This window comes from Sceloporus occidentalis, unplaced genomic scaffold (genome assembly GCF_023333645.1).
Source record: "Sceloporus occidentalis isolate IW3139 unplaced genomic scaffold, rSceOcc1.0.p SCAF_52, whole genome shotgun sequence".
Lineage (NCBI taxonomy): Eukaryota > Metazoa > Chordata > Lepidosauria > Squamata > Phrynosomatidae > Sceloporus > Sceloporus occidentalis.
Genome location: NW_028317032.1, coordinates 1353461 through 1497639, shown reverse-complemented (window position 1 = coordinate 1497639; position 144179 = coordinate 1353461). Strand labels below are relative to the sequence as shown.

The 144179-nt window shown below is 39.1% G+C and overlaps 2 protein-coding genes across 2 annotated transcripts; one reads left to right on the top strand and one right to left on the bottom strand.

The window, feature by feature from the left end:
• Positions 1-39575: 39575 nt before the first annotated feature.
• Positions 39576-114093, bottom strand: LOC149288319 (apolipoprotein B-100-like). The gene is made up of 28 exons (XM_089491869.1): positions 114051-114093; positions 63235-63350; positions 62984-63129; positions 62617-62761; positions 62156-62311; positions 61574-61698; positions 61027-61112; positions 59890-60103; positions 58753-58980; positions 58157-58274; positions 57863-58009; positions 57479-57690; positions 56726-56966; positions 56271-56447; positions 55595-55786; positions 55191-55358; positions 54511-54722; positions 54211-54393; positions 53611-53732; positions 53315-53516; positions 52847-53019; positions 51905-52104; positions 51648-51787; positions 51160-51533; positions 43060-50676; positions 42654-42768; positions 41982-42165; positions 39576-41372 (listed from the first exon to the last, which is right to left on the bottom strand). Exons 1-28 carry the CDS (start codon positions 114091-114093, stop codon positions 39576-39578), a joined length of 13833 nt encoding a protein of 4610 aa, XP_089347995.1.
• A 553-nt stretch (positions 114094-114646) lies between these two features.
• On the top strand, positions 114647-120502 carry LOC149288318 (tudor domain-containing protein 15-like). Its single transcript, XM_089491868.1, has one exon. It carries the CDS (start codon positions 114647-114649, stop codon positions 120500-120502), a length of 5856 nt encoding a protein of 1951 aa, XP_089347994.1.
• The last annotated feature ends 23677 nt before the right edge of the window (positions 120503-144179 follow it).

Sequence of the window (144179 nt, the reverse complement as noted above, 5' to 3'; positions counted from 1 at the left end):
ATTATCAGAATATATAGATATTTTTTTGCAACCATATGTAAATCAAACCAAATCATATTTAAAGGACACTACTCATTCAGGACTTTCTGCGTTCAGTGACATCACCAGAGTAGGCAGGCATTCATAGACTCTAATGAAAGGGGCGGGGCCAACCATCAGTGTGACTGCAGGGAGGGACTGGGAAGAATCGGGTCATAAATCGGATCATTTAAAATGATCCAATTCACTTTACTGATCCGAACTTCCCATCACTATCAAAAACATCTTTTCATGTGACTTCTGCTTTGAGTCCTGTCTCATAAGCACTTTAACACTACCCCCCTTACTCAAACATGAAGCATAGTTTGTCAATCTTTTGTAGGATCAACATTTTACCTCTATAATGATGGATTTTCCCACTTCTCCTGTTTTGCAAATCTTAAAGCAGAATTTCCAATTGGGAGAGGAAACCCAGTACCCTTATAGTGTTCATAATAATTGGGTCAAACTCTCCCAACTCTCCATGTGACCTAAATAAATAAATACTTTCCTTCTGTATTCTTGTTTTATTTTCCCAAACAAAATCTATTCTGGGTCGTGAAATACGTATCTGTACTTGGACCCATTCTCTTTAATATTTTTATTTGTGGTATTGCAGATGGTCTTGATGGAAAGCTATGTCTATTTGCTGACGACACAAAAATTTGCAACAGGGTTGATGTTCCTGGAGGAAGAAGCCAAATGGCAAATGATTTCGGTAAACTGGAAAAATGGTCAGAGCTGTGGCAACTGGCATTTAATGAGGATAAATGCAAAGTAATGCACCTGGGGCATAAAAACCCAAGGGCAGAGTATAGAATATTTGGTACTGTCCTAACCTCAACGTGTGAGGAAAGGGATTTAGGGGTAATTATTTCTGAGGATTTAAAGGTAGGCACACAATGCAGTAGAGCAGCAGGTAACGCTAGCAGAATGCTTGGTTGTATAGGGAGAGGTATTAGCAGTAGAGAGAGGGAAGTGCTCATGCCGTTGTACAGAGGACCGCTGAGACCTCACTTGGAGTATTGTGTACAGTACTGGAGACCATATCTCCAGAAGGATATAGAAATGGTGCAGAGAAGGGCTATTAAAATGGTTTATGGATTACAAGATAAAACTTACCAGGACAGGTTAAAGGATCTTAACCTATATAGCCTGGAAAAAAGACGTGAGAGGGGGGATATGATAGAAACATTTAAATACTTAAAGGGAATCAACATGAGAAAAGAAGGTAGTTTATTTAAAAGGATAAATACTACCACAACAAGAGGACATAGTCATAAGCTAGAGGGGCAAAGGTTTAATGGTAACATCAGAAAATATTACTTTACGGAAAGGGTAGTGGACGAATGGAATAGACTTCCAGCAGAAGTGGTAGATGTTAATACAGTAAAGTCATTTAAGCAAGCATGGGATAGGCATAAGCTAGATATGGGATAAGGGCAAGTACTAAAGGAAAGTACTCAGAGGTTGGGCAGACTGGATGGGCCGAATGGCTCTTATCTGCGGTCACTCTCTCTGTTTCTATGTTAAAGCCAGGTATCCCCAGGTTATGATGGCTGCATGTGCGCCAGAAGGAGACTGCTCACTACGTTATTACATCAGCTGATAATGAAGTATCAATTAAGTATGAATAGCGCCCTGATAATAGTAACCAAAATATTTTAAATATGAGGAGCAGACTCACATGGAGTCTCCCCAGTCATGGAATACAACTAACCATGAATACAAAGATCCACTCACCACGTATCAAAGAGTTAATGATCCTCTAGGTTGTAAGCTCTTTTGAGCAAGGTTCTTCTCATCTGTTTTTTCCGTATGTCATCTTGTTTTGTTACATACTTATTGTTATGTCCTGTCTACACTTTGTACAGCGCTAGAGAATCTGTTGGCGCTATATAAAACAATAAATAAAAATGAGATATCTCATGATTTGTTATTTATTATTGCTTAGTAAATTGGTGTAAATTGGCTTGAAATGAGGGCATAAATACCAAAGTGTAAAGATTGAATTACATAAAAATGTAGCAATATTCCCTGCGGAATAATCAGATGTACAAACATGGATCCAAAAATCAAAGCTAATCATTAAGTATAATTAGCCAGACAGCTAGCAAAATGTCTACAATCCCAATGATGGAGCATCAAGATCAGGACACGAAAATCATCAAAACAGCATAATGTAGAAAAATTGGCAGTTTCATCCAACTCAGAATACCAAAAGTTTTTCATGAAACAAGGATGGTCAGAATAGCGTCCGTTAAAAACAGAGATACTCAGAACCACTTTAAGTAGAGATTCACTAATCATTAGTATAATAGTTTAAAACGGATAACTAGACTTGGGCCAAGTCTTCATGTTCGTCTATGTGTAAAAAAACCCAAAAAAACCCCACATTCGTATTCTATGAATAGTTGTCCGTTCCCGTGCCCGTCGTTTCGGGCAAATATATGTGTACATTATTCATTTAATTTTGCAGAGGTTAATATGGGGTTAATGCAATAAAAATATGCAGCAGTTTTGCTGCTAGGATTTTAAAGGTCTGTAAGAGCGACTCTATTGGTTGCCAGCAGGAGCATCTTCTTGCATCAACCAATGAAGGGCAGCACAGACTTAGACAACCGATCTGAGCAACTCGGCTTTGGCTGAACAGGGATTTCGGCACTGGGTGCCGGATTAAATAGGAGTCTCGATGCAGGGGCAGATTCAGATTCAGAGCATGGCTGTAGGCAGGCTGATGATGTATCCAGTTCTGGGCTGCGCTCCACTTTAGCCTTAGTCTTTCTCTTGGGCGCCATCTACAGGTGATCTGAGAACCAGCAGGAAATAAACTTGGGGTGACAAGCTTATTACACGCAGGAAACCGGAAGCGCACCGGTAAGGCAAGAGGTAGGAGCGCGGCTGGAAGCCCTCAGGCAGGGCACACGGCAGGAGCACGGTTTAAAAGCACTCTCGCAGGGTGCACGGCTTGGAAGCCCTCTGGCAGCATAGAGAAGGTAGGCTAGAGCAAATGGGACGGGACCAGCGAGATTAGCTAGGAGATATTAGCGAAGATGATTCTTCGTGTTGTGCTTCTTCGTCTTCATGTATGTTTACCCGCCGCTTCATTCGGTTTGAACTACGAAAACGCACCATTCGTGTTCTTTTTTATGTTCTCCCAAATATGAAAGAACTGGTCTGCTGATAACCATTACTGTATAGGTAATCCAGCAGGTGTCTTGTATATCAGGGATCTCTCACCAAAACACTTCTCGGCGTCACAGAGAGGGATTATTTTATCTGGTTCATCGCTTGTTTGTTACCCAAATCAAGAGCAGGTATACATTCAGCACATAAAAAACCTGGGAACACCCGACTGCACATAATAATATATATTTTATTTCAATATTGTTTTTAGTTACATGCAGATTATTAAGGGTATTAGCAAAAGTCTATAAGGTAGTAGGCAGCATGGCAGGAAGATAACAGTAACAGTTTTTTAGTCGTTGAGCTGCACCGAAGGATTTGTCATCATCTAGATTATTGCTTAAAGTGCATAAAACCAACAGTGACAATGAAAGGGTTAAACCCGCCAACAGTGCTGAGTTTCATCTGAACCCAGGATTCTACAGTAATCATTATGTTCTTTAACATAAAATAGTTGGATTTGGTCAATATTAAATATAAAATGTTATTTTGCTTTATGCCAAGTGATACCAAAGATCCCAATCGTTATTATTAGTTTGTTGGAAGTTTCATGTAATTTCACATATAAAGTCGCCGGATACAGAGTAACCAGCACTCCTCTCCTCCACACTATAACAGAAATGGCACAGTCTCTGCGTTAAACAGTTTGCAGGAAACAGAAGACGATAAGAAAGTTTTCATCCAGTATAACCTGAGTAGAACTACATCATATGATTTACAAAATGGATTGACAGATAGGGAGTTAAAACATTGGGGGATGATAATACTGCGTAACCAGCAAACTACTAACTCTGTGCACCATAACAGACAAGACCAGGCAGGCTACGCGCTCCGATGTGTCTGTCCTTCAATGTCCTTCGTGGTGTAATCCATGGTGATCAATGATCATGTGATATGTGGAGACTATAAAGGACCAATCATGACTACAACATTTTTAGATTTTTTTAAATATTTTATATAATATCCTAATCCCATCTAACATGAAATCCCCCCTCCCCCCCAAGCGATTCTTCCCTCATCATCTCCAATCACTTCGCCAATCGCATGACCTGTGGATGCAGGAAGACATGAAAATTAAATCCACAAAAGAGACACTATAACTATATATACAAGTTATTTACACGTCTATAATTATAAACAGAGAAAGTCTGTGATATTTGGCCGAGCAGACTGTAGTGGGGGGCAGGGCTCGGCTCAAATGAGTTTGTCATCAATAACAGACAAGACCAGGCAGGCTACGCGCTCTGATGTGGTCTGTCCTTCAATGTCCTTCGTGGCGTAATCCATGGTGATCAATGATCATGTGATATGTGGAGACTTTAAAGGACCAATCATGATTACATTTTAATTTTTTTTATTTTATATGACATCTTTTTTTTTTTTTTTTTTTAGATATGTCTTTATTTGCTTTTTTCCATTATAAAAAGACAAAAATACACTAATCATACTAACATAAATATTAATACAATACAAAAAAAAGACAACAAAGAAGATAAATACATAAATAAATAATTAAAAAGCTGCATTATGGATATATGTAGACTAGTGGTCCCTAATTATTCCTTATCTAGTAATCACTACATCATAATTGAAATAAGAGCGAACAGTCAACACACTCAAGCCCTATCTCGTATTTTCCTCCAGTCTAGATAGCCATGATTCCCATATGTTAGATTTTTTTCCAGAAATAAAGTAAGATTTATAGAGCTGCTTTTCCATTTTTATTTGGAATTTCAGCTGGGAAATTACCATGTTCCATGGGATTGGAAGATTTTGTTTCCACATATGAGCAATCGTGATTTTCACCGCTATAAAACAATGGATAATAAGCTGTTTTTCCTTGTTATTACAGTTTGGCCATTCTAGATGTAATAGCGCCATTACAGGAGATCGATTAATAATTTTTGTTGTTAATGCGAAAATTAACTCATACATTCTAAACCATATATTTTTCACACTTAAACAATTCCACCAAATACGAACAAAATTTCCCTTGTCTGCTTTACATCTCCAACAGGAATCTGAACAATTAGGAAACATTTTATGCAATCTCGAAGGTACCAAGTACCATCTATTCATTATTTTAAACTGAGTTTCAACTAATGACAATGAATGTATAGAAACCTTAACATCATATAGGGATCTAGACCAGTTATCCTGATTAATCTTTATATTTAATTCTTGTTCCCATATATTAATGACTGGAGAAGTATATTCAAGCATAACAAAATGTATTAAGTCAAAACATTTTGATAGTACTTTGTCCACATCATCCCCTGTAAATATTTTCTTAATTCGAATTAAAAGCTCCCTACTAGGTTTCCATAGATCTTTCATCAGAAAAAAATTTATTCTCAAATATTTAAATATATCAGCACTAGATAGATCAAATTCTTGTATCAATTGAGAGAAAGGTTTAGGTCCTGTTGAAGTCATAAGTTGATCTAAAGTTAATATACCTTTGATTTTCCAATCATCCAAGTTTATATCTAAAAAAAACGATTCTACAGATTTGAGTTTAGAGAAGGACGAAATCCCTTTAAGATTTAGATTTTTCTTAATATACTCCCAGATTGAGAGAATCTGTCACAAAATAAAATTAGAACTTTTTATTTTTAAAAGGTGTTTTGGAGTTAGAGAGCACCATATGATGTCAGCCAGATTTTTCAGACCGCCTGTCTCCCGCTCAATTGCATACCACCCTTCATTTAGAAAATCCTCTGATTGCAATCTATATATATGAACTATTGTATTTGCCAAGAAGATATTTTTCAAAATAGGGAAACCCAAACCTCCATCCTTTGGTTTACATGCCATTACAGCAGCTTTTAATCTGGGTTTTTTTGCCTTCCATACGAAACATTCAAAGCTCGTCTGTACCATTCTTATCCAAGGATCAGGCATACTTAGTGGAAGCATTGAAAACATATATGACCATTTAGGTACTATGTAAGAACTTAATATGTTAATCCTTCCCCACCAGGAGAATTCTTTACTTCTCCATTCTTTTAACCAAATATTAGTTAGTTTCAATAATCTTATAAAATTGGTCTCTAGTAATAAAGAAGTAGATTTTGTTACATATATACCTAAGTATACAAAGTCAGACTTAGCCCAAGCAAAATCATATTCTCTTTTAATCTGATCAATTAAAGAGCTTTCTAAATTTATTTCTAATATTGTTGTTTTGTTTGTATTCATTTTGTAATTCGAGACTTTACTATAATATTCAAATTCCGCCATAAGAAAATTTAAAGAGACCTTTGGATTAGTGATAGAAATTAGTATATCATCTGCATACAAATTAATTTTTAAATTTGAATCTCTAGTGTGAAAACTTTGTATTTCACAATTGTCTCGAATACTGATGGCTAAGGGCTCAACAGATAATATGTATAACAAAGGGGACAGAGGGCATCCTTGTCTTGTTCCATTTTTTAAGGAAAACCAGTCTGAACATATATTTGGTCCAACTGTCCTGGCAACAGGATTAGAGTAGAGAGCCATGATTGCGGTATGTATCCAACCCGTAATTCCGAATTTTAATAAGACTCTACTCATAAAATCCCAATTTACCCGATCAAAAGCCTTCTCTGCATCAACTGACATTATTATAATAGGAATATTCTTCTTCACTGCCTGATCCAAAATATTAACAATTCTTCTGATATGATTACACGATGATCTGCCCGATATGATGATATGACATCTTAATCCCCTCTAATGTAAAATCCCCCCTCCCCCCAAAGAATCTCTTCCCTCATGTTCAATCACTTCTCCAATCGCATGACCTGTGGATGCAGAGAAGGCCTTGAAAATTAAATCAACAAAAGAGACACTATAACTATATATAAAGTTATTTACACGTCTATAATTATAAACAGAGAAAGTCTCTGGAAGTCTAACCCCATCATTGTTCACCAATATTTGGCCGAGGAGATTGTTATCTCCTTCATCTGACTTCTTCATATGATGTTCTGGAAAAGACAGTAGAGTCAGAGGTTAGTAGCGGCTCGATTTATAAACTAATAATCTGATATGTGTCTTAGACCTTTACCCCAAAATGATAAGTGTCCATAACACTTACATGTCGATTTCCATGGGTTCTTCTGGATCCAATGGTCTGAAAAAGACAGTAGAGAAGAAGGTTTGTTATAAAATGGAAACAAACAACTTTTCACTGTTTTCTGCTAACATCAGCAAAATGATGGCAAATGTGAAACCTACCTTGGTTTTGGATGCAGGAAGCTGTAGATGTTTCTGGATAGAACACAAAAACTACATGTCAGTTTGGATTTTTTAGATGTTCTTACTATTCTCTTTAATAGAAATGGACATTCATGGAGCATTCTGTGTTTGTTGTATTATTATGTATGGAGAATAAATAGGCTAGAATTATATCCCAATTATATCCCTCTGAAATGAGCAGCATGCTGGCCCAAGGTGTTTTTTCTATGTGAATCTTTATGAAACGGGCAATGTCTAGGACAGAACCATAAAAGCTTGTAAAGAGCCTAATGGGTTTAACCCCTTAAGGACCAGGCTCGTTTTTTCTTTTTGTACCCTGTGGGACCGAGGCTGTTTTAATACTTTTGTGGTGCTTGTGTTCAGCTGTAATTTTCTCCTCATCCATTTAGTGTACCCACATAAGTTATATATTGTTTTTTTCAGGACAAGATGGGCTTTCTTCAGATACCATTATTTTGATCGTATCATCTTATTTACTATAAAAAAAAATAAAAAAACATGGTGAAAAATTGAAAAAAAACCACATTTTATGACTTTTATTTGAAAAATCTTTTACTCACCTAAAAAAGCAAGTAAAAAAACTAGCTAAATAGATTCTACTACTTGTCCTGAGTTTAAAAATACCCAATGTTTTTATGTTTTTTTTGCTGTTTTTTGTAAGTTATAGGGCAATAAGTACAAGCAGCGTTTTATGATTTCCAAACCTTTTTTAACAAATCTGGTCATTCTGCCTCCATCTCCTCTTTGGAACATCTTTGAAGCCGGTTAACTCAATTTAACCGATTTAAACCATATATTTTTGAAAACTAGACACCCCAGGGTATTTCAAATGCTGTTATTTTAACCCTTTCCATGCAACAGTTATACAACCACACTTTGTCAAACTTTGTAATAGTAATTTTTTTTATTTTTTTTCACACAAATTGTACTTTAGTTATAGATATACAGGTTCTGGTATATGTCACTGTCAAACAACACCCCAATGTGTGTTCAGGATCATCTTCTGAGTACAGCGATACCCCACATGCATGGGTTTGTCAGATTGTTTGGCTGGTAAAAGGCTACTTTTGGGGCATGCGTAATTCAGGTGGTCATTTGGTCATTCTGCCTCCATCTCCTCTTTGGAATATCTTTGAAGCCGGTTAACTCAATTTAACCCCGTCAAACCATATATTTTTGAAAACTAGACACCCCAGGGTATTCCAAATGCTGTTATTTTAACCCTTTCCATGCACCAATTATACAACTACACTTTGTAATAGTAATTTGTTTTATTTTTTTTTTCACACAAATTGTACTTTAGTTATAGGTATACAGGTTCTGGTATATGTCACTGTCAAACAACACCCCAATGTGTGTTCAGGAACATCTCCTGAGTGCAGTGATACCCGACATGCATGGGTTTGTCGTGTTGTTTGAGATTTAAAATGCCACATTTGGGAAGTGCGCTTTTTTCTCCATTTTGGTCAGTCTGTACCTATGGCCCTATCTTTGAGCTCGGCCACTCCAATTTACCCCATCAGCCATTTTTTTTATATTAGACACCCCTTGGGTATTTGAAGTGCTTTTATTTTAACTCTTTGTTGAGATTTTTGAGAAATTTTAGCACTTGCTCAAAATAATAAACTTTATTTATTTTTTTATTTATTTTTTTTTTAATACTTTTTTAAATATTTTTTTTTACATATTTTGCTGGTACTTGATGGTTCATCTAGTGACATCACTGCATCATTATTTTTAAATGTTAGCACATTTTTTTAAATTTTTTAATTTTTTTTAATTTTTTTTTAATATTTTACTAATCACATTGTGATTAGAAAGCTGGGCTCCATTGACTTGCATGGTTGAATGCAGTACCTGTATTCAACCTGCAAGTGGAGCCAGAGTTCTCTAGAGGGTCTGGAGACCATCTAGCGAACTCTTTCACCTTTATTGTTTTGCTGGTGGCGAAGATCACCGGCAGCTGCGGCTGTGACCGCTCTCCGGAGCGGTCACAGCCCATCCAGAGGTAAGTGTTTGGTGTCGCTGGATACCTCCTGATCGAGGCATTCCAGCGACACCATTTACGTTTAGGAGGCGATCGTTGATCGTCTCCTAAACGCTTTTAAAACAGACGTCCGCCGCCATACAATGTATGGCGGCTGTTGACACCCCGGGGAGGGGCCAGACATGGCCCCCGATGCCGATCTCGGCCTTGCTGAATGCCTCGACATTGAGGCATTACAGTAACGCCGTTTAAGCGAAGAAAGTGATCGTTGATCACTTTCTAAGCTTATTTAATTTTTTGACGGTTCAGGACCGTCAAAGGTCATTACGTGACCGTTTTTCCATGACGGTCCTGAACCGGCAAAGGTCGTTAAGGGGTTAATAGGAGCTAACAGGGTAAGCCTGGATCTACCCTATATATACAATGGAATAGTAAAAGTTTTGAGCGCATACATTGTGACATTTCAAATAGGTAAAGCCTAAATTTGTTTCATTTGTTACCCGTCTCCTATCTGGGAATGCAATTTTCATGAGTAAAGAGGCATTTTAGGACATTTGTTAATCATTGAGATACAAAAGGTACGGTAACCAGAGCTTTCACGGTCAATACAGATGAATAACTCTTAACGGATATTAAAACGTAATTTATTTCTCCAAAGCATAATGACAGCAACTAACTGAAAAGATGTCAGGGGGAAAACTCGCTATTTCTTTTTACAGCTTTGGGACTTGAAAAAAATCATCGTCCCACTGGCCCTAAATGAAGGGAGCGCGAGGTCTGTTCCTTCCCTAAGACTGTGTGCTGGCGACTGATGCTGAGCGTCAGGATATGGCGTGACATCCCGGCACTCAGCGCCAAAGCCGCACGCACCACGCGGGAGCACTGAAGCAGTGAACGAGAGACATGAGAGATGACGGGCAGGTCAGACATTTTAACAGTTATTTATTAATGCCGCTCTATTATTAGTAGTATTTTTATTATTATTATTATTATAGCGTCATCATATTCTGTAGCGCTGTACAATGGACAGGCAGGACATAACATGTAGTATATAACATACATGTAATTTGATAGAAACAACAGGTGAGGAGGGCCCTGCTCTAATGCGCTTACAATCTAGAGATTGATCTACCTGCTTCCAGCATCGTGGCAAGTAATCAGGAACTGCAGATATAAAACTTGTCGATGTCTTTCTAGGCCTCTGCGCTGCCGCATTCACTACCTGCTAATAATCCAAACAGTCAAAACTCAGTAATATCAACTAATGCTAGAAGCAGCGCGGAAGGAACAAGAGATCCGCATTTATAAGACTACTCCTCCCAAGGGAATGAGCAGCTCATCGATAAAACCCAACACATTGTATAATGTAGATAAAGTGCTCCTAAAAGTAAATAATTAACCGTCGGTGAAAAGGATCTTCTTTGAAAAGCATTACAAAAGCGAATGATATCTGCATGCAGGTTACCCTTTGTTGGTCCTCTAACGGTTACTTTCCAGAATAAAGCCATAGCTGGCGAGATATCTCCCCTGGGTTGACTGCTGGATACGTTCCATTATAACCAGCTGTCATGATTCTATCCTGACTGCAGAATCTTTCAAGTTTTACCCTTTGTTCTGATTTACCTATTTCGACCACCAGGGGTCACTCTACCTGGCAAATGTCTTGTCTGGCTATGTATATAATCCATGTTCTGTGGGTTTATGTTCAGCTGTGTGTGGTAATGCTATAGCTATTCCTCCCCCACCTGAAGCCTATGCCATTACCACACCTGACCTAACCAAAATGCTTTATTACCCTGCCTCCCTCACCTGAAGCCTATGCCATTACCACACCTGACCTAACCAAAATGCTTTATTACCCTGCCTCCCTCACCTGAAGCCTATGCCATTACCACACCTGACCTAACCAAAAGGCTTTATTACCCTGCCTCCCTCACCTGAAGCCTATGCCATTACCACACCTGACCTAACCAAAAGGCTTTATTACCCTGCCTCCCTCACCTGAAACCTATGCCATTACCACACCTGACCTAACCAAAAGGCTTTATTACCCTGCCTCCCCCACCTGAAGTCTATGTCATTCACACCTAAAGGCCAGGTCTATATCTGGACACTCCCCTGTTTGTTAGGTGTCTTTACATTAAGACTGTGATGACCTTATAGACTGTGTAATCTGGCTCCTGATAGTCTGTGATTTAACCTGCATTTACCTGACTAAAAAACCTGGTTCCATTGGAATTAAGATTACCAGACTCAAATTCCCCAACTACAGAAGCCGGTGTATCGGGTTATTGGAACATCAACTCTGCTTCATTGATTCTGCTTGTCATAGTTACACCTGCTACACGTTCCTATACTCCTTATAGCTCCAATATCTCACTTGGACTTCAGCTATTAACTCTGGGGTAAGAGAGCTGTAATCACCCGTGTATATCCGCCTACCTGTTTTCATAGCTTTTGCTACAACAGCTCCAATTGGATTTTCTCATAGACTTCATGCTGTGAACTCTCATATCCGTTATCTTATTCTTTGATTTATGAATTGTCTGCAACCAAAGGTATAATTTGCCTGCCTTGGATTAACTCATCTGTTTCTGGACTATTGTGTGCCTTATTTTCCTTTTTGTACTTGGTTCTCAGTATGAATAAAGACCAGCAATCTGATTTAACCGTTTACCCCGAGCTGAGCATTCTCTCCAAATGGTAATGATACATTTTTGCTCACTCTCCATGCATGAAAACAGACATAATTACATATGTGTTATACTTTGGAACCTCCCGCTCAAAATACATCACAAAATATGAAAAATAGTTAATTTGTCACCTAACTTTACATGAAGATGCTAAAAATAGATTTGTTTTTTGTTGGTTAGTAGGTGTCTGGGTTGGACAATGAATCCATTGATATTGAATCTTGGTAAATAGGCCGGGTACCAGCTACAGGAGCTGTAAGGCCCAAAACATAGTTCTGTGTCACGGTTCTGTTCATTCTGACTTTTGGGAGATATGACTCAATTCAGTGTCTGTTTAGGTGTCTTTGTGTAGGGATATGAAATTATTAATGTTGAATAAACTCTCTATATAGCATTATGAGTGGAAGCATGTCTTCCATGGTGGTTTGTTAGGAAGCATGACCCCAAGATCAACTATTAAAGATTCAGAACAGAGCAAGAATTCAACGCACACCCAGCGAAATATTGGGGATTCCGTGACACTATATGGCCATATATCGCTTATCCCGCCACTACGTCAAAGTACCCCAAGTTTAGAAACTCCTATCTATTTTTTCATGGCTATATTACTTACCATAAAGCTGAATTAGTGGGGCCACTCTCCATTTTAACCCGAAAAGAGACCCCAAATATAGTATCTGCTCCTGGTGCCAAATACCCCCTTGACCAGGAGGCTAGGTTCACGAAGAAGCAGGCGAAGAAAGAAGAATGAGAAGAAGCGGAGCTGCAGGAAAGGAGATGCCGAAGCAGTCGGTGAAGAAGGTAGAACGACATGAGTGAATGTTTAAATGAGTGTGAGTGAGCGAGTGAATTTATCATTGTTGATGTAACATAATGGATGTGGGCATGGTTAGGTTGTGGTGGTGGGGGATGAGCATTCTATCCTGGGACCCATGCAGCACAATGTCTTGTTCGGCCCTGGGAGGAATCTTCTTTATTACCATTGCTGTAAAGAATCAGATACATTAGGTCTTATTCTGGAGGGTCTTTAGCTCTTTGGAATTTCTGACCTGGATCTCACAAAAAGTGTAATAAGATAGGGGGTAGTAAATGAATCTGGTATAGATCAACACGATTCTCCCTTACGCGAATATGAAGCATAGTTTGTCAATGTTTTGTAGGGTCAACATTTCACCTCTATAACGATGTATTCTCCGACTTCTCCTGTTTTGAGGGTTTTGAAGCAGCGTTTTCAATTGGGAGGGCGTAACGGGAAACCCAGTACCCTTATTGTGTTCATAATAATTGGGTTGGGGATCTCCCAACTCTCCATGTGACGTAAATAAATAATTTCCTTCTGTATTCTTCTTTTATTTTCTGGGTCATGAAATAAGTATTGACATTTTAAAGCCAGGGATCCCCAGGTTATGATGGCTGCATGCGCGCCAGAAGGCGTCTGCTCGCTACTTTATTACATCAGCCGATAATGAAGTATTAGTTAAGTATGACTAGCGCCCTGATAATAGTAATCAAAATATTTTAAATATGAGGAGCAGACTCGCATGGAGTCTCCCCAGTCATGTAAGACAACTAACCATAAATAAAAAGATCCACGGATCAAAGAGTTAATTCTCCTATAGATTGTAAGCTCTTTTGAGCAGGGCCCTCCTCACCTGTTTTTTCTGTATGTCATATTGTTATGTTATATATGTATTGTTATGTCCTGTCTACACTTTGTACAGAGCTGCAAAATCTGATGGCCCTATATAAAACAATAAATAATAATGAGATATCTCATGATTTGTTATTTATGATTTATTAGTAAATTGGCTACAAATAATTGCATGAATACCAAAGTGTACTTAAAAAAGTACAAATGTAGCAATATTCCCTGTGAAATAATCAAATATGTACAAACATGTATCCAAAAATCCAAGCTAATCATTAAGTACAATTAGCCAAATAGGTAGCAAAAGGTCTAAAATCCCAATGATGGAGCCATCAAGATCAGGACATGAAAACCAGGAAAATTAAAAACCATTTTTTAATTAATGAATATTAATTAATAAATTAAGTATATTAGCTATATTTAGTATATTTGTCATCATCTACATTATTGCTCAAAGTGCATAAGACCAAGAGTGGCAATGAAAAGGTTAAACCCGCTGCTTGGAACCGTGCCGAGCTTCATCTCTACCCAGGATTCTACTATAATAATGTCAAATAGAGGAGGTAGTTATCTAAAAGGTAGCGTCCACTAATTTATGTTAAAATGGGTAAAATAAAATATAGCAAATAAGGAAACAAAAAATAATCTCATTGATTTTTAGCCTTTATTCATATTCCATGCATGTTTAAATTCCTTCATTGTTTTAGTCTCAACCACGTCTGATGGGACCCTGTTCTATTTATCTACTACCCTCTTGGTAAATGTAAACTTTATTACATTACCTCTAAACCTCTATAAAATAGCTTAAAAAGAAAGCCTTTTTTTCATTATGTTATTTAGCTTAAAATATTTAGAATTATTTATGCCAGGTGATACCAAAGATCCCAATCGTTGGTTTGTTGGAAGTTTCATGTAATTTCACATATAAAGTCGCCGGATACAGAGTAACCAGCACTCCTCTCCTCCATACTATAACAGAAATGGCACAGTCTCTGCGTTAAACAGTTTGCAGGAAACAGAAGACGATAAGAAAGTTTTCATCCAGTATAACCTGAGTAGAACTACATCATATGATTTACAAAATGGATTGACAGATAGGGAGTTAAAACATTGGGGGATGATAATACTGCGTAAGCAGCAAACTACTAACTCTGTGCACCATAACAGACAAGACCAGGCAGGCTACGCGCTCCGATGTGTCTGTCCTTCAATGTCCTTCGTGGTGTAATCCATGGTGATCAATGATCATGTGATATGTGGAGACTATAAAGGACCAATCATGACTACAACATTTTTAGATTTTTTTAAATATTTTATATAATATCCTAATCCCATCTAACATGAAATCCCCCCTCCCCCCCAAGCGATTCTTCCCTCATCATCTCCAATCACTTCGCCAATCGCATGACCTGTGGATGCAGGAAGACATGAAAATGAAATCCACAAAAGAGACACTATAACTATATATACAAGTTATTTACACGTCTATAATTATAAACAGAGAAAGTCTGTGATATTTGGCCGAGCAGACTGTAATGGGGGGCAGGGCTCGGCTCAAATGAGTTTGTCATCAATAAAGATGCATCCATATTTAAAAATGAAACTTACTAAGAAATGTCCATGGGCTCCTCCTCGCACATTCTGGAAAAGAGAATAATAAGTAGGCATTTATTGTTACTTCACTTATTTAATATCATACTTCTTTTCAAATAAAGCAGCCATCTGACTGCTGGAGAGATGTATAAACTATTGATCAGAGGTATAGATCAGAGCTTTAGTTTAACAAATGTGATATCAACTGAATATTAGCTATGTCCCAAAAATAGAAGAGTCCATAACACTTACATATCAATATCCATGGGCTCTTCTGGATCCAATGGTCTAAAAAAGACAGTAGAGAAGAAGGTTTGTAATTAAATGGAAACAAACAACTTTTCACCGTTTTCTGCTAACATCAGCAAAATGATGACAAACGTGAAACCCACCTTGGTTTTGGATTCAGGAAGCTGTAGATGTTTCTGGATAGAACAAAAAAACTCAATGTCAGTTTGGAATTTTTAGATATTCTTACTATTCTCTTTAATAGAAATGGACATCCATGGAGCATTCTGTGTTTGTTGTATTATTATGTATGGAGAATAAGTAGGCTAGAATTATAGCCCAATTATATCCCTCTGAAATGAGCTGCATGCTGGCCCAAGATGTGAATCTTTATGAAACATGTAGAAACCGGCCAATGCCTAGGACAGAACCATAACAGCTTGTAAAGAGCCTGATGGATTTACTAAAAAAATCCTGGATCTACCCTATATGTGCATTGGAATAGTAAAACTTTTGAGCGCATTCATCTCAACATTTGAAATAAGTAAAGCCTAAATTTGTTAAGGGCAAACATTCATTGGTTACTTACCCGTCGTACACGAACTGCACGGCTTTTAGGACAGATCTGGTCCCATCTTTAGCTTTCCTATTGAGGGCAAAAAAATAAATAAATGAATAGAATATTGTTGTTATCTGAAAAAAAGCTGCATGTTGGCCCAAGGTGTTTTTTCTATGTGAATCTTTATGAAACATGTAGAGCCGGGCAATGTCTAGGACAGAACCATAAAAGATCCTAAAAATCCTTAATAGGAACTAACAAGGTAAGCCTGAATCTACCCTATAGATGCATTGCAATACCAATAGTTTGGAGGCATAGATCTCGACATTTCAAATAAGTAAATCCTAAATTTGTTAAGAGCAAACATTCATTGGTGACTTACCCGTCATAGATGAACTGCGGGGCTTTTACAATAGGTCTGGTCCCATCTTTAGCTTTCCTATTGAGGGCAAAAACAGAACATAGATTGGTTAGAATAATCTTGCGCGCTCCTTGGTATAAATAATTGTTATGATCCCATTACGAGAATGTTTCTTATAAGTAAAGCCTAAAGAACAAACATTCATTGATTACTTACCCGGGGTCCATGAGCTGTAGGGCCCTTAGGGCTGGTGTTAGTCCATCATTAGCTTTTCTATTGAGGGCAAAAACAAAACAAAAAGTCAATAGAATATTGTTGTGTCCCCCGTGTTATAAATAATTGCTATGAACCCATTACAAGGATTTTTGATAAATAATAAATAATGTTTTCTTATATGTTTTATTGTATCTTCTGTAGTGTTAAACGTTGTGGGGTACACTAAAAGTAAAAAAGGGCAAAAACAAAAACAGAAGATTGGATAGAATATTCCTGTGTGCTCCTTGGAATAAATAATTTTTAATGAACCCATTACGAGTAAACCCTAAAGAACAAACATTCATTGGTTACTTACTCGGGGTACTTCAGCTGGGCAGCTCTTAGGATCGATTTTTGCCAGTTGTTAGCTTTCCTATTGAGGACATAAAAAGAACATAGAGTGAATAGAATATTATTGTACGGTCCTTGGTATAAAACTTTCTATGAACCAATTACAAGAATGTTACTTATAGATCAACAGCCCCAGGATTTGTCTTTAAGAATGAAATAAAATGTCTGCATAATGCCAGCTGATATATTAGTTCAGGTGACTAGTACGTAGGAACATGATTCCTGCTGTCTTGTAATAAATAATAAATAATGTTTTCTTATATGTTTTGTTGTATCTTCTGTAGTGTTAAACATTGTTGTGGGGTACACTAAAAGTAAATATGGGGATCAGGGTTGAACAACAATAGAAAACATCTCTATGGCTTTGAACAGAGCCATAAAAGATCATAAGGAGCCTTATGGATTTAATAAGAACTAAAAAGATAATCCTGGATCTACTCTATATGTACATTGGAATAGTAAATGTTTTGACTGCATTCATCTCGCCATTTCAAATAAGATAATACTTACTCGGGATACATCAGCCGAGGGGCACTTAAGAATGATTTAATCCCGTTCTTAGCTTTCCTATTTAGGGCAAAAACAAATAATTAGTGAATATAATATTGTTGCAACCATGTTTTCTACAACAAAGATTGAACCTATCTGCCTAATTGCCAAAACCTTACTTTAAAAGTTTATACATTTTACTGCCATTAGTGACAAAAAAGAATTAGTGATGAATTTGTGTTTCAGAGATGGTGGGACTCGCGTCACTTGCTGTTTGTCCCATTCATCTGTCCCAATTATCTCTTGTGGTGAAACCCATTGAAACGATTCAACGTGTGCTGATGCCACAGAACCTGCTGGTGCTCTGTAACTAAAATGTGATGTAGTTCTCATATTATGCGCTAAATAAAGATGTATTTTATCTGCCCAAGTGATATTCTGATGGAAAAATGGTGCCCCGAATACACATTTCCCACAGCACAGGATTCAAAAATCATCCTAAAATATATTTCCCTGCAACCCTTTCTTCTCTTACCCGGCCTCTGGAGGCATCCTGGAAATGTTGATGGCGTTAAGCCACATTTTACACACGATTATAATAACCGCTTCTGCTGTCTCCTAAGATAAACAGATAGTGAGTCTGGTGGCAGCGGTCTACACATCAGCAGGAAAACAAGTGATGTCATAATTGGTGAGAACCCCACAGAGGTGCATGAGGATCCCCATGTTAACATCATATGGATATGCCATGTACATAAAAATATAATAGGAGAAGCCTCGGGGCAATAGGAGTTATAAGTGCTGAGGTGATGTTTAATACAGCAGAAGAAATGGAGATAGTTTATTATGATTCAGTATTCTTACCCACAGCTTAGAATATCTCCAAAAAGACGATACCGGTGATAATGATGATGATAAAACCTAAGTTATGAGATACTGTAGAGCCGTTTTGGACACAGAAATCAAATTACACTATTTGGACTGTTATATAGACCTTGGAGACTTTTAATCTCCAAGTGACTTATTCACTAAAGCTGCAGGTTACAGCACAGTGACAATGTTAGCACACAATGCAAGTTTATCCGGCAGGTAAGGCTTAGGAAGCCTTGGATACTTTCTAGGTTAAATCTCATTGATTTTGTCTTTTTTGTATATATTTTTCACAAATATGGCAGAACATCATCAAACAGAAGATGTACTTAGGTGTGGTAGACAAGTAGAACAGCCTCACAGCAGAATTTGGTTGAGGTTATTACAATAAGGGAATGTAGTCATGCCCAGGACAGGCACATTTTTTTATTTTAGGATGAAAAGTACTGATTAAGGTTTAAGCTACTTATATGCATTTACAAACATCTTCACATTACAATCTGTGTAAGTACATCAGTCTGATGGGTCAATGTGGAAATATACATGTCTCTATATATGAGATGATGTACTTACATACTGTGTGTATGCATCTTATTCACACGCACACTATTTATAGTTAATATATACTATATATATATATATATATATATATATATATATATATATATATATATATATATTATATGCAGCATCTATAAAACTGAACATCCATAACCGGCTTCCTCCATCGGTTCTGCATTACACCCATCCAGCACCCTAGAGGCAGCTGTAACGACCTTCACTTTATTCGCTCCGCCGTCCTGACCAGTTTGAAGGAAGGAGATGCGTTTTGCCAGGACTTTACCGTTGACCGTTGTGAAAGGGAACTCATTTTTTTTTGGTTTAGGATGCAAAGAAGACAACGTGTAACATGTAGGGTCCAAGTAAAATCTTATTTTTGGACTCCACATGGGACAGGATCAGGATATATTTAGGATTCTTCCTTTATATTCTGAGAAATCTACTGCATCTCTACTATTTACAACAGGGTTATATACATTCTTTCACAGGAAGCAGCAAATTCTGATTTTGAATAATAACATATATCGTTATATCAGTAATTCATTTGTTACAATTTCTGCTTTCACCATCAATTTTTTATATGATAGCTGTAACACTTTTCTCTTTATATAGATATTATTATTATTATTATTATCCTTTATTTATATAGCGCCAACAGTTTACGCAGCGCTTAATACAATACATAAATTCAAGGGATATGACAAGACAAGAATTGACAGACTAAGACAAACCGATACATTTGGTGGAGAGAGCCCTGCTCGCAAGCTTACAATCTAGAGGGAAATGGGGTGACAAACATAAGGCATAGAGAAAGGGTGAGAGGTATTGTGGGGGTTGTATCGATGACAAGGAAGTTCTAGCAGCTAAGATGGTATGCTTCTCTGAAGAAGTGGGTTTTTAGATGTTTCTTGAATGTCGGGAGGGAGGGAGAATGCTGAAGGTTCCTTGGGAGAAGATTCCAGAGATATGGGGCAGCTCGAGTGAAATCTTGTAGACGGGAAAAGGAAGAGGTGATGAGTGAGGAGGAGAGCCTTAGCCCATGGGAGGAACGTAGGGATCGAGTAGGAGAGTATTTGCTAATGAGGTCAGAAATGTACGGAGGAGCAGTATTATGGATGGCCTTATATGTCAGTACCAGGATCTTAAATTTAATTCTAAAGGTAATTGGGAGCCAGTGGAGGGTTTCACAGAGGGGGGAAGCAGAAGAGGAGCGACGTGCAAGGAAGATGAGCCTAGCAGCCGCATTAAGGATAGACTGTAGAGGAGAGAGTCGAGACAGTGGAGTGCCAACCAGAAGAGTGTTGCAGTAGTCAAGACGGGAAATGATAAGGGAATGAACCAGGGTTTTTGTGGATTCTTGGGTGAGGAATGGGCGGATACGAGAGATGTTTTTTAGGTGCAAGCGGCAGGATCTGGCGAGGGACTGAATGTGAGGGATGAAGGAGAGGTTTGAGTCAAGGATGACCCCAAGGCATCGGGCCTGGTTAGTAGGAGAGATAGTCGTGTTGTTAATGGTGATAGAGAATTCAGGTAGGGGAGTGGAGATGGAGGGAGGGAAGATAATGAGTTCAGTTTTAGAAAGATTAAGTTTCAGGTAGTGTTGTGACATCCATGAAGAAATAACAGACAAGCAATTGGTAATACGGGACAGGAGAGATGGAGAGAGATCAGGAGAAGACAGGTAGATTTGGGTATCATCTGCATATAGGTGATACTGGAGGCCAAATGAGTTGATTAGTTTGCCAAGAGATGAAGTATAAAGAGAGAACAGCAGAGGGCCAAGGACTGAACCTTGGGGGACACCAACCGAAAGTGGAAGGGGCGATGATGTCTTGCCAGAGAAGTTGACAGAGAAGGAACGGTTAGACAGATATGAGGAGATCCAGGAGAGAGCTGTATCTCGAATGCCTATAGAAGCAAGTGAGTCTAGAAGAAGGTGGTGATCAACAGTATCGAAAGCAGCAGAGAGATCCAGTAGAATTAGAATAGAGTAGTGACCTTTTGCTTTGGCAGAGAGCAAGTCATTGGAGACTTTTGTTAGAGCTGTTTCAGTAGAGTGAAGGGGTTTGAAACCAGACTGTAGAGGGTCAAGGAGGGAATTAGAGGAGAGGAAGTTAATGAGGCGGTTGTACACAATCCGTTCAAGCAGCTTAGAGGTAAAAGGAAGCAGAGAGATAGGGCGGTAGTTAGACAAACAGACGGGATCTGAGGAAGGATTCTTTAGAATTGGTGTGATTAGCGCATGCTTGAAGGCAGATGGTACAGTTCCAGATGATAGAGAAAGATTAAATAGGTGGGTAAGTGATGGACCAAGGGATGGATATAGAGACTTTGTAAGGTGTGAAGGGATGGGGTCAAGGGGACAGGTTGTTGGGTGAGAGGAAGAAAGAAGAGTGGCTATCTCTTCTTCGGTTGTAGGGGAAAAGGCAGTTAGTATAGTAGGAGTGGAGAGAGTGGTGTTGAGTGGTGTAGGAGGGAGTTGTAAGGAAGAGAGGTCTTTTCTAATAGTCTCGATCTTCTCTTTGAAGTGGGCAGCAAGATCTTGGGCAGTGAGAGAGGTTTGTGGTGTGGGTGTGGAGGGACAGAGAAGGGAGTTGAAAGTAGAAAAAAGGCGTCGTGGGTTGGAAGAAAGAGAGGATATGAGAGTGGAGAAGTAGAGCTGTTTGGTGAGAGAGAGGGCAGAGTTGTAGGTGTGGAGCATGAATTTATAATGAGTAAAGTCTTCGCTGGATTTGGATTTTCTGAAATAACGCTCAGCCGTGCGGCAGCACTTCTGAAGAAACCGTGTGGTTTTGGTATGCCATGGTTGGCGTTTAAATTGTCGGGGGTAACTTGTAGTAATTGGAGCTATGGTGTCGAGGGATGAAGCAAGTGTGTTGTTATAAAAAGAGGCTGCTGTGTCTGGGCAGGAAAGGGTTAACATGGAAGGTAAGAGAGGTTCAAGTGAGGCTGACATATAATTATATATCTATATAAAGAGAAAAGTGTTACAGCTATCATATAAAAAATTGATGTATTATAATTATTCACTCATTCGGCGTTTCAGCTCACGGGAATGATGTTCTTGGTAGTTGGTAAAACTGGATGCCTAAAAGCTTCCCTGCCAGCTGCTTTTGGGCTTCATATGAATGTCTTTAAGATGAAATGTTTGGGTGGTTGGTGGGGTTGGGGTTGTATCTATTATCTCTGCTTGCCCCTGTGCAGTGACCATTCATGTTCCTTCTCTGTGAGGCTTCACAGGTAACAAAGTAACAACGTTTCAGCTGTTCTGGTTATTTCCGTATCTGAGACCATAAAGGGGATACAGATCAGAAATGAATACAAGGGAATAAATAATGATTTCACTTATCTCTGTCTTTCATATTCATTTTATTGACATTTTATATAATTTTCCCTGACTTGTAGTTTATTTCTTCACTGCCCAGGTTATCTTCAGAGGTTCAGACATTACATCTTGCAAACTTTTTCAAAGGATTCTTGGGTATTCTTATCGTGTGCTGCTAACTTTACCGTGTGCCATGTGGTGTATCTACTATAAGGTCAGACAAATATCTGGGATTTCTTTTTTCCAGGATTTGGCAATGCACAAATCACTAAATAGACATATTCATTGAATGTGTTACTGGCTTTGGATAGCCTCTCCACCACATTAATTACCAAGGCTATCCAGGGGTTTCTTTCTATTCGTTGTTCCATAATTTGCATCAGTATATGGAATATATCATGGTCCATACATCTTGTACCACTATTAACCAAAAATGCATGTTGTACCCCTGCACATCTAAAACCTTGGAAATAAAATGTCAATTCCATAAAAAAAGAATAATAAAATATACAAAAATATCAAAATAAATATACTATAATGTGAGCACAGTGATGTCACCATCATATATCTGCTATCCATAACATATAAGAGAGATACCCAAATGGATTTCTATTCATATAGCACTGGTACCTTCACTACTCCCAAAACCCCTTAAGCCAGTAGTATTAAAATAGTACACTATAGGGTACCACAGTATCTCACAAAAGTGAGTACACCCCTCACATTTTTGTTAATATTTTATTATATCGTTTCATGTGACAACACTGGAGAAATGACACTCTGCTGCAATGTAAAGTAGTGAGTGTACAGCCTGTATAACTCAAAATAACTCAACACGTAGCCATTAATTTCTAAACTTTGGCAACAAAGCGTCAATATTTGGCGTGGCCACCATTATTTTCCAGCACTCTCTTGGGCATGGAGTTCACCAGAGCTTCACAGGTTGCCACTGGAGTCCTCTTCCACTCCTCCATGACGACATCACGGAGCTGGTGGACGTTAGAGACCTTGCGCTCCCTTACCTTCCGTTTGAGGATGTCCCACAGATGCTCAAGAGGGTTTAGGTCTGGAGATATGCTTGGCCAGTCCATCCCCTTTACCCTCAGCTTCTTTACCAAGGCAGTGGTCGTCTTGGAGGTGTGTTTGGGGTCGTTATGTTGGAATACTGCCCTACGGCCAGTTTCCGAAGGGAGGGGATCATGCTCTGCTTCAGTATGTCACAGTACATGTTGGCATTCATGGTTCCCTCAATGAACTGTAGCCCCCAGTGCCAGCAGCACTCATGCAGGCCCAGACCATGACACTCCCACCACCATGCTTGACTGTAGGCAAGACACATTTGTCTTTGTACTCCTCACCTGGTTGCCGCCACACACGCTTGACACCATCTGAACCAAATACGTTTATCTAGGTCTCATCAAACCACAGGACATGGTTCTTGTCATCAGCAAACTGTTTGCGGGCTTTCTTGTGCATCATCTGTAGAAGAGGCTTCCTTCTGGGAGGACAGCCATGCAGACCAATTTAATGCAGTGTGCAGCGTATGGTCTCAGCACTGATAGGCTGACCCCCCACCCCGTCAAACTCTGCAGCAATGCTGGCAGCGCTCATATGTCTATTTCCCAAAGACAACCTCCGGATATGATGCTGAGCACGTGCACTCAACTTCTTTGGTCGACCATGGCAAGGCCTGTTCTGAGTGGAAAATGTTCTGAGATAATGTATGTAAGAGATGGATGTTGCAATAAAAAATATGCATTCTAGTAATCATGTGATGGTGGCAAACATAAATGCAATGAGTTTTGGTTGGTTTCCTTGCTGGTCGCCCTCGTTTTAGGAGAAACAATCATTTTAGTTGATTAATTTTGTACGAATCCATATGCGCAAGTATATTAATAATAATAAGAGGAAAATATACATCACATACAGTGAGAATTTATTTTTATTGTTAATATTATTATTCAAATTAGATTTTCCAACTGCAGTCATGTTATCCTTATGAATCTTCGGAATTTTCCTTTTTTTCTTCTTGTAACAGGGTGGCTGCCCAAAAATCAACAAAGAAAAGTATTACTATTTTCTTATCTTATTTTATTTCATTTTATTATTATTGACATATTCTCACACCTGTATGATACTCACATTTATCTGAGGTTATTTAAGAATAATCCAGATTATTTTTTTTCCGTTTGGGTATTTTGATTCTGATCTTTTTCACACATATACCCACATTAGCTCCCAGATGGATTAATGAGTGTTGCCATCCCTGGGAACTTTCTAAGTGGGCTCACCCTGAGACCATTTAAATATTACCCTTTTAATAACCCATTGGGAAGGTTCTATATAGTGATTCAGCAAATGTGTCACCTAAACGGCTCTAATACCGGTCCTCATGAAAACCTTAACTTTTTAACCATGATTATTTAAAAGTACATCCTAGTCCACATCCCAGACACACATAGTAATATACACACACACACACAAACTAACATACCCAGACACACACACTAACATAGACAGACACACACGCACAAAGCCAGGTACAGCCACTGCTACTTGGTAAACAAAAGCCGTGTAAAACTAAACAAGACTTGCCGAAATTGGGATACTTTGACTTAGTGGCGGGCAACGTATGGCTATATAGTGTGTCGGAATCTTCCATATATACACCTTAGAATGTTTTTATTCACTGGGTACTCACTTAATTCTTGCTCTGTTGTAAGTTTGGACTTTACCCCCACTCACAGGGAATGGAACCAGAGTGCAACGTGATCGATAATTCCCATGATGAAAAGACTGTATTTTCGTATAATCATAATCGTTTTGCTTCTGATGGACCTAAATAAATCGGATGGAAGGGAGGGTGAAGCATTGTGTCTCTCAATATATACCTTGTGCAAAAACTGGGGATTTCTCTTTGGCCATATTGATCTATGAACCCTACGATGGGTAGTAGAAGTAGTCTTTAGAGAATGTTTTTGTGCATGGACCAATTCAAATCTAACATTTTAGATTTAATAATAATAAAAAATCTACTTTCACGCAGCTCTATAAACAGTTTTAGCCTCTGGGAAGACATTTTTTATGAAATTGGTGGGTGGCATTTGTAAGATCATAGTGAAAAACCGCAGTTATGCAGTTGGGACTTAAAAATACTTGAAAATACACACAAATTAAATAAAAAAGAATTAGTCATTATCCTACCCTGTGCCATCCTGTTTCAATGTGTTTGTCATTAGAGTGCAAATACCTTCCTTTAATCTTTTTTGGTGTTCTAGCTACATTTTGGAAATTAAAAGATATTAAAAACAGTTTTATTATTCAAAGTTAAAAATCAACTATGTCCTGATTATCCAAAAACAAACTCCAAGTGCAATTTATTTTTTAAATCTATTTTGTAGTCAAAACTTCTGTTTACAATTATTACTTTAAAAAAAAAAGCACGGAATTCTTTGAAATTGCATCTGAATTCAGAATAAATGTACGTAAATTATCATTTGGACCTATTGTATTAAGTGTGGTAACGACAGGAAAATAAAATCCACAATTAAATACCAAAAGTTCATTATAAATGTCTCAATGCCAACTAGTTACTATTTATATCAATATAGTTATTTCAGATTTGGAGCTCTCTTTATAAATGAGCTTTGAATTTATTAATCCTTTATTTTTCTATCCCAAATGTTCTATTGTAGTTATACAACTCACCTAATAATGTTCCTTATGAAAACCATTACTTCTCAGGAGGTAAAGATGGTGATATACCAGTGAGACATTCTGGGGTGTGATGCTCAGATACAGGACCGGTCTTAGTACCAGGTCCGCATTGAGGCTGCTGAGTAGGATATACTGCAGGATTCCATTCTGTACCTAGGCGCACCATTAACAGAAATGCTCACAGAACCTGGACTCGATGTTATATGGCCCAGAAGTAGAAACACAACAGCTCATAAGAGCTGCTTTGAAGAAAGACTGCATGCTGGGCAAGTAGCTAGGTGTAGCAGAAAGGTTAGACTATGTGTGTCAGTGTACAATGTTAGAATGAGCGTGTGCTGGGTGTCAGTGTACAGGATTAGACTGTGTGGTATGTATTGTGTTTGTTTATTATTGTAAAAATGAAGATATAATACATAAATATGTGATATTTAAAGACAAATATATACATAAATTGTAGTAACTCCAAAGGTTTCACTTACTTTTTCTTGCCACTGATCCATCTATCTATCTATCTATCTATCTATCTATCTATCTATCTATCTATCTTTCTATCTATCTATCTATACACTCACTGGCCACTATATAGGTACACCTGGCTACCTTTTGCCTTCATTCTTCGTGGCATATTTTCTACAAGGTGCTGGAAACATCCCTCAGAGATTTTGGTCCCTATGGACATGATGGCATCACGCAGTTGCTGCAGATTTGTCGGCTGCACATCCGTGATACGAATCTCCCGTTCCACCGCATCCCAAAGGGGCTCTGTTGGATTGAGATCCGGTGACTGTGGAGGCCGTTGGAGTTCAGTGAACTCATCGTCATGTTCAAGAAACCAGTTTGAGATGAGGTGAGTTTTGTGACATGGTGCATTATCCTGCTGGAAGTAGCCATCAGAAGATGGGTACACTGTGGTCATAAAGGGATGGACATGGTCAGCAACAATACTCAGGTAGGCTGTTGTGTTTAAGCGATGCTCAGTTGGTACTAAGGAGCCCAAAGTGTGCCAAGAAAATGTCCCCCACACCATTACACCACCAGCCTGAACCATTGATACAAAGCAGGATGGATCCATGCTTTCATGTTGTTTATGCCAAAGTCTGACCCTGCCATCTGAATGTCGCAGCTGGCGACTCTATGAAACAAAAGCATATTACAGAAATGTTTAAACATTTTTGATAAATTAAGCGCTGCGTAAATTGTAGGCGCTATACAAGTAAAAGAAAATAATAATAACATAACAAAAAACATCATCATGCAATAAAAGTATAAGGCGAGAGGATTTGATGCGATCGGTGGATATTAACTAAATGAGCAAATTTTTTTGTGTGTTGATTGCATTCTTGCGTTCTTACTCAAAAGAGCTAAGTAAAGTTTCCAGAATAATTGACGCACATGCATATGAGATGCTACAAATATTTAGATGAAAATGAAGACAAGCAATAAAAAAATACTATTACTTTATTGAAGTAATTGGTTTTACTCTAAACTCATCCATTAGATTCTTTTCAATGAGATGTGTCTAGTCATAGCTGGATAGTGAGTCAATCTACTTGTCCTGGCTGAAGAGATTTGCGTAGCCTTTCTTCTGTTTACGAAGGGCTTTCTCATATACGTATTGTGTTAACTTTCTTAATTTGATTGCCAGCTGTGTGTCAGCAGGAACCCATTCACGCTCTTTGTTAGGGACCTGAAAACCAAACTCCATTGCTTTATACTACTAATGGCTTTTAGCAGATGTGTGGCACACTTTATTAACTTAAGTACCCGCTAGTTAAGAATTTAATTAGTTTGAGGGAAAGGAGATGTGTTTCTTGAATGGAGCTACCAGGGGTTGAGTCTTTGTGACAATCTGACCCATATCAAAACGGATTATTGTTGTAAGTGAGACAAGTGCCCCAATGTTCTGCCTGTTATGCACACATTATCTCCAGCCTTTTAAAGAGCGACTGTGGGAAAACCGGGCACTTCACCGATTCCCAAAGCATGGATTCTTCGCACGTAGCAATGTCTTGCTTAGCAACGTTTGCCGCTGGCAGTCTGGATACACGTATGATATTTTTTACAGTTTCCTAGTAGGAAGGTAGTCAGGGGAAATATGTGCATTTATAGAATGTAACCAACAAACAATAATTATCATACATGTATCAATTTATCATATATGTGGTAATTTGCTGCATGTTTTATGGGTTTTTTTGTACACAATTATATATATATATATATATAGTTTATTAATAGAGAAAAAAGCTATTGTGCACAATATAAAATAAAGATTTAATTATATATTATACAAAGGATTACTATTTGTTTCTGCAAGACCAGAGCAAAGTTTAAATCAATATATATATATATATATATATATATGTATATATATATATATATATATATATATATATATATATATATATATATATACAGTATTATTATTATTATTATTATTATTATTTACACATAACTAGTATTATTACCCAATTCTTCCCAGCCTGTCAAAGAAATATGTTGCAGCAGCTGGCTAGACACCACTGAATGAGTATTATCTGTGTCCAATATACAGAGTACAAAACAGCTTATATCAGGGAACTGTGTGGGCAAAATCAGCATTTTATTGAATTACATACTTGTCCGTCAGAAAGAGAATGCCCTTCTTAACTTCAGGAAGTCATTTCACAAAAGGTAATTCTTGATCCAGATTTAATGTGCCGTTCCAACAGATAGACATTCATCTCCCTTCACATTCCTGGAGGATCATCATCCTTCGGTATCTCCCCACCCAGAGGGTCTTAAAAAAAAAACAACCAGGAAAATTAGCATCAACATTTGCAGTAAATCCATTTAACGTCTGCCTTTTAAAGAAAACTTGGCTGATACATTGATCCATTTTCTATAAAATCATTGCATGAATATACAGTATACAGCATTCTGTATACCGTTTATCAATTATTAGAAATCTAATTTCTTCCAAATAATGTTTTTTAAAAAAAAAATAAATAAAGGAATAATGAAATATAAAAGTTAAACTGTTAACAAATTGTTAACTATTCTCCTTTGTTTGGTGCCTTTTTTTATTGTAATTTACATTAAATTATTTTCAGAGCGCTTACAAAAATGTAACGTATATATTGTATACAGGCTGTGTCTCGTTTATCTGTTCTGCATGCTACAAAATGTAGGGAACATGAAACTTTGGTCATACCTATCGACAGCCCCGGAAGAAAGAGGTACTGCCGGGCCTGGATTTACCCTTTCATGCCCAGGAAAATTCTGGGCAGTCCCAGCAGGGCCTTAAACACGCTTGGGATGCATGTAGAGGGGGAGAGAGATGATATTTAGTGGGTGAATGAGGGAACTGGCAGAATTGCTATGTGTGTATGATAGACGAGAAGGAGCTTAATAAAGTATCAAGAACAATTGCACCCCTAACTGGCCCATTCGTGGAGGTTGGGGTGCAATAGGGTTAAGTAATATGGGGTTAAGTAAAATGTGTGTTAGTGTGTGTGTTAGGGTAAATATGTATGTCTTAAAGTGCCTGCCTACTAGGCCAGAGCGTGCCAGACCTTTCTTGTATCAAAATGTGTATGAGCTTGAGATTTGTAGAAGGGGATAATGATCCACAGGTTTTGTTAAAAGAAGCGATGATTAATGATGATTAAAAATGCAGCTTTTCTTTTTTGTTAATGCAGTTGCCACTGGTCTAAATATCATCACTTGCAGCCAGTTATAGTTTTTTGTCTTGTTTGCTTTCTCTCTTTCTTCTTTTCTCTATTTTGTCTCCTTTCTCATCTATTTTCTGTTCTTTCTTGTCTTTTATTCTCCCCTCTCTCTATTCTCATTCATTTTTACCTCTTTGTTCTTTTTCTCCTTAGTTTTTATTTTCACGGTAAATGTTTCCCTCTTCTGCTATTTTATGCCTCCTTTCTCTCTTTTTGCTCCATTTTTTTTCTCCTCTGTTTTGTCTCTGCCAAACCTAACATTAAACTCCCAATGGGAATACCATGCCCCTTGTTACAAGCCTCATCTTGCCCTGACCACCACAGACACAACCTTCAAAGAGCTCAGCAAAAGGTGGCAATCCTAAATGATGCCGTATTGGATTAATCTATATCATGTTATTATTTTCATATTATTATATATGTGTTAAATTACTAAAAGCATATCATCCTAATCTCATCCGACCTCGTGGAAAGGAAAATACTAAAACGCAAGGAAATTCTGATCCGGTAGCATAATGGCATTTTTTTTTATTAAACTCCACAAATGCTTGATATTTTACATGTAATCTTTAAGAACTTGAATCTATTTTTAAAGGAAGTAGTTACAAAACCCTTAAAAGTTGACATTTATTCTTAATGATGTACAAATGGAATTAGTATACCAAGCTATTTGAACACATAGATAACAATAGTCACTTCTGATTGGTCTACAAGCTCATAAAAGTGTTTCTAATGATGCTTTCAAGATTTTAACATAGAACAGAGTACGTTGTAAAATGTGAAATCAAATAAAATATTTTTACAAGAAATCTGAGGAACAATGTGCCCTGTTCATATAAGGCAGACAATGAGCGTGTGTGTTCCTGTGTCTTATTAATACCTCATACCCAGCTGCTACGATCACGAAACTGTCCAGCTATTTCCTTATCTTTGAAGGTTAAAAAAGAAACTATGGTGACTTTTGTTCTAAATGTTTTATCTAACGGCAGTCTACGTGGGTTAGGGATCCACCAGCATTTTAAGGCAACAAAATGCAGAACTGTACAAAAATATTGAACATACGAGGATATGAAAAATTATAACAGCATATGAGGTCTTTGATTGGATACAATTATATATTGGGTATTTCTGGAGGTCTGATGATACTACAGTTGAATAAAGAAAAGAAAGCAGGTCTGGACAAAACATTTACTAAAGGTCGTGCGCCCTTAGTTTGTAGTATACATGGGAACTATCCAGGGGGGCTACTTGGAGCGCTGAGGGAGAGGCTTTGGGCTATAAACATACAAGGGTGGGAATAGACACGCAGTGCAGACTGCTGATGGAGGAGCAGAGCTAGCCCCAGATAGCACTGAATGAACTGGGAGTTGGTGGGAGATTGGGTGGTGGATAGGCATGTCCCAGAGAAAGAAGAGAGAGACCAGAGACCCTAGGAAGCATGTCTTCATCCGGATACTCTGTGTCAAATTAAATACTTTCCAAGTATGATGCGTAGATGTTGGCTGGAGACATGTGGCTGCTTAGTGGAAGAGCCCAGTTTGTACTTCTTGTTCTAAAGAAAGACTGCATTTAAGTCTATGTACTTCTTTTTTTTCCCTCCTTAATGCTTAATGGGCAATGTCACTTGATGTGTGTACATGTCTTCACCTTTCTGATCTCTCTTCCTATATCTGCACTTATTACATAGCAAGAGTACAGATATATTCTGTTCGCTGTATAACAAGAGCATGAACCACTATCCAGCACCATATGTAACATTATTATTATTATTATTATTTATTTATTTTACCAGTGAATTTGCATACAGTTCCAACTGCAATTTCACAGAAAATATTTTTTTTATAAAACATTTAATTTTTTAATTTAAATACATGTTTTTTATGCAATTACAAAGGACAGAAGAGCAGAAGGAACATCGTATAGTTCAAATAATACCAGATAAAATAGGCTTTTATATATATATTTTAAGACTATTTTTTTAAGAATATTAATTTTATATTTTCATATTTTATTAGGCATTGAGACTTTTTTTAACAAGGTTATATATAGTTTATATAGTTTATGTTTTAGATATACTTGTATATTTAATATTTTCATATAGTTTTGTATAAAGTTGTTGAATGTGAACTGGATTTTATTTTCTTTCTTAACATCCTAATGCCGTGTGAACCAAAAAACGATCGCATTTCTAGTTTGTAAGTAGCTGTTTTTTTTACATTGCCTAGTTGTCACGCACAGCGTATGGTAGAACCTGTAATCAGGTAGAGCAGCGTGTGCGAGTCCAATAGACAGAAAACCAGAGTCCAGTATAGAATAGCCAATGAGCAAGCCGAGGTCAGGAAGCCAGAAGTCAGGATCGTAGCAGGGTAAGCCGAGGTCAGGAAGCCAGAAGTCAGGATAAACGTGAGGAAAGCCAGAGTCAAACGCCAGGAGTCAGTATCAGGAACAAGCCGGGTCGGTAACGGGAAATCAACAGGAACGCGTACTGAGCAGACACTATACGAGATAGGTACAACCATCAGAAGGCAAGGCTGGAGTGTTTCTGAGGCTCTTAAATAAGCAGAGGAAGTCCAGGCAACAATTACTGAATTCCCGCCAAAAATTCAAAGTGCCGTTACGTCACTTCCTGTTCGCGTCCATCTTGGGATTGGCAGAACGTAAAAATCTAAAAGGAGCCGTAGTACCGGCTGGCGCCACTAGGTGGCGTGCAGCGGACCGCGTGCACGCAGCAGGACCGGACCTGGCTCCAACACAGGACGACCGACGCGTGGAGCTGCGAGGTCTTCCCCTCCCTCGTGGCGGCTGAGGCTGTCTCGGAGAGGCGGGAGGTCTCCCTCTTCTCCGCGGCGGTTGCCGTGTAGAGGCGGGAGGTCTCCCTCTTCTCCGTGGCGGTTGCAGCTGCTGCGGTACGGTGGGGGGTCTCCCTCTTCTCCGTGGCGGCTGCGGTTGCCGCGGCACGGTGGGAGGTCTCCCCCTTCTTCTCGGCGGCTGCCGGGCCAAGTATGTGACAGTACCCCCCCTCGAAGGAGCGGCCACCGGACGACCCTTGGCAAGACCAACCCGTCTCCTGGCGAGGAAGACCCGTACCAGACGAGGAGCGTTGAGACGAGCCGCGGGTACCCAGGAACGACTCTCTGGACCAAGACCTCTCCAGTGGATCAAATATTGCACGCTCCCCTGTTGTCTGCGAGTGGCCAGAATCGTCTGAGGACAACGCCGAGGTGGATCTGCACCAGAAGTCCCCGCAACAGTAGGTCTTGTAGCAGTAAATCGATTGCACACCAGAGGCTTCAGGAGCGAAACATGGAAGACTCGAGGAATCCGAAGGGTACGAGGTAAGAGAAGTTCGTAGGCTACTGGATTGATCCGACGAACAATAGGAAAAGGACCAATAAAACGTGGAGCCAACTTCATGGAAGGAACCCTGAGTTTGAGATACCGGGTAGACAACCAGACCCTCTCTCCAGGTAAATACGCAGGAGCACTGGAGCGTCTCTTGTTAGCCTGATGTTCCTGACGCCTGCCCGCCTGTTGCAGCGCCTCTAATACTGAAGACCACGTGGACCGTATGGTAGCCAATCTCTCCTGTAATTCTGGAACCGCCGAGGCGGGGAATGTTCCGGGAAAGGACTGTGGATGCAGACCATACAAACAGAAAAATGACGATACTCCTGTGGACTCCTGTACGGAGTTGTTGCGGGCAAATTCAGCTAAGGGTAGCAGATTAACCCAATTGTCCTGGTGGTTATTAACAAACAGGCGCAAATATTGCTCCAAGTGTTGATTAGCCCTCTCCGCTGCTCCGTTGGACTGTGGATGATACGCGGATGAGAATGCCAGAGTAATACCCAAGGCCTTAGTGAATTCACGCCAAAAGCGTGCTATGAATTGAGAACCTCGGTCGGAGACAATCTCGGTGGGTAATCCGTGGAGACGGACGATCTCGCGTATAAAAACTTCGGCCAACATGGCAGCAGAGGGCAATTTCTTCAACGGGATCATATGAGCCATCTTGGAAAAGCGATCAACCACCATAAGGATAACAGTATGACCTCTGGAGTTCGGTAAGTCCACAATGAAGTCCATGGCTATGTGCGTCCACGGAGTCGAAGGAAGAGGCAGAGGATGCAACAGGCCAGCAGGTAGTCTCTTGGAAGACTTATTAGCTGCACACTTGGTACAGGACCGGACGAATAGGACAGTGTCCTTGGCCCAATTCGGCCACCAAAAAGTTCTGGACACGAGCTCCTTAGTACGTGTAATTCCCGGATGTCCCGCGGTCCTGGAGCCATGAGAAAGACGGAGGACTCGAGACCGGAAACGAACAGGAACGAACAACCTCCCAGCTGGCAGAGATACAGGAGCTTGAGTCTGCATACTAGCAATACGATCCACCAGAGGAGTATGACAGGTAAGTCGGGTAGCAGCCACAACCTTGGTCGCAGGAACGATCGCCTCGGGTTCGTGACACTCCTCTTCAGGAAACGTGTGCATGCGTGAGAGAGCGTCCGCTTTGACATTCTTGGATCCTGGACGGTAGGTCAGTACAAAGGGAAAACGTGACAGGAACAAGGACCATCTCGCTTGCCGAGGATTGAGACATTTTGTGGTCTCGATGTACTGTAAGTTCTTATGATCCGTTAAGATTAATGTAGGAACTTGTACCCCCTCCAGTAGATGTCGCCATTCCTCCAGAGCAAGTATAACCGCCAACAGTTCCTTGTTGCCGATGTCATAATTTCTCTCCGCAGAAGAAAATCTCCTGGAGAAAAATCCACACGGGTGTAGTGGCCCGCTATATGAGGCCCTCTGGGATAGGACAGCCCCCACGCCTGTCTCAGAGGCATCCACTTCCAGGACAAACGGTAAGAGAGGATCCGGATGTCGCAGTACCGGAGCAGTAGTAAACCTCTCTCTTAACTGGTCAAAAGCGGAGACGGCATCGGGTGGCCATTCAATGGTATTGGCCCCTTTCTTGGTCAGGGCTGTCAGAGGAGCAGCAATCTTAGAATAGTCTCTAATAAAACGTCTGTAATAGTTGGCAAACCCCAGAAAGCGTTGTAACGGTTTCAGACCCACGGGCTGTGACCAGTCCTTGATAGCCCGTACTTTGGAAGGGTCCATCTCAAATCCCTCCGGGGAAATGACATACCCCAAAAACAAGACCTTGCGGACCTCGAACTCGCATTTCTCCAGTTTGGCGTAGAGCCCATGTTGCCGTAGTCGAAGTAGTACTTTAGCTACCTGCGTGCGATGAGTCGGAAGATCCGAAGAGTAAATCAAAATGTCGTCTAGATACACCACGACAAACTGTTGCAGGAAGTCTCTGAGACAGTCATTGATGAACTCCTGGAAAACAGCTGGCGCATTGCATAACCCGAAAGGCATCACTGTATACTCGTAATGTCCCGACCGTGTATTAAAAGCCGTCTTCCACTCATCGTCAGCACGAATTCTAACAAGGTTGTAAGCCCCCCGAAGATCCAGCTTGGTATAGATGGTAGCACCGCGCAAACGGTCAAACAGTTCGGAGATCAATGGAATGGGGTATGTGTTACGTCTCGTGATGCGGCTAAGACCTCTGTAATCGATGCATGGGCGAAGCTCTCCATTCTTTTTCTTAACAAAAAAAAATCCTGCTCCTGCGGGCGACGTAGATCGGCGAATAAAACCCCGACGAAGATTCTCCTCAATGTATGACTCCATAGCTTTGGTTTCGGGAACAGAGAGCGGATAAACCCGACCTCTGGGTGGCATGGTACCAGGAAGCAGATCGATGGGACAGTCATAAGGTCGGTGCGGGGGTAGTTTCTCCGCCTCCTTCTTGTCGAAGACGTTCGCGAAACACCGATACGCCTCAGGCAGAAGTGAAGTCCCGATGGAGTTCAATGTCACCGACGTAGTCCTCAGAGGTACGAGGCAATGATCCTTACAGGAACTGCTCCAAGCCGTAATCTGGTTGGTACACCAGTCAATGGAAGGGTTGTGACTACGCAGCCAAGGATACCCCAATATAATCGGAACAGAAGGGGAACGGATGAGCAACAACTGCAACGGTTCGCTGTGAACCACTCCCACAGAGAGAGTAAGTGGAGTCGTATGAAGAGTTATGTGCTCTTGGAGAAGAGGCCTCCCGTCGATAGCTTCCACAGACAACGGGTTGGGCAGGGGAAGGGTGGGAACCAGAAACCGGGTACAAAACTCAGAGTCAATGAAGTTGCCGGCGGCGCCGGAATCCAGAAAGGCCAAGGTGTTCACGGAACCCCTAGACCAGACGAGTCGAACTGGGACCGTCATGCGGGTAATCTTGGTTTCAGGGGATGGTCTAATCACACCTATAGTAGGTCCCCTCAGCCTACCTAGGTGCGGGCGTTTCCCGGCCTCTTAGAACAGTTCTTGAGAAAATGTCCCGACAGACCACAATACAAGCATAATCCCTCCTTCCTCCTCCTGCTCCTCTCATGCTCCGAGAGTCTAGCTGCCCCCAGCTGCATAGGTTCCTCCGCAGAATCGGACACCATGGGTGAGGACGGAACTTGGGAAAAATGACGTACAGTGTCCCTCACTCCCCTCTCCTGTCGTCTCAGGCTCTCGCGTTGAGCTTGTCTTTCACGAAGACGTAAGTCCACCTGGGCGACGTACTGTATTACCGCATCCAGGTCCGTAGGAAGGTCTCTAGCCGCGATCTCATCCTTGAGGGATTCAGATAGTCCATTCAGGAATGCGGCGACTAGAGCCTCGTTGGTCCAGTTGACCTCTGCCATCAAGGTGCGGCATTCGATGGAATACTCCTGAAGAGAACGGGAACCTTGGCGGATAGAGAACAGGGATGCTGATGCCGTACTTCTCCTTCCCGGAACGTCAAATACAGAACGCAGACTTGAGACGAATTCCGAATAGGACCGAACAGGAGGAGCATTTCTCTCCCATAGTGGAGAGGCCCAAGCCAGTGCCTTGCCCGTGAGTAACGAAATCACATAGCCCACCTTAGCCCGTTCAGTAGGAAAGGCATAAGGTGAAAGTTCAAAATGAATCTCGCACTGGTTCAGGAACCCTCTGCATGCTGCTGGCTCACCATCATAACGTTGAGGGGGAGGTAGATGAGCGGGCACAGAATGGACAGGTGCAGGTGGTGGTGGGTGAACCGCAATTGCAGGAGGAGCTTGTAGCGCTGGGTCGGTGCGTTGCAACAACGTCTGGAGAGCTTGGGCAAACTGATCCAGACGATGATCCATCCCATCCAAACGATCCTCCGTAGAACTCTGCTGTCCTACCGATGCAGGTCTCATGTTGGCCTTCTGATTCTGTCACGCACAGCGTATGGTAGAACCTGTAATCAGGTAGAGCAGCGTGTGCGAGTCCAATAGACAGAAAACCAGAGTCCAGTATAGAATAGCCAATGAGCAAGCCGAGGTCAGGAAGCCAGAAGTCAGGATCGTAGCAGGGTAAGCCGAGGTCAGGAAGCCAGAAGTCAGGATAAACGTGAGGAAAGCCAGAGTCAAACGCCAGGAGTCAGTATCAGGAACAAGCCGGGTCGGTAACGGGAAATCAACAGGAACGCGTACTGAGCAGACACTATACGAGATAGGTACAACCATCAGAAGGCAAGGCTGGAGTGTTTCTGAGGCTCTTAAATAAGCAGAGGAAGTCCAGGCAACAATTACTGAATTCCCGCCAAAAATTCAAAGTGCCGTTACGTCACTTCCTGTTCGCGGCCATCTTGGGATTGGCAGAACGTAAAAATCTAAAAGGAGCCGTAGTACCGGCTGGCGCCACTAGGTGGCGTGCAGCGGACCGCGTGCACGCAGCAGGACCGGACCTGGCTCCAACACAGGACGACCGACGCGTGGAGCCGCGAGGTCTTCCCCTCCCTCGCGGCGGCTGAGGCTGTCTCGGAGAGGCGGGAGGTCTCCCTCTTCTCCGCGGCGGTTGCCGTGTAGAGGCGGGAGGTCTCCCTCTTCTCCGTGGCGGTTGCAGCTGCTGCGGTACGGTGGGGGGTCTCCCTCTTCTCCGTGGCGGCTGCGGTTGCCGCGGCACGGTGGGAGGTCTCCCCCTTCTTCTCGGCGGCTGCCGGGCCAGGTATGTGACACTAGTAACCTAAAAACATGCTTTAATTTTCTGGTGACAGAACTTCTTGTGCTGAAGTAGATGAATAATTCAAGCAATTTCTATTCAAATGAATCAACCTTTAATGATGTCTAAAAGCACAATAACGATATTATTTTAATACCAATATGCTTTTTTTTTTTTTTTTTTTTTTTTTAAATGCTTCCAAACTGTTAAAAGTACAATTTGAAATTATCTCAAGATTTATCATATGTTTGCTTTCTGAAACCTTTTAAATGCAAAAACAGTCATAAAATTAAGTATATGACATACTTCTCTTGTTCTTCCCTTTTGTATTGGACATCTTTTTAATGTCAAATACTATTGAGGTGGTCCCTCGTAAAAAAAACAAAAAAAAACAAAACAGTATTATTGTGGGAATAGAGGCTAGTTTTACAAGAGTGCACTGCAATCATCAACTCATCTTAACGATAATAAAATCATCTGAGTTCCTCTTATGTATAACCGGACCATGTAGTCATATTTTTTAATTAAAAAACCCTTGGTGCGTGACATATCGTCATCTGTTTCAGTATAAACGTTGTGCATTGGAAGGATTTTAAAAGGTGGAGTGCCGGGATTTGATCATATCCTGATGAAGAAAGATGACGAGAGACGAGTGGGACGTAGGGAGTGCTGCCCTGTACGATTAGGGCAATGGCGACAATTAACCCCTTAATGACAAAGCCCGCAATGAAAAGCGCTTGTGCCTTCTTCCTATTGAGTACCAATCCTATATAAAAAGAGAAAGTGGGTAATAGGGTATTACAGGAGACCCAATAGCAGAAGTAGGGCTAGGAAAGGTAAGTCATTGGTATATGGGTGGCAAGGATTTAACCTGTTAGTTGATAGGCTTCCCTAAAAAGTGCATCTTAAGAGAGTTTGTAAATGACTGAAGACAACGGGAAACTCAAAAATGACCAGTTGCAGGAAATGGTCTCACAAGGTTTGGCACAAAAAGTCAATTTTCCCAACCAATGCATATAAGCACTGTTATGGATACATAATAACAATAATATTACCATGATTATAGTGTATATAGAGCAAAGTGGTGACCAATTGTAACCTTGAAAAAAAAATAGCCATTTTAGCTCAGGAGAAGATTTGGGGACCTAAGAGATCTCTTCTTCTTATAGAAGGCTCTTTCTCTATGTTCCACCCAATAAACAGTATTAACGTTTAACATTTAACAATGCATCGACCAGTGAGCACATGAAGTCATATTTTGTGGACTTTTATACCCCGGAATTTACCCTTCGTAATTCTTGATGTGTTTTTCTTTTCTTTTTTTTTTATTCTGGTTTCCGGTGAGAACTAGGTTTCTTTCAGTATACTATTTACCATTACACGTTTATCTGTGTTAGTTGAATAACCTGTATATTATATATTCATTTGAAGTTTTAAATGAAAAGGCATGAAAAACATTTGTAATTATGTGTCATTTTAATCACGATTCTGCATAATGCAATCAACGGGGAAAGATGATCATTAAAAATAATGCCAATGTATTGTTTTCGTTTTTGTTTATTAATTTTAACCCGCAAAGAAATAGACAGTTTTATTTTCATTTACAAAGAAACAACATAAGTATTAAAAAGGTTAATATATGCTGATTGTTATTTTTTTTCTCAGCGTAAAAATCTATGTTGGCTACTATAGTACAAAATGTCCATTCAGTTTTTTTCCCAGTTCTTGATGTTTTCGATGATTTGCTGTGCGGTCAATTTTCCATCTTTAAGCTGTTGTTCAATGAAGCTTTGCAGTTCTTCCCACTTTTTGGACCCTCTTTCGATGCCATCGAATACCACCGAACGTGCAATTTCCAGTTTCTTATTTATGATATCGTCTCTTAATTCAGGCATTTCGTCAAACGACTTCCAGTTGAAAGGATGAGGAACGTCAATTTTAAGCTCACCTTTACGAGTTGATATATATGTTTTCACGACTTCATTGCTAGACTGCTCAAAGTCCTGGAGAACCTGCGTGATAAATTCTATCACGGCGTTGTACTTTTCGATGACAAGATCGATTAGCCGATTTGCTTCAACAATAAACTTCTCATATGAATTAGCAAACTTATCATAGGTGTCTTGCAGTCTAGAACTAAGAACCTGGTTAAGTTCTACTGCAACTTTTCTCGCACTATTAGACAATTCTGTGATTTTTTCGTTAAGGGATACGGACATTCTATTGAACATTTCTCTTGCACGGTCTTCGGCATCTCCAGCTTGTTGGTAATACTCGGTTAGAAATCCTCTCACGTTATCTAGAGCTTCAGATACACTTATACCATATTTTGAAGGCAGTTCCTTTAATGAATTAATGATGTTTTTCACTAGCTGAATAATCTTGTCTTCAATTTCATAATACTTAACCGACCATCCGACGATATTTGGATCCAAATATTCTTCACGAATGGCCTTTCCGTAGATGAGCAGCTGTTCTAACTTCTCCGACAACTGTTCGTATCCACTCTGAAAAACTGTCTGTAGCTGTTGAAGAATCTTCTTGACCCTATCTGCATAATAACTCAGCTTCTTTGCGTATTCAGAGCTGATGGTATCCTTGTACATTTGTTCAATTTGAGTTTTCAGTTCTTCATAGTTCCTGAACTGCATGGCTTCAATGAGTTTTTCAGATTTCTGGCCAACTTGTTGAAGTACATTCTTAAGCTGCTTGAGGGTTTTTTCTAAGCTTGCATTCTGAATATCGGTAAACACATCCCTGATTATAGTATTGAGCTCTTTCAAGAAGTTTTTGATTGATGCAAGTATCTGTGTACCTTCAATGGTTATTTGAGTACCAGGTATATCAAACTTTACATTATTGAGTGACTGAATGCATGCGTCAAACAATTTTTGGATCTTCTCGTAACACTGGTCAATGCATGACATTACTTTTTGCACACCCATGGACAAGAGTTCTTCGCCGGTGTATCTCTGCGTTTGTCCTGGGAGCTGGAACCTCGTCATCTTGAGAAATTCAATAGCTGCATCAATCAGGTCTTTTACTGTGTTTTGATACCTTCTTAAAACCTGAATTGTATTATCCAAAAACCTTGCTTTCACGTCATCATAATTCGGAAATGTACTTGCTGGATCTTGATACATACTTTTAGAATTTTTCATGATGTCTGAATACTTGCTGCTGGCGTGTCTGGCAGCAGACTGAAGCTCGTATTCAATCTTATCGATCTGGTTGACAGTGGACCTGTAGGTCGACGTGATCTTGGACTGGAGATGCTCTTTCATTTTACGATGGGCATCACTGACATCCATCCCAAAGTGTTCAGTGTGGTACTTGTTGAAACAGTTATAGACCGCATCAGACATCTTTGGAAGCCTTTCTTTCAAACCATTAAGTGCTTCTTGAACTGCATCTTCTTTCCAGTTAAACTTGTTTTGGATCTTCTCAGGGTTTTTTAATGATATTTCACCTTTCATTAACAGGTTATCTTTTCCAGTAGATGTCTACAGAAATTGAAAATAGAAGACAAAATGTAGCATAAATAGAAAGTAAAATGTCTTATATACACCTAAATATTAATTGCAAACCCACAATAAAATAATTATAATAGTCTGTATATAATATATTAATACTAATATTAGTACTAATAATAATACTAATAATAGTAATACAGATAATACTACTAATACTAATATTATTATTGTTAATAATAAATAATAATGTATAATATAAACATAATGTCTGTAATGGTGAATAAAATAGAATATAATGGGATATATAAGGTTAAGGCATCAGCACGATGTGAATCTATATTAATGAGTCATGTAGTTGACTAGAAAAAAAGTAGGAAAAAAAGACATAGAAGTTCAGATGAGAAATAATAATTACAAATTGCTATTTTCAGTTTTGACTCGTTTAAGATAAGGGATACTGGACATAACAAATGCTACATGTGAAGGATACTGCACGCGATTGTCCTTTTTTTGGCTTTACATTTAAATTAAGTCTTAAATTCGCGAATATATGTTCCTCCAAAGGTGTAAAAAAACAAATGAAGTACATCTTTAGGTTGAAGTTCTCATATAACAGGGTACGTTTGTAAGCAGGCTTACCAAAGACCGAGTATAGACTTTGCCTTTAATAATTGCATCTTCTTTCTCAATCACAAGGCCCAAAGTCCCAGTAGATGTACAGGTCACAGACGAGGAAAGCTTGTTGTTCTCCCGCTGACAACGTATTTGTACATTTGTGAAAGTTGGGCTTCTTACATCTATTAGAACATTATGAGCAGGGAACCTAAGGAGGGAAGCAATATATATCTAAGCATCACTTTAAAACCAAAAGATTTTTTTTTAACAAAAATGGTGTTCTAAAGATTTAAAATGGGCATTTTGCAGCAGAGTCACGTGTATTTTGAAGAAGAACATATTATTATACATTGTATACTATTGTGTGTTTATAAGGTCCTGAACTTCAATAATGCTTCATATTTTTTAATCTGTATAAGTGGTATATTGTTTAGTTCCAGCTATAGGACTACAACATATTTTTTTTTTAAGTGTCTTATACTATACTTTACGAATTCTAAAATAATTTGGAACTGATAAGCAAGGCAGATTTATGCAGAGGAGTTTTTTAAGGCATGGTGACAAAATGTTTTAGTTATTAACATTTTGGATAGACATAGCACGATTTAAAAAAATATAAATATATAATATAAATATATATATATATCAATTTTACTATAAATATAAATCAATTGATATTTACAAAAATGTACTTACCTGAGACCATTAAAGGAAATATCCTGTTGCCAATCTATGCTCAAGTCCGGGTGAGCAAGAGTTCCTTTCCCAATGAAATTTAAAGCATTTCCTACTAGAGAGCTTGTGGCGGAAGCTGAAAATGAAAATAAGATTTTATGAGAAAATATTGTGAAATATTCTATTACCTTTTATAACTACAGATGATTTTATATACACTTTGGAACACTGTATTTGGCAAAAATAGGCAGCATATAATACATTATTGTTTGCACAGTAACTTCCCAAAATATATAACTTACTAGAACGTAGAATGCCAAGAATACGGAGGCACATTCATGTTGCCTGTCCAAGGTGGCTTGTGCCATGTCTGCCTCTGCCCGAAACATGTTTATAGCTATTAAAAAATAAAAAAAAGTATACTAACCTTCAAGATCAAATTCCAAAAACTGAAGAGTTGAACTGCTTGTAGCATCAATAGAAGCAACTAGAGATTCAGAGCTGTTTGCCAGCTTGGTGGTCCATGTAAGATTGTATATTGGTGAGTTCAATTGCACGGATCCAGACAAAGACCCAAATGCTGGGATGAACAGACCAGCAGGTAGATTTAGTTTAACGGGTGGAAACTCTATGTTCTGCTCTGGAATTTCTATCGTTGGTAGATCGATGTCTGCAATTTTGTTGGCCAAGCTATTAAAATCCAAGCCGTAGTAACTTTTCGGAAGTGTGTACCTGGCCAGTGTTATCTGATATTGAGGTATGGTTACTTCAAAGAATGGTATTTTGTACTCTTCTAATGTAATATATTTTGTATTGATATCAACTTTGGGGAACTTAACTTTTGGCAATGAAGGTAAGGTCAGGTCGAATGGCAAGGTACTTAGCTTCTTGTGGATTTTGATATTGCTCAGATCAATTTTATATGATGGCACGTTCAGATTTGTAAATGGTACTTTAAAAGATGGAATGTTCAATTCTGTTGGCATATCTGGCATCTCCGCATTGCTTAATGTGTTTGGAAGATCTTTGATCCATTCTGGAGATTTCAAAGTCAGCGCTGGAAATTTAATGACAAACCCATCGGAAAGCTTGTTCAATGGAATGGGGAAAAAGAAGCCTTCTTTGTTTTTTGTGTATACTAGGGATGTCGATAAACTAAGGTATTGTTTCTCCTTAGTACTTGTTGTGAGATCAAACTTCAAGACATCCCATACACTCTTTTCATAGATCGGCAGAATGATGGACTTCAAGATATCGACATGCCCTTGCAGTGATCCACCAATCTCACATTTGGCATCTGTTGGGTCATTTGAAAGCTTGATATTATGTGCTACAACAAAATACTCCAAAACACCCTGTCCATTGAAGTCAAATTCTTGCTTTTCGGGGTAAAGGTTTAATGTCATAGCTTCACTGAGTGATATGGCATCAAAGAAGGAACTTGGCTGTTCAATTTGCAGCTGCAAGTTCGAGAGCAAACTCCAGAAGGAAAGCTCGATAGTAGCCTTACACTTTTGACTTCCTCTTGTGGTAAAAGCAGGGGTGTACCTTAGATAATTTTCTCCAACGTGCTCCCAAACAGCGTAAATGCGGCTCGTTGATGCTTCAACTGCAAGGTTTTCAGCAATGTCAAGAGTTGCGAAACCATCGGCTTTAGCGTTGCCCACTGTTTTCATGGAAGATCTCAAACCATTTGAATTCAAATAAGTGTTTGCTTCGTTACTGAGCTTTCCAGAAAATGGTTGATGGGACATAAAGGTTCCAGTGACATGTCCCTTTGTGAGGCTCTCCAAAGATAAGTATGATGAGAGACCTTCAAGGTTCAGATTGTGATCAAGAGATCCTTTAGCATTATTTCCATATGCTGCTTCATTGAAATCGTAGCTCATTGTCATTTTTGATGAGACTGTAGGTTTGGTTTTTGTGTTACCTGTCAGTTCATGATTGTATATCAGTTGTAAAATAGGTATGTTTATTTTGCCGTTGGTTGCAACAGATGCCTCGATGTTTCTCCTTCCAAAAGACATGGAACTCTCATGTTTTCCTTCCACAAAAGCATTTTTCAGTGCCAAGCCAGTCGCTAATTTCAGTCCTCGTTTTCTTGTAAGTCCTGATGTTCCATCAATGCTAAATTGGAGAGCATCGATCACAGAGGTTGAGATCACACTAAAGCGAGCAGAGATATCAGACTGATTGTATAACCCTGCACTTGTGGTTAATGAAATTACGTTGGATTTGAAGGCAAATTCATATGTCAGGTTTCCCATGGCAGGAATAGAAATGCTGTTCTGCAAACGGGGCAATGTCAGCTTGGGCAGACTTATTCTACGTAAAGTATTAGGAACATGAAGCACAGAAAATTCTAGTGACGGCATAACTAATGTGTACGTTGGGATGGAAAATCCAAGTACAGGTAATGTAAAGCCTGGTGTCCTAATTTCTTTGGGAATCACATAGCCAAATGCTGGAAGCTCTGCTACAAACGGGGAAACGTCAATATTGACCAAAGGTATGGTATAACCAGGGATTCTCAATGTTCTTGGGATTTTATTTGCTTGGGTGTCTATTTTGTACTTTTCAAATTGTGCCTTTGCCCCATTGTATGAGTTTGTTAGAACGTTAACTGCAGCTCCGCGCACTTTTTCAAATTTCTTATTGAGCGTCACCATGTTAGAATTTATGGTATCGTAGATTGCGTCTAGAGGCAGTGGAATTAAATGCACATCTTTGTTCTTCATGTACTGAAGCTTGATGTTCAGGTCAAAATTCTGCTTAGTGGTTGTTAGTAAATTCTTCAGACCGCTTCTTTCCCACAACGAGAATGAAGTAACCTTAGGTGTTTTCATCGTGGTATATGGAACAGGGATTTCTGGAATAGTTATTGGAATGGTCAAGAAATCAAGGTTGGCTTCTCCATTCATTTCTACAGAAGCCCCGATTTTCTCTTCGTTGTTGCCCAGTGAAATAGCATGCGAGGCTTTGTACTGGTTGAACCTGCCGTTGACTTGCCAAGATGCTTGCTGAACGTTGGGGCTGAGTATGAATTCATAGTTGTTGAGGAAGTCAATCTTGCCGGTCAGTCTCATTGGGAAGCTAACCTTTAGATTTCCATTATTGTTAGTAGACAGGCGTATTTCAAATGGCTTTGTCAAAAAGGATAGGCTATTGCTTATTGTTCCGGTCGCCCGCCCGGATAATTCTGCATTATGGGCAGCAGTGAGTTCAATTTTCATTTCACTGACTTGTGCTTTTCCTTTAACTTCTACAATGCTGTTTCCAACGTAAGGACAATCTGCTTTGGACATGATATCAAGATTTACATAGCTTAAGAAACCGGAATCATATCTAATGCTTTGGTCTAGTTTAAGGTACTTGTCAATGACTCTGTTTGCTCCTGATATCTCAATAAGGGGTCCTCTTAGGTTGAATTTAAAGTCGGCTTGATGTGTACCTTCATCCGTAAAGAGCGGGCAGGCCCACTTCCAGTTTCCTTTGCCTGCAGATGTGAACAAGATTCTACCAGCTTCAACCGTCGAGTCAATATCATTCTGTAGCTCCAGCTGACTTGTTATCTCCAGCCGTGGAACATTCAGTCTATGAGAATATTTAGTGTTTATATCGGCTGTAAACTTTTTCTGTAACTTAAAGGACATGTCGTTTTGGAACTCCGCTGAATTCTTCTCTGTTTTTAGATTTCCCTTCGTCCCTATTTTGGTCTGAATCTGATTTCTAGAGAACGTCACTTCGCCGTTATGATCAAATTTAACATATTTATTGGAAAGCAACACAGATTCCTTAAGAATCAGTTGTTCAAGGAGAGGAGCAGATACACGAGCGTCCGCCGCTAGCACAAAAGCCAGAGCTTCCATCATGGATGTGGCCTCCGTTGACAGAGTGGCAACAAATTCAGGCGAGTTTTCCGAAACTGTGGCGTTCTTTACCTCGGCTGAGGTTTTCATGGTAAAGAATGGCGATGTCACTTCAAATGAACTGTGAAGTTTGCCGAATGTAGGGACAGATACTGTGTGAGGGATCTTTGGGAGTTGGAACTCAGGTATTGAAATATCAGCAAAGTCAAAGTTTATCAGATTTAACTTTGGTATCCGTAGTTCAGGTATTTGCATACTGGGGACATATATTTCTGGAATCGAAAACGCTGGGAATCCCATGTCATTCATCATTAGGTCACTCAGCCTTAGATCTTTTAAATATACTTCTGGAGATGGCAATTTAAAGTCGCTCGAAAGTATTTGATCAATTGCCCTTGCAACCTTCACTTTGATCTCATTCAAATCAATTGTATAGGAAGGTACCTTGTAAGTGTTGAAAATAGTAAACTCCGGGGTTACAATTCTTGTGGGAATTTCGAGCTCCCTTAACCGCCTAAAATTGATCTCCACAGAGGGAACTTGCAGGTCGGTGAATGGCACTACGAAGTAGGGCGTCTTGAAGGTCGCTAATCTAAGTGCACGGAGGCTTACTTCAAAAGAAGGAATGTTGAGAAACCCTAGCTTAAATCCTTGTACGGTAAAACCTTCTTCTATAAACCTTTTAACATTTTCAGCCCACTCTCGGATATCGTTTTCTTCGGCAAAACTGGTGATCATCTCCGAGACAGCGTTCCACTTCTCTGAAATACAGGTCACCAATCGACGATAGGCCTGGCTCACATTTTCTAGATATCTTTGACATTCCTTCTTTATGTCCATAGAATATATTCGGTCTCGTGCATCTTCCAGATTTTCCATTATTCTTACTTTGAAATCATTAAGTACAGTTGAACTCATGATCTCCTGATACCACTGGATGACTGCAGAGAATTTAGTTTCTCCTAGCTGTTGAATATATTCTTTGGCAACTTTTCTTACATCGTCCAAGTATTGTTTCAGAGCTTCTGCTTTTTGAGGTAATTCAAGGGCTTTCATTTGGTCATTTATTGTTTTAGTTCCTGCCCTGATCCATTCATTGACATCATCCACAAACTTGTCATAATTAAATGATTTAATCTTCTTAATAAGAACATCAAGGTAGTAGTTGATGTCATCGATCAGGCTTTTGTAGTCATAATCTTTCACTTTCTTAACCGCGTCATCAACAGAAGATCGTATTTTGTTGAAATGTGTTTTTATGTCGATAGAATTTAGCATGTCTGCTGCTTTTTGTATTGTTTCTCTTACATTCTGTTGACTAAGGAACTGGAGAAACTTTTCAATGAGCATTTGGATTTTCTTGTCTATTTCATACTCTGTCACGATGTCCTGGAGCTTGTCTACAACAGCAGTGATTTTCTCACTTAACTCATATTCCTCAAACATTGTGACAACAACATTTTCTGCTTGTTCAATAATATATTTAAAGGTTTCAAGGGGAAACGCCTTGCTGATCTCTTCTGCATATTTTCTCCAATCAACAGATTTTAGAAACTCTTCTACCTTTTTCTCGATTACCTGAATATCTATTTTCTGGATATAGGCTTGGATTTGCTGTAAGTAATTCACAAAACTCTTTCTGATTTGATACATGTCATCAACATTCTGAATCCAGGATTTTACACTGTCTTGTAAGTCATTGATATTCATCTCTTCTAAAATTTTCCTGAGGTCCTGGATCGTATCGGCAAACTTCTTACGGATTTGATACTCTTTGTCTAAAGCTTTAAGCTGCTCAAAAATGTTTTGGACTAGTATGTGAATCCTTCTCTCTAACCATCTGGTGTAATCGTTGATATAACCCTCCATTCTGGTCATGTACTGCTGTAAGTTTTCTTGCATGAGGTTAAAATAGTTTTCTATGGCAGATTGGAGCTCTTCCGCTGTGATTTTATATTCTTCTGTTAGGGATAGTATTATTTTTTTGGCCTCCTGAAGCTTTGCTTCTACATCCAAACTGTTGATGTAGTCGTTCATTTTCTGGGGGATTTTGCTCAAGGTAGCTTTGCATGTCTTCAAATGCTGGTCGATGTCAATGTTCTTCAGGTATTTCTGCACAGCTTGCAGGGACGTTAGTAAAACATTTCTGAATTCTTCAAAAGAAGCTGACATGCTTTCCATAAACGGTAGGTTGATCACATGCATGTCCTTATTCTTGTCATACTTGACATATCCAGAAATACCAAACTCCTGAGGGGTGTTGACACTATCTCTCAAGTTAAGAGCATCAATGGGATTAAATATGGCAAATGGTAGTTGGATCTGTCTATCTAGTACGGACATATCTGCTGCCGTTTTCCCACTCAGTTCCACTCCAATGGTGTCAAGATTATTATAGGCTCTGAAACTGTGAGAATAGGAGTTCTGGTCCAGGTGGCTTTTTAACTTCCATGAACTTAACTGTTCTGAAGGAGTAAACAACGTAGTGATTTGATAATCTAGTAAAGTTTCGTGTTTCCTTCCATTATCCAGTAGATGCCTTGTTGAGCCCCTGTAGTCATGAACAAAATTAAAGGAAAGGATTTCAGCGTTCAAGAGGACTTTGCTATACAGTTGACCGGTGTGATCTCCAAGGATCTGAAGCCTTCCATCTGCAGTAGTTTGGGAATCAAACTTAAAGCTGAATGGAGCCACAACAGACTGAATCCTGTTGGTGAAACGCACGGATTTGGTTTCACAGTTTGAGTTGCTGCTAAATGATGCCGAAAGACCAGCAATCTCCATACTGACTCTGTGACTGTGAGCTGTGCCTTGTATATTTGCAACTGTGTCCGTGTTCAGGTTTGTCGACAGACCATTCAATGCCAAAGCGTAGGAATGCTTCACTTCGTCTTTATCGTAGGCTCCTTGCAAATTACCATTGAAATTCATCTTGAAACCCTCAAGCTGCATCTGTCCTTTGTTTGTTAGTGCTAGTAATCCATACTGGAATTCATTGTTTAACAGTGCTGTCATGGTGTATGGTTGCATCTGTAGTTCAAAACTTTGCTTATAGGACTTATCAGAGCTTAATGTATTGTCAAATTTGGAGGTGAATTGTATGGAGGCTCTCTCAATGTTGAGCTCATGGCTGTTCTCAAGTTTAATTTGGTCATAGGAGCCCATTAGGTTATTAAAGAATTTCAGGCCCTCTTTGCTAATTCTGAAGTTAAATATATTTTTACTGTCCAGCCCAAGAAGGGTTGCTTGATACACACTACCAAAGGAAAGTTCTGTCAAGGCAGCCTTTCCTGAAACTGTTACTTTTGCATTATTTTCTCTGTATCTGCCATTTGCAGTCATTTTCATTAAAGCTCCTGATGGCCCGATTCCAGCGTTGAACTCGTTCTCCAGTGTTAGAGGACTGAAATTTATATTGGTTGTTGCACTGGTGGACAAGCCTTCTTGGTTGAGTTTCAGGGTGGCTTTGTGGGCACCTCGGTTTTGCTGATTATTGAGAGTTGCGTCGGCATTCAATTCAAGCCCAAGGGAATTCAATGATCCGGAAAGTAAGGTGTACAGTCTGTGTCGCCTGTAGTCTGCCTGATATTCGGAACGGATTGCTGCCATTTTGCTGGAAAGAGTGGCTTCAAATTTGTTCAGGGCGACCAAGTTGTAGTAGTTGCCGGTTGTATCGGATTTAAAGGAAAGCTGCTTGTTTCTGTAATCTAATGTCATTGTGTTGGACAGAGCCCCATCTTGCATGTCAGTTGTTGAAGTTATCGTTAAGGCGTCTCGGAGAGCCATTCCACTTATTTTATTCGTCATCTTTAAGTAAGAGGAATCCATCTTGAAATTAGATTCTGATTTTGCTTGTAAGCTTTCGGTATCTAATGTGATGACTGTGTTGTAATCAGTGTTCAGAAACAGAGAGGCCAGTTTATGCTCCCCTGCTGCGTCACCTTCTGTGATCATTATTTTGTTGTTCTTTGTTGACTTCATTGATGACGTTAGTGAAGATTCTATGCCCAAGATGCTTCTGATCGTGTAAGAATAGGATCCTTTAAACATCTCGTTACTTCTGAAGTTGTACAGCTCATGAAGTTTGATACTTGACTCAAGGAGAGTGTGACTAGTAGATCCCTCATAGGACATGCGTAACATTTGCTCGGGATCATAAGATATTAGTGCCGAACCTGCAATTCAGTAAAAACAAAGAGTAAATAATCGAGCTCAACTGAGCAAAAAGCAAGAACAATCGAGACCAGCACATAAAAGCAGAGGGCAAAATATAAAAATATATAATTATGATATTGCAGTTTCCAGTTCAGTTGTAGATCTGGACAGAAATGTATTTTATTCTATTTTTTATTATTCTATGTAATTTTTTATTATTTTTTTATTATTTTTTATTATTTATTAAAAAATTATTTTTTATTATTCTATGTAATTTATTCTATTTTATTAACACTGGTTAATATTCTATGACTCTATGTCTCCCAATCATCTATTATTCTGCATTACAGGCCACAGAAAGATTAAAGGATTCCCTCCTGGTTCCTATGCTTGCTACCAATCAAAAATAATACCATTTTAGTCTTATAAAAATGTTTTGTTTTTTTGTACATGATTACCATATTAAGATATTTTTTACATCCTGTTTTAGTGAAATTACATACCATCAATGTCGTATGACAGAATATCCAAGACTGATTTGGCTCCCATGTTATATTTGGAACTGAAAGTGGTGGCATCGCTTGACGTATTCCCACCAGTGTAAGATGCCGACCAGTTGTAGTAATTGCTTTTGATGTTAGAGGAGAGCTCTAGAACTCCGATTAAAGGAACCCGCAGTTGGTAAGATTCTGGGATGGTGAAGGCAGGGATCTTAAACTCCTGGGACGGTAACCGAAATCGGACTGATGGCATATCTACCGAAGGCGTTCTTAAGCTACTTGTCATCATGACTTGATGGCTTGATTTTCCTCCGAAGGGTAATGGAATGTTTATGGTGATACCATCCTTATTAAGTAGATATTTGATCTTTCCATCACTACACAAAAAAACAAAAAACAAATTTAAAACGTTTTTTTTATTGTGAAAAATCTCAAAAATCAATATTTTTCAGAATATAAAAAATGACTACATTGTTAGTGATATTGTTTACCTGTTTAAGAATAATTCCTCTGGGAAAGGTGGCAAGCCGAGTCCTTGGAAGTCTAGCTCTTTTAAAGCTGACAATTTACTATGAAGTGTTGTTGCGTAAGGCATATCTTTCGACGCGGTACGAAGCCAGTTATTGGTAGCCTGCCGTAAAACGATAAAATGGTAAGAAATACGTTTAAATAAAGCATGAAATAATGAGATCAGCACTGTTGCTCCGGTTTGCAATAGTAAAAATGAAAATATATACGCAGGACTCACCACCAATGACTGAGATACAATGTGTCTGAGGGTCATGTCAGTTTGAGGAACCTTATAGTCCAGCACGTCGTTTGCATAGTTCTTCATGGACTCTGGATAATTGGCCATATCTTCATATCTAATATCAGGCAGCTTGGAAACCAGTTTCTTTAAGTTGGAATTGGAGTCGGTGCTCCATTCTAATTCAATCTTGTCGTTGTCTATAACCAAAATATGCATCAGTCCGAGAATATTGAATGAAAGATACACACAATGAATGAAGCAAGACCTTGTAAATGGCAGCATTCAACATACTGCTTGCTAAATATAATGTATAAAAGTATAATGTTATGTTTAAGGCTTAAATGTATCTCATATACTAGAGTCTTCCCATTTTGTACCAGTTTGTTATTGCATGTGACTGATTGTAACAGCGCTGTGGAACCTACTGCTGCTATATAAATAAATATAAATATATCATGAATCTCCATAATACGTAATATGTGGTTTTATATTATATACAGAATACCATAATAATATTATTATTTTTATTATTATTATTATCTTTTATTTATATAGCGCCAACAATCTACGCAGCGCTTATTAATTCATATTAAATACAGATGTGAATATAAACAATGAAAAATCTATTTTCCTTTTCCATATGGGATGTGGAAGTATCTGCTATTGTTCTACATTCTATAGAGAAATCCATATTTGTTGCAAATTAAGTGCGCCTTACATATAAAAGGGTACAAAAGCTTTCATCCAGTTTAACCAAAAATGCTTCCATTGACTGAAATAAGTGATTAAGCTGACATTACTTGCCGTTTTTATTACCACTACCTTGAGAATGGACCAAAAATAAAATTATTAGACCGTAAGAAAAACTTTTCAATCCTTTTGTATTTTTAAAAAAAAAATTAAAATAAAAGGGTGCTATATATGCAAATGATTACCTACCATATGTAAAAACTATATTCTTTGATCCAGAAAATGCGCAAATATTGGCCGAAGATTGTAACTGAAGTTTGAACACATTAAGTAAGTTCTGAACGGAGGCTTCTGCTTTTGCTTCGGAGTGCAAGCGCGGGATGGAAAGGACTCCGCTCAACGTGGCTTCATTCTCGGCAGAGCTGAAAAATATTAAACACATTTTGAAGTCCTTATATCTAATTTTACGTATGCGTGTTAAACATATTTTAACCAAAAAAAATAAAAAAAACATTAGCAAATTCAAACAGTTTCACAATTTGAATTAACAATGGAATTGCTGAATATATTGCTTAGTATTTTGGGATTTCTTGTCTGATTAAAAAAAAAAAGTTTTTAATATTTTTTCTATATTTTTTCTAACACTGTTTTTTTTTTTAAAAAAACATAAGTGAAAATTTTTAATTTGCGACAGAATATTGGGGGGCCATGAATTACCTTAGCTTTCCGGTGAGTGTGACTTCAGAAATTTGCTGATTGTGGAAATCAAGGACGACTGAATATAATCCTGGAGACTGATCATCGACTTTTACATCGACACCAAAGTCAACATCGGATTTTGGAATCTGGACATCGCTGGTAAAGGTGATTTTGTTGCGGTTGTATTTTGTGGTCCACGTTGCTTCCCAAGATTTTGCACCTGAAAAAAAAAAACAGTACGTTTAGTTAAAATGAGTATACCTGACATCACTGGAAAAGACAAAAATCTGTATAAACCATAAATAAATATCTACCTTCTGCCTGAGCAGAAAACACCAGGGTGTCTACAAGGTCTCGTCCATCCTTGTTTAGTCGGTAGCTGGCTGTCAGGGAATACTCCTCAACATCTCCAGTTGGTTGAATTTCTAATACAAATCTTAAAACAAACGCATATATTTATTTTTATGGTATAAATTTATATTTATACCAATATAAAATACTTTTGTATGGGTCAGGTTGTCAGGCAATAAGGGTTAACACATCAGTAATGACGTGTGTGTGATTTTCTGCAACTTTAAAAGAAATTATTTTGAGTTAAAAAAATGACAAGGTGGCTCTTTATAGAGGGGAAAACATAAACTCATACATTTGAATTGCGTTTACAGGTTTAGTCTCATCGTCGTCTGCTAACGATGACATACAGATATGTCAAAATGATACATACATATGTGTGCCATGTCACGGAATGCTTTACATGTTAAAGATCTACTTATGTGTCCACGTCGCCCCCTGGTGGCCAATAAAGATATGTTCAGGGAAGTGTTATGAACGTAGAGGCACAGTTGTTCCCGGATGTAATACAATATTATTATTTCAACCTATAAGTGAAGAGCGAAAAGTCATATATTGTGTACCTCGTCTGTCCAGTTAGCGGGAAGTATGGGGCTTCATCTTTAGTGCTGGCGTTAGAATATGCCGTGTTGATGCAATACTTCAAACCTGTCAACAAAGGTCGGCAAGATGACCACTCGTTTCTGTTTTCCGCGATAGAAGCCATGACTTCTGTCTTCGCTGCATACACCAGGTTGAAGTTGTTGCTGAGAAAGTATAAAATAATTCACTTTTATTTTACTGTGTTTACAGAATAAAAATAACATTTTAAATAGGAGTCGCCCCCCACCCCCCCAACAGCTTCTCCGTCAGAGATTATGTACCTAAAGCTGAAGAGTTTTGTTGGTCCTTTGGGAGCTGGAATTGAAAACCTAATTTGGCCATCCTTCAGCGAAACTCCGGCCTCGGCTCCTGTCTCGTGGAAAAGGTTGGAGTTCATCTGTACTGCGTGCTTAGAGAACCCAGGAATCTGCACTCCCAGTTGGGTTACAAATTCCAGGGAAATGGCGGGCTTCAGACTGAATTCTGCCTTCGCCTGTATAGGACGATAAATGTACCAATAAAAGCACATGACAGAAAATGGGAGAAATCCATCTTTGGGGCGTGGAACATGTCTTTGCCATTTAACAGGAATTAAAAATAAACTAAAAAAAGGTTTAACCCCTTAATGAGAAAGCCCGTGCATGTACGGGCTCAAAAGGCATTGTTTTCAATGAGGGACCTCCCATTGTCCTTAAGGGGTTAAAGAATTCTAGGTTACCTGGTTTGCCTATTACGATACTTTTTTTTATCTTTACTTCATTCTGTGCCGCTATCCTACTGTTGATTTCTGTCCTATTCCTTACTCACCAGAAGCTAAGCGTTTTTGAGCAAATTAATGCTGATTATATTAACTTTTGTGGTTTCTCACAATTCTATTGGCAAGTTAGGCCGTGGAATTTAGCGCTGGCCCTTAAAGTTTTAAAATGGTTACAAACACAACCGAGTATTAGATAATACTTACATTTTTGTAGCTAAACTTTGTGCCTGCCTTTGCGCCTGGAGCAACTGTTCCAGATAGAGAAACCTGGAGCTGAAGACCCGAGCCGGTGGGAAGGTCGAATTCATTGTCCAAGAAAATGTAGTGAAGGAAGAGATCCTCATCAATACCTCTGGACATTGCCTTTAGTATCTAAAAAGAAAACAAAATCCAAGTTTCAATGAATATTACCGTGCTATTTGGTTAAAAATGACCAATCTCTTCATCACATGGTCTAACATCTAAGTAGACCCTACCAATCAGCATGTTGTTCTCTTATAATTGTCATAAATGCCACCCAAAACATAATGTTATGCATTTCCTTATGATGTCAGCATCTTACAATGTATCAGAATTTATACATAGAATATATAATATTTTCCTCGTACCCGCGCAGGTAGCTCTCGTAGGGTCTGGAAGGTCGTCGGGAACACGTTCTCAATGATTTTAAGGTCACTCAGTTTGATGTAACCCAGTTCTTTCCCAAGGATTTCCAGGTACGCCTTTGCTTCCGGGGCATCGCTTGCTCGGACATCCTTTATCAGTTTCTCAAGGATAGGCAACACGGCTTTTTTGAAGTCCTGGATAACGGGAAAACAACAATAATAATTAAAAAAAAAATAAAACCGGTGGTCCTTGTCCTGTACTAATTTTTCACGCAGAAAGAGAAGATGCCTCTGTTAACACTTAGAGGACATTTTAATAACTTGTTCTCAAAATTATCTTACAGACCCTGTAAATAATTGAGATTTTTTTTTTGTGTATAAGCCCTAACAAGAGCTGAATTTTCATACCAGAGCGAAAGTTTTTGCGATTTATATACATCTTTTACTGAATTAAAAAATGCAAGCCAACATTGACCATAAAGATAAACTTTCATATTCCTTACTTATTTTTCAAACATGTTTGTTTATATTAATATTTCAAATAATAATATTATTAATAATAATAATAATATCAATAATAATAATAATAACAATAATAATAATTATTATTATTATAATTATTATTATTAATTAAAATTCACATACAAACAGATTTGGCGTGTGGTTGCATGGACCTTACCTGGTCTGGTTTGCTGCCTCGGGGGACGTTAAACCATTTGAACAAAATCTCAGTGACTTTGTCAGGAACTTTGCCGTCCACCCAATACAATGCCTTCATGGTGCAATCCGGGAAGAAACCTCCTTTTCCGAACAGTGCATCCAGCGTCGGTTGGAAACCTTTTCCTTCTATACTGACCTATAACGTAAGGTTTAAATGAAACTAAAGTAAGGTTTACATAACTGTAATTCTCACAATTTTTATTCACAGACATTTATAAGGCTAGACAAAAGTTTGCATATAAAAATAAAAAAATGGCCACTATTTTTCTATTTACAAGCTTTTTTTTCCTAAAAACCTTACTCATGAACTCATTTTCTCCATCTTCCAAATTATGTCTCCGTTTAACCAGAAATAGTAATAACTCCAACAAATCTCCCCATACTTTAATTGGTTAAATGGTTTGTGGCACCAACCTCAAACATGTCAAAAGACTGTCCAAAAACATTGAGGGTGGCCTCTAGCATGGTTTCCTCGGGCATGTAGCTTCCCGAGTCAAAAATGACATTTCCTTCAAGTTTGGCGCCCAGAGCGCCATCTGCTCCTGGAACGTGCACGTTCTTGGATATTTGGTAGTTGCGTGATAATTTTGTGAAGCCCCCAATAACCTCGGGTACCCCAATGTCCTTAAGAAGCTCTTCCAAATTTCCCTTAAGCCTGTAAAGAGAGATATGCACATTATGAAGATTTAACATGTTACAGGTCTACATCACAGGTTATAAAATCTAAAGATAAAAGTATATTACGTAGATGGAAAATTGTCTTTTTTCAAAATGCTTTTTTTTTTTTTTAACATAAATCATTTCATTACATGAAATGGTAAATTGCTTACTAATTTTCACAGATTTTTTTGTTGCAATATTGATAATTATCATTTGAAAAAATATGTATTTTTGTCTGGACTTAATTTAGATTTGTTTACTCCACCACCTCTGTGTTTCTTCAAAATATATCTATTTTATATATTTTCAACCTGTTTTTCTTCCGCTCCTCCAACCATAAATCTTTAAAATAATAAAAACAGTCAAAAAATATATCAGCCAGTTAGTTGATGGAATGTTGGAGTAAATAGGAAAAGAGAACTCTTGTCCCACCAATCTTGAACTGAATTTTAATTACAATTTTATTTTATTGTTTTACATTTTGAAAGTTGGAAAATCTTTACTTACAGTTGAGTCTCGGGCGCTTCCGATTTCAGGATGTTAACAATATGAGAAGCCACGAAATTCTTCACTTGCTCGTTGGTTTCAGTGTTCAGGGTGTTAGTGATTTCGCGGAGGCTGGATTCCGAAGGGTCCTTCATCACCATGAGATAAGCTGCCAGTCTCTTTTGTGCTGGAGAACTACTGTCTTGGAAGACCCCGACTAGACTTTCCTGGACCTAGACAAATAATAATGTATGTTTTTATAAACACAGCTTATACTACTCTGTAGGGGAACTTTATGTTAATTATCATTTTTCATCTGATTCACCCAAAACCAAAGTTTTATCCATCATTTTTTGGTCCTCTGTCCACTTAAAGGGTTAAACCTTTTTACTCGGTCCAACATACCTCATGGGTAATGGTCATCCTTCGGAATGCTTGGATTGCAGCCTTCTGTACTTCGTCTGATGGCGATGGGCTCCTGGCACATTGCAAAAGGGAAGACTTAATCTCGGCATTAGCGTTTTCCATGGCTTTACCCATAATGCCAATGGCCTGTAAAAAGAAAACAAATTTAAATATACGAGTAACTGTATATATATATATATATATATATATATATGTAACTGTATATATATATATATATATATATATATATATATATCTTCCTATTCCAGACATGTAAAATGCATTTTTATATACCTTCAAGGCGAGGAATGTATGATCTTTGTTTCCGCTACATTCATTTGCAATGAGTGATGTCATGTAATCGGAAACGTCCTTCAGGTCTTCTGTGACTGTGTTTTCGTCTTCATAGAAACTAAAATGTTATCATAAAAAAGAATAAGAAACCATTCACATAATAGCTCATTAGTAATAACGTTAATTCTTCCGTTCACACTACATGGCGGCTGCTATTGGTTTGGTGATTCTTCGCATCTAACTTTTCACTGTAATAATTATGGAATAAGGTAAATGAGGACAATGTGATCATGTTATAGTTTTCTCTGTCATTTGAATAACTGATTTTTTAGACTCGCACACCCTCACCATTGATGGCCTTCTCTATAGACAGCCTTATTTTTAACGAGGCAGATGGTACATGTTAATATGCATGCATAGTATATACTGTATAAGAATAACTCAACCCGTTTATTTAATTGGGCTTTCTAGAGGCTCAGACTTCATAGAAACTGAACTTAAAGACGAAGGCTGGTGCGGAGGGATGCGTTTTGACCCTGTAGCCTCGTGTTTGCTTGAGTTAAGGTCTGTGCAGTTCCAAGGCACACGACACTTACTTGCTGACGGCATGGCCTAAAGCATAAAAAGTTGCTCTGCTTTTTTGATACTGAGCCATGTTGAGAAGTTCCCGAACTCGTTTGGTGCAAGGGGAAGGCAGGAGTCCCAGACTGTATGTGACTGCGTCGGTCAACATCGGTGAAACATATCCGCTCCTGAGGATCTGAAGTATAGCCCCAAAGCATTCAGCTGTACCACACTGGACCAGAGCTTGCAGCGCAATTGGACTGAAATCAATAAATTGGGGTAGAGAATGTATTAATAAGCAAGACTCACAAACAGGCTTCATAAGTGAATATAACTTTTTCCTTGTTTTCCTACAAAATCAGGTAACTTAATACGTTAATATCTTAGGATCCTTAGATTATGTAAACCTGCAACTGTCATTCCTGCCCGAAACTTTGTATAAAAGTACCATAAGGCTCACGGGCAGGGCTCTCGACTCCTGTCGTGTCTGTATGTGTTAATGTATATGTGTTATATATTTGTGAGTGCTTTGTAATTTGCTGACGCTTTATAAAAGGTGATAATAATAATAATAATAATAATAATAAAAGAAGAAGAATGCTTGTATCCTGTAAAAGCAATGGTACATAACATGCTATAAAGTGCCATACTGACACCTAGTGGTAATTGTGTGAACTGACTCTGGCTCATTAAATCATTGAATTACTTATTGACTATGATTTATGTAGAACCAGCATATTGCACAGATCTGATTTTTTTTTTAGTAATTTATTAATTAAGAACATGAAATTCCATCAGAATGAAGAGGAAAAAAGCTGTTCTGTGTATAAAACCACACACAGTGTTTTACATTTACCTAACTTTTCGGCTACCTAATTTCTCTAAAATGACTATTATTATTGGTGACCATTTAAATGTCTTAATTTACAGATAAACTCAGATTTTATTGTCACTGTATCATTACTGAAGGCGCTGCACATTACCTATGGTATACTTTAAAGGCAATCTTTTTGGTGTACTGCTCTTATTAATGGGTTTTCGACGTTTTTGGTTTTCATGTTTCTTTTTTTCCCCATATAATGATATTATTTTAATGATCCATTATTACTACCAATACAATGCACAATGCTTCTATAAAATACACGCAGGTAAACTTCAATAATATATACCCTGATAGAGCTGTCATTTTTGGAACAAGAGGACCCAGAGTTTCATTGTTTAAACTCCTCAAGGACCTCACAAGTTTATAAAAGCGGCCGGCTCTCTGCTGGTTTTGCCCGGACGTTGACATCTTCTTCAGTTCCTCGAAGTTTTCCAAGACGTCTTCGTTGGCGGTAACTGAATCAGAAGCCTCTAAGGCCAGGCCTCTTGACAAAGATGGATCTATGAACAAATAAATAAATCACATTTTTTTTTTATTTTTTTAGCAACACAATCACAAGATCCATCCTCACATATATCACATTTTAAAATATAAAATATATTAACAAAGTAAAAACAGTAATGTTTCACATCAATCACTGCCTTAATAATATAAACTAAGCCTTATTACAATGGTGGGAATAGGCATATCCAATGTCCATGTGCTCCTATTCATACTGAAGCTTGTCTTCATCGTTCATTAGATATTCCTTGGTAATGATGAGTTTGGACGCCAGTGGGTAGGGTTCTGAATGCCCCTGTTTCAATATTTATGTTCAAATTTCTGAACCGGATGGGCCAATGGACACTTTCCATGCACAGTTTCCATAACGTCTATGTTCTCCTTAATGTGAACGAGCAGAACCTTGGACCAAATGTGGGCTTCTACTCTCTAGCTTGGCAAAAGTGATGCTACAAATTTCAACACACAGGGGCATGCAATAGACTTTAAGCTCCTTGAAGGAGGGTCTATTGCTGATTGGACATCCCACGCTGTTCCCACCATAAGCTAAGTATACGTTCTTATTAAAAGGACCCTACCGTGCGCCTTATTTTCTATTTGTCATGCAGTCTTTTAGTGTCGGCGCGCTGCTAAATCAGTCCTATTTTGCTGTTTTATCATTTTTTTTTCTGCTTATGGAGACTGGAAATGTTTTATGGAAAAACTGAAAAAAATGCAACATTGGGGACAATAACTGAAAAAAGAAAATTGTCATTGTGCCCAACATTCTGTGATTTGTTTCCGTATTAATGAGGATTAAATTACTGTTTTTAAAATATTAATCACGGTGGCTGAATAAATAATGATAGGAAAACGGTGGGTAGCTAGAACAAATAAGTTATCAAAAGCTGTACTTCCAATACAGAAAAAAACATCTTAGTACCTGCTAAAAACTCTCTGTTGTTTGTCTTAGAAGTGTCTTCCAGCTTCAGCGACTGTGTGACCTTTGCTGTAATACCATATTGACCTCTGAAGAACATAAGGAATACGTTATTATCCCCAAGAACCAGAATGATTTATTGGACATTTGATATGTGGTGTAAAAATATAAAATATGTTATATGCCATTGAGAAGAGTATAATATTATTCCATATAAATCAATATTGTTTTCCCCTTTGGTGTGAGTTTGATAATTGGCTTCTAGTCTAGTGGATCTCATTATTTAGTTTATTTACTAAAATAAATGTAGGACCAATTCTGGGTGTAAATCTTAGTATCCAGGACATCTTGGTTTTCTGACTTTGATGGACTTAAGAATTTAAATTGGCCCTAGGACTTAACGGCCAATGGCCCATAAATGCCATATATAATAATTAAGGAGGTTTTTTCTTTTTTCTCTCATACGCTGACATCACTCCCGGTAATTATCATTGAAACCATTAACTTCTATGTTGTCAATATGACAATATATTTTATAAATTTTCCTTACTTGTTAGAGAAGGGGAGGAAAATGTGACTTTCCGCACAGGAGACTTCCGTGACTTGCTTTCTTTTAGTTTCCAAGGTGTACTGGCAGGACTGACTGCTCTTGATTAGTGTGGATAATGGGGCATTCTGTAAAAACAATACAAAAAACATACATTCCATTAATTATACATGCAACCAATATCTTAACTATCTGCTTAGAATCATGTAATATCTAGCTTATATGCAGAAGAGCTTGTCCATATTCCTTCATGGTATTAAACCCTACCACTTATGCTGGAAGGTTATTCTATGCGCTCAATTCTTTTTTCACAACATCCAAGCATCTGGTGCTCTTATTTTTAAGTACGACCTCTTGTTCTAATATTTCTACAATTATATATATTTTTTCTTTTCTTTTTCATTAGACCAGGCCTTGTATTTAAATGGTATACATCCATTCCGTGGATGTTTTATGATTATTGTCTGTTTCATATCTTATTTATATTTTGTACGATTCTGAAGTGATGTTTTATTTTGGAATAATAAAATATAAAAGAAAAATAAAAAAAATAAAAATAAAAAAGAAGAAGTCAGCGCTACTCACCAATCCTTTGAAAAGTGCGATTGGACTAACATAATCCCTAATTGGAGTGAAACGGTCGCAGTTCTTCAGATTTCTGACAACTGTACCATCTGCTACTGTCGTTCCTTTGCTGGTTGAGACGGCTACTTCGCTGGAACATTTCCCATACACGGTGTCCTACAGGAGATGATGTAAACAAGGTTACGTGTCATTTAAAGCCCATTTTGTTAAAAAAATAATTTAAAAAAATGGTTTAAAATGAATAATTGTGTTCAGGTGGCACAAAGCATATCTGGATGGAGATTGGGATGATTCTAATGCATCTAAACATGCTTTTGTAGACATTGCTGAGTTCTGTGCTCCTCAAAAGGTTTAATTCTGTTTCGTTAATTAAAGACCCATTTAAATATCATCGTTTTTGCCTTTTATATAAATAAGGATAATCATATTTGTTAAAAAAATGTACAATAATAGAATGTTACCATTGGATCCTCATTCTGTGCGTCTTCTGGAACTAAGAGCGCTGAAATGATGCCTCTCTTGATGTTCAGAATACTCAATGGTTCATCCACTTGCGGATATAAAACGATTTGTTTCCCGTAGGAGATACTGAAACTCACGTCGTTCCTATTATGGACAGAGGGAACCGTGAATTATTCCCGGCCAGACGCAGATAAACAGAGAAAAGAGTGAGCAATAGCAGCCGTAAAAAGTAAGAAATCTGTTCAGAGGTCTTGAACAACAAAACAAACAATAGTCATAATAATTACAATCAAAAGTTTCATCCAAAATAGAAAATCCTGTTAAATATTTTTCATTAAAAAAAAATCCAATAGAATGTTTACTAACTTGGACATAGCATTGGAGAATTCTTCCGAATTCTTGGACTTCTTCAGCAACGCCTTGCCCTCGGAGCTGAAGCCGTACACCTCTCGCAGGGTGCACTGTTTGATCCGTAGAATGAAGCTGCACGGCTGAGGGACCTCCAGTTCTACCTGTGGTAGTCATAATGTATAAGCAAGAACAAGTTAGGGCTTAATGGTATAACACGATTATCAAAGTTATGCTTTGTGCCTTATCATTTTCCTTGAGGTTTCTACCTTGCAGTTGAACTTGGATCCGCTTTGAGAGTCGGCCGTTCCGGTGACTCCGGTAGATGTTCCGGCTTCGTAGTTATATACATATTTTCTAAGGTGCTTGAATTTACTTGAATCTTCTAAAATATAAGGAAATTAACCTTGCGTGAATATTTGTCTTCTCATCCGCTTTATCACATAATAGTCATTTTTGGCCATCTTTAATGAAAGGATAATACACAAGGCTATGACTGGTGGTAAAGAGGCGGTCCTGGCCCTTTAGGGCCGACGGCCCCCTGATGGTGTCAGGGGAGCTGGATATGACAGCCCGCACATTAAAATGATCACATAACATGCCATCAGGCACATCCAGCTGGACGTTGCACACTATAGCTCCCGATCTGCTGGACGGGTGTGTATAGAGCAATGTCAGGCAGTAGCCCACTGGGCTTTTGCCCGGTGTGCCAGTTGGCCAGTCTGGCCCTGATAATACATAAGAAATAATTACAATTTCTTGTTAGTTAGGAATTTGGGAATTAGGAATATAATATCGTTGAATTCATGGCCAGCCAATAAGATAAGAGCTACCAAAAATGTACCATTTACATATCGTATGTAGCTAAACGAAAATTAAAGCAAAGGGTTTTTGATGCGAAAAGGTGATTTATTGCTAGTAGGTGTCAACATGGTTCTTTTAAGGAGTAAAGTTGTCAATACCGAAGAATTCTAGTGCTCTAAACTGTTAGTAGATTCTTTTAGCTGTCTCTTTGTAGACTTGCTTTGGGTTGAAAATCTTTTTTTATTTATTTTCTTTAATTTCCGGGCTAAAGCTTGTGTGATTTAGATGGATTTTGATTACTTTAACAAAACAGAACACAGAAAGCTTTTAGTTCAGAGGTGACGTTAATGACATCATGTTAAAGATCTACGCATCGTTCGAAAATATCTTTTCATATTGAATCAACTAGCTGATGTTATTGCTATTCTTTTAAGGGGTGAAAAAGGTAAATGCATTCTTAAATATCCTTCATAAAGAACATGTGCCATATTACAGTCATCTCTTTGCAAAACCAACAAAATATTTATTTTTTTCTACAGGAGTAAAGATTTCTGTAAAAAAGTGAAATGTGGGTCAGTTCTGTGTCACACAGAAACCTAAATGTACTGTATATCCTTGAACCTTCTATTAAAACTGTGTGTAACGGTGCTGACTATCGGTTATTAAAAATATAACTCATAGTCAAGAAAAAAAAAAGCAATCCCAATGGCTTCTAAAAAATGAACCATGGGCAAAAGTATACTGTATGTAGGCTTGTGATCAGGGCCCCCTTTATCTAATGTATCAATCGTCACAGCCTGTCAGCTCTAGTTTTGTCAGACCCTTTGAATTTATGGACTGTAAGAGGCGCAGCGGGAATTATTAGCGCTATATAGATAAAAGATAATATAATTTTAAAATTGTAGCATGTAATACACCAAAATGCCATTAGAGGGCACTGTGAACTCATAATAGATAAACTGAATATAAACAGGTTAATTCCATAGTTTGTCCAGAGTTCCAGTCCCTTTATTAGAGGAACAACACGCAACATTTCCAGTTAAAAGGATGCACTCCAGCCTTCAATACAAAGGTTAAATACACAGTACATTGTGCCTAATCCCTGCGCAGATTATCAGTTATAAATTATTATCCACGCTGATACGGCTGGTATGAAGTCAGCTCTGTATATGCTGACTCCAAGACTAGTAGCATAGGTCACCGATGATAATTATTTTCTTCACTATGGAGCAACGGTGGAAAACAGTTGACCTCATTACTTTAACCCCTTCATCATCACAGTGATCATGTGGGTAACACCCTGCTGCGGTACCAAAGAGGTAGCTTTCAAGCTGTTGGAGAACTGGAACTCCCATAACACTGAGCCAGCTGTAGATACAATCTTTTTCTTATAGGATGCATACTGGAAGCAGCAGCTCTACACAAACTAGGGAGTTACTAAAAGGTTATGTAATAATAATTACTAACATAATATAATAACATAATATTACTTGGTAATTAATGGCAGTAGACAACTTTAAGGTGGAGAACATATATTCCAAAGAGAAAAGAAATATGCTTAATGCTTTAAACACCAAGTTTAAAAAGAATCTCAGAATATATATATATATCGCCAACACATTCCATAATGCTGTACAAGGAAACACAGTATCAGTGAGTCCAGGACATTAGATTGCATGGTTAGGTAAGAACAATATTTCCATTTTTTTTCCAGTCAATTAATTTACATATGAAATCATACAAATTAACATAAAAGGAATAAAAGCTTACTTAAGCAGGTTGGATTCTGACTATCTGACCCATCTTCCTCTGCAATGAGAAGAAAAACAATTGTCAGATTTGTACGCATTTAAATTTCCTAAAAACATTAAACAAAACATTCTTAAACCCTTCAATGCTGAGGATAGGCTAAAATGTTATATAGTACTCTATAGAATGAGCTTAAAGGACAAAAATTAACTACATCAACAACCATATGGTACTAAATGAGAAAATACTTTTCGAGCTCCGCTTTATTTTCTCCATCACTTAGTTATATCATTCAGATACATAAACATGCACCGGTGCAAAACATTGCATTAAACACACAATACTAGTCTCAATGATATTAAAAGGTAATCAGATGTATTTATTACTTCCCTCACTGCTGCTTAGACGTTTTAGGGCCCCCATAAATGTTTTTTTTTTCTCTTGTTAAGTTCTTCTATAGGTTTTATGGAGATTTTAAAAGGGTCTCTCTTAAATGACTCAGGTATGGTAGACAGCGTACGGTCTATTCACTAAAATTGAATTGGGATGTGATGTTGTTGAGTAAGGGAGAGGTGATTTGGACGGTGTTCTAACCTCATCATGTCTATGTCTAACCAATGCCAACTATCACATAACAACGCATAGTGTAGTAATAATAATAATAACAATAATAATGAATTCACTTTATGGTGTGAATATGATATAATAGTAATAATATAATAATATTCATTAATGCCTTTATTTACAAAGAATTACACTGTAAAAAGTCAGCAGCAATCCAAGTATTCATAGAAAACCAAAACTACTGTCCAAAAAAACCAATATTTTGCTATCAGATATTGCTAATATTGAAAATAATTATTATGTAACAAATAATTACTGCAAACCTATAAACTTTTTTATATTAATTTCAATGTTTCAGTGGTGCTGAATGTTTTTATTTTAAGCTATACAATAGTGAATCCATGACTTTATTGTTACCTGTAAAATAACCCCAAATAAATTCCCTTCCCATTATGTACAGTTTAACTTTCTTTTTAAGGTGCCATTACTCTGTAAGGTATAGAAGGTTCCGAAGTAGAATTTTCCAATTAGATGAATCAATCCATTACTTACGAGCCAAGGTGGAACTGCTGAAAATCAGCACAAGGAGCACAAGCTTCCTGGTGCCCATGGTGAGCTACTGAAGCTCTCTGGGGCTCCTGAGGTCCTTCCAATATTGGCTTTGTCTTCTTATATCCCAAAGAGAGACTGAGCCTTTGCTTTTGGACCTCAGTTTATATAGCTGGGGAAACAGCTGGGCTATCCTGTTTAGAAGTTTAGAGCAAATTGCAAAAGGTCCAAAGGTTAAAGTTTTACCTCTGAGATTACAGAGAGAGAGCTGACTAGGACCTAGAACTGTGAAAAGAACAACACAGAAGCGATAACGGCGCTGTCTGCAAGGCGTGTGTAAGAGCTATATGAGAAGTCACGTTAATTGCACTTTTAAATATTATTGCGGGTTATCAATGAAAAAATAAACCATTCCGGAAATGTGGTTGGATTTCGGTGGGAAAGGATAGTTAGTCGATAGTTTTAAAGGGGACTAACTCACTCCATCAAATATATGAAATAATTACCCCCTTTAAAATGGGAGAAAATTGGGATTTAAAGATGGTTCCAAGGGTTGTTTGCTGCCTCACGTCACTCATTATTTTGAACAGTAAGGTATTCTGAACGAGGCCAAGTAGGCCCAGGGTGGCAGGTTCAGGTTGCGGTAGCTGCTTTGCTACATGATAAGGAGCCAATGACCCTATTGGGCAATTAGGCTTCCTGTAGCGCTGCTCAGTTGAGGGGTTAAAATAGATTACTGATCTCCCCAACCATCCTATTAACACTATAGACGGCTCGGCCAAGTTGGCACAATCCTCCATAGTTCAATTCTGTGCTCCACAGGACCGGGATATGCAATCATATCCCGACTCTCAGTAGTAAAGATGGCAGCACAGAGGGGGTGGCTTGCAGTCTTCCCTGGGTTGGACCTAGGGCAGCACCGAAGGTAAATACGCCACCGATTATAAAAGGTCAACATTGGCAGATATTTTCAGCAAAAAGATCTGGCCCTGTATAATGTATAGTTTAATGTGTGAGGAGACCGAAGACATCTCATTGATTAAATATATATGATACAGGGCCAGACAAGCGTTTCCTGTAGCAGAAGCTCACTGGAGTTGACCCTTCACAATGTATAGGGAGCAATTGTAAAAATGAGCTGAAACAAAATTCTTCTGTCAACTCTCCCTTAGGTGAATAGACCCTAGATGTTTATTTACTTGGGGATGAGTAGTGTAGATATCTGTGTCACTGCTTAACTATGCCATATGAAGGGTTTTCTTGATCATTCAGCTTACAGTTTTGGAAGTAAGCACCATGATCTCCAAGGCATTCCCACTGTTTGAGTATTCAGTGGACACATTTTATTGGGTCAACGTAGAGAAGATGTTAAGCCAAAGAAGCTTACTTGTTACTAAAAGAACGAGATAGCCCTGCTTCCAGTGATTAATATCCAGGTAAGAAAACAGATTAATGTTTGAGAAGAAGTAATGGTGGTTTAAATATTTTGTGCATATTGCTGCTCAGGAATTAGTGCATAGAGATTTTGTACAGGGAACAGAACACCTCTCTCCCTCTTTCGTCATCTGATGCCCCTCTTCGAGACTCAACTGCCTATGTCACCTCTTCCCTGCCCTAATGCCCCTCTTTCTTATGGGCTCATAATACTATTTGCATGTATGAATAGATCACGGTGTTCTACAGCCCTGAAGATGACACTCATGTGTATAGAAACAACGGCGAATAAGCAGGTTCCTCCTTACCTAATGTATCCCTTTGTCTTAGTCCATCAGTCCTAATTTTGTCATTCCCTTTGAATATATGTATTGTAAGAAGCGTTGTGGTGTGATGATGACACAAACAAAATAAATGTAATCAGAAACAAACCATTAACTTAGGAATCAATAAAGACTCCACAAAAATGGAGCCTGCAGCTGCATATCCAGCTATTGGCCACATTAAGGTCACAAGGCGGCCGCAGGCCTTAAAGCAACAATGCTACTCCGTCATCATCAGACGGACCCTAATAATTATAAATATATAATACCGTATTTGCTCGATTATAAGACGAGGTTTTTTTCAGAGCAAATGCTCTGAAAAATACCCCTCGTCTTCTAATCGGGGTCGTCTTCTAATCAGACCTCAAATAGAGTCTGATTAGGAGACTAAGATCCAGATCCCCCGCACCGCTGCAGGGGACCTGGATCCTCCTGTCTCACCCCCCCCCCCCATCATACACACTTACCGGTGCTTCCTGCTGTATTGCCGGGGCAGCGGGTTGACGTCTACGCGATCCGCGTAGACAACGTCCGCTGCAGCCGGAAGGAGGTGTGGCTAGCAGCGGGGGTTGTCTGCGTCCGTCGCGTAGACCTTCCCCGACTGTCAGAGATCTCTGATCTCTGACAGCCGGGGAAAGTATACGCGACGGACGCATACAAACCCCCCTCTGCCAACTCCACCTCCTTCCGGCTGCAGAAGAAGGCGACGTCAACCCGCTGCCCCGGCTGGAAGCACCGGTAAGAGAGGGCTGAGAGGGGAGAGAGGGGAGAGAGGAGAGAGGAGAGGGGAGGGGAGGGGGGGGAGAGAGTGTGTGTGTGTGTGTTAGTTAAATGGGGGCATAGGGCATTTCTGGAGTGGCGTTAAGGGGGCATTTAATAGAGCACTCTGCCTCCTGAAATGCCTTATACCTCCCTATATGCCACTCTGCCCCATAATATGCCTTTTAACCCCCTAAATGCCAGAGTGGCATATAGGGGTATAAGGCATTTCTGGAGGCAGAGTGCTCTATACAATGCCTTTTAACTCCCTTAATGCCACTCTGCCTCCTGAAATGCCTTATACCTCCCTATATGCCACTCTGCCCCATAATATGCATTTTAACCCCCTAAATGCCAGAATGGGATATAGGGGTATAAGGCATTTCTGGAGGCAGAGTGGCATATAGGGGGTCAAAAGGCATACCATGGGGCACAGTGGCATATAGAGGGTTAAAAGGCATATCATGGGCCACAGTGCCATATTGGTGTGGCAAGCCTGGGGGCAGATGTGTGTAACTGGGGGACAGGCTGGAAAATACAAGAAATAAAAACAAAAAAAATATTTTTCTCAATCATAGCTTTTATTAAAAAAAATAGTTTACATGAATTAACATTTACTGGTAAAACTTTTTTCCTTTAGGGTCGTCTTATATTCAGGCTTTTTCTTTTTTCCTAAGTTAATATTCAGATTTTGGGGGGTCGTCTTATAATCAGGGTCGTCTTATAATCGAGCAAATACGGTATATATAAAAAAACTTACAAAAGTGACAAATCTATTTTTTTGTAATATGTATTAGAATTTAATTAAATTGAATACATATAAAAACAGTGGCTGGCATGGACATATTCCAGTGTGAGACTGTAAACTTTCTATGAACCCATTCTTCTTTAATGATGAAACCTGGCTTTATGCCATTGCTGATAAGCCACCAGCATGACTGTACCCAGTACTTATTATAATGATCATACATGACTTTACTTTTCAATTTGCTATTTGTCATCATACATATAATTATTATTACAGCATTATATTATTTTATATGTTTTATTTTAGGAGAACGGGGGCGCTCCTGCTTTTTCCATTCTTTGTTTCACTGATTGCTTTTTCTACATTTTTCAATCATTTTCCAAAAAAAATAAAAAATGGCACCCAGTCTACAGAATGGGGGGCAGACAGAAATAATGAATAAAGCAAAGCCACAATATAATATATAATATTTTATTTAATTATAATATAACTTATTGTATAGAGTGTATATGAGGAGTGCGCCTAAATATATAAGAAAGCATTATTATAGATTTTTAGGGAAAAGTGACTGTAAATTCAAATGGAATGGTTCCGGTGGCCTGAAAAATATTTACCGGAGCAGCATCTTACAATAATACATCTTGAATGATTGTATGTAAACTAAGGAAGATTGGGTTAATATAACAAATTTATTATAAGGAAAAAATACTGTGACCACGTCGTTTGGGACACACCTAAAGGTGATTTTTTTTTTCTCACAGCCTTAAGCTTAATTATTAAATATTCTACCGTGTGCTAAATAATTAATTTTAATAAATGCGTTAGAATTTCTCAGACAGATTTTTTAATATTGTAAAATGGATTCATATTCTGTATTATAATTACCCACTTAACAAGCCATTAACTTGAAACTTCACCACAGCAATTCTTAATTTTAATTATATATATAAAAAAATGAATAGCTTTTCCTGAACAAATTCAGACAAACAAAGAGATCTAATACATTATTAAATCTATTTAATCTCGAATACCTATATTTCTCTATAATTAATATTACCCACATCTAAATACATACAAACAGATCTGTGATTGTTCAGTCTTAAACTGTTTACCTTTTTGCTAGATATCTATATATATATGTAAATTATATATTTATATATACCGTATTTGCTCGATTATAAGACGACCCTGATTATAAGACGACCCCCCAAAATCTGAATATTAACTTAGGAAAAAAGAAAAAGCCTGAATATAAGACGACCCTAAAGGAAAAAAGTTTTACCAGTAAATGTTAATTCATGTAAACTATTTTTTTTAATAAAAGCTATGATTGAGAAAAATATTTTTTTTGTTTTTATTTCTTGTATTTTCCAGCCTGTCCCCCAGTTACGCACATCTGCCCCCAGGCTTGCCACACCAATATGGCACTGTGGCCCATGATATGCCTTTTAACCCTCTATATGCCACTGTGCCCCATGGTATGCCTTTTGACCCCCTATATGCCACTCTGCCTCCAGAAATGCCTTATACCCCTATATCCCATTCTGGCATTTAGGGGGTTAAAATGCATATTATGGGGCAGAGTGGCATATAGGGAGGTATAAGGCATTTCAGGAGGCAGAGTGGCATTAAGGGAGTTAAAAGGCATTGTATAGAGCACTCTGCCTCCAGAAATGCCTTATACCCCTATATGCCACTCTGGCATTTAGGGGGTTAAAAGGCATATTATGGGGCAGAGTGGCATATAGGGAGGTATAAGGCATTTCAGGAGGCAGAGTGCTCTATTAAATGCCCCCTTAACGCCACTCCAGAAATGCCCTATGCCCCCATTTAACTAACACACACACACACACTCTCTCCCCCCCCTCCCCTCCCCTCTCCTCTCTCCTCTCTCCCCTCTCTCCCCTCTCAGCCCTCTCTTACCGGTGCTTCCAGCCGGGGCAGCGGGTTGACGTCGCCTTCTGCTGCAGCCGGAAGGAGGTGGAGTTGGCAGCGGGGGTTTGTATGCGTCCGTCGCGTATACTTTCCCCGGCTGTCAGAGATCAGAGATCTCTGACAGTCGGGGAAGGTCTACGCGACGGACGCAGACAACCCCCGCTGCTAGCCACACCTCCTTCCGGCTGCAGCGGACGTTGTCTACGCGGATCGCGTAGACGTCAACCCGCTGCCCCGGCAATACAGCAGGAAGCACCGGTAAGTGTGTATGATGGGGGGGTGAGACAGGAGGATCCAGGTCCCCTGCAGCGGTGCGGGGGATCTGGATCTTAGTCTCCTAATCAGACTCTATTTGAGGTCTGATTAGAAGACGACCCCGATTAGAAGACGAGGGGTATTTTTCAGAGCATTTGCTCTGAAAAAAACCTCGTCTTATAATCGAGCAAATACGGTAGTTTATAAATTTAATAAAATGTATTCAATTCTATTACATATAACAAAAATAGAATAGAAACAAAAAATACAGCGCTAAATATTACCCAAAAGAAAAAAACACACAGACAGGGGGGGAATGATCAAGAGCCAAACCCACACACCAATACAAAAATACTTCATAACTTTTTTTTTTTAACTTTTCTATATACTAAACAAATCTGTGTTTACTGGGTAAAGTAAGCAAGATGCATGCATTAAAAACTCGTGTGTCATGGAAGCATCCGTTGCGACCTCCCGATCTGAGGATTTTGAATGTTGACCGGTGAAAGAACTCAAGAGACAATAAAGACTCAGGCTCCAATTTGGATTTCAAAGGCCACGGCGCTATACCAAACCCTCTCACGTGTTTTATTAATATCAGAATTATTCTTTATTAATATTGTGAAATAAAACATTTGAACAACTTCATTTGAATTTTTAACCGTTAAGATCCGCCAGTAAACTTATAAAAAGACAGTAACCCGTGTCTCACCTTATGGATCAGCGTCCTGCCAAATGCCACGCGGGAACGTCTCTCATCGCTTGTACCATGAATAAAACTCCATGATACCCCCAAAACTAACTTTGTCTGATCAAGGCTGTCACCCCCCAACTTATTCTTCTACGAGACAGGAGCCACACACCTATAACAAGCTCTTAACCTAAACCTAATACATGTCTAGGGAGGGCATTTTCTGAGCTTTTCACCTCCATCATTCGAGGTCATGTCTCTCTCCTGCAAAGCTTGCTCTCGGGATTCTCTTAATTCTTCCTCCAAAATTATTGTTCATTAACGTTATTTCTCTTTTTTGGTGAAAGCTTTTTTGTGAACCCTTCTAATGGAATTGTAAAAGTAGATGAGTTCTGTTTTTCCAAGCCTAGTATGCAAAAAAATCCAACAAATATTTATGCATAAGACACGCTTTATATAGATTGATAAATTGTTTCTTCATCTTGTTTTTCAAATCACAAATCTACCTTAAATTTATTAAAATCCTTTATACATTTACAAGTTCTTTTTACTATTTACGACCCTCTTAGTTTTTTGTCTGCAAATTCTCTACCGTGTTGTTTTAACCCCTGTTTTAACCCTGTATCAGAACATGTACTGGTCAGTTTCAAACTGTGTTTTTTACTTGCTTGGTCAGAAATGCTTTTGACTTGATAAAGGGAGGACTTCCGAAAGCTCGTCTATTATTTTAAATACTGTTAGTCCAATAAAAAAGGTATTACAAGATTCTGCAACATTCTGTTTTTTTGCATTCTTATACACTGGACTAATACGGCTACCCCAAACTACAAGTTCTTTTTGGTATTCAAGTTCAGATCCGTGATATGACAGGTTTTATGAAGAGTTCCAATGTATAATCTTTAGAAATTAGATTTCAATAACAAACTTTTCTGATAATAACAGCAGTTAACAGTTTATTGGGTTGATTTCAAGTGATTTCTTGTCAACCTCTTACACTTCTTACACTTCTGAGCTCCTTTACCATACTTGGGAACTCTCTGGGTATGACCCAGAGTCTCAGAGTGAAGCCCTCTTCCCCAGGTCTATGCCCCCTACTCCCCAAACTATTTTGCCTAATCCCTGCCCACATCCCCTCCCAAAAAGGCACTTTGAGGTTAGCCCCATACCCCACAAATGGCTAGCGGTGCCTCCACATGATTCCATTCCTCCAGAGGAGCGATGATTCTGGGTGGCCTGCCTTGGGAAGGTATGATTATTACATTACATTTATAGAGCACTAGTAGATTCTATAGCAATATATTACAATAGGAGAGAGCAAAGGTTAACATTAACACTAAAATGGACAATATACAGAATTACCAGTAACATGTTCATTAACAGATGTTAAGACATACTGGCACAGGACAAGAGGACTCTACGGACAGCATGACGGGGTGAAAAAAATTAGTTGGGCGTTCAGAATGGACTGAAGTGATGAAAGGTAATGGGGAGGCAAGTTAGTAGGGGATTGCAATAATCCAGACGGGATATCACAATAGTTGTTTACTAGTTAGGGGAGATAAGCTATTATTGTATTTACTTGTAACACAGTATCTGATATCACAGGTTAAGTGGACGTGCCAGGGAGCTTGTGCATATGTGGTGGTTCTACGTACTTCTCTGTTCTCCTGATTTGTAATAGTAGATCAGATAAACAAAACCATAATGCTACTAAATATAAAATGTATATAAGACTCATTGGCATGAGGTTGGGAGTTTGCATATTACGCAAACCCAATGAACACAGTTCAACAACAAAGTATAGAATGCGACGAGTGTGATAATGATAAAGCCATATCTGTAACATTTTATCTAAGAGTCATTGAATATTTTCAGAGCTTAGTACATTATTTATACACTGGCTGCCAGCAATTCTGAATAACAAGTCTGCCCTATCATTAGATATGACTAACCAAATAGTAAAAGTAACAAAAACTACTTAAAAGTGAGGCTTTTCTCAAGAAAACAAGAAAAGCTTCTGCTGGGGAGGTGATAGCCCCAGATACACCCCCCTACATTTCAGTTGTCCAAACTGGGACACCTTCGTTGGCTCCAAGACAATACGCAGTTATAGGCGGCTCTATGTGGCTCTCTATAGGCAGGTCCATCTACAGTAACCCTGGGAAGGTAGTTTAGCTGAATGCTGCAATATGATGACAAATTCTGGTGCACAGCTTTAGTACATGGTGTGGAAGCCGAATGGGAGCTGTGATTGAAGCCTATCCTTGATCACAAGATACCAAATAAGAGACTCCTTTACATTTTCCCATACATTCCATAAGTCAACATGGTGAGAAACTTGTCATGGCATGTTCTAGCTTATGAATCAAAGGCTACATTGGATAAAATATGCATTTCTTTGCAAACCAGGAGCAAACATAACCCAGTAACTTCACACATTGTTTCTCTATTTGTTTATCCCATTTTCTGTTACTGGAATAACTTGATTCCGAGGGAGACATGAAATATTGTTAGATTTAACACAGAGCTATTGCTGTATTTAGACTCATACAAAGGATGTACAGGAAGCGAAGTAATACCCTGAACTTTGTTTCATTGTTGTGGTTACTGTGCTGATACATCTGTAAAACTCACTAGGCATCTTTAATAAGAAGTTGGGTTCTGTTTTCATAGCTTTTGCTATTTTTTTCTGCTTTTTGGGACATAGGTTGGCAGGACAGCAGGATTCGCGACTGCAATTCAGTGGTCCTTATTTTATTCTCCGGTGTATAGTGCGCATGCTCAATAGCGCTGGCAATTTGGGTGTAGATATGTTGTCTTGAAGATTGCAACTTTTACCGTTCACATAAAGCCCTAGTCTAGCGGGAATCTGTGTTTCAGGTTATCTCACTTGTTTGGATCAACAGTAACACTCACTCCAAGCTCAACAATAAGATGTGATATCCTGTTGCATACCCCCCCCCAACACTTCAAGCGTCCAAATCAGGACACCTGTGTTGAGGGGGGTGTCTAGAAGTAGCATCTGGGCAACAGGCATGGCCACCAGCCTTTCCTACCTCAAGCTAAGCACCTGCATGGCCACCTAAGCTGCAGGGCGTCGCAAGGTGGCCATGCAGGTGCTGCAATGGAGGTGAGACCTTTCCGCATCACTGGTAAAAGTGAGAGAGAGGAGCAGCTATGCTAGACTGCAAGACAGAGCCCAAAAATCAGGAATACACCAATAAACCATGGCCATTCATGACCTATGCTAAAGTCCTTGGGCAAGGAAGCATGACTAACAAGACGTGGCCAAACAAGGCTAAAGCAAGGTGTAAATAAAGTTGAGAAACTAGAGACTCTTTCCATGGGATGCAAATATCAGAAAATCACTACCTGTCAAGGTTGATATGCATCATGTGTTAGCTATTGAGTGTACTTTATTACTCGTGTCTTGTCTATTTCTGCCATTTATTTTTAATCATATTTCAATAAAAGCTGGATTCACACCACAAAGTATTATGTACTGGTTTCCACCGGATTAGCCTTTTTTGCCCCATTAACTGGCTAACGCTGCAGGTGATTTTTATCATTGTTGCATGGGGCTGAAAAATCTGAGCTACCAGTATTAGGCTAGGTTTCCACTTGGGTATTTTTTCAGCGTTATTTTCTTGATGGAAAACGCCAGGAAAACTGCCACTGCATTTTCCTGCGTTTTGGCGTTTTTTCGGGCATTTTAGCCTTTCTGTGGAAATTGCTTTTTTGACCTTAGGCAGTTTTGCCAGCCTTTACAAGTTAAAATTGTCACCCAGCTAAAAGGGATTAGGATAAATGGCAAGTATCTGCCCCCTGATGTCATTTCCTTGGTAGAGTTCTACTTAAACGCCCCGGCGGACACTTTTGTCTCTTTTCTGTGGTTTGTAAGGCATGCTTTATTCCGAATGTCTGCTCCTCTAGGAAGATTGGCCCCAAATGATGGTGCAAATTGCAAGGGGGGATACTCACTAGTTGAATAAGCTTGGACACATCAAAGACAATTCTGGGTGCCATGCTGCTAATAAATTACACAGAGACAGCACACAGTGTACAAGCAGATAAACGTTTTACCACAGTACTTCGAAAATGGCAGCTCTTCCTCTTCCTGGGTCCTGCCCCTTTTTTGTAACTGTGGAAAAAAACGCCATAAAAAACCCACATGGCTTTTTCATGGGGTTTTTTCTCTCCCATAGACTTCTACTGGAGAAAAACGCCAAGATTTCCTTGCAAAAAACGCCAGAGTGTCAACATGCTGCGATTTTGAAAAACTGCCACAGAGCCCAAAAAAGCAGAAAAACGCCAAAGAGGACTGAAAAAAACGCCAAACAGAAAAACGCCAAGTGGATATGGCATTGTGCGATTTCCTATTGAAGAACAGCTAACATCTGGCCGCAGCGTTTTTTCACTATTATCTGCTTTTACCTGTTTTTGAATGACTCGGTAGCTACTGTCTGTCCCAGGTAGCCAACAAATTATCCTTTTTTAACAGGCAGTGGGGTTCATGTCTTGATTTAGACACCTGAAGTGTATGACAATCCGTATGCAGGACTAAATGTGTAATAATTAATTGAATTCTTGTTTCTTTGTTTTATCATTTTAGTGCCTAGTTTGTATATCACATTAGATTACATTTTCATCTAAGCACCATCTGGTTCAAATCCTTGTATTAAAACATAAAATCTACTGACAACGAAGATACACTTGTTCACTCCTGTACGTCGAGTCATGAGGGTAGTGTGACAAGAGACCCTCCAAATATAAGGGGATTAAAATTTAGAAGTACCAAGTACTACTAAGAAGTACTCATCTTCGATGGGCATGTTATGTTTATGGCTTGATTAGAGCAATCAGAATTAAAGTGATGACTCCACTGGATAAAAGGTCAAGGCACGCGGGATCAGAGGTGGACTGTGGCTATGCTGATTTCAAATGACTTTCAAATTTTAATAATTTTATCTTTATTAGATAAGTTTGTGTTCAGCATAGTCTAAGCATGTCTGATGGCCAACCTTGTATTTATGGGCCAGGAACATGCCAGAATTTTACATATTAATGTTTTTAGAATTCTTCTAGTAGAATGTATAGGATTATTAGTTTGCCTAATTTTTATATAGCATTTTGATTAATTATAAAATAACACTTTTAATTAGTAAAATAAAGAGTTCTGCAACAGTGCCGAAAATGGGGACCATCTCACAAAAAAAACAGGACTGATGAATGGTATTTTAAGGTGATTTTAACACGTTCTGTTGGTGGACATGATGTGTCCGTCTACAGTACTGTCTGTAGTTCTACGTATTGCTATGTAAATGGTCTTGATGATTGAACCATCCCATCGGTTGCTATGGTGATAAGACCAATTTCCAAACCAGACTCTATGTCAACCATGAATATCCCAATCATGCTCTAATAGAAAACAAATGATGTTGGTTAATGTCAAGCTGTACATTTTACTATCACTGTTGCTTTAAAAAGATAGTAGCCCAAAGCTGTAAATGAATGAAGTATTCTTTAGAATGCATTCAACTTACTATCAAAATTATTTATTATCAGAATTGTGGAGTTCGCAAAAAAATTGAGTTTTCTGCCTTTCCTATTTAATGTATTTAAAGGAAGTTTAAAGAAAGCCACATTTTGACTTTCATGTCAGTGACAGATGTTAGCAGGCCAATGACCTGGATTGTTGGCTTTGATAGTACGCAATACGACATGGCCTAATTTTAGTTTTATAAGCTTTTACAACAGCTTTATTTATAAAATGAACCTTCATGGTGTTACAAATGAAAACTAGGTATTGCAGTAGGGGCCAGACTTGACATAAGGAAACGGCCCTGGCACTTTAAGGCCGATGGCCACTTAATAACTTACGTGTGACCCGCAGCTGAATATGACAGGCCCACATTCCGTTTTGTGTTCACATAGCGTGTGGCTGAACATACCCAGCAAGCAGCCGCACACTGGAGCACTGGATCTGCCTCTGAAGTGGCAGACCGGGTAAGTATGGGTTGCTGTGGGCCAGTGTAGTCAGCGTGGGGCAGTGCGCTAAATAGCCAGTATGGACCTGATTCCAGTTATCTAACTCACCAGCGGCTGCTAAGATTAAACAATTAAATATTGCAAAAATTGTATCATTTCTACTCGGCGAGTGTGGATTCAGGGGCCTAACCATCTGGCCCTGGTGCGAAAATTGTTCCGGGGGCCCCCCAACTTCACAACGTGTCTATGCCTTATTTGCCCGTTGCACCCCCGTATAACATACACTCTGGCACACATATGTAAACACACTTACACAAATTACACACACTTACTCATACTCACTAACACACACACGTACACATTTATTATGACACACACTCCATTTCGTCCACTTGTAGATACATGCTCCTACACACATAATTAGACATACATGCTCACACACATAAATACACATCCATGCTCACACACACACAATTACACAACCATGCTCACATACACAAGTACACATCCATGCTCACACACAAGTACACATACAATTACACATCCATGCTGACACACAAAATCACACATCCATGTTCACCTACATACACATTTAAATATATACATACATCCCACCGCCACTTACGGGGTCATGTAGTCATCCCCTCGCATTAATTCCATTCTGTATCCCAGTTAACCAACAGGGCAACCCCCAATTTGTGCCTTTTCAGTCTTTATTTCTCTCTTTTTCCATGGTTCCCAGCATTTATATGCACTACACAGCAGCACATTGAATGATGTCAATTCTGCTTTTATAAAACTGTTGAGATATCCTTGGATAACACCGTGATGGATGTGAGAAAATTCATTTTCATAAAAAACCCATAACATATTTACCCATTTCATAAATCTAACTGCCACTGTAAACCCGTTTTATTATTATTTTTTAGTGTTAAAATGTTGCACACTTGCAATACAGAACTTCCCTGACAATACATAACGGTTTTACTTTGCTTTATTTTTCATTTGGAAAAAAAAATAAAAATCTGATAAGGGCATTTAAAATAGTAATTTGCAGCACGATCAGCTATAAACATGCCAAGGGGACACGCCGTGCCTGTTATTATAGATAAAGTCAGGTCATCTCTGAAGCAATGATCTTAGAGTCTAATAAATAATGAAGAAATGCATTATTTGTAACGCCAGAGCTCAGTAATTTCTAAGGCTGATATATGATTTTTGTAGCAAGTGGAAAAATAAGTAAGCTTCAAAGATAATTGGGTAACTTATCTTGGAAGCAGCGCCTTGAGGAAAGAGATAGGCATCTTAATTCACCAGTGATACATGTCAAATGGAGATATAGTTAACATATGTAAGATAATTAGCCAGGATTTGGAGAAAGTGATTTATTTTTGGTGCAGTAATTTAAATAGCGCATAATTTTGATGGATCACATTATAAATCAAAATACACGTTTACTGTTAAGTCCCGCAGTAGAAGAAAATTAGTTGGTTTACAAAAATTTTTCTTCCAAAACTACTTCTTTAGTTTCAGTGCTTGAAGTCACAATATCATACCAGTTTAGGTCCCTATGGTCTTTGCTCTTTTTCCTCCCTCTTTCCTCCCACTAGTTAGTAGGAGCTCAGAACGATGTGTATCACAGTGTTTTAGAACCCTAAATGTCCCAATATGTTTATAGGAACAAAATAAAGGAGTTTATTATTTTAATTATTTAAATACAATCATCTTTAAAAGAAGACCCCCTACCTATCATTAGAAATGAATTCTTGACACTTGATTGGGGCAAAGAAAATAGTATTCTCACTAATAAGGAGCATCATTTTATTAACATCAAACATTCAAAGATATCAATAATATACATATTACCTAAAATACATAACAATCTAAAAAAACTTTCAGGCAGACCTATCATATCTGGAAAAGGATCCCTAATCACAAACCACTCCAACTATGCCAATGCCCTCCTACATCCTTTGGTAACCACACGGAAATCTAATATACAAGATACCATAGACATACTGAATAAAGTGGCTACCATGAAACGGAATAAGGACTGCGTCTTGGTAACAAGCGACGTGGAATCACTATACAGGTTGAGTATCCCTTATCTGAAATGATCTTGAAGGAAATTCAGATAAGGGATACTCATGACTCATGGGGGACAGGAAAAAGGTGTCTGACTTTTCCTGTAGTCACTAGATCCTTTCCCCGTTTCTTTTTTGGCTTCTCCTCCCTGCTGTTGGCTCGGTGGTTCAGGCTTCACTCCGCAGTCCCAGAGCACTTCTGGTCCATTGTTTAGGCTTGCCTATAGTACTTCTGCTCCCTTTTTTAGACCAGAAGTGCTCTGGGGAAACCTAAACAACAGACCACGGGGAGAAGCCTGAACAACAGAGCGGACACAAGTGAGAAGACAGATCCGTTACCTAACATTATTATAAGTCGCCCTTAGTTACGCAAATGTATTTATGTCAAGTTGGGAAGAGATGTGCATTTGGCCTAAGGTAGAATGGAAAAGTAACTTACTCTTATACTCTAGATATATAGATGATGTCCTAATTATATGGCAAGCATCTACAGAATGATTACAATTTTTTTCATATATTAATTCTAACAATTGGGGCATCTCATGTATGAGTGAGTACAGTAAAAAGTACATATTTTGGAAGAGGACAGGTAATATAGAACATGAAACACCATCCAAACATTTTGCAAAAACCAAGAAGACCCAGAACATATCAACCTTCCTCCTAATTTGTATGGTCCTCAAAAATTGGAGAGGGGGTGACCATGTGAAAGAAGAGTGGAGGCTGTAATAGCCACAAAGGGGGTCCATATCAATTTAAATACTGCTAGTTTTGGATGTCCACTGACCTCATATAGGTGTGATGGTCATATAGTGCAGATATTTGGAAAAATAAAATAAGTTGTGTCAACTTTAGAAGGAGTTTAGAGAAAGATGGCTAAATATTCATTACATAGATATACTAAACTTTAAGGGTCTCCAGTATGGGGGAAGCTGGAGGAGATTAAGGTCTGGAGGGCAGTAAGCGGTCTTTAGAGGTGATGTCTCCAAAACTGGGAAAGGTTTTTTCAGGTAGAGTATGAGCAGTTTGCATGCCGACACTATGGGGTTATGCTCCAATCTTACAAGGCTTTTGGATGCTCTGACATGGATCTGCCCGACAGCTTCCCAAGTATAAACTGAGGGGCATTTTTCCTTTTAGCCTAATCACAGCCTTATATTCAAATCTAAACTATACGATCTGTGAGAAAACGTTACAATCCCCACTTCCGGTTCCTACAGTTTATTCCGAAGTTTAGGGATACAGTATGTACTGTAACTGGCAAACTCTTCAGCGAGTATTATCAGTTCCCTTTTCCCCAGTCTTTATCTGAAAACATTAAACAGAGAGAGCAAACAAGAGACAGTCATGCCACAAATTGTCAATGCTATTGGAAGCTCATTGTCATGTTATTGAAAAGACCATGTCATTTATGAAGAAAGAAAGAAAAAAAAAAGATATATATTATCCAATAATGATATTTTATGTTTTTATGAATTTAAAAAGAGCTTGGCTAACCTGTATAATTTATAGATAAAACAGGAATTCTTGAAAGTTTCAGACTATTCAATATACAGAAGCAACTCAACCCTCATTGCAAGAGAAGCTCACCAGGGTTGGACCTCGATCACGCTTAATGAGATCTGGAAATTAAACCATAACTCTCCTGCAAATGCCCTTTTTTGGGGGGGTTCTTCAACCTCGTTGAACCTCGTGGTTTAAAAAGGACAACTTCACCTTGGACCTTAGGCAACATTTACACAATACTGGATCCTTTTTGTGCTCCATGTATGAGCTTTCTATGCGTCCCCAATTAGTTTTGGATGAATCTGGATACTGCACACTGAGTGTCTTGTCAAATATATTCACGGGCTGCTTTATTACTGGCCACCGGATCAGACTTACCGGCTGAGCTGAATGCCCCCCGTGGATGCTGTACTATAAATTACGTATCGTTCAGGATCAATCGCCCAACTGGTCTGCTTTTATATAACCTGTCATTTAAAACATACGTGTACATTGAAATAGAAACGTCCCTTCATAAACCAGCCTTTTGTTTGATACCTGTAATTGTTTCAAGTTCACATGGATTTTGACTCCCATAATGGTCGGCCAGCTAAAGAGGTTGCTAAACATTACATTATGAGTTCAGGCCCGTTGGCTGCCCATCCTTGACCTAAAAGAGTTCAAGCTGAGACTCTTCAGCCAAGATTTTTTTTTTTCTCTGTTGATGGTTAATTGTTGCTAGAGATCTTGTTAGTTACACAATTTAAAGGGCGGAATGCATATTAAAGAACTTTGTGATTACTTATAGGCATTGTTTAAAAGTAAAAAAAAAGCTTTCTCTGTGGCAAGAAAGATCTCTAATTGAAAAGCTCTATATAGCTAAAAAAGGGAAAAAAAGCATTTACAAGAATGTAGAGGTAATATAGTTTGAGGTTCCTCTGCGAGCACCCCAATGTAACAGGCCTGTTTGCTGTTTAGAAGCCCAACCCTGACAAAGGCCATGTTCTTAGGCCCGAAACAATAATTGGAGGTTCTCGTAACTTATGGGCTTTTCATAAATCTTTATTTACAAGTGTGCGGCGTTCAATCTTTTTTTTTATCCACAAAACATGGTGGGACCTACTATCCACATCCCTGTAATAATAATAATAATAATAGATATTATGGGTGGCATGGCGTCTCAGAGCTTCAACCCACAGAACGCTCTTTCTCTCTTTAATGGTTGTGAGAAGCCATTACTGGACTTGTTCCTTGCTCATTCAGAATGTATTGCCGCTATGGGATCAAAAAGTCTTTGGGTGCATTGCGTTCTATGACATTGCTCCACAAATATTATAAATGGCCGAATGTATATGAATGGCAGATGTGTTGGAATATACATATAGAATGGGTGTGAGTAAAAACCGATACACCAGCTGGATTCTGTGGTTGGGGTTTTATCTGTAACAAAGTCCATGTCATAGGGAGGGTAAAATCCAACCCAAGCTTCAATCAACTGCAGCTCGCTTTTCCTATGATATGATGGTTGGACCTAGAGTTTTGAGTTTAGGGAGCTTGTATGTTCTTTTGCAGAAGACACTTGTGACGGGAACCTGGATAGCAAGGGTTAAGCCCTCGCCATTGTCGCTTGCAATGCCTCTTTCATGTGATCTGTACAAGTGACAGCAATCACACATAATCACTGCATTTACATGAGAACACAACTAACAGCGCTCACAGACACACACATCACCACTCACAACAATCAGAGCCAGGAACTAACAAAAGAACACAACTTACACAGCTCCCAGACACACAATGAACCGAAAAGCAACACAGCTCACGGTGCGTAGACATTTACTCACATAACTCACAACATATTCCACACACACAAAAGAATACAGCCAACACAATGTTTGCCAGCACAGCCACTTTCTACCTTAATGTGTGCAATATATTTGCCCAATACTGTTGACCTATAACTCCATATTTACAATGGCCGAACAGAGACTGAAGATGGAATTTTTTTTATAGGTAAAAGTGTTTTTTTCCCGATAATTTTTATAATTTGAAAAAAAATTTCTTACTACGAATTCTAAGAATAGAAGTGTCCATATTTAGATGGTACTCTGTAGAAATGTTTGCACCGATAAGCAAATTCGATTGCAAGTCCATTGCAGAGCTATCATGATATCATGTGCACTTGCTTGTCTTTATCACATACTTGGAATTGACATAACAGGTTTTATCTCAGCTAGGACTAATCTGTGCTTGAACTTCATCTAAACTAGCGAGTCAGAGCTCTGCCATGACTTATACAAGATATGATCATTGCTGACAGAGATAATTAAAAGTAAAGCTGAAAATATATTATCGCAAGTTTTAAGATTATAGCACGCCAGAAAATTCAAATAATTCTCAGACCAGAAGCCAAGCCCATGCAAAGAACCAAGGGACGCAGATGACCCCCGATGCGTAATCATTACGGTCTGATCTCCACATGCATGTTAATGCATACCTCCCAACAGGTCTTTCTTCAGGACAGCCCTGATTTTCGGACTTCGGGTAGCTGCCCACGGTCCAGCTTCTGCTGGCAGTGGGATAATAGGCCAGTTGGGAAGGTCCTCTGATCTCCTATGACCACCTCCGGGGAACCGTAAACTCAATGGTGGTCTGTGCTGAGCTCATCTACAAGTCGCACGTGACTAAGGCGAGTTAGTGGTCCTGCCACCCGTTCTGCTCACTTTCAGGTCAGTCCCCAACTCTTGCCACTTCCATCAACACAGGTCATGACATCGCACGTACATGGTTATTTCATGAAATCTGCAATCTGTATTATTTATATCACATCATGTTTTTAAGACTTATGAGTAAGCGCCAGTATAGCGCTTACGTGAGACATTTACTCACATAACACACAACATACACACACCCACCGGTATTCACAAAATAATACAGCCAACACAATGTTTGCCAGCACAGCCACTACCTTAATGTGTACAATATATTTGCTCAATACTGTTGACATATAACTCCACATTTACAATGGCCGAACAGAGACTGAAGATGGAATTTTTATTCAAAAATTATATATATATATATATATATATATATATGCCAATTATCAAAATAAGAGTTAAATTTATACTTTTACTATTCAAAGTAATATTTTTCTATGCGCTGCTGGTACAAGGTTAAGCACTAAGGAAGCCTGATTCTTGAATTAATTACTATTTACTTGGTTTCCTTTTAATTAGCCCTTGAAGTTATGCATAATTAATGCAATTAGTCATCAGATGCCACAGATTTCATCAGTTCACATGCACACGTGCACTGTTAATTAATGTGATAGCAAATTGGATTATATGCGTCCCTTTAAAAGAAAGGTCCCGTTAAGATCCTCAGGCCCCATCGGTGATATCCCTTGTACCGTCGCTACAGGAAGTCGCAATTTAATTCATAGAACCAATTAATTTAGACCCCAAAAAAAATTGAGATTTACGGGAGAATTGGGTTTACTGAACTGCCTGGAATTCTTACAACAGATGTTCAGTTTCCTTTAACCTTGGATCCTGGTCAACTTTGAGATAACTAAGATTAGCGTATTCTTTTACAAGGTGACCAAACAAGATTTAAGCCATTGACAAATGTATACCAGGAGCATGTGGAAGGAAGAGCTGGTTTCCATCACGTGGGTTACATTTGGGAATAAGGAGCATTATTGCATGCCATGGAAGCTGCAGCGTTGGTGGTAAATATCCCAAGGAAAACAGCATATTTTCTCATGTTAGTTAAAATACATTAAAATACCGTATTTGCTCGATTATAAGACGAGGTTTTTTTCAGAGCAAATGCTCTGAAAAATACCCCTCGTCTTCTAATCGGGGTCGTCTTCTAATCAGACCTCAAATAGAGGTCTGATTATGAGACTAAGATCCAGATCACCCGCACCGCTGCAGGGGACCTGGATCCTCCTGTCTCCCCCCCACACACACACTTACCGGTGCTTCCTGCTGTATTGCCGGGGCAGCGGGTTGACGTCTACGCGATCCGCGTAGACAACGTCTGCTGCAGCCGGAAGGAGGTGTGGCTAGCAGCGGGGGTTGTCTGCGTCCGTCGCGGATACCTTCCCCGGCTGTCAGAGATCAGAGTGGCACATAGGGGGTCAAAAGGCATACCATTGGGCACAGGGCCGGCCTTTGGGGTGTGCGACCGCACAGGGCGCCACACTCCAGGGGGCGCCGCCGCGGGGTCCGCCGCTGCCGTGCGGTCCGCCGCCGCCGCGGGGTCCGCAGCTGCCGCGGGGTCCGACGCCGCCGCGGGGTCAGACGCCACCGTGGCGTTCCGCTCCCGCCAGCAGCGTACCTAGCGGGGGGGCGGTCCGCACAGGGTGCCGCTCATCAGGGGGGCACCCGGCACCCCTCCAGAGACGGACAGTAATATCCGCCGCTGGAGGAGCAGGCTCGCAAGGGAGCGGTATCTAAGGTGTTTAACAGACCTTCGGCTCCCTTGAGTGATTTTAATCCGGTTCAAGGATCTCCCTTGAACCCGGCTTAAACTCACTCAAGGGAGCCGGAGGTCTGTTAAAGACCTCCGATACCGCTCCCTTGTGATCCGCGCGGCAACAGCTGCTGTGCGCCGGGGTTTGTTGTCAGATCCCGGCGCACAACACTGAAGCCGCGCCCACCGCTGTCCGTGCCCTCTGACCCGGAAGAAGACAGAAGAACTGAAGAAGAAGAACGAAGAGGAGGAAAAGGAGCTGTAAGGAGAAAAGAGGAAAGGTAGGAAAGCATTCAGTGAGAGTGGATTGGTATATATGTGTGTGGATTGGTATATATGTGTGGATTGGTATATATGTGTGGATTGGTATATATGTGTGGATTAGTGTATATGTGTGGATTAGTGTATATGTGTGGATTGGTATATATGTGTGGATTAGTGTATAAATGTGGATTGGTAAGTGTGGATTGGTATATATGTGTGTGGATTGGTATATATATGTGTGGATTAGTGTATATGTGTGGATTAGTGTATATGTGTGGATTGGTAAATGTGGATTGGTATATATGTGTGGATTGGTATATATGTGTGGATTGGTATATATGTGTGGATTGGTATACGTGTGGATTGGTATACGTGTGGATTGGTAAAAATGTGTGGATTAGTATGTGTGGATTGGTATGTGTGGATTGGTATGTGTGTGGATTGGTATATATGTGTGGATTAGTGTATATGTGTGGATTGGTATACGTGTGGATTGGTATGTGTGGGTTGGTATGTGTGTGGATTGGTGTGTGTGTGGATTGGTATATATGTGTGGATTAGTGTATATGTGTGGATTGGTATACGTGTGGATTGGTATATGTGTGGATTGGTAAGTGTGTGAGAGTGATGGGTGTTATGCTGTACCATTTCCAATGTCTTTTTTATGATCTTATTATGCTCTAAAAGTACATCATAACTCCCATCACTCTATACTGTTCCATACAGTGGCAGAGCTGGGAGGCAGAGGCCTTGCACCCCCACCGCAGGACTCCTGAAAGGTAAGTGAACTTCAAAGAGGGAAAGGGTAGATAGTTAGGAGGGGGTAGATAGGGAGAAGGGAGTGAGACAGGGGAAAGGGGGTAGATAGGGAGAAGGGAGTGAGAAGGGGTAGATAGGGCAGAAGAGAGTGAGAAGGGGTAGATAGGGCAGAAGAGAGTGAGAAGGGGTAGATAGAGCAATCATACTCCTATCATGCCAAGTCTGCGAGTAAATCCTGGAATCTGGGTATGCCTGGGCATGATAGGAATGTGATTGCTGTTAATCATATATATATATATATATATAATATTATTTAATTGTTTTGTCCTATTTTGGTGTGTTACTTACTTTAAATAAAAGTGTTAGATTTTTTTATGGTGTGGGGGGGGTCATATTCGGTTTTGGCCAGGTAAATGCTGCACTTTCGGTTTCAGTCCAGAATTCGTTTCGGTGCATCCCTACTACTAAGCCAGACAATTAAGTGGTAGGCCTACACCACATCAATGTTTGGCGTAGTATATAGTGATTGGGGTTTTGTTACAAGTTTTGTTACAAGTTTTTATTCCTTTCTTTTTTTGGGATGGGGGGGCGCCAGAGGAGTAGTCCGCACAGGGCGCCAGAACACCTAAGGCCGGCTCTGATTGGGCACAGTGGCATATTGGTGTGGCAAGCCTGGGGGCAGATGTGCGTAACTGGGGGACAGGTTGGAAAATACAAGAAAAATAGTTTACATGAATTAACATTTACTGGTAAAACTTTTTTCCTTTAGGGTCGTCATATATTCAGGCTTTTTCTTTTTTTCCTAAGTTAATATTCAGATTTTGGGGGGTCGTCTTATAATGAGGGTCGTCTTATAATCGAGCAAATACGGTATATAATTTATATATAATGATACGGCAAAATCATGTAAAATAGGTATTGTATTTTCCTCATTTAATGCTACATGCATAGCCAAAAAAATATGTTTTAACATGCATGTCATCAAAAACAAATCAAATCACACCATTGTAATATATTATACTCAAGAATCTATAGTAAGTATTGTCAAAGTTATCGTCAGGACCTTATTTGGGCAAAGAAGTTGCTTGTCTTGCCAATATCATTGTGGCGGTAGATTGGGGCCATTTCCAGTACTCTATTATATGTTTTCTATTTTTTTTAGACAATTCCTTAAAGGGTCAAACATTGGCGGTGGGACACTGTAATTATACGAAAGGGAATTAAAGACTTATATGATCTTCCATTCACTAAAATAATTGGACCTTAAAATATGGTTATTCTGTAATTTTTTTAAGTTTGTAATTCTTAGCTTGTTTGGGATATCGATTTTATATGACTGCTGTTCTTTCTATAATTTGCTAGGAGTAAGGTGCTAAAGTTTCAGTCTTTATCCCTTAGGGCATCCAATGTATAAATCTAGCAGGAACTCTGTTATATTTATCATATGCTAAGTTATTTATCATTTCAGTAGCTAAAGCTCAGAAGCTTAGTAAATAGATATAATAATAATAACAATAATAATAATAATGATAATAAAGAAAGAGTGCATAGAAATATTTTAAAACCTGGGTATTTTTATGAAATCAAAATGTTAATAAAATTTTAATCAGCATAGAAAGAATTTAATTTTACTCTATAAATATTTTATAACATAAATGGGTGTTATATAAAAAAAATTAATCTTTATGATGCACACAAAGAAGGGTCAAAGTTTTTTTATTTTTAAATGTATTTTCTGAAAAACACCAATTACAAACGGCAGCTAACATTTGCGGAACTGACATTACAGATATAATATGATATCATAGCTGTATAAAAGGCTGAAGTTGCACAATTGCTTGGGCTGTTACCAGATACTATAATGCAATTGTATGACATTTAAAGTAATAGAACAAGCTATGTTTGATATATAATTTACCATAAGACTTTAAAGGATGTCAATGTACTCTTCCAGAGGGTTAATAGGAACTGGGGACAGAGACAGTCAGGAAACTGTCCCTCGAATGAAGGAACATATGGTAAGTTCAAATAGAAAAGAAATGAGTGTCGATTGTACATAGGATTAGTTTGTCTCTTTTTTTTATTATTTCTTTTATATTGTAACTGAATATTTTTTTTTAAACTTATACCATTCTAATAATTCCCTGGAAATCAAAACTTGGTAGCTTAAATCATGACCTTGCACAGCGCGATGAGTTTCCCTGGCTGTGCTATCTCCAATAGATAAAGTGTGCCTAGTCTGCAAAGAACAGCAAAATGATAATGCGATTTAGGACATGTTGATCTTTTTTTTTTTAATTTTAATAACACTATTTTTGAGCAAAAATTAAACTTTTTCAATTTTCTGAAAAGATGTGTTATTTTAAAAAAAATACTTAAAATGACATAAAACATTTATAGAATAGCAACTATTCCCTCACTGTATTTAACTCTTCCACTTCTTTTTAAGGTTAATCCATTTATCCACCACTCTCTAAGCTAAGAATACTTTTCTTAGATGCCTTCTCAGCCTCTGCCACTAAACTTCTGAGCCGCTAAGACTTTGAACTTAAGTTCTACCATTTATCTGCCTTTAGAAAAAAATGCTCCGTGACACGGAAAATATCTTGATAAAAGACAAAAACTGATAAAACAAATGTTTCTGGTAATGTATGTACAATGGGGAAATCTCTTTGTTAATGCACTTCCACCGAGAGGGCTACACGGCACACGTGCCTAGCGTGAATGCAGAATACGGAACTAACAAGTTCGCTTGGGGTGAATGTTGGGACTGCACCCATTGTAGAAACCTCACTGATTCATTCTGGCAGTAGTTGGATTCCATACAGCTTGAGGGTATGGCCACCACATAGGTGACATGTGCTGGGTTACTGGTACAGGGTCTAGAAGTTGCCTGTTGGGGTATTGGAGGAGGGGACCGGTAACATGGACTACTGCAGAAGACCTTAAGCAGAAGAAAAACTAGGCTAAGCAAGCCTAGTTTTCATACACAACCAGTTTAGGACAGTCGGTATTCAAAGGTGGAAACAAAGTGTTGGCACGACAGAAAAGGTACACAGGGCTCACCCTACGGTTTCTTGCATACTAGGTGAACTCTGGTTGGGCACTGCCCTAGTCCTGTCCCAGGGCAGAACCCCATCCATCAACCAGCACTTACCTCGGCGGCCACTATCCTCTATGCTGAGCACTGGGGTAAAACTTCATATACGGACTAAATTCACCATGGAGTCCGATACAGGGCTCCATAGCATTCATGGGCTGGTTACAAGGAAGACCTCTGATATCTCCATCTGACCCATAAAGAAGTGGCATGTTGGGGGACCAGATCTGCCCCCCTGGTTAGTCAGCAGGGGAGCTGCTTCCCCAGTGAAACTGCCATCCTAGACCTAATAGGCCACAATATGCCAGCGATAAAAATAAACTTATCCCTAGGCAGCCTGTTGGTCCTGACAGTGAGGGATAGTGGATGCATGAAATATTCTTCCGGCAGAAATACACAATTTTATCGCCATAATGAGTTTTTTTTCTTTTTTTAAATTCAATTGGAACAATCCCATTGATCTAAAGGACACCCAGTTTTACTTGAAAGCATATTATTAACATTGGCAATTTGAGAAAAATGGTTTTCGGGTACATTAACCGTAAGTATACCTGAATCCAAGTTTTTGCATTTACCCGCATTAACCTTTAAAAAATAAATGAAAAATTGCTTTCTTCAATATATATTAGCCTATAAACTACAAATATCTGTAAAATTGCTTTCTTCAATATATATTAGCCTATAAACTACAAATATATTTAGAAATTAGGTTAAATGCAAAAAAAAGTGTAGCAAAGATACTAGAATATTTGAGGTTTCCCTCGGGTTTGTGACTGAAAACATTTCTCTCACTGAATTCTTATACTTATCCCTGTACCCCAGGGCCGGGGGTGAATTTTAAAATGCCGCCCCCCCCTTATCTACCCTTCCTCTCCCTCTGTCCCTGCCGCCCCCCCCTTGTACTTACCTTTCAGCAGTCCTGCGGCGAGTCTCCCTGTTCGGTCTCGATGCCGGCTTGTAATGCTGAGCGCTGGAAATCTTCCGGCACTCAGCATTACAAGCCGGCACCGAGACCGAACAGGAAGACTCGCCGCAGAGGAGAGAGAGAGGGGCGCCGAGCAGGTACTGACAGCGTGGTAAGCGAAAACCACTCGGCGCCCCTTTCTCTCTCTTTCGCTTTAAAAAAAAAAAAAAGGGCTTGGGGCGGCAAAGTGCCGCCCCTTCAAAAGTGCCGCCTGGAGCGGTTGCCCCACTCGGCTCCATTGTCGGCCTGGCCCTGCTGTACCCGTATTATTTTATGGAGTCTCAGAGCCAGAGAATTATTATAATATCTGTTGGATGACCTCAGATGGTGTATTTTGCAATAGCTCACAGAGGAGACTCCAAGGTGTCTTCAGACAGGGTGGTCCGCTGTGGAGCAGCGGGGGACATCTCACCACCTCCGCAAAATATGTTACATCAGCCAAACTCACCTGCAATGTACGCTTTACAAATTAACCCCAGTGCATGAGAGGGGGATCCTTACGTGTGGCAGCAGGGCATTGATCCCATATTGCTTATTGTAATCTGGAGCGCCATTTTGATTAACCCCTTAATAGCTGGAGGTTTTTCCACTCTAGTGACCGAAGCTTTTTTTTTACATCTTTACTATGCTTATTTAGTCATGATTCCCCTTTTGTAAATGTAGTGTACACACATACACACACGTTATACCGTATATAGCTTTAGCGGCTACTGAAGAAAAAACATATTTATGTTAAGCAACATTCTCTGAATAGAATAATAGCCCCCACTATTTTGTTTTTGAGTTTTTTTCTAAATGAATAGAATGCTTTCTTACATACTGCAACATCTTATACTATTTTTGAACATTTGAGTGGGGGGCAGGGAATTGTTTTAATTTACCGGTATATTTCTACAAAGGAGAGGTATAAGGTGTTTGGCTACCTCTTTTTACGTCTTATAACCTTTTTTTTTTTTTTTTTACTTTTTTTCCACTGCAGATCCCTTTGAGAGACATCAGCAATCTCTTATGATGTCATGGTCCCACCACGTGAGAGAGAGTTTGATTTTGTTGCCAATTTTTAAGTTTACTTATTTTTTATTACTATTTTACTATAATTTTTTTTTAAATGAAGGACATTGTTTTTACAATATAAAAAAAAAACAAACTCTTCAAACAAAAGGGAAAGATAGCATAATCGTGATCCTGGGAATACATATTTATTTTACAAGCTAAAAAAATATTCCAAAATGATGACATCAATATTAAAAGTGGTATCGATGCACCCAGTAATACTGATTATACCGCATACAGTGATAATGAGTATGTGGCAATAATCAACAAGCTATACAGAGTGACGATATTAAGCTGGTATTGGTGGGGTGGTAAGCACACGCGGTGTCAGCAATAGAACAGACCTGTTTTCTTGTAAACATATTTATGATATATAGTGATGTCTGAGGATTTCTTGGGACAAGTTTTTTATTTATGATTTTTTTCCCCCTCCTATAATAAAAAAAGCATGCCCTAAGCATCTGACTTGTTTTCGTAGTTCTAATGAGTAGTTTGCATGACTAAGTTAAATGTTCTTTGTTCTCTAGGTGCTAAGAAAAACCGAGTGCCACGCAGCAACTTCATTTATTACATCGTCCAAAGGTCGAAGCCAACAGATTTGTTTATAACAAAGTCCGTATTTAGTAATAAAAGCTATGATTTTTTTCTCCCAGGATCTTTATAATCCAGGATAGAGGAGATAAAATTGTCTCTTTACAACTTCTCTGATAAATGCAGGGAAAACAGCTTGTCCAGTTACTTCAGTTTTAATGCTATTCTGCCCCCACCTTGGGCTTTTTAACCTTAACCTGCCTGCTCTCTTCCAATACTGATAAATAGTGCCTGAGTCAGCAGCCCCAATGATATATATGACTCTTTACCATCTGCAAATATCACATGCTTCAGCTGTGACTTTATAACAGGTATTTGATAAAAACCATAGAAATTGTGTGTGGGGGGGGTATTCACAAAAATAGGAATTTTCAAGAGACAAGTTATTCTTGCAAGGGTTAAGTCAGCAACGCAGTAAGGGGACTTCCAAAAAATCCTATTTATTTAAATGCAAATTATACCGGGACAACCAAACTCTTCTTGGTGGAGCATCGGATGTCATGGTGGCGGCAGGGTCAGTATATAAATACCGCATGGTTGATTTATGTAGAATAGACAAAAAAAAAATACACAAATTACTTTTATGAAATAATTTTATTGTCAACAGCTCTGACTCCATTGTTCATAATTGATAATTCATCTTATTATCATTATTATTTATTGTTTTATATAGCGCCATCAAATTCCGTAGCGCTGTACAATGGGTGGACAGGACACAACAAGTTGTATGCAACATAACAAATTGACTTGTAGATTATGTATCTTTTCTACTCACATCTAAAATAACGACCTTCGCCATATCTCATCTGGGTGACTTTAACTCCCTACTAACTGGCCTACCTCCTTTCCTGACTCCCACCATAATCCATTCCGGGCACCATTGACAGTGTCGTTCTTTCTGCTGGCTCCCCGTACCCGTTATTAAATTTTAACTCAGACTCTGTCCCTCAGCTGTTATCACTTCTTCCCTACTAATTCTAACTTTAACCACTTAAGAACCAGGGCTATTTTAGTCTACAGGAGCAAATTTCATGTTTTTGCTATGTCTTTCTTCAATTTTATTATTTCCCATACAAATGAACTCATCTGTACCCATACACACACATTATATCTATTTTGTAAGGATAAGTATGGATTAAAAAAAAATGTCCCTATATATATATATATATATATATATATATATATATATATATATATATATATATAGGAATAGAATTTTAAAAAGTAGGATTTTAAAAAAAAAATGTATTCAGTTTTATAGGTATAAAAATTATAAACAACAAACATAAATTGGAAAAATACTAAATAAAGTATTAACTTTCCCTGATTTGGAAACTACTCTATATTCCTGTGTGATTTGCATTTATTTTCTATTTTTTGTTTTTTTTATTTTTGTCTAATAAACCGTAACCATATCTAATACATTTCCCACAAACTAACCCCCATCACACTAACTACACTATAGAAACTAAAAAGAACAGAGACGGAGGCAGTTCCAGGAACCTGCTGTAGTCTGACCGACTGGGCCATGGAGAGGTTAGCAACAGTGGTTCCGCCGAAATTGTGGAGATGTGGCAATCTTTGACATACCAGGTATGTCATGGGTCCTGTAGGACCAAATTTTCATGACATACTTGGCACATCACTGGTTGCAAAGGCGTGCCCCACTTGTTTACGTGCAATTCATCCTCCTAACATCCAGACAAACTATCCCCTACCTTAGTCAATTACTTAGTCAAAGTCACTGATTTCTCTTCATAGGCCTGAGCTGGCCATCTGGCACACTGGGCAAATGTTCTGTGGGCCACTGACCAACATCCATCCGAACTGCTGCTCCTGTGGCCACTGGCTGGATATGCCCCTGATTTCTGCTGCATCCATGTAACCATCACTACAAGCAAGTCCTTCCCCAAGCAGTCCTTCACCTTTTGTTTCATTCCCCTTCAACTTTCTAATAGAATGTAGGCCCGCCAGTGCAGGGCCCTTTGTCTACTCTTTACCAGTATCTGCTATGTGTATTCATGTTATTGCTCAATATTGTCAGTTTTTAACATTATTGGTCAATTTAAATTGCCCCATACTTTAAAAAGCACAACAGAATTGGCGCTCTGTAGCTAAAATGTAATAATTATAAATGTAATAATAACAATTGCTTTAATATTTTTAGGCCATCGTATAGATAATTCTTCATACTTAGAACAAAACAGCTTCACTTGACAGTATTTATAGAATTATCTAGAAACAGAATTTGACAGCCAAAGAGATCCATTCAGCCTATCAAGTCTGCTCTTTTTCCAGATGTAAAGACTCAAACCTTTATCAGTCCTTGATTTTGCCGTACAACACAGTTAAACCAGCGAAACGACGTTCAAGGAATCTCATCAATTTATGCATTAAGTATCTCTCCTCAAATCTACGATTCACAGTTTAGCGAATAAACCCTCTTAACTCTTGTACTCTGCCTTCCTTTCCTCCTTTTTGTACGTGCTGCTCCTTATCTTGGTGTCTTTGACCTTATCTGCCCTTCCGCTTCTTTCACCCTCATTATTTCCATCTCTTCTCTGCATCTTTCATTGTATTTTCTCTTTCTAGCCTTTGTGAATTCTTGCTTATTTAGTCTTAAAGCGGTTATGTCATTTTTATCAAATTCTATATACACCAAGAAAATGTGATGGTGTTTTATATCTATTTAAAAAAAAAACCCAACAACCTAATGGGTACGCCACAAGGAAAGGTGCCTAAGCTCCCTTTTCTCAGATCTGCATGATTATTCTACCCCATTGTGTTATTGCTCATCAGTTTATAAATTCCTGATTTTTGTTGATTGGATTAGTATAATAAAAATTCTGGGGCAAACTGCTAAATGCAGAGTAATGTCCATGGAAACCAAAGGGATCTTTGTGTTGACTCTTTTAGTATTTTCTGCACAGTTGTTCTTGATAAATTTCTCCATGTCAAAAACCTACTTTGAACTCAGAAGTATAGAAGAACCATTAAAATTGCACAATTCAGATAAACTTTCAGGCAAACCGAACCGTAACTACCAAAAGAGAAAAAAGCTACAATGAAAATAGATACCCCTTATGAGGGGGGCAAGATGTGGAAGTAGGGGGCATCAGCCAAATGGCCACCTGCCCATTTTACCTGAAGAGCCACCGTGCAGTGCTCATCTGGTCACGTAGGAGCCGTGATGGAGCCCCATGGGATAGTCAGGAGAGATCAGAGGATCTCCTCAAAGGGGCCTTGATTCCCACTGTCCACAAAAGTGGGACACTTGGCAGGTATGCTCGCAAGATCAGGGACCTATGTCTATGTTAGTGTGTGTTATCGTTAATTTTCACTCTTGCCTACATACTCTGCTGGCAATCTATAAATAAAATGTTTTATGCCAAAAAAAAAAAAAACCTTCTCTTAAAGTTAACCTGTTGTTTCTGTAAGTCGTAGTGTTATGTTACATACTACTTGTTATGTCCTGTCCACCCATTGTACATCACTACGGACTATGATGGCGCTATACAAAACAAAAAAATAATGATATAATATTTATTATTCTATCTATATTACCTAATTTCCACATATTTTAAATATCTTGTTAGTACAGTTTAACAAACGGTTGTTCTTGTAATATCATCCTCAACCCGGTGATGTGGACCTGTCCCCATGCGCAACAACTTCCGCTGCCTGGGATCTACTCCAGCGGTGTATTTTTTTAATGGGTGGATGCGGAGCAGGTTACCTTTTCAACGGTTGAATAGAAATAGCCATCTTTTTTTACTTTTAACCAAGTACTTTTCCCAAGTACCTATCATCCTTGCATTTAAAAAAACATTTAATCCATAAAACAGTACGGTATAGTTGCTAATCTTTGTGAAGGTTGGGGGAGGAGACGTAGGATAAGGTTATGGATATTAATTAGATATGGCAACATGGCCTTGGATGCAACCATCCTAAAATCCCTTTTTTTATTATTATTTAAAAAAAAAAAAATTCTACTGACTTAAAACAAAAGCCCTTCTTACTGGCAGATTTAATAACGCACATAGGTACATACTTCTGAGTGTGACAGTTTCCCTTCAAGCTTTATAACGGGATAAACAAATGGCGACATGAGAAAATGGCTTGCGCACCTGCTACATAGAAGAATATCAATCAAAATTGCATGCATATCAATCACGGAACCGCATAGAACAGCGGGGACGTTAACCACTAATCAGCGACTCCATACATCACTTGCCCGTAACAATAATTATAAACCTTAAGAGCTATTACAATACATTTGACTGTGACCCACAGAAGCGAATAATTATAGCACATGGGACTATGGCTGATCTAACATACGTAACCCACATTACTCACAGAGATCTAGAGAGACTTCTTCGGGCTCCATGACACTGATCACACTTGACGTAGCTGTTGCTTTGTTTCTATGGGGAATCGACGTCGGTAACAGATTATCGGAAGGCATTACGGAAGCTATACTTTTTTGTATATTAAATCTATTTTAGTTATTCATTCTTTTTATAAAGACATGAAAAGGCTGACGTGTTCTGGCCATTGGGGGAGGGGGGGGGGGGGAGACTTGCCATTACTAGCATTTAACGTTATTTCTCTGTTCACTAAACATACTCAATATCATAAGGCTAATGTGTCTAAATATCTTATTGTAACGTAATACTATTGCTTCCAGATTTTTCCAATAGTACTAAAAATTACCACAAATGAGAATTGTCGATTTCAGAATGAATCAAAGAATATTAGCGTAATCACAATCTCTGTTCATTGGGTTTTTTTCCATAAACCTTGAGTTGTCGGTAAATTGTATTGAGTCGATTACATTTTGATGGAATAAGGAAGGCTAACCCTGGTTAGTTCCTCTAAGAACTGAAATGGGTCTGAAAGAGATTAGAAGGTTCTGACCAAATCTTAGAGTTTCACCCAGACCTAGCACACAGGCCCGAGAGCCTCAGAAGGTTAAAAAAACAGGACAGTCGCACTGATTCAACTCCTTGGTAAGCAATATAGCCATGAAAAATTAGATAGGACTCATCAAACTTGGGGTACTTTGATGTACTGGCGTAATATGTCCATACAGAGTGACGGAATCTCCAATATTTACTTTGTTGTGTGAACATGTTGTTCATTTCAGAAGCACCCTAGAATCTGATTTTTTTAGGGTGCTTCCCTTTCTGTATTTTTCGGTAGATCACATGCATTTTAATGCATTACATATTGCAGCAATTAGCCAAGAATGATCATGTTCAGTGGACTGCAAAATTAAAGATCCACAAATTAAATGTTGGTTTAAGTAGAAATCACTTTTACAGTAGATTAAACTAATCCACAAGATCACGATGGCATACAGACAAAAAAAAAAAAAATCACAAGGAAAAAAAGTAAGAAAGTGCAGTCTATTGACAGTTTATTACACCTAAGGAGGTGCTGGAGGTTTATAATTCCATTTACATATATTCGGCAATTAAAAGGCATTATTAGAAGTTGAATAAAGAGACAAAAATAATCCAAAAATATATATTTCGCAAAAAAATTTATGTAAAAAAATCGTTTATGGGACTATCTAGTAGGGTAGAACTCAAATAAAAAGGACAACCCCATGTCCCACACAGCCCCCTGAACAAAGAATGCTTAATAATGTCCCTTTAAGCTTTTACTGAATGTAATTATGTCAATGCACATAAAAGTATGTATAGAAAGATTAACATAAGATGCATATCATGTTGTCATCAATCATTAACTTAAATTCCAGAGGCAATACATCAGATGCCAGGTATGCGTCGGGAGAACACATCTATGGTATATATCATTTTCTTTTTTAAATATTTGCTACACTAATCAGGTGTCCTCCTGTGATCCCGACAACTTGTTTTTCATCCAACTGCTGGAAACATCAGCATTTTGCTACATTTCCACTATCGCATGCATATGTTACAAAAAAAGCACTTGTGTTCTGCAGTACTCAGAATATGTTGCAATATTAAAATATACATGGTGTCCTCTACTTAAAGCGACAGTACCATCTCATACCATATAAACCTTATGGTAAATGGAAGAGTTGTTGCAAGAACACTGAAAACACTGAAATCTTTATATCACTGGCGTATACTTGAGTGTGTGTGTGAGCATGGATGTGTACTTGTGTGTGTGAGCATGAATGTGTACTTGTGTCTATAAGCATGAATGTGTAATTGTGTAAGTGCGGTGAGATGGAGTGTGTGTTAGTAAGTATGAGTAAGTATGTGTAATTTGTATAAGTGTGTTTACATATGTTGTATGTTGGAAGAGGGGGCAAGGGGCAAATAAGGCACAGGCAAGTTGTTTGGGGGCAATTATGGCACAGACCAGCTGTTGAAGTTGGGGGGGAGGCAGGGCAATTTTTCGCACAAGAGCCCCGTGGCTTCTAGTTACGCCGCTGCATGATATCATACACTTAAATAACATTTAAAAAAAAAACGGCTCAATGCAGACAATGTTGATTCCAAAAAGATCACAGTTTATTTGGGTTTCTTTTTTGTATATTTTACTGATGTATATGCTGCACATTGGTTTGGGAAATTGTTAGGTTTCAGGCAACTTTTCTTATGTGTGAATTTTGCCAGAACACTTTCATCCCCAAGAAAACATCCTCAGAGTATTCTGTATGCAGATAAAGCGAAATGTACAAAAACAAAAAAAAAACTGATTTCTGTAGATAACAATTGGATGCACATCTGGAGTAATCCTTCCAGACAGGAATCCTACATCTTCTCGCCCTCCATACTTACCAACATTTGAATTCCTGTTGCCAGAAGATCTGATCACGATGTCACATGAGGCTGGCCCGTACTATGTAGATGGTATTGCGGCATCTCCAGACACCCCATCTACATTACATGGGCTTCATCACAACATCACGATTGGTTCCATTCACAGAATGTTCTGCAGTTGGGTTAGTAAACTGAAGACCGTTGGGTTAGACGCTCTAACATTCCTCCTTTAGCACTAAATCTAAAAAAGCCTTGCGGCTAACTGTAATGATAGAAACATAGAATTTGACAGCAGATAAGAACCATTTGGCCCATCTAGTATTTTTTTTCCTGATGTAAAAACCCAACCCTAATCAGTCGTTGATCTCGTCTTAGATTCAGGAGCCATATGCCTGCCCCATGCATGTTTAAATTAACCTCTACCACTTCTGCTGGGAGTTTGTTACATTTATCTACCTCCTTCCTGGTAAAGTAAACCTTTCTTACATTACATCCTAATCATTTTCAAGCGGTGCAAAGTTAAAGAATTCACACTATCAGGAGCCAAGCATTGCTATTAATATATGGTCTCTAGAATGATAAAACAAAAGTTAAAAAAAATGTCAAGCCTTTTTTATGAAATAACACATAAAACACTTGGTGTGATTTGCTTGACTTGTGTAAAGTCCAATTTATTGATTAGTTTATTATTGTTTCTTTATTTAGGTTTGTGATATAATAATAATTCTTGTTTCTCTTGAACACGATGAACAACTAGGTTTTTTTTTTTATTTTACAGTACTTTTTTCTAAATATGGTCAAAAATTTACTGTAATGCAATAACTCTATAGAAAATTAATTCGATGAAAAAAGTGAATTTGGGTATTGTTATTCTTTTAGAATGCCAGCCATTACATCAAATTACCATCGGTACAGAAAACCAGTTGGCTTCAATATCTTTTTGCTTTATTGCTCTAGCTCTGGTTAATCAATGTCAATGAGTTCCTGATTTTTTGTTAAAATACCAAGTATAAACATAATTATTTAAATAATAGGCTGATAAATTAAATGCATTAGAAACTATTCCTAGTAAGATGAAGTACTCAAATCTATCTAATTAATATCTAAATATTATTATTTAAAATATTAAAAGAACTAAATAATCAAATAACATTCTACTTTATTCCAGGTTTTTCTCATGGAAACACTTAATTGTCATACGACACACACATTGCCTGTGATTGTTGCCCTAGAAGCTGAAAAGGCTTCTGTTATTTTCATGCAATCAAACGTTCCAAAAATGGAGGCAGACGACACTCTTGGGCGATCAAGCTCCCCCCAAGTATCCCACTGCTCAATATGTTGTTTACAAGGGAGATCTTTGATCAACCGGCTCAGCTTTAAGATACAGCGCCTAGGGATATGATGTCAGCGGCCGCCATTCTGAATACATTAGGCATGCAGCGCCCTTTAACGTGGTCTATGCTGAGCTGGCACAGCATACATAGTCTTAATAGGCCAGCTGAGGTGATCAAAGATCTCCCATGTAACCGGCCCATTGTGCAGCCGGGCACCTGGAGGGCTTCATCACCAAAGAGTGTCATGAGCCCCCATTTTGGCAGCAAGGGGACTGTCACCCCCTGGACCGGCAAGCCTAGGCCAGGATCCGTCACTCTACTCACACATAGGCACTCATCCAAAAGCACACTTGCAGACTTATTGAGACTCTCAAACGCATACACACTAATACACACATCAAAACTTCATCACGCCAACACAGCTCACACTTCCACATACACAATCACACTAATGTACACTCATATTAAAACATCTATTCACACTTCCACAACTCACACACACGTATCCCCCGCCTGGAGTTGTTTATCATGGCTGCCCGCACACTGTGTCCATTGATTACTCAATGTTTCCATAACCGAATCTGGGTTCTTTAAGGCCATCCTGGTTCTTAGTTCTATGTAATATTGTTTTGTTGTGCCACCAACAATATGATTATTTTTCATTTGTAAATCTTGTAGGAGGATGGCCTCCTGTGCCAAGCTGCTTTCCACGTATGATTAATTTGCAGAAAAAATATTGGAAAATACATAAAAACTAAACGTACAAAAAATAAATAAAAGAGAACCATTGTCCATGTTTGTTTGGAATGTTGATATATGCTGTTAGGTTTTATTTTCCAATACAGGTCAGCAATAGGCAAACAAAACAACTGAACTATTGCATCTTAAAAAGATATGTTCACACCATTAAAATATAAAACAGTAATTACTCAATCTTTTTTAACAGAAGCAGTTGTTTGGTACTTTTCCACCTTAAGAGTACACTAAATCCCTAAGAAAGACATTTGTAAAGTAAAATAAAAGCTAAATAAATTCTCTAAAATCTCAAGCCATTGGTAAAAAGGTAAACTATGTTACTTTGTTCCCAAGAATACATTAAAATATTTGAAATAAAATCAGTGTTTCTTTTGATCATTTCTCTCGTTATGAAAGATGTGTTGTCCCCTTCCCACCCCAGCTAGCGGCCGTGCAGGAGGTATGTACATCTCGGTGCATGTGATATACTTCCGGACGTTAACAACTTCCATTGATTTCGAGCAGGCAATCGGTGACAAAATTGACAGACCACAGAGGAGACCGAAAGCAGTTGCAGAAGTAGGGCTGCAGCATCTAGCTTAATGCTAGTTTAATATGTGCTCTTCCTTAATGGAGGTGCCAGGTATAGTAAGCTCTCTCTACAGTCTATTTATTAATATCTCCCTTATTTAAACTAAATAAAACCATGTAACTGTGTTTACAAGTTAAAGTAACCAGTATAAACATATTAAACCCCACTTTATGTGTATACAATGGGAAAAGGTATCTTAATGTCCTTCTCAGCAGATGGGCAGGGCTAGTAAACCACAGAAAATTATTGATGGTAATCCCTTTCCATGATTGCTTAATTACAGGACTCAAAGTGCTGCTACATCGGGGAATCTTAGGTTACCATCAAAGACCGGTATATCACAAATGATCACTCTAAAATAAGGCCTTTAAGACTATGCAAAGCAGCTTGTTTCATCTGGGGTATACCAAAGTTTATTGAATATAATGCCAAGCAGCTGGCTAAACCTTCCCAAGTCCAAATGGGAGATCCCAAAGAAGGTTGTGAAGTGTAGCAGGGCTAAGATCCTGTGATTCTTCCAGATCCAGATGGGCAAGGAGGTACCAGAGGACCAGAGGACAAGGACCAGAGGAGCGCGGTGGTGAGAGATGTAGGATACCACGGCACAGCTTCAGAGGACTAGTGGAGCCCATGCCTCGATGGGTCAGGGCTGTTTTGGTGGCAAAAGGCGGACCTACACACTATTAGGCAGGTGGTCATAATGGTATGGCTGATTGGCATATATATATCATGTTATCAACCTCCATTCCCCTCTAACATACAGCAAATTACACAGATCTGCTTGTTCTCGGCATATGGTGACCAGTTCACATCAGGTGGTCTGAGCATTGGGCATTTGGCCATAAAATAACAAACACTGGTTTCCTAATGCCATTTTCCATTTAAAGTCCACCTGTCATAAAAAAGGTTGCTTTTAAGCATAAAGAGTTTTTGTACCTGGAAGATTGTTGCTTCTTTTTTTGCTTTTAGCTATTGAGGGCATTAAGATAAAACAAGATATAAATGATGGACGCAATGCATGCAAATGTTGACGGTCCTCAATTGCTTACGTCATGGTTGTCATCTGTCCCTGCAAATGTATTTGCAATGTAATGTACAATTTTGAAGCACTAACATTTATTGCCTCTGTGAAGGATATATATTTTTGGAATTCAATAAGAGACTCAATCAAATGCATTCACTAAAGTACAGGAAGAAAGTTTAAAAGTGAAAACGAGGAGAAACGTTAGGACTGGGGTCACAGTCTAAAACAGTTTTAGGGTCTTGGATATACTGTAACTCTGGGAGGGTTGTAGATAAGTGGATCAGCCTTCCAGCAGCAGTGATAAAGATTTATTCAGTGAAGGGATATAAAACACTCATGGGATAGGCATATGGCTCCTGAATCTAAAACAAGATCAAGGACTGATTATGGTCTGAGTTCTTACATCAGGAAAAATGCAGACTAGATGGTTCTTATTTCCATCATATACTAGTATTTTTGTTTGTTCAAAAATTTGTATTTTTATAATTGTTTTCATTATTTCAGTAATTTTCCCCCCTAAATATTTACATGGATGTCCCCCCCCCATTTCATACACACACACACATAATCGATTCTGTTTCTTTGTATTTATTTGGCCAGTGACAAATGAAAGCAAGTTGTTCTAGGTCAGTTGGTCTGTTTATAAACAAGGACTATTGGTGAAAGATTCACAAGAAATTCCTAATGATTAACCGTTTTCCTTTCTATGTATTCAAAAGATCAGGAGTGCCCAAGAAAACAAACAAAACTCACAGTTAAAAATAAAATAAAAAAAATTATTCTGGAATAAGCGAAGTAACATCGCTTTAGTCAGTTTGTAGACACGGATGACTCATTTAGCTGTTTTATATTTTTTTTACATGTTTTTGCTCTCCCCTTTTTTTTTTTTTAAAAAACAAAAAACAACTAATTGCATAATTAAAATTTTTTGTTTCTTACAATGTTGGTTACTATAGAAATTAACTTTTCCAGACATCGTAAACCTCAGACGGGATGGCAGCCTTAGATCTCTGTTCCTGTCTAGAATAGACAGTCTCTCTTTGGAACCCAAATCCCTCTGTCCCTCCTTAACTCCTGTAATGTTCCAGCTCAAAATATATAGTTACATAGTTCATAAGGTTGAAAAAAGACCTAAGTCCATCAAGTTCAACCCTTCTTGATCCAAAAGAAGGCAAAAAACCCCCTAATTAAGCTACTATGATATATGGTGGCTGTAAGTATATTGCAGAGTTCTACATACATAAAACACATAATAACATGCATCTAAACAGCAGTTTGTGTGCATTTCCATTTTTATTAAAAATAATCATAATTATGAAGTTCTAATCTATGTTGAAGTGTTACGTCCCCACTCCCTTCGCCCCTATTGTCAATTTGCTATAGTTGTCAGTATGAGACCAGTGTAGGGCTGTTGTTTGTGTATTCTTTTGCCATTGTGTTATGTGTTAAGTATGTTAGTCTTTTCCTGTTCCCTGTTGTATGTCAACCGCTCTTCCCCTTGTAAGATGGCTACGGGATATAAACCATGCCCAGTCCCAATAAAGCGTGTTCTTTTGCATCTGACGTCATGTCATTACTTTGGTGTAGATTCTCCTCCTACGCAGCACCTTACCACCCACCTGTAGCTACGTAGCTCAGAGTGCAAAGAAGGGGCAATGATGGCCAGGGGCATCCCGCTAGACCCCTGATTCCTATTACAATTCTAAATCAAATTGTGTGAATAAAATATGTTATTCGGTCACTAAAAACCTGCCTCCAAGCAAAGCATCTAATCACACCACGTTAGACAAATGTGGCCGTCTCTGAACATTTGAAATGTTGGGAAGTAAGTTACTGGTAGGGTCTGCCTTCCAAATCAAACTCTATTAATAGCTGCATTCGGTAAACACTAAATGGGCTTCCTTTGCAGTGATTGTAACTCTTACACATGTCTGAAAAAGTACAAAACTGGTGATATATTGCTTTAAAAAGGATCATAAGTCATCTTAATTAATGTTAAATTAAGTAAAGGTTTCAAAAATGAAACGACGCACCAAACCAAAGCTTTTTTTTTTTTCTACTTTTTCCTATTGCTTCACATGGCAGCTGTACAGCATTAGACAAAATAAGGGCAAAGTACAATAACCTGGGAAACCATTTAACTAAAGTTTAACATAGTAGCGGTCCTAATATAGATCGAGTTGATTACAGCGGTATTAGATCTAGTGGGAAGCTATTTGGACATTCTGAACCTTTAAAAAAACGCAATCTGATGTTCAGGTGCACTACGGAGGAATATAATAGCCAGCCATGTTGTACTTAATCGGTTTAAAAGTCATTTTTAAGGAATATTTGTTTATAGTATTGGAATAAAAACAGCCCTTGAGTGCTCAAGTGTACTAATAATTAACATTTGCCATTAATACCCAGCCTCATCAGAGAAGAGTTTTATATAATGGCATTAAATGACACCCACCTACATATATGCCATATTTACCTGTGCTTTAGAGTAAATCCCTGATTCTCTGAGTTCAAAGGTCAGCTTTGCTACTTACTACTATTTAGCTATCCATATCCGCCGATCCACATTATATACCGTCTCAGTTTGTACCGTGCCAATTCATCCACTAGAGGATCAGCGCAACTTAGCACTGGCACTGCTTGGCACAGCAAGGGGGACTGCAGATTTTTTTACATTATCCCATTTATTTGGAGTAGTTGGCATTTCCACCGTATGATGAGTCACAAATGTAAAAGAGAAAAAAATAAATACTGAGTGGCCTGGACTAGTGGTAAGGGGATAATTACTTTTGTGGCTTTTAATCATTCCAAGTAATGTTGATAGACATGTGATCTTTCTTTGGCTACTTTGTATGTATTGCTAGGGACACCTGCTGGAGGACAAAGATTTCATAAAACAAAAGGTTTTAAAATTAAAATAAAAACCGGCTGTGGCAGGATGGCTTTTTATTATAATTCGTATTCAAGGGATTTCATGACTTCTAACTGATCAGTAGCTACTGAATACCCTATATAGTATATATATACACATATATATAATACACAGCTAAGGCATTATCATCACCTTGTCTTTACTGTTCCACAATAGGAAATTAGTTATTCATCGGGGTTTCCCAGGTTAGCTGCCCAAATCCCATGACCCTCAGACACAAATACGAGTAGGAGGAACCTGAAATAATGACCAAGCTCTAGCTCTACATAGCAGCGTCTAAACAGTTTAATTGTTCATCAGTTAGTTACCCCACGTAACGTTCATTAATAATAACTGCGCATTGTACAATACGCACATATTTCAATTATTTATTTATTTTTATTTATTTTTTGCTGAGTCTTTGAGATGACTGAACTGCACTCACTAGCGGGGTTATCCAACAAATGCCTCTAACTACTAGTTAACAAAAGACTAGCTGATCATCATAGCATTTACACCCGGGATAACCACCTTCACAGGTCTAGGGAGCCACCGGCGCGCACTTATCGCGTCACTGATTCGGGTTCCCTGTTTCTGGCATTCAGCCGACTGTGTGTGCGTGTGTCACGTGATCTTGTAGGTGGCGCACAGTGGATGACGTAGCGTGTCAGCCGTGTGACAGGATGAGCTGTCCCTCCCCGGCAGAGCTCCCGCCTTCGGCTGTCCAAACGGTATAGTACGGGGCCCCGGGTACTGTGTGCTAAGTATCCTAATGTTCGTCTCTGTTAATTTATATGTATGCGCTTCTGAGTATAATGGCGGGTAGAGGGGAATGTAGTGTTTCTAATGTATTTATTAGGGTCCCCGTGTGATCACATCACGTGCATCTGCTGAGGCGTTTGACGTCATGGCAGCCCCGTTTTTTGCTTTTTAATTTTAATGAAGGGGTTATGTATCAATGGAAATCACGTGGAATTTACAATTTAACTTGTATTCGCCCATCATAGAGCAGATGGGGTTTATTCACTGAAGCGAGTCTTGTGATTGTGTGAGATGAGTGTGAGATGAGTGTGAGATGAGTGTGAGATGAGTGTGAGATGAGTGTGAGATGAGTGTGAGATGAGTCATTATGAAGGGCCAGCCATTGCAAGTTTTTTTCAGTAAAAAGGTTGGGTGAGCCCTGTGCAATGTATAATTTAATAGGTGGGGATAAACGTGACTGTTTTAACCCTACATTATACAGGGCCAGCCAAGCTGTTTCTGGAGCCAGAGCTCCCTGGCATTGGACCGTCACAGTGTATAGTGAAGGCAAGAAGTTGAGGCCACAAGTCTCCTGCTAACTCTGCTTTTAGTGAATAGACCTCATTGAGTCGCTTACAGGATCTACAAGGCCTCTTCGGATGGTTCCCAGAACCTCATGTGACTCCATTTCTTTATATATTGGTCAATTATTATAAGGTATCGCCTTTAGCTAACATTCCTATCATCTGGTGGGCCAGTACAGCTACATATGTTTTTGTTCTGTGTTGACAATAATTTCCTTAGGGTGGCAGATAAGTGGAACAATGTTTATTAGTTGTCAACTCTAGAACCTGGCAGCATGTTGTAGTTTTATGTTTTTTCCCATTGATCTGATGTTTTATTTTTTGCTTAAAGTACCTTCTGTGAAAGTTTGCTGTATTGTAACTACGGTTAAGTCTGTGCGAGTCTAACTGCACACAATACATTCCTAGATTACCGGCCGCGTCGGACCTGATGTTTCGGGACTGAGCTGCCGAGATATAAAACTCTACGCGATCGCAGCGTTGATTTCTAGATTTTTGTGGCATTGCTATTATGTATACGAGTTTAACTCACGGTTGCATACAGGAGTGTGTGAGCTCATGTGTCTGCTTCGTAAAGTCATACGGCTGCCTGACGCCATTCGCCCAAAAACTACCAGAATGGTTTAATGGTCTTTATTTTTATTTTTTTTAGCATTTAAGCTATAAAGCATCACTTGATATATTACGTTTGCGTATGTTAACCTCAGGAGTACTCAGGAGCCCTCAGGAGCCGTGATGTTAAAGTGTTCATTGATTATACTCTGATGTCATTCTGACAGGGTAATAGGTAATGATGCATTTCATTGGAACTTCTACTTTGGTGTAGGAATATATTCATTTAAGGGACATTCATAACACAAGAATCGCATTTGCCTCCATAGTTTCCACTAAATAACTTGTTAAGCGTATTAGCTCTGGGTCATAATGGACATAAACGTTATAAATGTGCTCACAGCCAGCACCGGAGGGTTTCTGTCATTTCTTTCCCAAATCCCATTTAATGGCCTTGAAATAATGAAACACAATACTGTTGACTTAATGACGGTTTATTTACATTATTATTATTTCGTAGCATACAAAGATTTTGCTTGATTTCTGCTCATAGGCCATATTATGCACAATTCTGACTGCCAACCATGGCTAGATTAACATGAAAAAAAGATGATTAACCCCTTATGATGTGGCTCTGACGTCGGACACAAACGGTCAGGTAACGACCAATGACGTGCCAAGCACGTCATTTCATTAACCCCTTCGTGACAAAGGCTGATTTTACTTTTTGTACCCTTCGTGACAATGGCCGTTTTAACATTTCTGCGCTGCTCGTGTTTAGCTGTAATTTTCTTCTTTCCCGTTTACTGAACCCACACACATTAGATATTGTTTTTTTCAGGACAAGAAGGGCTTTCTTTAGATGACATTGTATTGATTGTATCATATTATTTACTATTAAAAAAAGTATAAAATATGGTGAAAAATTTAGAAAAAAATGACTGTTTCTAACTTTTAGTTGAAAAATCTGTTACTCATTTATAAAAGGTAATGAAAAAACCTGCTAAATAGATTCTACTATTTGTCCTGAGTTTAGAAATACCCAATGTTTTTATCAAGTCATATATTTTTGAAAACTAGACAGCCCAGGGTATTCCAAATGCTAGTATTTTAACCCTTTCCAAGCACTAATTCTACCATCAGCCTTTAGCAAACTTTATGGTAGTAATTTTTTTTGCATTTGTTTTTTCACACACATTTTACTTCAGGTATGAATTAAAAGGTTCTCGTATATGTCACTATCACAAAACACCCCAATATGTGTTCAGCAACATCTCCTGAGTACAGCGATACCTCACATGAATGATTTTGCCTGGCTGTTTTGGGGGCAAAAGGGCCACATTTGGGGCATGCGCATTTTCAATGTTGAACTTTGGCATTTGGGGATCCACTGCCCATGCCCTATTTGGTACATCTTTGAGCCGGGCCATTTCAGTGTGCCCAACAAAACCATATATTTTTGAAAACTAGACACCCCAGGGTATTTTAAATGCTGGTATTTTAACTCTTTGCATGCACACATTTTACCACCAGAATTTTTTCAAAGTTTGCAGTAGTATTTTTTTGTGTGCATTTTTCCCCCACACACCTACTATATGTATGAATTTACAGCTCCTAGTTTATGCCGCTGTCACACGACACCCCAATATGTGTTCAGCAACATCTCCTGAGTACAGTGATACCCCACATGCATGGGTTTGTCATTTTTTGGGGGAACTAAAAGGCCACATTTGGTACGTGTGCATTTTTCTAATTGGAAATTAGATGTGTGGCCATCCTTCTCCCCGTGTTATTTGGGACATTGTTGAACCCGGCCAATTCATTTTACCCCATCAAATCATACATTTTTTAAAGTAGACACCCCATGGGCATTTAATATGCTAGTATTTTAACTCTTTCCATGCGAGAATTGTTTTAAGCTAATATGCTAATTTTAGGACTATATATAAAAAATGTTATATATATTTTTTTTTTTTGCCTTTTTTGAAAAAAAATGTAACATTTTTTTTCAACTAAGGTTCCCCTGATAGTGACATCAGTGGGAAATTATTTTTAAATTTTACTGGTTTTTTTTTACTATTTTTTTCTAATTATTATTAATTTTATTTTTTAATTTATTTTTACTAATCACACTGTGATTAGAAAGCTGGGCTCCATTGACTTGCATGGTTGAATGCAGTACCTGTATTCAACCTGCAAGTGGAGCCAGAGTTCTCTAGAGGGTCTGGAGACCTTCTAGCGAACTTTTTCGTCTTTGTTTTTTTTCCCGCTCTCCGGAGCGGTCATAGTCCATCCAGAGGTAAGTGTTTGGTGTCGCTGGATGCCTCCTGATCGAGGCATTCCAGCGACACCATTTAAGTTTAGGAGGTGATCGTTGATCGCCTCCTAAACGCTTTTAAAATGGGCGTCCGCCGCCATACAATGTATGGCGGATGTTGACGCCCCGGGGAGGGGCCAGAGATGGCCCCGAGTGCCGATCGTGGCGTTGCTGAATGCCTCGACCTGGCACGTCAATTGTCGTTAACGTGCCCGGACCGGCAATTGTCATCAAGGGGTTAAACTCAGGACAAATAGTAGAATTTAGCAGGTTTTTACATTGGCTTTTTTGGAGGAGTAAAAGATTTTTCAAATAAGTTATTTTCAATTTTTCATCATATTATTAATATTATTTTTATTTTTTTATATATTTTTTAGATATGATCAAAAAAAATTGTATCTGAAGAATCCTGAAAAAACAACTTATAACTTGGGTGGGTACCCTAATTGACTGAGGAGAAAATGAAAATCTAAACACGAGCTCCGCAACAGTGTTAAAACAGCCTCGGTCCCAAAGGGTATGAAAAGTAAAAAAAACAGCCTGGTCTATAAGGGGTTAATAAGGAAGAAGTGAAATAAATATTGTTAATATGCTCCAAACGTGTAGTCGTTTTTAACACCTCTTTTGAACACATGTAATGCCAGACTTGGCTAATGCACTTGAGCAGTTGCCTGTGGCTTTACCGGTCAGGACGTAAGTCCAGTAGTTCTTACAGTCCAGGACACATCAGGACTGTTGGCAATGACAGAGTTAAGGAACAAGGCTCACCCGAGTTTCCTAGTGTGCAGTGAGTGGAAGCATTCAGCTTTGCGTAAGTTCTATAACGGTGTTGCCCTTCGACATAATCATTATTATTTCAGTTTTCCCCGTGTTAAAAAGTGCATTTAAGAAAATAATGAAGAAACCGAATACTTTATACTCTATGAAACCTCTGTTTGGCCAAGAGCTGTTTTTTTTTCTGCCGTGCTCTCGTTCTCAAATTGTCTCTCTTTGTTCTTTTTCCGTTCAGAAGTGATAGTCACATAGCGCCATTGCCTGCGAAAGACCACCACAATACGACATTTAGAAATGCGAGGTCAGTGATGTTTTTTCGTGTTACTTAAGGTGTAGATTGAGAGTCCAATGGCTGTATTTTAGAGGGGATTCACACAGGATATTCTCTAGATATTATTACACAAATGCTGTTGTAGGTTTTAAACGTTTACTATGCCACTAACTGATTCATTTAATTTGTTGTAGGTGAAAAGACCTCTTTACATCTACAAACAAAATGTCAAGTTTGCAGGAAACGGGTGAGAATGGGGAAGGTGTTCTTCCCATTGACACAGAGCCTTTTTTTTCAGAAACATTATTTACTTTTGTGAGGCCTGAAGAAGAAACTGGGTCTTACTGCCCCTTTAAATGGGCGTATTGCTCTGTCCAAAAAACATTGCACATCTTTCAAAAAAAACCTCTGCTGCCAGCACTTCCGCCGGGGCTTCTATGGTGGAGCACCAGATGGTTATAGAAGCCCCAGCCGAAGTGTGGCAGCGGGGGTTGTCTGCATCGCGCAGACGGCTACTGGAGAGGAGGATCCAGGTCCCCTGCAGTGCTGCGGCAGGGCTAAATGAAATAGAAACACCTGCCTGGCACCCGGAACTGCATGTCCCGGGCGGCGGGCAATACGAATTGCGCATCCCTGCGCTAAACCCAGATTATAGGCTGCACCCCTACTTTAAAGATTTAAAGCGGGGGGGGGGGTGCGGCCTATATTAGGGCAAATACGGTATGTTTACAAAAAAACAGTATTGCACAACAGGAGCTCTACAGATCAAAAGCACTTTGCTATTAAATAACCATGCCCTGTAGGATAGCTTAGGTGTTCCTCAGTCTACAATTCACTACTTAATGAAGATATAAAACTCTTCCCTTTTGGAGAGCTCTTGGCAGAATGCCCAGATTACAATAACTTAGTGGAAGAAGCCTTTTTCAGGATTTTTTTTGGTCTGGGCGAGGCTGTAAACCAGTTAATATAAATAACTAAACAGGAATGTTTACCGTAGTGTAGACAGTTGAGGGGGAAAAATACTCCATCAGTATATCAAAGGAGGAGAGAGGTTTATAATAATAAAACTGACGGTTTACCCTTTCAGTCTGATATTTTCATATAATTCAAAAATTCAACACCAGAAAGTCTGAGATATTCCCCTCGGGACTATTAGCATGGACTTGTTTATTGTGTGTGTTTTGTGCCTATATTTGTAGTCGCATCATTTTAGGAATAATCATAATATAATTGCTACTGGACTATTTCTTGTGTTGCTTGAGCTACATTTTTTTTCTATTTGTACGTCATCGTTATTCTCTTCCCTCCTTACTACTTCTGAAGTGCCTTACTACCAGAAGTATGGAATATGGTCATTTCATGTCCAGTGATAAGGAGCAGTGTTCATAGGGAAAGTGAGTGCTCGGTTAAGTGGGAACCTGGGAATATGGCATACCAATTTCTAGATGTTTCTCTTCAGCATAATTCTGTTATTAGTATATGTTACATTTCTTTATCAGAGCCTGGTGCTTGGTCCATCTCCCATGTATACAAATTTCAATTTAATTTCAATTTTCCATTTTGGTTTTCACTCTTAAAAAAAAAATAAAAAAAAAAAATTTACCTTGCAAAATAATTAATACCCATTAACACATCTCTTATTTTAAAACACCGAAATGTAAATTACTATAGTTTTACATTTTTTGCCCTTAACCTGTGAGCTATTAAAGTTGCTCCTTTTTCTAGAATCTTTGGCTATTGATCTCATGGAAAATAGTGAGTTAAAGAAATTAGAAATAAAGTGATTTAAATGTATGTGTAAGCTGCTGTGAAAAAGCTGTCCCTCAAATTCGGTGGCAACCATATATAGATCTTGGCATAGTGCTGGCTTTTACTGGAGGGTGTCAATAAAAAGTTTTCTCAACCTACCATCTAACAGCATGTCTGGAGTTTGCTGAAAGCGTGAGTGCATCTCGCCTTCAATGTGAGGTTTTGTGGCAAAAAGAGAACAGTATAAAACTTCCGCCAAAACATGAAGCACAGATACTACCCATGCTCATACTGTAGGGATGCGTCCCATCAACAGGGCTGGGATCTTGTACAAATTTACCTATTCTAGGTCTCGATCAATTAAGAATTGATGGCACTATTTGAAAATTGAGGTGATTGAGCGATGTCCTATCAGAATGGACAGCATTGAACTATTGCTAGAAAAGCGGCTTCAACAAAAATTGAAGATTAAATACTTCGGTATTTTAAGTTATTTTTACTTATTCAAATCTAATGCTTCCTTACAATAATTGATTTTGTGTTCTTTTTCATTTTAACTAACGTATCATACAGAATTAAATTGATAAGCACTAGAATACTTCTGCAAGGCACCGTGCATCTATATATAATATATATATTGTGTCTGTTGCACACTTCATGTAACATTTTAATCCACCAAATACTTGTATTAATCACGTTTTTATATTTCTGTTTTAGCTGGAATGGAATCTGTGCAATCAAAGCAAAAATCGGAAATGAACATGGATTTGAAGCTGTCTTCTGTTACTTGCCATTCCAATGACATTCTGATCACATTTCAGGGACTGTATGTTTCTGTTTCTGATTTTGACTATCATATATTGCAAAAAGAGATACAACTTGCCTCAAAACGCAAAGAGAACATTGGCGTTGGAGAGTTCTGCTTGATTCAAGAGAAGCCATTTGGAACGTGGAACAGAGGACGGGTTTTGGAAAGAACAGGTGGATTGTTTGAGGTTCTCCTGATAGATCAAGGAAACAAGGTCAAAGTTAGCGGAGGACATATTGCTTCAGCTTGTGCTGACGTTTTTACAATTCCACCAAAGGTGGTTAATGGAATATTCTCAAACATATTACCGATTGGAGAGAAGTGGACCCCTAAAGCAATTAACTATTTTTCATCTTTGCAAGGCCTGCAAGTCAAAGGGCATGTCCAGACATCCTTAAAACATCACGTTATCCTCCTAGAAACACCAAAAGTTATTAGCCATGCTGTTGAGCTTGGTTTAGCAAGGTACATTGATTCTGATTCATTTTGTTTTCTTGTTGACCTTTTATATAAACTCCCAACAAACTCCCAGCTGAAGCAAATGCCTAACCTACTACAACCAGAAAAACCCAATACTGATTTTTCCCTCCATTTAAATGATAATCATCCAAGTTTCCAAAAGATCCTCCGCCATCTTACACCTAACTTAGCTCTGGGCACGGCTGAAAAGGTGAAGATCTCGGCGGCTCTCAGCCCCGATAGATTTTATTGTCAAATATTCTCATGGGAGGAAGAGCTGATTAACCTGACCGCTTCTATGACTTCGCACTATGAAACCATGAAGATGGAACAACGTTCTGTGTCAGACAATTTTGGTGTGCTTTGTGCTGCTAAAAGAAGGGACGGCTTATGGTACAGAGGAGTCATCTACAAACTCATCTCGGGTGAAGAAATGAGAGTTTGGTTTATGGATATTGGAAGTTATGAAATCGTATCCTCCTCCTGTGTACAAAAACTGCAATCTGAGTTTCTGTCTTTACCCATGATGGCGGTCCCATGTTCGCTGGCAAGCGTAAATGGCCAGGAGGAATGTATTAGAAATATTCAATTGATGCTAATTAAGCAGGGGCTTTTGGGGCAGACCATTATTGCTTCCATTGACCAGGTATGTGACAAAAGCTTATACTACATAACATTGTTTGATCGAGATCATGAGCTCAGCGCGAAATGCCTCCTATCGAACAAGCTTGTTCCGACATTCTCACCAAGCGCCTACCCAAACATTTCTAACAAAATGACGTCTGAGAAAGAGAGTAAAATCAGTGTATCGTCTGAAAATTGTGCCGCCAAAACAGAGAGAGAACCTGAAACCATTTCTTACAAAACCATCCAGATGGAGGTAGATTCGATCCATGTGGTTTATGTTGAGTACGTGTTAAACCCTTCCAACTTCTGGATACGAACAGACGAATGTCAGTATGAGTTTGCCGCAATGATGGAGGAGATCACAAAACTGTATACCGCGTGTGAGCCCACTGAAAGGATTCTCGAAGACCCAAAGCCGGGCCAGCTCTGCTGTGCTCTTTATGCCAAGGATGGGCAATACTATAGAGCCGTTGTGACCGAGGTGATGGAGTTACAGATTGCCGTGTATTTTCTAGACTTCGGAAATACAGAGACCGTCGACAGGTGTGACGTTAAAACATTACCTCCGCAGTTCTGTGTCCTTCCAGCCCTGGCCATGTGCTGCACGCTAGCTTATGCGTGTCCTGTTGATGATGTATGGGTGAAGAGCGCCAATGATTTTTTTAAGCAAACTGTTTCAGGTAAAGCCCTCTTTTGTCATGTGCTCGCAAAACAAAAATACAAATATGTGGTCGATATACGTCATTCGGAAAACTCTGAAAATGCAAATATCGTAATGCTTATGGTGAATGCCGGATTTGCTGAGTATTGGAAGGTAAATCTTAATGCCGAGATGGCAAATTCACAGCCAAGTTTGCCCAAACAAGATGCAAAATCCAAGAACGGGGGCAAACAAAGCTCCGTTCACATCGAAAACCATGGATCAAAGAAAAAGGCCGACGTGGCAAACAGCGCGGCACCGTTAAGCCTACAAGATTTTCTCAAGGACGATTCCCTGTTTTCTTCACGGTGTTATGATTCCACAGACGCTGTATGTCCTATCAGTTACAAGCAGTATGTGTTCAAGCCTGGAACGATGATGGAGGTAGCATGTTCTCAGGTGAACTCCCCAGGAGATTTCTGGTGCCACCAGCAGGATAAAACACCCCAGCTTAATGAATTAATGGAAAGTATTCAGGTTTACTATACTAATTGCAAAAGCTTATACCGGCATGGACAGATTGCATGTGTTGCTAGAAATCCAACCAACAGTACATATTATAGAGCATCTGTCACAAAGCACGTTTCTGGAGCGGAAGTAGAAGTGCTTTTTGTTGACTTTGGTAATCTGGAAAGAGTTTCCATTTCTGAACTCAGAGAAATTAAATCACAGTTCCTTCAACTCGAAGGGCAGGCTTTTCGTTGCAGTTTGAGTAACATTGTTCCGGTAAGTTCTAACGACACCTGGACTTCCAATGCCTGTATGGATTTTAACAGATTTATTGCCAAGGGGACCATAAAATGTACAATATACGCACTCTTCAGCAGTGGTTCTACCGGCCTCTGTAATGGAGTACATTTGGAAACGTCTTGTAATGATGTGTCCCAATTTCTAGTGAGCAAAGGGCATGCCGTCTTTTCACCTTTAAGAATTCGATCCTTCAATCTACATGCATTCTGTTACTCAGATTTTGATGTAAAAGTGGGACATGAGGTAAAAATTTATGTTACGCACGTTTACAGTACTGGGAGATTTTATTGCCAGCTTGCTAAAAATACACAAACAATTGAGTCATTAGTGAAAAAGGTTACTGAAATTGGGGAGCACGTAAATAAAAAAGATGTTACAAGAAGAAAGAAGTTGTGTGTAGTAAAGTACTTTGAAGATGGCAATTTCTACAGAGCTTTGATGTGCCCGCTAGAATCTTCATCTCTCTTTCTCGCCTTTTTCGTAGACTTTGGAAACAGTCAAATGGTATCAGAAAATGAGATGTTGCCTATTCCAGACGAGGCCACAGATGTTTTATTTGAGCCAATGCAGGCAATTCAATGTTACCTATTTGGCTTAAAAGATTACCTTTTCACAAACAGTGTTAAGAAGTGGTTTGAAGATGCCTGCATCGGTAAAATGGTAAGGGCTCTTGTTCGAGCCAAGACCCCTGATGGTCAGCTGGGACTGGACCTATATGGAGAAAACGTCCTAATTAATGCAAAAATCAAAGAACTCGTTGGCATGACATCTCTTTCAGAGCGTACTGAACTGTCAAAGAAACCCAATTGTGAAAAACCAACGTGTGGTAAGACCAGCATTGCGTGTAATAACCCAAGTGAGAAAAGGTCTCCAAATAGAACTAAGGCTTGTGAAATGGCTAGGACCCCAGAATCACAAGGCCAATTAATGTCTCAAAAAGGATATGATCAGCCACTCAAGTTTGTGAAACAAGATTCCAATGGCGGTGGTTTTAAATCCTCAAATCAGAGCTTTTTTTCTATTGACGCTCCAAGGAAATCAACACCAAAAACCCATGGACTAGCCGTCGGTACAGTTAGCGGTACGAGACCAGGGCTGTCGGAACAGCCAAGTCTAAAAACCAGTGATCTCCCTCAAGTGTGCATTAAACCGGGTACAAGCCACGTAGGGTATGTTTCTCACATAAACAGTCCGTTTGATTTTTATATACAGCTTGGTGAAAATGAACAAAAGATCTTGATGCTTGCCGAAGCTCTAAATAACGATTCTGTGTGCCTTGAAACATTTGATGGGAGCAACATAAAAGTCGGTGAGTTAGTTTTAGCCCAGTATCCCGAAGATATGGCACTGTATCGAGCAAAAATTAAAAAAGTTGATGAAGACAATTGTTTTGAGGTGGAATTCATTGACTATGGTAATACAGCCATTGTTGATTCATCGAGGGTTTTCATGCTTCCAAAGGAATTTTTTAAAATACCTAAATTAAGTATCCAGTCGTTCCTTGGTGGCGTTCATGAATTAGAGTGTAATGGTAAATGGAACGAAGATGTGGTTGCAGGTTTCTCGGAGCTAGTGACCGTCGAACCCGTCAATTGTTTATTCATAAGCGTTAGGGACTCCAAGTGGGGGACAAGCTTAACTTGTAAAGGACAATCTGTAGCTGAAGAACTTCTAAGACGCTTTAAGACTACGAGCTTTCAACAGGCGTCTTTTACAACAAAGGAAAATGGTTTAAATCCTAGCACCGATCAAAATCAAAACATTATCGGCATGCCATACAAAGAGATTGAATGTCAGAAAGATGTCCGGCTTGTTTGTCCTATAGAGAACAATTGGCAGGTACCTGACCAGAACATTCATCCTGGCCAACTCGAAAGAGTGAAACATATTTACACCCCAGACGATAGCAAATTTTTCGTTATACCGGAGAAATATTCGCAAGAGTCTAATTTAACTTTACAGATTGAGCCGATTGTCAGAAAAGTAGACAACCGGCTTGCGCCGAGAAATATTACCGAAGGGATGGTGTGTTTGGCAAAATCCAGTACTATGCAAACGTGGTTACGCGCCTCAGTCGAAAAAGTATTTCCAAAAGAAATGAAGATGCTGGTTTTCTTTATTGATCGTGGCACCAGTGAAACGATAAGCATGCACAATGCAAAAGTACTAACAGGAGATATACTGTCCATACCCAGGCAGGCAATTGCTTGCCGATGGGTGTGGGCTGAGAAAACAAGCGAAATGTCACTGAAGAGCGTGTTACCATTTTTCCAGAAAAGGGTACTCGTTCTTTTCCTTGACTTCTTAACTGCGGAACACGCCTGGAAAGTGGAGGTTTTAATCGACAGTTTGTTGTTAATGGAGTATATTGCTGACCATGCCAATAAGATTTCCAGTGGGTTAAATTCTTTGGAACCTCATGGTAGTTCAGGAACGGGTACTACATGCCCACAAATGATTCCTGTAGCCCCGCTGCAGCGTATAACGCTTTACTCCTGTTTTGTCATTGGAGCTTATAATCCATCCGATTTCTATCTTCAGTTAGAAGAAGACTCCATGGATATAGTGATTAAGTTGTGGCAAGCGATGCGTAAACTGTCGGATAATATCTCTTCGTTGCCACATGATGCTTTGAGGGTCGGCACTGCCTGCCTTTTTAGGTGCTTCAAGGAGAGGGAATGGTGCAGATCAAAAATTGTGAAAATTACAGGCGACTCCATCTTGCTAAACCTTTTTGATTACGGCGTAGCCAAGCGCATTTCCTACGCCGATAGCGTTAGACTGAAAGTTATTCCTGAAGAACTTGCGCGGGTCCCGTTGTTTGCCTACCGTTGCACGTTACACGGCGTAAGTCCCAGCGATGGAACTAGCTGGTCTACAAAAGCAAATGAGTTGTTCACAACTTTCGTGGAAAAGCGTAACCTGATGGTTCAAGTCATTAAAACCAATCCAACGACCAAACTGGAAGTGTGCCTGTATGGGGAGGGCGAAGGCAGCCTTGCTCATAAATTGGTTTCAAGGGGACATGGGCGCTTCAGCGAAAGGGAAAACATTGAAACATGTCCCAAAGACAGTTCGACAGCGTCTAGTTTGTATATGCAAGGGACAAAGTATTTACTACATGGAGAAAACCAAGAGGCCGGACGTATCCGACACTTGCTAGAAAAACTCGGCGAGTCAGACGTACAGAATGAGTCGTGCTTCTTTTCAGAGGACCGGAGGTTCGCTCGATACAGTACTGTTGATGAGCAAAGGCTGCAGAAATAATCTAGTCTATGGTTTCATCTCGTCAAAGGTTTACTGATGATGGTAAGTTCTACCTATTTTTTTATTTATTTATTTATTTTTTTAAACCTTGCATACATTTTGGTAAATTTGACAATATAAGGTTTCTAGTGCTCCAGCTGCGTAAAAAATCCTGGCCTGATTGTAGGCCACGAAGATTTCTAAATTCATTTAAATGTATGCTTTTTTTTTTTTTTTTTTTTTTTGTATTTGTGAAAGTGACTTGCATCCATTTACTTAACAGGTGTCGGAAGACTTTACTGCTTACAGGAGCGCCTGCTGCAAGATTGATCTGTTGCAGAGTAACTTTCTCTCATTAACAATCCAGTACATTTGTAAAACTGCATTTTCTTTCTCTTGAGTTGGGGAAAAGCAACTGTCGGCTGTGCGTAGATTTATTGTAATCAGATAAGTAACTTTCATAGTGACTCTAACTACACGTCGAAGCTTCAGTTTATATTCATTTGTCATTTTAATCGAAATGTACAATATTTATGTATCAGTGTGACTCTAGGCCCACTTACTGTCGTTACATACTTTTTGTTTCTTTCCAGAGTCGTAGAAAAAAATAAATATATATATATATATATATATATATATATATATATAATATAATTTGTTATAATGCCAGTTCTATAATATATACACATTATAGAACTGGTATTATATATATATATATATATATATATATATATATATATAGATGCCAGTTCTATAATATATACATATATATATATATATATAGAACTGGTATTATATATATATACACACACACACACGCCAGTTCTATAATATATACATACATACATGTGTGTGTATGTATATATTATAGAACTGGCATCTATATATGTGTATGTATGTGTGTGTGTGTATATATATATATATATATATTATATATAATATGCCAGTTCTATAATGTGTCTGTGTGTATATATATATATATATATATCTGTATATTATAGAACTGACATTATATAATATATATTGCCAATTCTATAATATATGCATACATATATATATACACACACACACACACGTATGTATATATTATATTATATGTATATGTAATATATATATATATATATATATATATATATATATATAGTGTGTTCTTTTGTTACGAAAGACAATGTGTGTCGTGATTAGTTATCAGTATCTGCAAGTTAGATGTTCTTTTCAGCCAAAATTTAGAAATTCTGTTTTACGCACTTATAGCAGGGTCAGTATTACTCCTTGAAAGCACTTAATTCACTCAACTGAAACGTAACTATAGTTTCGAAACTTTAATTTTCAACTTCATTATTTACATGTTAAAGTTAATTTTTGGAATTGCATGCCCGATGCTTGGTTAGTTACTGCTGTGCAGTATGTCTAGTTATAGAACAGCTAAATTATTTTAGAATTATTATAGAATGTTACGAAATATCCTGAGCTGCACTGTATTTTATAAAGTCATACTATGTTAGATTATGATTTAGCCATCCAATTTGAGGATTTCCCCCACATTATTTGTCATTGAAACATTCATTCTCAAAGCACACTTTATTATCCAGTACTGTTTTATGCTTGGAATTTATCTCTTTTATATATATATATATATATATATATATATATATATATATATATATATATATATATATATATATATATATATATATATATATATATATATATATATATATATATATATATATATAATATAAAAAATGTACTACCTAATTCTTAAAACAGGCCTAACGTTAAGGAAGAATTTTTATTTTTGAATGGAAAAATCAGCAGTTTGTCTCTACCTCTAATCCCCTGCTTAGAAGAAATATATATTTTAAGCACAAGTGCAAAGTAAATTTTGGTGCCTGAACCCACTGAATCGATGCTTTATTTAAATGTTGATTAAAGACTCATGTATACTTTGTGCTGCAAAATGTTCTTTGATGTTGAAAGAACACGTTATCTTACCGTGAAGTCACAGTTTATTTATTTTTTTGCATTATAATTATGGAAAATTGAGTTGGTCACATTGTTTAAATTTAAGAATCCATGGGAAATAAAGTTGCTGTCTGTCTGCATGTGTGTCTCCCTCATTTTAATATCTCGTAGTTCAGTTGTGCCCTGTCGTACGTTTATTATGGAGCTGGTGAGAGGGGTAAGTAGCTTGTTGTAAAGTAAATCTGCTTCACAATTCCAGGAACATTTTATTTCAAATAGTTATGCCGAAGAATGGCTAGAACACATTCATTGTACATTAAGATCACATTATTAATATATATATATATATATTATTTTTTTTGTAAATGTTTTGTGATTTTTTGGCGATATAATGGGATAATACAAGGTTATAGAGATTATATTTATATATATATATATATATATATATATATATAAATTATGCTAAAATCATAGATGATCTCACCCAGTCTCATACCACTCACATGTGTATCTATTTCTCTACTTCACCAATCTTCTTTTTCTCTAAATGCAAGAAAACCTTGACTATATACCTGGTCAACACAGCAAAGACAATCAATATTGAGTATTTTAGAAAGATGGAAGAATTTATTGCAATGCTGCGCAGTTTTATCGCTTAGATTTATCGGTTACAATTTGTTGTCTCGGAAGAACATAAATATTCTTTGAAACTCCCCTTTTCCTTTTTTTTCTTGCTGTTTTTATGTTAGTGGTTGCCTGCTTGCTTGTTCCTTTGCCCCGAAAAGGTTTTTCTTTTCCATGCTGTGTTTTTTTTATATATCTAATCTTTCTGCTTTCTTTTTTATAGTATGGCCAGCAAGTGCTGTGGAGAAACACTATTAGATAACACTATTATATATATACATATACACACACACCAGGTATTTTATATTTTGTGTTCTCCAAAATTCAACCTGTCAATCATGTTCTACATTGTGGTTCGTTTTTGTCAATTCTAAATTAACCACATTGTCCTTTATTCACCGTTTTCTGCCCATCCCCACCCCTTCCCAATTATTTACGTGAAACAAAACATAAGCCATTTTGCAATGTGTGCTTGTTCTTCTGCTGGGGAACATTTTAGGGAATGGACTGAAGCAGGTGTGATTCACAGCCTATTTGTAATGCACCATCTGGATATTGCTTTGCGCTGCCTGGTTAATTCCGGGCTGAATCTCTTTTCCTCCGTAATACGCCACTTAATCCACCTCAGTGTAATTGAAAAGATTACACCTTGGAATTTAAAACCCCATACCTCCAGTCATTGTGTTTTAGGTGTTGCGGTGAAATTCTGGTAAATGTATTACTCTTGGACTGGAATGCCAACTAGCTGGTTTTCGGAGCAGCGATTTACTGACCCAAAACGAGGCTCGAAAATTCACATTGCATCAAATGAGTTTTTGGCTAATCACAGTGTTATTGGCACTTTTTGTGGCTAATCTAATAAACTTTTTTTGGGGGGGGGGGGCAGTGACTATCCGCCTATGCACCGAATGACCACAAGGTGGCAGAAACATCCCATCTCTATATTATACTGCATACTAGCAGCGCATGCAAAAATCATAACCCACAGTACGTATGACATAATTAACGCACTGTGCTAATATGTTAATAAACCATTCCAAAGTTATTTGTCAAATTTAGTTACCGATCTTGTTGGATGACACTGTGCGAGTATTTAACAAAGATGCGGATATTGTCTTGAAATGTTCAAAATATAAACAGAATCTCTGTTGAGGTTTATTTGCTGAAGTGTGAAGTTGTACGTTCCCCAAACTTTTAACACACTGCATTCTGGAATCATTTTTGTAAGGCATGTTTCTAGAACTGTACTCTAGAATCTAAATAAGAGACTTGTCCACATCTGGGTTTTGGGTTTCCTGTGATCCACAAAATATGTTTGTTCTGCTTCATTTAGCAGTAAAATGAAATATCTTGGATCCAAAATGTTTAACCAGCGACACTGATGTTCCAAGGGTTCATTTTAACCCCATAAAGTTAAATTTGAAGTTGTTCTGGGATCCCTATAGGTTTGCCACTGAGGGCAGCACGTATCGATCAGATTGCTTGGACTTCTTCTTTTGAGCTGGAGGGGCCTGACCTTTGGTCTGTTCCCCTTCTGTCCAATTCCCAGCTTGTTAGTGATGTAATAGGGACAAGCCGTGTTCCAGTAGACTGCTACACCTACCCGCTTAACTCAGGTGACCCATTCAGGAGCCGGTGCTATGCTTGTGTTACTACATTACAACACATTTTAACTGTTTGATAGTCCAGTGGCTAAAATTATGAGAATTACCTAGAGTTATTGAGCTGGTCAGATTTTTTTTATGCTCTGTTTATCAATGTAAAGTTCAATGTACGAGACTGTTTCACAGTACAACGCTCATATTAAACAGCTTTCGTCTATTGTGCCTCCAAGCCTCAGTTGAAGATTTAACAAATAATAATGATTAATGCCTTTAATAAATGTACTTAGCCCAGAATAAATGACACACGAACATACAAATAGGGTTAGCGTTATACCATTTTGAGTAGGAAATTTAGTGAATGTCATATCTATCTGTCTCTTCCACTATACTAATAACCAGGCATAAATAAACTAATGGATGTTTCTATGAAACTGCGTTACTGTTATGGCTTAAATTATTTTTTCATTCTGTTTGGTTGGTCATGATACATTTTTATATTTTCATATTAACAATTTCTTTTATGAAATGTCTATAGTGCATAAATTGAAATGGACTATTTTATCTTCTCATTTGAAAACCATCCTTTATTCTATGAATTCTTAATAACCTTTGTTTTGATAGCTTTTACTATTTGTAGATCAGTTCTGTTGAAGTCAGAAGTGCTTTTATGCTTCTGCATCCAAAGTGAAAAGAGTGAGTGTCACAAACATGTCAGAGTGGATGGCCGGCTCCATTCAGGCTGCAGAGCTGCTTCTCTCTTGTCCCGCCCCCCCCCCACCCTGTCTCGCTAGAGTTTCCCCTTTGCTGTAACCCATTCCTGGATTTCCATATGCTCTGTTCTGTGCTTCTGATTCCTTGATTCTGGTTTTGCTCTTTGCTTCAGCTCTGTTTCCTTTATAAGGTGTCCCACCCGTTTATGTTTCTCAGTCTGCAGTCTATAGGTATGTCCTTCTTGGTTCTGTGTTTAGGTTCAATGTTTAGTTTTATCTTATTCGTAATTCAGTAGGCAGCGTTTAGTGTTAGGACCCACTGTCATTGGAGTACTTTGGCGTAGTGGTGGGCTTAGCATACTATGGCCATAAGATGTGACAGAATCTCCAATTGTTATCACATAGTCCTAGGCTAGTTCCTCTATTCATGTTTGTCTCTTATGTACCTTTGCCCTCTTTTACCTGAATCATCTGAGGATCTCGGTTCCTCTCTCCTCTCCCCATGTCCCAGTTAAGATGTCCTATCCCTATCCTTGATTAAAGGAGAAGCGTCTGAGGATCTCGGCTTCTCACTCCTTTCCCTGTCCTTTGTCGTGTCATGTACTATGTATGTATTGTCTGGCTATGTTTCTTGCTCGGTCTCCCTGTCCCTTGCTCGCTCTGTCCCCCTTGCTTGCTATATTCTGTTGTTACTCTGCTTAGCTTCCATACTCCCAGCCTGCAGCATCCTGCACATGATTCTAGTGCTATGTCTCATGCCTGATCCAGGGTGCCTGCAGGATATCACCAAGTTTTGCTTTTGTTCTGGACAACATCAGCTTCTATGTCAGGGTCCTGGTATGTGGCCGCACAACTCTAGGTGCTCAACACCCTGGAGAGTGCAGTTACCTTACACCAGGCCCTGTCCAACACCGCTACTCCCCACCATCTTTGGGCGCTCTGGGTTGTTACAGTCGTCTGTATGGACCCAGTCCCTGACAGTGGATCACCAAAACCTTCTGAGGCTGAACTCCCTGAAGTGCAGCAACTCCTTTATTCCCTCAGATTTTAAGTCCTCTGAGGCAACGTATCCCAGCTTTTCAGGAACTGCTACTTCTGCCAAACCAGACCTCAAGTATCTTGATGAGGTTTGTAGCATGTTCTCTGGATTCCTGCAGTTGACCTTTGCATCTAAAGCTTTGCCAAAGTCCTACCATTTCTAAAGCAGAAGATTGTCACCAGGCAGGTCCTTGCTTCTTCCTTTCGGTGTGGTGGTTACTATTATCACAGAGTTCTGTCAAAAGCAGCCCTTAAAGAACTCTATGCAACAGACATAAACAAGAGTCAAAAGAGGGGGTAGCCTTGTCAGACCCCATAACACACTGCATCCGCTTCCAAGCCGTTTACCAACAGCTAGCTCAAAGTGTCTTGGTAGCGCAGGTCATCCTAAAAGCAAAACTTGACCTCTAAGCTAAACATATGCGCAGCCTCACCCACAAACTCATGGGACAAATGATTGAAAGCTTTCTTCTGGCCCAGACCAGGGTAGCCTGGACACGGAGTCCTTGATGTAATGGATCGAGTCCCTCATTAGGGCTAGGCTGTCTGTTTTGCTAGGTCTGGCCAGGGTGGGCAATCTGCATGGTGACCAAATCTAACCTCGTAGCTAATGCCTTTTAACATGATCTTCGGGAAGGAGGCAGGATGCCAGTTCTTTAAGCACAAGATATGAACATTCCATTACTCCATGGCTGTCCTGCCACCAACGTAAAAAGGAACTTTTTGCGGTAGTTGAATTAAATGTCCACAGGTTTCAGCTATTTTTACTGTCTTTCTAGGTCATGTTTAGTTTCCGCAGGTTTGGCTGCCAAATAGAACCCTAAGGCTAGGTTTCCACTTGTTTTTTTTATGCTAAAAACGCCCATAAAAACGCCAATAGCGCCACCTGGCGTTTTTTTAGTGGAAAAACGCAGCAGCCAGATGTTAGCTGTTTTTCAATAGGAAATCGCAAAATGCCATTTCCACTTGGCGTTTTTCTGTCTGGCGTTTTTTCAGTCCTCTTTGGCGTTTTTCTGCTTTTTTGGGCTCTGTGGCAGTTTTTCAAAATCGCAGCATGTTCACACTCTGGCGTTTTTTCAAGGAAATCTTGGCGTTTTTCTCCAATAGAAGTCTATGGGAGAGAAAAAACGCCATGAAAAAGCCATGTGGGTTTATTGCCTTGGCTTTTTTATGGCGTTTTTTCCACAGTTACAATGCAGAGGATGGACCCAGTATCTGTGTGTCCTACGAGAAATAGGCTGGAAACAAACAGTTTCACACACAACAAAGTCCTGGACTGGTTCATATTGAATTTTACACCATTTGGAACAAACATGCCATTACAAACAAACATACCCGACGCATCAACTGGATCCTGCGTGCCAAAAGCAACAGCAAACAATTTGCACCATCATTTGGGGCCAATCTTCCTAGAGGAGCAGACATTCGGAATAAAGCATGCCTTACAAACCACAGAAAAGAGACAAAGGGGTCTACCAAGTAAATGACATCGGGGGCAGATACTTGCCATTTATCCTAATCCCTTTTAGCTGGGTGAAACTGCTAACTTGTAAAGGCTGGAAAAACTGCCTAAGGTCAAAAAAAGCAATTTCCACAGAAAGGCTAAAACGCCAGAAAAAACTCCAGAAAAAAACGCCAAAACGCAGGAAAATGCAGTGGCAGTTTTCTTGGCGTTTTTCATCAAGAAAAAAAACGCAGGACAAAAACCCAAGTGGAAACCTAGCCTAAGAATGATGCATTTGGAGTCCTTTGTTTTGAAAATGACAGGTGTTTTATTATGAGGAAAATGACTATTTATTGGAAAGAGTTATTGTGATTTAGCAGATTTATGATGTGGGTGTTTTTCACTCCCAGCCGGTATGTCTGAGTATGGAATCGCCGGTTAAATCTGAATAAAAGGATACAGAACAGCTATTTTGCCTCAGGGTTTTGATGTGGAGGTTGACTTAAAACAATATACAAAACGAAACAAAACATAACGATTTGAATACTGAATTATGTCTGCAAGCATACCTTGATATTGTAAATCTGATCAGCCTGCTATTGAGATGTTTCAATGTATTTACATGTTTAAAGAGACCGTTATGTTTCCATATGTTCTTGGCTAATATGAAAATACCAGATTCATGTAACAAACAGGAAATTTGGTATATTAAGCTCTACTGCTTCACTAAACGCATCATTTAATGCAAGTCGAAAATCTTTTAAAAGGACCGGCCTAACATGCGCTGAACACTGAGCCAGCCCGTTATTGGAGGTGGTCGCTTATCTAATTCTCAAAATTCAATGTTAAAGACCAAAATAATGTGCAGTTATCCATGTCTGAAAAAAGTACACGGCGCTCAGGTAATGCAGTAGAAAAAATAATGGATATCTTGACAGCAGACCTCCCAAAAAATGTTATGTGGACCCACAGTAGTACTTCAGATGGTAGATGGTAAGATTCTGCTGTACACATAACGGTACGAGTGTGAGTACGTGTGTAAACCGAGAGGCAGATTCCACGGAGTGGCTGATATTGGAGGGGCAGGGAGACACTCGGTTGTACTTTCCCCAGAGGCCATAAGGTTTCAACCGTACCCAGACCATGATTTGCGATGTAGCTGTCAGCATTCAGCTTTCTTTTTCATTCTTATTACCTGGGTATCTAAAATACTGATCTTCTAGTAGAACAGTCAGGGATCCTATCTCTAACATATTTATATATACATTGGGAGTTTTTTCGCCGAATTTTAAAGCTTCCCAGGAATATTTTAACAAAGTAACATAATAAAAAGACTGTGGTATCAAAACGATATTACAGAAGTAACCGACAGCAAATATAAAGAGTCTTAAGGAGAAAAAAAAACCAGGATGAGAGGGGGTCATCTCGTCTGATTAAATCATACAACTAGTGGCCTGAAAGTATTCTTTTTTTGTATGCATCACTTCTTACAAAACATATATTTAATGGGTATGGCAAAATTAGACTTAGGACTAAGACAAACTGATACATTAAGTAGACAGGGCCCTGCTCACAAAGCTTACGATCTACAGGGAACGGGGTAAGGCAAAGATATGGAGAAAGAGGAGAGGTAGTGTGGGACTTGGATTCGCTGCGGGTAACACCTCACTGATGTGGTCTTTGAGATTTTTCTTAAGTATTGGGAAGGAGAGTAAAAGCGGAAGGTTTGGTGGAATTAGATTCCGGAGAGATATGGGGGCAGCGCAAGTGAAGTCTTGTAAGCTGGAAAAGGAAGAGGTGATAAGTGAGCCTTAGCTCATGAGAAGAATGTAAAGATTTAATAGGGATGTCTTTTGTTATAAGGGAATAAATGTATGGAGGAGCAGTATTATGGAAGCTTGTGTATAGTACAAGAGTTTTCAATGTATTTCCTCAGGTAACTGGGAGCCAGTGGAGGGCTTCACAGATTGGGGTAAGACGTGTGTAAGGAATATAAGCCTAGCAGCAGCAGGACAGTCTTGTAGGAGAGACTTCTTGGGTGGGAAATGGGCAGATTCTAGAGATGTTTTTTTAGGTGGAAGTGGCAGAATCTGGCGAGGGATGAAGGCATCGGACCTGGTTAGTGGGAGGGAGAGTCGTGCTGTTAATGGAGAATTCCCGAAGGAAGAAAGAAAGAGATTAAGTCAGGGCTCAACAGGTGCCAGGTTGCCATGGTGACTAGAAATAATTTCCTGGCGAGGTATGCCTGGTACAGCCAATTGCCCCCCCCCCCCCCACACACACACAGACAGAGGGCAGTACACTATGGGAGTTGTAGGGATAAAGAGGCAAGTCTCAGCCCTCGCTCTTATCTTTATCTCCTTAATTTCCACGAGGGGGGGTAAAAAGGGTCATGAAGCTTCATTGCTTGATCTCGCGGGAGTAGTGCTGTAACCTGCTGGGCAAACTGATTCTAAGACTGAGGCCTCATAGAGCGAGTTTCTTGTTCTTGTCTGCATATGTTTGTGTGTGTCTGGATATTTTAGTGTGTGAACATGTCTCTTTGGGTATGTTAGTGTAGGTGTCTGGGTATTTTAATGAAAGTATGTGTCTTAGTATGTTACAGTGTTTTTATTTTAATGTGTGAACATGTCTTTGGGTTTGTTAGAGTGTGTGTGTCTGGGTATGGTACTATGCCTGTCCCAGGTGCAAGTTCTGTGCCAGGCATGACCCGAATGAGCCTTCTGCAGAACGGGCTAGATCATAACCATGACACATTGACGGATCATTTCCCCATCTGGGCTGTTACACTTCTGTAATGTAGATTGTAACTTAGGCAGGACCCACAATCTAAATCTACAGAAAAAGTTGTCCAGTCCTCGTATTTGAATTCTGTTATATTAAAAATATACATTGATATGAGGCATTCCTGATCATTGGAGGAAAGCATACTTTTGAGTAGAATTCAGAATTTCTTGGGGATCATCCTTTTGACTCCCCGTGTTACAAGCAACTACTGATGCCCGAGTTTAAAAGCTTAGTTTGAAAAGTTGCCTACCAAGACGAGTTGCTATAGTCATATTTCCAAAGTCAGCTCCTGCACTGGTTTATCACACCCTATATCATAAATTGGTTATTAAAACACTATATATAATGAATTATTGCATTTACTACAATGTGCCGTATCAATTTCAAAACAGGAACAAAGTATTTCTGCTCTAAATCCTAAAGTACTAAGGCGCATCCATTACTTTAAATTTATGTATATATATATATATATATATATATTTATTTATTTTTTAAACACTACTTTTGACAATATATACCGTATTTGCTCGATTATAAGACGAGGTTTTTTTCATAGCAAATGCTCTGAAAAATACCGCTCGTCTTCTAATCGGGGTCGTCTTCTAATCAGACCTCAAATAGAGGTCTGATTATGAGACTAAGATCCAGATCCCCTGCACCGCTGCAGGGGACCTGGATCCTCCTGTCTCCCCCCCCACACACACTTACCGGTGCTTCCTGCTGTATTGCCGGGGCAGCGGGTTGACGTCTACGCGATCCGCGTGGACAACGTCCGCTGCAGCCGGAAGGAGGTGTGGCTAGCAGCGGGGGTTGTCTGCGTCCGTCGCGCATACCTTCCCCGACTGTCAGAAATCAGAGTTCTGATCTCTGACAGCCGGGGAAGGTATCCGCGACGGACGCAGACAAACCCCCGCTGCCAACTCCACCTCCTTCCGGCTGCAGCGGAAGGAGACGTCAACCCGCTGCCCCGGCAATACAGCAGGAAATTGGAAGCACCGGTAAGTGTGCGTTTGTGTGTTAAATGGGGGCATAGGGCATTTCTGGAATGCCTTATACCCCTATATGCCACTCTGGCGCTTAGGGGGTTAAAAGGCATATTATGGGGCAGAGTGGCATATAGGGAGGTATAAGGCATTTCAGGAGGCAGAGTGGCGTTTAATAAAGCACTCTGCCTCCTGAAATGCCTTATACCTCCCTATATGCCACTCTGCCCCATAATATGCCTTTTAACCCCCTAAATGCCAGAATGGGATATAGGGGTATAAGGCATTTCTGGAGGCAGAGTGGCACATAGGGGGTCAAAAGGCATACCATGGGGCACAGTGGCATATAGAGGGTTAAAAGGCATATCATGGGCCACAGTGCCATATTGGTGTGGCAAGCCTGGGGGCAGATGTGCGTAATTGGGGGACAGGTTGGAAAATACAAGGAAATAAAAACAAAAAAAATATTTTTCTCAATCATAGCTTTTATTTAAAAAAATAGTTTACATGAATTAACATTTACTAGTAAAACTTTTTTCCTTTAGGGTCGTCTTATATTCAGGTTTTGTTTTTTTTCCTAAATTAATATTCAGATTTTGGGGGGTCGTCTTATAATCAGGGTCGTCTTATAATCGAGCAAATACGGTATATTAACTACATGGCTCCAGGTGAACCAACCTGAGAATTTTCCAGTTATGTTCATGACCCAATCACTGTATATGAATATCAATGATGGAGCTGCATAGAACAATTATAGGTAGCACCTGGCCACAAAGTGCAATTAATGTAAAAATGCTTTTTGTACCAGAGCACCATGGGCATTTCTTTCATTTGAATTGTAGCAATTACTTACATTACCCCTGATTTATAAATTACTCACCAGCGTACAGCAAATTAATTCCATTTACAAAAATTTCACAATCTGAGTCTGCCATAACATTTATTATCCACTCACTAGTTTATTCATGCTTTATGTTTTTATTTAGAGCTAAATAAAAGGCAGTACTTGTGATTTAGAACATGCCATTTTGATTTATACTACGGTGTCTTATTTGAATTCCTCTGTGCGTTTTTACTGTTAAATGGCTTCTGCTCCATTTCTCACATTATCAGATATGTAACGGGGAGATTTAATTAGTTTAAAGACTAAAATTTAAACATATATATATATATAATATTTGGATCTCCATTATACTTTGCCATAACTTGCTACACAATAACAAAACAAATCACCTGTGTATTACCTAATAAACTGTAGCTAAAACATATTCATTAGTTTTTTTGTTTGTTTTTTTTTTTATAACCAGTGTCTTCCGTAATAGAACTTGAGTTTGAATATAAATATCTATAATAATCTACTGAATTGTCTAAAAATATATATATATATATATATAGTAACATAGTTCATAAGGTTGAAAAAAGACCAAAGTCCATCAAGTTCAACCTATATACATATTGTGTCCCTACTGTGTTGATCCAGAGGAAGGCAAAAAAACCCTTATGAAGCAGATGCCAATTGCCCCATACCAGGGGGAAAATTCCTTCCCGACTCCAAATATGGCAATCAGAATAAATCCCTGGATCAACGTTCTGTCCCTATTAATCTAATATCCATAACTTGTAATATTATTGCTTTCAAGAAACACGTCCAGGCTCCTTTTGAACTCTTTTATTGAGTTTACCATTACCACTTCCTCTGGCAGAGAGTTCCATAATCTCACCGCTCTTACTGTAAAGAACCCCCGTCTGTGCTGGTGTAGAAACCTTCTTTCCTCCAACCGTAGAGGATGTCCCCTTGTTATAGATACAGTCCTGGGTATAAATAGGTCCTGGGAGTGATCTCTGTACTGTCCCCTTATATATTTATACATAGTTATTAAATCCCCCCTAAGCCGTCTTTTTTCCAAACTAAATAACCCTAATTCTGATAATCTTTCTGGGTACTGTAGTCCTCCCATTCCCCTTATTACTCTGGTTGCCCGTCTTTGAACCCTCTCCAGCTCCGCTATATCTTTCTTGTACACTGGTGCCCAGTACTGTACACAGTATTCCATGTGTGGTCTGACTAGTGACTTGTACAGTGGTAGAATTATTTCCTTGTCGTGGGCATCTATGCCCCTTTTGATGCACCCCATGATTTTATTTGCCTTAGCAGCAGCTGCCTGACACTGGTCGCTACAGGTAAATTTACTGTTAACTAAAACTCCTAAGTCCTTTTCCATGTCAGTCGTCCCCAGTGTTTTCCCATTTAATACATATTCCCAGCCTGGATTTTTCTTCCCCATGTGCATAACCTTACATTTATCTGTGTTGAACCTCATCTGCCACATCCCAGCCCAAGCCTCCAACCTATGCAGATCCATTTGTAAACGTGCACTGTCCTCTATTGTGTTAACCACGTTACAGAGCTTAGTATCGTCTGCAAAGATTGATACTTTACTATACAATCCCTCTACAAGGTCATTAATAAATATATTAAAAAGAATAGGACCCAAAACTGACCCCTGTGGTACCCCACTAGCAACAGTAACCCACTCAGAGTATGTACCATTAATAACCACCAGGCCCGGACTGGCCATCGGGCACACCGGGCATTTGCCCGGTGGGCCGGGCCGCGGCAGGGCCGGATTGATTTAGGGGCTGATGGAGCTGCAGCTCCAAGCCCCTACCTTAAAATAGGCCCAGTCAGGACCGGACTGACTGGGCCTCTACGGCCGTCTATAACGCAGGGCAAAAGGGGCACCTGCCCCTTAACCCTGCAGCAGCTGCGACCGGGCCCGCCACTCTAGGGGGCCCGTGCAACCCCCACGATTAATTCCGCGGGGGCCCGCTACTTACTGGCTAGCCGAGGATGCCGGGGACGCAGGAATCCAAAAGAATCACGTGACGTACGTGACGTACGTCACATGACCCTGCTGCGCATCTGCTTCCTCCTGTGCAGAAGAACAGGTTGGTCTGCGAGCGCCGAGCGGCACGTACTCTTTAAATCTTCAGTTGTTCAGGTAAGGGGAGGCTGCATGAAGGAGTGTTTGAGATTGAGTGAATTAATGAGTATCTGTGAAGGAGTGAGTGAATGAATGTTTGTGAATGAGTATATGTAAATGAGTGTCTGAATGAGGGAATTAATGAGTATCAATGTATGAATATCTGAATGAGTGAATGGATTATCTGTGAATTAGTGAGTAAATATTTGTGAATTAATATGTGTGTGTGTGATAGCATGGATGTGTAAGGGGGCAAAGATATCACAGGCAGGCTGTTTTGGTGGCAAAGATGCCACAGGCAGGCTGTTTTGGGGCCAAAGATGCCGCAGGCTGGCTGTTTTGGGGCCAAAGATGCCACAGGCGGGCTGTTTTGGGGCCAAAGATGCCACAGGCGGGCTGTTTTGGGGCCAAAGATGCCACAGGCGGGCTGTTATGGGGCCAAAGATGCCACAGGCGGGCTGTTTTGGGGCCAAAGACGCCACAGGCGGGCTGTTTTGGGGCCAAAGATGCCACTGGCGGGCTGTTTTGGGGCCAAAGATGCCACAGGCGGGCTGTTATGGGGCCAAAGATGCCACAGGTGGGCTGTTATGGGGCCAAAGATGCCACAGGCGGGCTGTTTTGGGGCCAAAGATGCCACAGGCGGGCTGTTTTGGGGCCAAAGATGCCACAGGCGGGCTGTTTTGGGGCCAAAGATGGCAAGTCCTATTCTTCCAATATGGGTCCTAGGCAGGTCTGGGTGCCAGGTCTGATTTGATACTAAGGGGGGTGGCTGGCATAAATACACAATGTAGGGCTGGCTGACGGGGCAATACGCAAGGGTGTGGGGGCATTAATTCACAAGCGAGTGCTGGCTGGGGCATCAGTGCATCACATAAATCAATACTAAAGTAGGGCTGCTCTCTTGAGTGCATAAATACATGTGGGGGCTGGCAGCATCAATACACAAGAGAGCCAGCTGCGGCCATCACCTAAATCAAAGGGAAAGCGTCCGTGGAAACCCTCCGGATGCGGGTGTCAGTGTGGCAGAGCCTGTCCTGGTGTTTGTGTTTAGGTGTTGGTGTGGCAGAGCCTGTCCTTGTGTGTGTGTGTGTGTGTGTGTGTGACTGACTGGGTGGCAGAGCCTGTCCTGATGTGTATTTAGTCATCTGTTTTCTGGCTCTTTACTTTCTGTAGGATTAAATTGAACTATTTAATTTTTACTTATCCAGAGATAAAACGCCCTCCTGAATTTGTCACTTCAGAGGTCAAAACATTCTAGGCCCAGCAAAAGTAAAGGTATTGTGTTATTTACTCTTATTTCAACCTGCGTATCTTATTAAAAAGGATTTGTGGCACTAGATTGTGGCTTCAGGGGTCCCGTGTATGATGACTTTTTTTAGTCACATTGCTCAGCCTAGAGGATTGGCTGAGCGCCGCAATTCAGTTGGCGTGGTCTGAGTTTCTTAGTTTGTGACTGGCTGCAAGAGAGGATCCAGGTCCCCTGCAGTGCTGCGGGGAATTTGGATTTTAGTGCGCAACTTCCACTACTTCACTTCCATCTGCCCCAACAGGGGTTAATATATCAACAGAAGAAAAACAGGGCAAATAAGCACCACTGGGTAAGCTTAGCCTGGAGTATTATCTTTATTTTTTTGCTTATTTGCCCCATGTTTCTTCTGTTGATATATTAACCCCTGGTGGGCAGATATAATTTTTTCGGGATCTATTAATTATGTGCATTCTTGAATTTTTTTTTTATTTTTTTTTGATTGCTGTAATATTTTATTTATTGCTTGTATTGTCCATATATTTATATATATATATTGATATTGTATTATGTATTATCAATTTTTTTTGTCTATTTATTAAAGCATATATTTTCATACCTATTTTAGCGCTGTCAGTTTTTCTATCACGGGACAGAGTGTCATATAGGAGGTATAAGGGATATCAGGGGGCACAGTGGCATCTCTGGCATATAAATAAATAAATAAATAAAAATGGGCTGCTCAGTCTCAAATGCCTGGGCCTATTTTTTGTCCCAGTCCGGGCCTGATAACCACCCTCTGTTTCCTATCACTGAGCCAGTTACTTACCCACATACACACATTCTCCCCCAGCCCAAGCATTCTCATTTTATGTACCAGCCTTTTATGTGGCACCGTATCAAATGCTTTGGAAAAATCAAGATATACGACATCCAGCGATTCACCCCGATCCAGTCTTGAGCTCACCTCCTCATAAAAGCTGATCAGGTTAGTTTGACAGGACCGATCCCTTGTAAACCCATGCTGATATGGAGTCATACACTTATTTTCATTGAGATACTCCAAAATAGCATCTCTTAGGAAACCCTCAAACAGTTTACACACAACAGAAGTTAAACTAACAGGCCTATAATTCCCCGGGTCACTTTTTGTCCCCTTTTTGAATATTGGCACAACATTTGCTATGCGCCAGTCCTGGGGAACAGACCCTGTCACTATAGAGTCCTTGAATATTAGAAATAGGGGTCTGTCTATTACATTACTTAACTCCCTTAGAACGCGGGGGTGAATGCCATCTGGACCTGGTGATTTGTCTATTTTGATTTTTTTTAGGCGGCACTGCACTTCTTCCAATATATATATATTGTAGGGAACAGGTCACACATGGGGCGGCAATGACAGTATTCACACCGGCAGCAGGTTTCAAACGTCAAGAGTGTTTATTTAACCCCTTAACGACAATTGCCGGTCCTGGCACGACACGGAAAAGCATGTGCTTTACGACAATTGACGTGCCAGGACCGGCACGTCTTTAAACGGGTGCAGAAAGCGATCTGTTTTCGCTTTCTGCACCCAAAAAAACGTTGCTGAATGCCTCGACCTCGAGGCATTCAGCAACGCCGCGATCGGAACGAAGGGGCCATCTCTGGCCCCTCCACGGGGCGTCAACATCCGCCATACTTTGTATGGCGGCGGACACCCGTTTTAAAAGCGTTTAGGAGGCGATCGACGATCGCCTCCTAAACTTAAATGGTGTCACTGGAATGCCTCGATCAGGAGGCATCCAGCGACACCAAACACTTACCTTTCGATGGACTGTGACCGCTCCGGAGAGCGGCCACAGCCGCAGCTGCCAGTGATCTTCGCCATCAAGCAAGATGGCCGCTGCCCTGTAACAGGAACCAACAAATTTTAAAAGTTCGCTAGATGGTCCAGACCATCTAGAGAACTTTGGCTCCACTTGCAGGTTGAATACAGGTACTGCATTCACCATGCAAGTCAATGGAACCCAGCTTTCTAATCACAGTGTGATTAGTAAAAATAAATTAAAAAATAAAATAAAATTAATAATAATTAGAAAAAAAATAGTAAAAAACTAGTAAAATGTAAAAATCATTTCCCACTGATGTCACTATCAGGGGAACCTCCAAGTTGAAAAAAAATTTTAAAATTTTTTTTTTAAAAAGACAAAAAAATATATATATATATAAAAAATATATTTTTGTGAGCAAGTCCTAAAATTAGCATATTAGCTTAAAACAATTCTCGCATGGAAAGAGTTAAAATACTGGCATATTAAATGCCCGTGGGGTGTCTACTTTTAAAAAAGGTATGATTTGATGGGGTAAATTGAATTGGCCGGGTTCAACAATGTCCCAAATAACACCGGGGGAAGGATGGCCACACACCTAATTTCCAATTAGAAAAATGCACACGTACCAAATGTGGCCTTTTAGTTCCCACAAAAATGACAAACCCATGCATGTGGGGTATCACTGCGCTCAGGAGATGTTGCTGAACACATTATGAGGTGTCGTGTGACAGCGGCATATACCAGGAGCTGTATATTCATACATAAAGTAGGTGTGTGTGGGAAAAATACACACACAAAAATACTACTGCAAACTTTGAAAACATGCTGGTGGTAAAATGTGTGCATGCAAAGAGTTAAAATACCAGCATTTAAAATACCCTGTGGTGTCTAGTTTTGAAAAATATATGGTTTTGTTGGGCACACTGAAATGGCCCGGCTCAAAGATGTACCAAATAGGGCATGGGCAGTGAATCCCCAAATGCCAAAGTTCAACATTGAAAAATGCGCATGCCCCAAATGTGGCCCTTTTGCCCCCAAACAGCCAGGCAAAATCATTCATGTGAGGTATCGCTGTACTCAGGAGATGTTGCTGAACACATATTGGGGTGTTTTGTGATAGTGACATATACGAGAACATTTTAATTCATACCTGAAGTAAAATGTGTGTGACAAAACAAATGCAAAAAAATGACTACCACAAAGTTTGACAAAAACTGGTGGTAGATATGGTGCATGGAAAGAGTTAAAATACTAGCATTTGGAATACCCTGGGCTGTCTAGTTTTCAAAAATATATGATTTGATGGGGTAAATTGCATTGGCCGGGTTCAAAGATACCCGAAATGGCACATGGGGGGAAGAATTACCAGATTTGGAAAAAATGGCTTTGAAATAGCAAAACGCTACCTGTACTTATTGCCCCATAATGGGTAGAAAAAAGCAAAAAAACATAAAAACATTGGTTATTTCTAAACTCAGGACAAATAGTAGAATCCATTTAGCAGGTTTTTTCATTACCTTTTATAGATGAGTAAAAGATTTTTCAACTAAAAGTTAGAAACAGTCATTTTTTTCTAAATTTTTCACCATATTTTATACTTTTTTTTGTAGTAAATAATATGATACAATCAAAACAATGTCATCTAAAGAAAGCCCTTCTTGTCCTGAAAAAAACAATATCTAATGTGTGTGGGTTCAGTAAACGGGAAAGAAGAAAATTACAGCTAAACACGAGCAGCGCAGAAATGTTAAAAAGGCCATTGTCACGAAGGGTACAAAAAGTAAAATCAGCCTTTGTCACGAAGGGGTTAAATGATGTAGGCACAGAGCACCTTGCAAACAAAACAAACTCTAAGCCTGTCCGGCTCTAACTAAACATCAGGATACCTCACTATCCCACTACAGGCCTAAGGTCTGGCACAAAGCAAAGTAACAGGTTGTCCATAGGTAAAGTTTTATACCTGGAGGGCTGCAGCGCTGGCTGTAGCTGCTCATTGTCTATCCTACACACTGCAAACCTAACAACCCTCTCTTTTAAGGCTTCCTCCCCAGTAATGAGCATAGGAAGCCTCACCTGAGGACTCCTGGGAGTAAGGAAAACCCGTAGTGGACTAGGGGTGTGGACTGGAGCTCTCCCACTTATCCAAGTAATCCAGCCCATGTACCTTTAAACAAAAGAGCCCTAGCAGATTACGCCCTGCTAAAGCAGCCTGTATCCTCCTGGATGTCTGCTACCGTGCCTGGCTGAGAAAACCAGGTGAGAGATATACCCAATCCACCACTTTCCCATACACTTTCCCACAATATATATATATATATATATATATATTTAGACAATTCAGCAAACACATTAGTTATTTATTTTTTTTGTAAAGTCACTAAATATAGTTTAGATTTTTTTTTCTCTTTTTTTCATTCACCCAGAATTTGAGATATTTGATATAAAAGTATACTGTAGAACTATTTTACGGTACAAAAGCTGAGTTTAGTGGCATGCCAGGCAAACCTGTCAATCAAATTCAATTTCCACAAAAGGCAGGAGCCCACACTACCTCACTGCATACAGAATAAGTGGATTTATTCATGTTTAGGTTTTTAAATCTGTAGTTATGTACATTCAGTATTCACAACTATAAATCAACTTTAATCACTTCATTAAACCCCTAGTTTCATGTAAAATGGATATTTTAGTGATGTGTCGATCAATACCTTCTTCTTAATACACTTTCTTCTATAAGTATACTCCAAACAGTTCTCTCCTGGTTCTCCTCATATCTGTCTAATTGTTCTTCCTCTGTCACCTTCTCTGGGAAGACCTCTTCAACTCTTCTACTTTTGTTGGTGTTCCCAAGGTGCGGTCCTCTACCTTCTGCTCTTGTCTCTTCACATTTCTTCTCTTGGAAGGCTCCATCTCTTGGAATCAACTCATTTGGTTTCCAAGATCATCTATATGCAGATGAAACTCAAACGTACCTGTCTTCCTCTAAGAGAATTTGCAGGAGTATTGTGGTTGCAAATCGTGTGCTTCATTATATATTTTCAAGGACTCACCCCAGTTCACTAACCACAGATCAGTCCTTCTTGCTGGAGAAACTTCCCAGTGTTGGTCCTTCATAATGATTAGTAAAGAGAGAAATTCGAAACTTAAACTCACCAAGCAACTCTGCGTTTAGTAAATAGACCCCATAGAATCCATGCAGAAAGGTTATTCTGAACATGGTATATCAAAACAGTATATAGCGGTTTTTATCTGCTTGATTTTTCTTTCCATACCTGGTAATTAAATAATTTGATTAGATTAACTAAAGGTGATTTATGCAGGAAATAACAAATATCAGGATAACTGTCTTTTCAGAAGTGTTACAAGAATTTATAGCTCTTTAAAAGTCACAATATGTTAGACAAGGAATACAGAGTCACTCATTCTTTGTTTTAAGCGTTATAAAACAGAGAACGATGAGATGCAAATATACAGAAGGGGTTCCATATAAATGCAACAATAGATGCTTTTAGGAATCAATAGTAACAATTAAGCTGTAATAGCACGGAGGCAAAATACATAGCAACCATAACAAAGAGTATGGTTACTATGCAACTCCATTCGTCACAAAGATCATGTCTACATAAAATATTAAAACCAATGAACTTATTATTATTATTATCCTTTATTTATATAGCGCCGACAGTTTACGCAGCGCTTAATACAATACATATATTTAAGGGGTCTGACAAGACAAGAATTGACAGACTAAGACAAAGCGATACATTCGGTGGAGAGAGCCCGACTCGCAAGCTTACAATCTTGAGGGAATGGGGCGAGGACAGACATAAAGAGTATTTTAATTCTACATCTATAAATATAAACAATCTTATCTCGTTAAGCAATTTATAGAAGGAGAAACAATGATGCATTGTCATCTGAGGTCAGTATCTGCAAAGAAGTATATCCTGAACATAGGTTGACCAAGGGGTGATGAGGCGAAATAGTAGACTAAGGCTTGTCTCAGTCCTGATCTATTGACGGCATCCAATTGCATGCCAGAAAGTGGCACCTTCTGTGATTTATACATATGCTATACATCATGTCAGGATTGTTCTTTTACCTATGGAGTCTTTAGTCCATTTAAAATAATCTAATAATTTACCAAAGTAAGACTGTTTTCATTCAAAAATTCCACTTCTCATGGGACGATCTGCTTTGATAAAAAAAAAAAACGCTTTTACATTCATCAAAACAATATAACTATTCACATGTTCTCTTTAAAATGCATAAACTGATATTTGTTTATGTTAAACTTCATTCACTCTGTAGATACTACAGTTCAAGACTTGAGTAACCACAGTTGTAAGTGTTCATTTAATTTCAAAGCACAAGCTAATTGTATACTTTTAAACAGTATACAAAAAGCAACATTCAAGCCAGTATGTAATTTTGGAACATATGCATTTTTATTGTCATAAATTGTATTCTATGTATTCCTTTCTAAAATGAATTGCTAAGGTTTATGAACTTAGGTGATTTTGGACATACATTGTAATGAATAAACACAAGGACCAGGTTATTCCTGGTTTAAAATCCAAACTTGTGCATTTAAAAAGCATAAATATTGTCCGAGGGAAGAGAAATATGTTGTCTCTAGGCACTTAGCTGTGTTTGCGATAGTTATATAATCTTAAAACAGTTCTACTGTCAGTTTCAAAGTAGCGATAAAACAGACCTATATTCTTTAGAATGCATTTATACAAAGATTGCTTTATTTACAGCTTCTATAACAATAGGATATTTGTTTTATCTTATATTGTCGGTGACAATGGGACTAGTAAAAAGGTCAGCTGGTCACAAATCCGTAACTTCTGGGGGTATTATGATTTTAATCTGGCGTTATTCGTTTTTAAGGTGTTTTATCTGCTTGGGAGAGTTCCTTATAATGGGATTCTTGTACTGGGCAATCATAGATTTATGAACTTAACCCAGGCATTATTTTTAGTAATGTTTGACTTTGTGACTCCCAATTTATTCGTACCTGTGGGAGATCGCTTGCAAAACATGTTGCAAATACAAAGTCTCACCATTTTACAGATAAGCAACACATCTGTTTACCATTTTGTCTGCGTCTTAAGGCTTTACAATCAAAACCGTCAAGCCTCGTCCGTTCAGAAGACAGCACATATTTCTCCAGTTTTGCAGAAAACTAATTTAATCTGCACTGACACTTGCAGGTTATACACGGGGCAATCCATCACAAGGGAATACTTGAATTTAAATCTGGCAGCTCTTTTGGTCTTTACATGAAATATTTTGTATGCTATATATCAATGTTTAATTCCAAGCATAACCCAGATGTCCCACATTGGCTTCCAGAGTTAAAGCGGCAATCTAGATTGCAAGCTCGCAAGATCAGCTTTTGTAACGGCACTGCGGAATGTGCTGGTGCTATATAAATAAATGTAATGTTATATCTGAGATCAAAACATAATTACACTTGTATCATGTGTTATTTATTTTTTTTATGTAAAGCTTTTAGGTCTCTGGACTCACACTTTGCCACCACCAAATGCAGTGATGGGACATTTAATGCCAATTTGACCTCAATTCTGTATGAAATCTTATTGTAGCAGGCTTCTTGTGCTCTGTGTGTAATATAGCAGACTGTGCCTGAACATCTAGCACCGGAGACTGCTTAGAATTTACTTAGATGAGGTTGGTAGTTAAGTGAAACAGCCTTCGAGCTGAAGTGGTAGAGGTCAATAAAATGCCGGGATATAAATATGCAAAGGGCTGGCATAAATCTTTCCTGAATATAAGCCAAGTCCAAATAGGGTTTGTTCAGGGCACCATCAAAAATCTTTGGGCCCAGTGCAAGCCTTAGATAGGGACGCCTGCCATCCCACCCCATGCTCTTTCGGCCTCCCCACCACGTACTCCCGTGGCCTTACACTCTGACTTTATGTAGCGTATGTGTCGTTTGTGAGTACATACACAGGGTTGCTATGGCCTTGGCTTAGGCCACGTGAACTTGTGAGCCTAAACTGATCACTCCCACACAAAAGGGCTACAAGGCCCCAAAGCCCTGAGTGGGACCACCAGACTAAAATCCCCCAAAAGGGCTTACCAGGGCCTAATTTGTGCAAAAAGGAGTACCAGAGCCCAATCTCAGGAAATGGGCCAGCAGGAACCAATCCCTACAAGAAACCATAAGCCCCCAAAACCCTGCAATAGGGGCCACTATGTCCCTGGGGGCTGGGCTTCACTGATTTGCTCGCATCCAATGCATGAATACCTGATGTACTCCACCGGATGCGGCCTCTGCCTGTTTATAATTGGAGGCAACAGCAGTTCATACATATAGTACAAACAAAATATAATAGGGAATCATGTTAGTAATTTTTTAATTAATAAATTTGAACTTCAGTATTGAGGGCAAAAGCACATTCTATCCGTTATCTAGGAAACCAACTGTATACATCGGTTAAGCTATTTATACATATATATGCCAACG

Coding starts and splice junctions, on each gene's coding strand:
- LOC149288319 (XM_089491869.1), bottom strand. CDS start 114,093: ATGCACTCACGCTTTCAGCAAACTCCAGACATGCTGTTAGATG. Junction 58,981..59,889: donor AAAATGACAGCTCTATCAGG/GTATATATTATT, acceptor TATTGATTTCAG/TCCAATTGCGCTGCAAGCTC. Junction 41,373..41,981: donor AAGTCTATACTCGGTCTTTG/GTAAGCCTGCTT, acceptor CAATTTCTGTAG/ACATCTACTGGAAAAGATAA.
- LOC149288318 (XM_089491868.1), top strand. CDS start 114,647: ATGAACATGGATTTGAAGCTGTCTTCTGTTACTTGCCATTCCAATGAC.